This window comes from Clarias gariepinus, chromosome 2, assembly GCF_024256425.1.
Source record: "Clarias gariepinus isolate MV-2021 ecotype Netherlands chromosome 2, CGAR_prim_01v2, whole genome shotgun sequence".
NCBI classification, from domain to species: Eukaryota; Metazoa; Chordata; class Actinopteri; order Siluriformes; family Clariidae; genus Clarias; species Clarias gariepinus.
This window is the reverse complement of record NC_071101.1, coordinates 40,381,737-40,483,851: the sequence shown is the minus strand read 5'-3', so window position 1 is coordinate 40,483,851 and position 102,115 is coordinate 40,381,737. Positions and strand designations below refer to the sequence as shown.

At 38.6% G+C, this 102,115-nt stretch overlaps 2 protein-coding genes and 1 long non-coding RNA gene across 6 annotated transcripts; all 3 read right to left on the bottom strand.

Annotated features, from left to right (window-relative positions):
* Positions 1-42,813: 42,813 nt before the first annotated feature.
* Positions 42,814-45,444, bottom strand: LOC128517911 (uncharacterized). The gene is made up of 3 exons (XR_008357500.1): positions 45,358-45,444; positions 45,160-45,227; positions 42,814-42,975 (listed from the first exon to the last, which is right to left on the bottom strand). It is a non-coding gene; the product is annotated as an uncharacterized LOC128517911 (long non-coding RNA).
* Positions 45,445-45,685: 241 nt separating this feature from the next.
* On the bottom strand, positions 45,686-61,888 carry LOC128540999 (junctional adhesion molecule-like). Its single transcript, XM_053511054.1, has 6 exons — positions 61,807-61,888; positions 49,201-49,503; positions 48,050-48,361; positions 47,905-47,952; positions 46,133-46,285; positions 45,686-45,729 (listed from the first exon to the last, which is right to left on the bottom strand). Exons 1-6 carry the CDS (start codon positions 61,850-61,852, stop codon positions 45,686-45,688), a joined length of 906 nt encoding a protein of 301 aa, XP_053367029.1. The 5' UTR covers positions 61,853-61,888.
* A 2,960-nt stretch (positions 61,889-64,848) lies between these two features.
* On the bottom strand, positions 64,849-93,062 carry LOC128542078 (uncharacterized). Of its 4 annotated transcripts, none has more exons than XM_053512379.1 (6): positions 92,963-93,062; positions 89,961-90,263; positions 89,471-89,511; positions 89,224-89,298; positions 66,194-66,262; positions 64,849-65,008 (listed from the first exon to the last, which is right to left on the bottom strand). In XM_053512379.1, exons 1-6 carry the CDS (start codon positions 93,009-93,011, stop codon positions 64,895-64,897), a joined length of 651 nt encoding a protein of 216 aa, XP_053368354.1. In that variant the 5' UTR covers positions 93,012-93,062; the 3' UTR covers positions 64,849-64,894. The 4 variants fall into 4 exon arrangements, with proteins under 4 accessions (XP_053368354.1, XP_053368352.1, XP_053368351.1 ...); XM_053512377.1 differs by having other exon boundaries at positions 64,851-65,008; positions 89,224-89,294; positions 89,413-89,511; XM_053512376.1 differs by lacking the exons at positions 64,849-65,008; positions 66,194-66,262 and adding exons at positions 85,564-87,556; positions 88,997-89,064 and having other exon boundaries at positions 89,223-89,294; positions 89,413-89,511.
* Between the last annotated feature and the right edge of the window lie 9,053 nt (positions 93,063-102,115).

Below are 102,115 nucleotides of genomic sequence, written 5' to 3'. Positions count from 1 at the left end.
AGCACAAGTTTGATGAGAGAAGACTGCAGGAAGAGTAAAGCTACTGTATGCGCATAAAAGAGCTAAGAGGCTGCATAATGTGGGCATTGCGGTAAGTTGACCTTTATGTTACCTGACAATACAGTTCAAATTCACATTTTATTTGTCACGTACACAGTCATACACAGTTCATACATGCAGTGAAATGCTTCTTCAACTACCAGTGACCTTAAAATCAAAGCCTAAACATAAGAAATAAATATGAATAAAAGGTAATACGGTAGAAAATAAAGTTAACTGGTAAAATATACTGTACAAGTAAAAATAAAAATATATAAGCAGTAAAAGAAATATTGCAGAAAAATGAAATTAACTAGTAAAATATACTGTGCTAAGAATAAAATATATATAATATAGAAATATAAAAGAAGAAAATAGAAATTTGTCCATATAAGTAATGTAAAAATGTCCGAGGTGTGCAAATAAGTGACTTCTTAAAGTGTCTTATTATTAAAGTGATTTGTGCAGTGGTCCATAATGAAAGTACAAGTATATAGTGCAAAAAGTGTGCATGAATGTGTCCATAGTGTCCATGAATGCCCAGTCAGTGTTGGATTGTGTTGTGGTTGAGAGACCTTATGGCCTGCGGAAAGAAGCTCCTCCTCAATCTCTCTGTATTGGTCTTCAGGGAGCGGAATCGCTTCCCAGACCGCAACAGAGAAAACAGTCCATTGTTGGGATGGCTGAGGTCCTTCACCATCTTCCTGGCCTTAGTCCAGCACCGTTTGCTGTAGATCGAGTGCAGGTCAGGGAGCTCGGTGCTGATGATTTGTGCAGTTGAACGCACCACCCTCTGTAGACCTCGTCTGTCCTGCATGGTGCATGGTGCTGTTCCCGAACCAGGTTGTGAGTAGTAAATTATACCTTGCCAAGTTAGCCTAAGCATTTGGCTACACATCTTCTTTTTGTTACTTGCATTGTTGTAGGTGTCGAACATATTTAAAAGTTTGTCACGTCCGAATTAGACAATGTTTTTTACAAATGTATGTATTGAAGCGGTTTTAATTCAACGTGGGAACCTGTAAGGAGCCTCCATAAATCAGAAAACAACCCACATAAATAAAGTTCACAAACTGGGTAAGAATGTTGTTTCTTTACTTGCTATGTATGGGGTTTTACATAATCATTTTAAATGTAATTAATGATACTTGTCACATCTGAGCCACCTCAGTCCTGGGGAGTAAGATCTGGCTCACCTGTCTACTAAGCCGTCACTTTGTCTTCCCCTAGTGTGTCTGCGTGTGTAACATGTCCTCCTTGATTCCTAGATTACCTGCACCTGTGTCTACCCAGTGTGTGTCCCTATTTATTCCAATCGAACCCGTAGCCCCTCGTCTGTTCACTGTTGTACCATGTCTTGTTTATCCCCTGTGCCTAATCATTGTGTGTCTTTTGTGTTGACCCAGGACTGAGGGAGTCTGCAGGCGGAAGATCCTTTTTTTGTTCTCTCACGGAGAAAAGTTAAAGTTCAAGGCTGACCGAGAGGCAGCGCTGAGTTCCTCGCAAGGCTGTAAATCCAGTTTGTTTGGTGTGACCTAAGTACTTTTCATTTTCCCGCCTGCAGACCCGGCCTGGGGAAGCTTTTCCCCATCCGGTTTTTGTTGTGTTTAGTTTTGTTGTGTTCTGTGTTTTTTGTTTGGACTCATTAAAGAATACCCTCGTTATTTTTTCTAACCCTGCATTTGCCTTCGCTTCCTCCTTAAACCATGACAATACTACTCCCTTTCCACACAGAATAAGTCATGATCAGGCAGTGATGATCCGCTGGAGGAATTAAAGATGACTTGCAGATGCAGACCCTGAGTGTATAAAGGGTAATCAGAAATTGTTATTGTAATTATTTTCATGTGCCTTTATTCTTGTCCCTCTAATAATTTAAATAGTTTTTGTCACTTATCTGATTTTTTTTTTACCAACAGGTTAAACATTGCAGAGGAAATACTTTTTGTCCCGGCCAGGAAAGTCTTAGCTAAAAGGCTCCATTAAGACAGGGGCTAAAAACCGACAAAGATAAGTAAGTGTACAAATTCATCTATGTATTCAGTTCAGTACATCTTAGAGTGTTTTTGCAGTTGCTGGAGTCCAGGTGTAGAGTCATTCAAACAGATGCCGAGAAAGAACTGTGGCAGACTGCAATACTGAAACTGATGTCCGATGAAGAGGATGCCATTGCGTGCCATGCCATCAGCGTGTAATATCTAATGGGACCGAGCTAGAAGGACATTTATTTTGGACATCTAACAAGCACTGGTGTATGTTTGTTTTGGTATTGCTTTTTATTTTAATAGCACCTTCATAAATGCACATTTGTTCATTTTTTTCATATTTTATATTTTTTTGTTCCTTATTCTTACTTTGCTTTGTATATTTATTAATGTTTGGTTTGATTTAAATAAAAAAAATTCTGAATCAATTCTATTGTAATTTTTTTAAAGGATGTGGGGGATGTATAGTATTGTGGGGGGCCAGATGGCGATAGGGTCTATCTACTGTACATACCTGCCCAATAACCAATCAAGTCACTAAGTTATGAGGGCTTGGGTTGGGCTAAATAAAAATGTCCTAATAGATGTCAGGGTTTTGGGAGTGTTTTTTTTAAACAACCAATCAATGTTGAGATAAAAAAAAAAAAACAATAGGGAAGAGCAGAGTTGGGCAAAGGTGTAAAATGCAAATGGAGCTTGAGGTGTGAATGTCTCCTGACGAAGTCCTTGAGTGTATTATTTGCCATGGCAACAAATACATCCGAATTGGTATCAATCCAGTATCAGTATCCTAGCTTGGTGGAATTTGATGTATACACTCAGTGGTACTTGTAGATACTTCCGAAAATCAGTGGCGTATACAGGAGTTTCCTAGTACAGATACACCTCTTTTCATGCAGTGTACGCTAATACAATATCCAATCACTGGCAATACAGAGCATCCTTAGAGCCGGACCCAAGCCCAGAGGAGAGGGCGGATTGAGGCAGGAAATGCATCCAGCAGAACATCTGTTCTAAAAAAAAAAAACATTGCAGATCAATTAATTCAATCTGACAACCCCTAGAACATGGGCCAAGGTCTGAATAAAATAAAATAAATAAATAATAACTCTACATTTCATAGGGCTCATTAAGCTGACAGTTTTCATAGGGCTCCATTTAATCTTAAGGCATTGTGAGTTTATTAATGCATTTATTCAGAAAGTCTTAACAAAGGTTATAGGATATCTTTAAGGGAACTGAAAATAGTGGAAATATTGAAATACAAATCTTCAACTGTGCACATGTATTGCACCATCAGTTTATATGTTTAAAGTTAACGGGCATATATACTAAATTAATGGAACTGGTTTAAGACCAGTTCAATATATTATCCAAACCTGGAAGAACACATTATGAACTTGCATGATAAAAAACATTAAACCACAGTAAAAACTACAGTTTAATAGTGAAATAAGATCATTTTCATACACACACACACAATGTGGCAACAAAATGAAGTCAGCTGACAAACTAGATTTACTGAATGACCTGATTGTCACAGCTATGGAGTTTTTTCTCCCTGACCCAGCAGGTATATCCAGGACCCAAACTGTGAAAAAGTTGTTTTGGGAGCATGAAGAAACATTTTCACACATGAACTGAATACCACATTGTGTGTATTTAAAGTTAAAGCTGATTAAATGCAATATTATAGTGTGTTTCTTTTTTTTTTTTTTTTTTTTTTGGCCATGCAGTGTATAGAGGTATATAATCAACTTTTAAAAGCCATGTAATAAGTGTCTCAGTCAGTTTGATGAAGTCCTCCTACCTTCGGCGGTGCTAGGGAGTTTTTTAATAGGAAATGTGCTCCAGTACTGATCTGCTGTGACACAGTAAAATCTCACATTCGAGTTTTAAAAAGCTTGTATATTTTGCACTGATAATGTCCAGAAAAAAATTAGTTTCTAATCCAAAATGTCAAAGCAACACAGTTTAACCCAAAATACAAGCTGAGGTCTGGGTCTGTACACCTTGAGTCCGGCTCGGTTATCATTTGCTTATGTGAGTAATGACCTTTACTCCATAAAAACATGTTGAGGATGTTAAAAAAATGTATTTAAAAGTAAATCTCTGCAAAGTTTATGTGCAATAATGCATAATAAAATATTTCTTCATCCTACAAAAACTAATTTGTATTAAGTTGTAATTTTATTTATATTATTAAATTCATATGAATTCATAAATTTTTGGGAGGAATGTGAACTTAAACCAAACTGGTTAACTATAATGATGAGTAAGTTTATTTTAATGTGTGTGAGCTGTACTTTCAGCTAGGTTTTGTAAACTTGCACACAACTGTTGAAAAATCGAGTCACCAAGTGCTAAGGATTTCACAGAATATACAAAACAAAAAGTGATAAAAGCAATAAAAAGTGACACACAGTCCAGTCCACATAGATCACTAATGTGAGTTTTGAAAATTAGAACACAGTATTGTTAAATGCAAGGAGCTAAAGTACTTGTTAAAAAAGGAAGTGAAGATGGAGGTCACTGACTGAGGGGAAGAAAAAGATAACAACAACATGCATTTCACACAGCTCTTTTTAGATAAAACCAAAAGGAAGGGTTGACTGATAACATCACTCGCCTGCAGCTACAAGCAGTTCTTCAGTACTGAGTCTTCTACACACACACACACGCGCGCGCGCGCGCGCGCACGCACGCACACGTGCACACATACTCACCCTGAGTGTTTCTCTCTCTTAACCTAATTTAGATTTTATATGCAGTATTAAGTTTTAATCAAATATTTCTTTTCATGTCATGCTTTTATCATACTTTATAGTATTTTTCCAACAGAGTAATTTTTACCATAAATAAATAAATAAATTCACGTATTTCCCCCCTTTTTAAAACTCTTCTTGTTACCAGTGTGCAGCCCAGTACAGCAAATAACCTCACAACCACAAAGTAGTATCTATCATAAGACCTCAACACCAACTAATTCTCACACTCAGACTAGCATGTCTCTCTCTCACACGCAGGTACGTACACACGCACGCACACACACACACACACACTAAACAAGAACCCTTAATCTCTCACAACACAATTAGTTTTTAGCGGGGAATAAATCCAAAATACAACTAAAATGCAAACCATGTAAATTCTGAGATAAGATAAAAAAAAGTACATTTTTTTACACACACACACACACACACACACACACACACACACACTATATTGTAAAGATTTACTTAAACTGTAGACACATAATTTTGTTGGAATTTGAGTTCATAGGAGAAAAGAATTCATTAATGTGGGTTAATAGAGAAGGAGAAATTCTGGAGTGAGTTAGATGAAGTGATGCAGAGCATCCCCAGAGGTGAAAGAGTGGTGATTGGTGCAGACTTCAATGGACATGTTGGGGAAGGGAACAGAGGTGATGAAAATGTGATGGGCAGGTTTGGTCTTCAGGACAGGAATGTAGAAGGACAGATGGTGGTGGACTTTGCAAAGAGGATGAAAATGGCAGTAGTAAATACTTTCTTTCAGAAGAGGCAGGAACATAGGGTGACATATAAGAGTGGAGGCAGAAGCACTCAGGTCGACTACATCTTGTGTCGACGTTGTAACCTGAAAGAGATCAGTGACTGCAAAGTGTTGGTAGGGGAGAGTGTAGCCAGACAACACAGAATGGTGGTGTGTAAAATAACCCTGGTGGTGAGGAAGGCGAAGAGGACAAAGGCAGAGCAGAGGACAAAGTGGTGGAAGCTGAGAAAGGAAGAATGTTGTGAAGTCTTTAGGGAGGAGTTGAGACAGGCTATGGGTGGTCAGGAGGTGCTTTCAGTTGACTGGACAACTACAGCCAATGTGATCAGGGAGACAGGTAGGAGGGTACTTGGTGTATCATCAGGTAAGGGGAAAGTGGACAAGGAGACCTGGTGGTGGAATGAGGAAGTCCAGGAGTGTATACAGGGAAAGAGGCTAGCTAAGAAGAAGTGGGACACTGAGAGGACTGAAGAGAGTAGACAGGAGTACAGGGAGATGCAGAGTAAGGTGAAGGTAGAGGTGGCAAAGGCCAAACAAAGAGCATATGAGGACTTGTATGCTAGGCTAGGTAAGGAGGGAGAAGGGGATCTGTACAGGTTGGCAAGGCAGAGAGATAGAGATGGGAAGGATGTGCAACAGGTTAGAGTGATTAAAGATAGAGATGGAAATGTACTGACAGATGCCAAGAGGGTGATGGGAAGATGGAAGGAGTACTTTAAGGAGTTGATGAATGAGGAAAACGAAAGAGAACAAAGAGTAGAAGAGGTGACTGTTGTGGAACAGGAAGTAGCAAATATTGGTAGAAGTGAGGTGAGAAGGGCGTTGAAGAGGATGAAGAGTGGAAAGGCTGTTGGTCCTGATGACATACCTGTGGAGGTATGGAAGTGCTTAGGAGAGGTAGCAGTAGAGTTTCTGACAAGTTTGTTTAACAAGATCTTGGAGAGTGAGAGGATTCCAGAGGAATGGAGGAGAAGTGTATTGGTGCCAATTTTTAAGAACAAGGGAGATGTGCAAAGCTGTGGCAATTATAGCGGTATAAAGCTAATGAGCCAGACATTGAAGCTGTGGGAAAGAGTAGTGGAAGCTAAGTTAAGGGCAGAGGTGAGCATTTATGAGCAGCAATATGGTTTTATGCCTAGAAAGAGTACATCAGATGCAGTATTTGCTTTGAGGATGCTGGCGGAAAAGTACAGAGAAGGTAACAGGGAGTTACATTGTGTCTTTTTAGATTTAGAGAAAGCGTATGACAGGGTGCCAAGAGAGGAGCTGTGGTATTGTATGAGGAAGTCTGGAGTGGCAGAGAAGTATGTTAGAGTGGTGCAGGACATGTATGAGAGCTGTAAGACAGTGGTAAGATGTGCTGTAGGTGTGACAGAAGAGTTTAAGGTGGAGGTGGGTCTGCATCAAGGATCGGCTCTAAGCCCCTTTTTGTTTGCTCTGGTGATGGACAGGATGACAGATGAGGTAAGACAGGAGTCCCCATGGACTATGATGTTTGCAGATGACATTGTGCTCTGTAGCGAGAGCAGGGAACAGGTGGAGGAAAATTTGGAGAGGTGGAGGTATGCTCTGGAAAGCAGAGGAATGAAGGTTAGCCGCAGCAAGACGGAATACATGTGTGTAAATGAGAGGGACCCAGGAGGATCGGTGAGGCTACAGGGGGCAGAGGTAAAGAAGGTGCAGGATTTTAAGTACTTGGGGTCAACGGTCCAGAGCAACGGTGAGTGTGGAAAGGAGGTGAAGAGGCGGGTACAGGCAGGTTGGAATGGGTGGAGAAAAGTGTCAGGTGTGTTGTGCGATAAAAGAGTATCAGCGAGAATGAAAGGAAAGGTGTACAGGACAGTGGTGAGACCAGCGATGCTCTACGGCTTAGAGACAGTGCCGCTGAAGAAAAGACAGGAGGCAGAGTTGGAGGTAGCAGAGCTGAAGATGTTGAGGTTCTCTTTGGGAGTGACAAGGATGGATAGGATTAAGAATGAGTTCATCAGAGGGACAACCCACGTTAGATGTTTTGGAGATAAAGTCAGAGAGGCCAGATTGAGGTGGTGTGGGCATGTTCAGAGGAGAGATTGTGAATATATCGGTAGAAGGATGCTGAGGTTGGAACTGCCAGGCAGGAGGTCTAGAGGAAGACCAAAGAGAAGATTTATGAATGCAGTAAGAGAGGACATGAAGTCAGTTGGTGTGAGAGAAGAGGATGCAGAGGATAGGGTTAGATGGAGGCAGATGATTCGCTGTGGCGACCCCTGAAAGGGAACAGCCGAAAGACAAAGAAGAAGAAGAAGGAGAAAAGAATTCATCAATTGTCAAAGCTGAGTTTAAAAGCAAGGAACAAAAATACAGTTTAATCCACATAGATTGCTGTTGTGAGTCATGAAAATGTGAACACAGTGCTGATAAGTAGGGGTGCACCGAAATGAAAATTCTGGGCCGAAAACGAAACCGAAATTTTTGGATGCACTTGGCCGAAAACCAATACCGAAACCGAAAATGGCGTCATTAAAAAACATGTTTAAAATATTTTATTTTTGTTTGTATTAAAAAAACTACAAATTAATTAAGCAATCAAACTTTTATTGATAATAAATAACAGTAATAAGGCTGTTTAACAATAACAAAACTTGCTTCCAAGTGCTTCCAAACCGCCGACATACTCCGTGTTTGATGCGTAATGACAGCGCGAACGAGACGGGAGGATGGGAGAGGCGTGGCGACAATTTCGGCTTTTATTTTCGGCGCTTTCTCACGTTTCGGCCGAAACCGATAATGCTATTTCGGCCGAAAATTTTCGGCGGCCGAAATTTCGGTGCATCCCTACTGATAAGTGCATGTAACTCATTGTAGAGGAAGTCAAGAAGTAAGATAGAGGTCACTGACAGAGGGAGAGCATGAAAAAGGTGTGAAATTCACATACTGTAGTTCAGTGAAGACAGAAATGTGTTGATGGTCTCCTGAAACCACTCGTGACTTTGGCCTCCTTCATATGTGGAAATAAATCAGATATAAATAAGATCTGTGCTAATGTGATTGTCCTGTAAACGGACAGATCGGCATTGTGTTCTGTACGCTATTAAAACTGCGACTTCTTCGCAGTTTAATGATGTAATGTTATTCTCTGGTGGAAGCGCGTGTGGAATAATAACATCGCAGGAAAAATGACATGGAAAAGGAAAATCAGTTTAAATGTACACTTGTACATCTTTTAACTTGTCTCAAATCACTCAGGCAGTTAAGGATTTCAGTAAGTGGACTTTAAAACAGAGAAAAAGAGGGAGAGAGAGAGCTATCTTTAGATCTATACAGTCAATGCAAGTGTAGGGCACACACACATGCAGACACACACACACACACACACACACACACACACTATGGCAATTTGGGAAGCCATTTAGCCTAATTTGCATGTTTTTGAACTCTGGGAGGAAACTGGAGTACCTGGAGAAAACCCACCAAGCACGGGGAGAACATTCGAAGTCCATGGACACAGGGAATCGAACCCGGACATTGGAGGTGCAAGGCGAAGCAAAACAAACAGTATGCAACTAAAAAGAGAAAACACAATGAGTAAATAGAAATCAATCAGGGGAAACACAAAACATGTAAAAAAGAATCATACTACAGAAGAAGATGCCCTCTGCTGGTCTGGCAGGGAATTTTTCTGTTTCACCAAATATAAAGTGATTGAAATTTTTTAAAGGGGTCATCCAGACACATTTTTCATTAAATGTTAATATGATCTTTAGGGTCCTAATGAAAAGTTTGTAATATATTTAATAAAAAATTCTCAATGGTTGTGTTAAAAAAAAATACTACTTTTAACTGGTAAAAACTAGCTCTGTTCTCAGCAACCTGTTTCAGTACATGCTCCTTTAAATGTTTATAATCTCTGCTGAATCTTAAATGTTTATAATCTCTGCGGGCAATGCTTTGTGGGTAAGGCAATCCAAACTGAAAAACACTGGAATATGGAGCCTGAGCCTGTTTTCTTAAGTAGTTTTAGGTTCGATTTATGTACGGAACCTACGCGGAAGTTTGTATTATCGCCTGACAATGCAGAAATTAAAAGAATTTACATGCATCGACTCGATTTCTCTTTCTCATCACTGCATGGGCATGAATTAATGGGCTGTTACGCTGCTGCGAGCAACAACAACATAAAGCGGAGAAACTTACTGAGAGAGATACGGACGCGATGTGTTTACTGATGTGTTTACATGACTTCTTAATCTTCGACAGACACCGTTATAAACCATCTAACGTTACAAAGGTAAGAATAATATAGTTTTCCGACTATGTACACAGTTTGCAACTAGACAATCACCTTAATGCATTGTTTATTATAAATGGGCGATTAGGGATTATATAGAGACAGATGTACACAGAGAAGAAGCCATAACCATGTTCTATGAGAGTGTAAGTTAACTTACACTCCGCATTCATCGTGATTATTAAAAAAGGCGATCTGCAAAGATTCATAGTAAAAGGAATTACACTCACCAAGCCTGGTGAAGATGAAGCAGGAACACGAAGCGTTAGTACAGATCCATTTTTAGAAGCAGCTTCCTAGTAAAACCTGCTTTATACTGACCCGCATTTATAAAGCAGTCTAGTGAAAAATGATTATCGCAAAAATGAAAGCATTTAGGTAAATCAGCGGGGACGTTAGCTTCAAAAACAAAATTCAGCCACTGCGTCCTCAGCGGCTCACTATTACTCCCAAAAACTGTACACCACACTTGCTTAGGCGACATTTTGCTCCAGCGGCGAAAAACAATGGCCGACAGCTTCTTCTTACTTAGGGCGGGTCTTTGCTAAAACACCAGTGTCAATCAACTATAGTAGGAGCGGCCTCTTGTGGTGTGGCGTCACAGTGACAGGCATTTGCGATTGGCCTGATTTCAGAAGGGGGATGTTATTGTAATAAATGAAAAGAAAATCACTGGGCGGCTCTTTATCATCGTAGAGTGGTTGTGTACGCACTCTCCTAACACACAGTTCAGTCCAAACTGCTTAAAAAAGTGCATGTAGGCCTGTATGACCCTTTTAAGACATTTTTGTCACAGTATATATATTATACTTTGCATATTTTGTTATGCAACAGTCAGTGCAGTAGTGTTTTAATTATACCACACCATGAATATGGGAACAATTATTTTTTATTTAGTAAAGAATGACATTAAACAGTTTATAATTACATTTAATGCTGTTGCACATTTAAAAAACAAATTTTATCACTTACATTATACCTACACTGGTGTAGTCCAACACATTCAGAGCGGCTCAAACTGGTATGGGGTTAACGTAGTCCCCGATATTTACAGCCAGCACTACTGTCAGAGTAACTTCTGACTAATCAGATTAGAGAATTCATCACATAACCCTAACCACAAAACAGCAACATAATAAAAATCTGCATTACTTTGATGTTTGATGATTGACTGGAAGAAAACAGAGAAAAGCATGCATTCAATAGCAAATATCCTGGCTTATACTTGTACTGTACTCTTTCCACTCCTGTCAGTTACCAAAAGACAAAAAGAAAGTCTGTAAATTGCTGTAAATGTAAACATTTTAAAGATTATCTTTGTATTTGTCTAATGTAAAACTGCATGTTTAACCACTAGGTGCAGGGACATCACTTATAATGATTATGTGCATAATTCAGAAGCTTTTTGGAATGACTCTCATTTGCTCGTTGCTTATAGACATCAACTATTCACTCTTACTGCAGTTAGCAAAAGTACCATCTACCCCTGGTTGCAGCTATTGCAATTCTGTACTGACACTATAGAAAGCAAAATTACTTCTGCCATCACTATATGGTTCCTCCAGCATCCTCCAGAGAAAAGAGTATATCAAGCTATCTTAAATTTTTTCAAGTTGTTGTTGTTAGTCTTTCAGCTGCTACCACTGAGGGGTCGCCACAGAGGTAAAGAAAAGTCATAACATCCCATTCAAATAAATCATTCCACAGTCCCAAAAAATAAATACATAAAAATAATTAACATAAAAAATAAACAAATTAAACTGCACGTTTCTTAAAAAAAAAAGAAAAAAGGAATCCTGACAGATAAATGTTTTTGTTTGTGTGCGCAGGCGCTGCGTATGTGTGTCTGAATGTGGGGGAATTGGTGCCCGGTTTCCAATGACGCGCGCACACAGACACAAAGCAGGCTGAGCCTTGAGCAGAGAGAGTAAATTTATTTTTAAACTCCCTAATGAGACTTGCTTTCTTTACATGCGTGCTGTACACACACACATGCTTAAAAACACAAAATAAAATATGTTTTACGCACACACATGGTCAGTGTTATAGTTAACAGTACATGCCTGCACGGATGTTGATTAACCTGTAAGAGATGCGCTCCAATTGCGCACTGTGTTCTATCTATCCTATTATACAGTCATTAAATATATGTTTATACTCCTTATAATATGTATGATTGTGTGTTTTTTCTTCTTACAGTGAACTGTGTGTAAATCATCAACTGCCTGTGTATCAGCTGATTTCTACACCAGCTTTACATCCTGAGCAGAAGGTGAGTGCTCAGAAGTATTTACCTCTCTTTTTAAGAACACCATTGAGCACATCTTAATCAGGGGACAGGGACACATTTCTCTTCATGGACATGATGTGTGTGTTAATGAATGGTGGAGATGGGGCCAAATTTTGCAGCAATCCTTAATAGCAAAACCAAATAATTGGTTTTATTACACAGCATTACTAAAAGCTTTCATTCTATGAATTTTTTTGTGCGTGTCTGCCTGCGTGTGTCAAACTGATGTCATACATCATGAAGTGATATTAACTTGCTTATAAATCCATATGTGGATGTATATCACAAAGATGCCATGAAGCTGCATAGTAACAGCATGAAGTCTTTTTAGTAGACACTTATATTAACATGTCTTTATTTCTCCCCTGTCGCAGGTTGTCGTGGAGAGGACGGACCCTTGATGCTCTGTGTTCTTGCACCACCAATACATACTGTACATGTATTTTATTAATTTGTAAATAAAGTCTTTAATATAATTTATAGTTGGGTATTTATTTCTAGTTTGCTTATTATTTAGCAAAACAGTTAAAGTGCATGTAAAGCATTGCTGCAAATGACGCTGAATAGAATCAGATGTTACTCCACTCTGTGTGAGGGTACAGGCTTATATACAGTATGTGATTTTAGCATCAATAATGTTTTTCTGCTAACTAAAGCATGCTGCCTTGGAGATATTAGTGACATCTCTGTTTCAGTTCAAACAACATATTCCATAATATTTATGATTACAATAAATTCCATATGTTCAGCAGTTAAAACAGAGGTTCTTAAACATTTTACAGCGAAGGACTCCAGAGGACACCTCTGCATACATTTACTTATAGTGCATTTCCAAAAATGAATTTTTATGTTATTCAAAAAGTAAAAGTTTTTGTTTTTTATTTAAATGATTACTGCTTACACCTCCATGAAAATCAAAAATCTAGTATATCAAAATATTAGAATATTTCACTACAATCATGGGGAAGACTGCTGACCTAATCATCTTCTGGACAACTTGTTATCTACACCTTCCAGAAGGAGTTTAAGCCCCCTAAGGTTAGACTTTACCACCAATTATTTCACTGACCATTTAGTTGCTTGATTGGCTGGCCATGTCACCTGACCTTACGTTTTATGGAAAAGATGAGCTGAAATCTGGGATAAATTTACAAGCTGAATGCCTTAAGTGTGATCTGCAAACATAACCACGGTGTCATGTTTAATAGCTTAATGCAATTGGTTATATTAAAACACAAACTATTTAAAAACATGTAGGCTTATGAATAGTAGCAACTTATATCTATGTACTGTGAATGTAATGTTTAAGAATAAGAGTATCATAAATTGCCAAATAATTACGATACACATGTAAACAATGAGTATGACATTTGAAATACAGTTTATTTAAAACAATTTTAAAATCATTCAAGTGTTTAAATTTTATAATTATGGGGGGAAAACAAAAAAACAAACACGCACAAGGGAAATGTTATACACATAGAAAGAAAAAAAATCATAGACCACAAAGGGAATTTTCAAGGAAAAAATAATATACATATATGGGAAAAAGCACACATTTACACGGGAAAATAATACACTTACATGGGACAAATAATATACGTACACGGGAAAAAGCACACATTTACACAGGAAAAATAATACACTTACATGGGACAAATAATATACGTACATTGGAAAAAGCACACATTTACACAGGAAAAATAATACACCACAAGGGGGAAAAAACATGCCCCAGAAAGGCAAAGCATCTCTCCCGTGTGCGAGAACTAACTTTCTCGTTTAAGTTGCAAGCTAAAAGCTAATGCGCAAGGCACTATGGGATTTTGAGGCCAACACGGACAAAATGAACACTCGTAAGCCAGGGTTATGCGCTAACCCCCCGGGGCATCGCCGCAACTACCCTAACCCCCTGCCATAGATTTTTATATTGCTTAGTTTATAATTTAATTCGTTGGGTGTAAATCATAAACCTACGAATTTATGTTCTAATATAATATTTGATAGAGTTTATGTACGGGGACAATCCGGGGGCGGGGGGCATTTTAGCGCGTAACACTGGTAAGGTTCCATCTTCAGTTACGTTTTGACCTCACTACCATAGTCCTTTGCGCATTAGCATTTAGATTGCAAAATACGGGATAAAGACAGTTCTCACACGGGAAAAAGCAGTTGTGCACAAATGGGAAAAAGCACACATTTACAAGGGGGAAAAACACATTTTTAAGGAGGAAAAAAAAAACACATTTATTAGGGAAAAAGCACACACTTACAAGGAAAAAACATACACATATACGGGAAAGATGATTTGCCCTTCTGGGCCACCGTAACACCTTAATATAATTTGCAACAATCCATAAGCAGATAAAATATTATTAAAAGACATACATTTGATTTAGAAAATTAGTAAAATCAACTAAGAAAAACATACTGTATGTTTTTAGCATTATTCTATATATTTACTGTGTATTAGTTTGTTATAATCGTGGCATAGTCAGATTTCTCTCCAGCACGGATCTGGACCCTTGCTGCTCCGGCCAAGTAGGGATAACTGCAGGCTGGAGCAATAAGGCGTGCTTGAAAGGTCGGGGCGTGCCGAAGGGTAGAGGGGCGTGTCAAAAGGTAGGGGACGTGTCGAAAGGTAGGGCGTGCCGAAAGGTAGGGGCGTGCCGAAAGGTTTCTCATTGGTGAATAAGGCTTCTGCGTTGGCCAATCAGCGTGCCGAAAGGTAGGGGGCGTGTCAAAAGCTTTCTCATTGGTGAAAGGAGCTTCTGCCTTGGCCAATCAGCAGTAATCCTATTTATATGTAAGTACTTTATGTTTAGCGTGGAAGAACATGGCGGCGTTAAGGCTTGGTGTGGTTAGTAAATATAAATAATTCATTTCTTTATTTTTCGTCATTTAATTGTTCGTTTAATTGTTGTCGACAGACACATATTACTGTGAGACGAAACACGGACAGGTTTTCACTCAAAGTAAGGCTTGGCAGTTTGTATCGGTGTCCGTTTTGTGCTACAGATGTTTTTAGGCCTCATTTTATTCTGACCAAGAGTTTGAAGGATTCTGTTCCATGGACTGCTACTACAGCATAAATAAATGAATGAAAGAGCAGATTGAGTGTACAGGTTGGGTGGAGTACACTCTTAAACGGAGCAGCTCTGCCTCTAAATAAAATGTTTTATTGGCTAAAACTGTGTCTGTTTACTAAATAAGTGCTAAGGTTCAAAGGTTACTAAACTGTACCCATCCACCCCTTTATTGTGGTGTTTTATGAACTATTACATTACACATTTTCCATTATGCTCAAAATCTATTTGTAAATTCCTGTCATGATCTGGGTGCATTGGCAGGTGTTGAACGCCGTGGGCGGAAGGAGCAGGCATAGAGGCAGAGGGGTGGTGTAATCAAAAGGAGTCTTTTACTTATGGTTAAACAAAGTATAAATAAAGATACAAACAAAGAAACAAACAAACTCAAACAATACTTAACTTTGTGCTAACAGGGGCTCTCTGGCAAGACACAGACAGGGGAACAAACACACGCCCTGTGGCGAGACACAGGCAAAGGGAGAGACACAAAACACGCCCTGTGGCGAGACACAGGCAGGGGGACAAACACCTAACAGGACACAAACGAGGCATGGAGCTGAAACTGGACACTAGAGAGGAACGGGAGACACTAGAGAGGAACGGGAGACACTAGAGAGGAACGGGAGACACTAGAGAGGAACGGGAGACACTAGAGAGGAACGGGAGACACTAGAGAGGAACGGGAGACACTAGAGAGGAACGGGAGACACTAGAGAGGAACGGGAGACACTAGAGAGGAACGGGAGACACTAGAGAGGAACGGGAGACACTAGAGAGGAACGGGAGACACTAGAGAGGAACGGGAGACACTAGAGAGGAACGGGAGACACTAGAGAGGAACGGGAGACACTAGAGAGGAACGGGAGACACTAGAGAGGAACGGGAGACACTAGAGAGGAACGGGAGACACTAGAGAGGAACGGGAGACACTAGAGAGGAACGGGAGACACTAGAGAGGAACGGGAGACACTAGAGAGGAACGGGAGACACTAGAGAGGAACGGGAGACACTAGAGAGGAACGGGAGACACTAGAGAGGAACGGGAGACACTAGAGAGGAACGGGAGACACTAGAGAGGAACGGGAGACACTAGAGAGGAACGGGAGACACTAGAGAGGAACGGGAGACACTAGAGAGGAACGGGAGACACTAGAGAGGAACGGGAGACACTAGAGAGGAACGGGAGACACGTAAAGACTAGAGACGAGAGACCAAGAGAGGGACGGGACGAGGGCTAAAAGACATGGCAATCAGCTAGGCATGGCTTTTAGCTAAACATGGTTAAGCTAAGCTTAAACATGGTTAAGCTAAGCTTAACCATGGCAGTCAGCTACACATACACCTAGCTAAGCATGTCTTTAGCCCCAACATGCACTAAGCTACACTTACCTAATAGCTTAAACACACTAGGGAATAGGGGTACAGAAACACAGACAAGGGATACCCAGTGGCTTGGGCTAGGGGACACTCAAAGGCTAGGCTAGGGGACACTCAAAGGCTAGGCTAGGGGACACTCAAAGGCTAGGCTAGGGGACACTCAAAGGCTAGGCTAGGGGACACTCAAAGGCTAGGCTAGGGGACACTCAAAGGCTAGGCACACTGGGCAACTAGGGAGGTAGGAAACACAGGACAGCTAGAGACACAGAGGGGCTATGGCTAGAAGCATGCTAGTTACTGTAACTCAACATAGAATTTAGCTAAACACGCTCCTAGCCACACACACACCTAACTACTTACCTGCTCTAGCTAAACACAAGAACACAGGAGGACAGGACTGAATCAGCTCCACTAACACTGACACACAAAACATACACAGAAACATTGCCAATAGGAGAGCCCAAGTCAACACAACTAAAATCAAAGTACAAACTAAACATATAACAAAACAGAACAAAAAGCCCACACAAGTGACAGTGGTGTTACCAAAAATGCTCGACCCAGTTTCCCAGTCTAAACAGCTATTTATAGATTGATTGATGGCTACCTCGGTTCAGGTGTGCACTGCCTCACCTGACCGAGGTGCCTGCTGGGAAACCGAGTCGGCCAACAAAAACTACAAAATAAAAAGAGTGACCTCTAGTGGAGGACCCTTACATCTACAGTTAATAACAAGTTGTATATATTGACCACCCACTGTAAATTTATAATTATAATTACTTGCAATATGTATACTATGCTTACATAATATCCTGCACATAAGTATAGTTACCAGCCATACCAGTTACCATAATATCCTTCTGTAATAGTTACCTATAGCTTCTCCCTGCACATATCCCTCTTAAGTGTACTTAGACTTTAAACCTTTATCCTGCACTTTCTGCTAATTGCACTTCTGGTTAGACCTAAACTGCATTTTGTTGCCTTGTACTTGTACATGTGTAATGACAATAAAGTTGAATCTAATCTAATCTAATATTTGTCCTTATCAGGCAATGTCAAAGTCAACGTTATTGTCAATTCTGCTACATGTACAGTGCATACATATAGAGAATTGAAATTACATTTTTCTCAACCCTTGTTACAAATAACACTGAAAAAAATTAAATAAACCTAAAATAAATAAAAAACTTAAATAACACTGGAGAACTTGGAGAACAACAGTGGTAAGATAATTGAGTTACTGTTGTGCAAAAAGAGACAGTTTACAACACAGAAGGCTGATATGATAAAAAATGGAACAGTGCAATAAGAATAGTGCAAGTGTGCTTATTTTAGTTGAGTAAAGTGACATTTTAAACAGCAATATAAAACAGTATAAACAAGAATGTTTAAACTTTTTAACGTAGTTGCACTTCTAATAAAACTACAGAAAACAACTGTCAGTTTGAAACATTTTGAATGACTAATTCTGTAATTTTTTTTGGTCTTGTTTAACCAATACAAAGTTAATAGTATTCCAAAAATATTAAAAATTACATAAAAATTTTTATGAACAGCTTGTGGTACTATATTCTTTAAATAATTGTAATTTGATTTTGATTATGGGTTTAATAAAGTTAAGGCTAGAAGGAATACAGCTTGAACTCTATTGGGCATGCACACATCAATCTAAAGTTTATTTTCCTCTCACTGTACAACAATAAAACTTTTTGTATTACAGAAAAATGATCCAATAGGTATAACAATTCATTTCATTGTTAGTTTCCGGTGTTATGCGCTAAAATGCCCCCCTGCCATGGATTGCCCCCCCATACATAATCGCTATCAAATATTATAGTAGAACATAAATAGGTTTATTATTATCAAATATAATATTAATATTATAATAAACCCTAGTTACGTGACAGCCGTCAAGACCATGAATAAAAAATTTTGTATAATGTTTATTTTGTGGCACATTTATTTTTAGAGGCTTTGTCATGAATATACAAATAAGCATGTATATACAATAAAAATAAATATTGTTTATGATGAAAAATTAGAGTAAACTATCTTTATTATAAAATAAACAATCCAAAAGTATACATGTTGTACAGTATATGAAAAAAATATATTTTTTTTCATATACAACATATTTATTTTTATATTGCTTATTTTATTTTATTGTCTCATGTAATTTGTAATTTGTAAACCATTAACCTATGAATTTATATTCTAATACAATATTTGATAGCGATTATGTAGGGGGGCAAACCATGGCAGGGGGGCATTTTAGCGCATAACACCGGAAACTAACAATGAAATGAATTATATATATAGCTCCGAACCCCGGTCGGAGCTATATATCCCTTTTAGCCACGACCATGGCTCAAACGCGCGAGGATGACGTCAGTAACCCGTGGCAACGCAGTAGAATGTTTAGAGAGGAATATTTGTAATATCGATATTTTACAGGAAAAGAATGCAATTTTAATATGAAGGATTATGTTGGCTGCATTACTAAAACGCATTAGAAAGAACAATAGCGTTTAATATTAGCCTGTTATGATTCCGATAGAGGTTGTAACATAGCCTTTAAACAGGCAACTTGTGCAACCAATCATGAAGAGCTTTCGGCACGCCCCCCTACCTTTCGGCACGCCCGGACCTTTCGGCCAATTACTCCGAGCTGCAGCTACCCCTGTCTCGCTCCGGCTGTGTTAATGTGATTTACAGTAGAGTACATGACATCCGGTACAGTCTGTGGATAGACAAACAGGGACATTATGAACACAACAAACATATCAGATTTGGATTCATTTTATTTTTATGTTGTTAACAACCGGTGTACACAGTAATGTGACCACAGAATGTGTCTTCCAACATGGCTGTTTATGAAATAAGAAGCTTTTCACTGCATCAATTAGGGTTAAAAGAGTTGTTGTGAGATAAAATACATTAATCACTGCAGTAATTACAAATTTAATGTCTCTTAAGTATTTGCTTATTTAAATAAATTTTTTGGCTAGGCAGTGTAGTGTGACAAGGAAGGGTAAAATCATGGAGAAATGTACAAAGGTGACATTTTTGTAACGGGTTTTAAAAATGACAACTGCTCTAAAAAGATTTTAATATGCAGGGTTTCACTATTGTATACATTCTTTGTATCAGATATAAAATTACAATAAAAATTAATTAAACAACTTGACACTAATTCCCTGATCTAATAATATCTTGGCTGATGTGAGCTGTAATGAAATCGACTCTTTACCTTGTTCCAGTGTTGTTGTTGAGTGTGTTGTTTTACTCTGAGGCTGTTCTTTTAAAGATTTTGTTTCTGTTTTCCTCGACTGTGTTGAAGTTTCTCTTCTTCCCACTGAAAAGAAACGAAACTAAGATTTTATATATATGTATATATATATATATATATATATATATATATATATATATATAAATATATATATATATATATATATATATATATATATATATATATATATATATAATTATTATTTTTTTTAAATCTATTTGGTAATATAGCAGAAAACGCTGGAGTAAAGCATGCTCACAGTCATTAATAAACAAGTGTACCTTTAACAGATAGTCTGATGTTTCTTAAATTATTCTGTACAGAACATGTGTATTCTTCCTGGTCCTCTTCAGTCAGGTCTGATATGAGTAGAGAGAGGTTTCCTGAAGAGTTGTTGCTGATCAGTTTGACTCTGTTTCTGTGATGTCCAGTCTGTTTAGGGTAAATTTCCTGATAGTGACTGTTTCTAATAAACTCCCATTTTAGATCCTGTGGTTTGTCCTGTAGGTCAGTGCAGACGCAGGGCAGAACTACAGACTCTCCTGTGAACACAGTCACACGCCCTACCTCTGTCTTCTTCAACAGCTTACAGCCTGTAAACATAACATTACAGTTAATAACAGAAGTACTGCAATTAGTAATATTTCCTGATTGTAAATCACATTTTCTGCTGCAAACCAGAAGAGATTTTTAAAGGATGATATTTATCTGTTAATGCTCTTATGTTTGAAAATAACAATTTTAATTTAGATATAGATCTTAGGTAAAAACATAACATGAACCCTGGTCGAAGACAATGTCCATAGGCAGGCCGTGGAGCTTGAATACGTGGTTGATCATGAGCTCGGCAGTTTCCTTGGCAGACGGCAGTTTTGGTAGGGGGATAAAGGGTACAGCCTTACAGAACCGGTCCTCCACTGTCATGATGCAGGTGTGCCTGGCAGAGGGAGGTAGCCAGGGGGCGAAGTCCAGGGCAATGTTGGACCAGGGGCGATGAGGTCTGAGGAGGCTGGCTGGGGCCGTGTTGACATGTTTGGATCTTATGCAGACGTCGCATGCCGAAACAAAGCTAGAGACATCCTCCTTGAGGGTGGGCCACCAAAACCGCTGCTGGACTAGTGCCAGGGTTCTGGCGGAGCCAGGGTGGCACGAGAGTTTCGAGCTGTGGGCCCATTCCAGGACTTGAGAGCACAGAGCGAGGGGAACAAAGAGGCGGTTAGGGTGCACGTTGCTTGGGCTTGGTTCATGAGAGAGGGCTTGCTTGATGCTGGTTTCGATGTCAAGCTCGGCCGCGGTGAGCAAGCAGGGGGACGGCAAGATAGTTTCACATGCAGCAGGGTCTTGGACGGTCATGAATAATCTCGAAAAGGCGTCCGGCTTGGTGTTCTTAGACCCTGGTCGGTAGGAGAGGGTAAAATTGAACCTCGCGAAGAAGAGGGACCACTGGGCCTGGCAAGAATTGAGCCTCTTGGCGTTCCGTAGATACTTGAGGTTCTTGTGGTCGGTCCATACTTGGAATGGGACCTCCGTTCCCTCTAGCCAATGTCTCCATTCTTCCAGGGCTAACTTGATGGCTAAGAATTCTCTTAGGGGACAACGAGGTATTCATAATGTCTAGTTGGCGTATTGAAGGCTGTTTTCCATTCGTCCCCTTCCCGAATACGGACGAGGTGATAGGCGTTGCGCAGATCGAGCTTGGTGAATATCCTGGCCCCCTGCAGAAGTTCGAAGGCAGTTGACATTAGAGGAAGAGGGTACCGGTTCTTTGTGATGTCGTTAGGGCCCCTATAATCAATGCATGGGCAAAGGGAACCGGCTTTTTTTGCCTACGAAGAAGAATCCATGATGTGGTGGTGGCGTGTAGACATGACGTGGAACATGATGGGCTCCAGGCTATGATCGAGTTCCTGACTCAATCAATGTGTGGGTTGTGTTCAGTTAGCGAGAGGAGGCCTAGGACGACCGTGGCATGTGACCCATCCATGATGAACAGCGACGTCTGTTCCGAATGGTTGCCTGAGACCCTTAGACCAAGGAGAGGGGTTCTGTGGGTGATAGATGGGAGCGGACTCCCGTCGAGGGCCTGGACTTTGAGGTGGTTCTCCAAGGGCAGCGCGGGGATTCCCAGGGTTTTGGCTAAAGCCACATTCAGCTGGTTGCGGTCTGAACCCAAGCCAACCAGTGCCTGCACTAGGTGGGTCTTTTGCTCATAGATGAGAAGGATGGGAAGCAGGTGACGTTGGTCTGGAAGCCTTTTTGGAGTCTCGCCTTCTAGTGCCCCCAGCTGAACTAGAGGGCGCCCCCTTTTGCTGGACAGTTCTTGAGAAGGTGTCCTGGTTTCCCACAGTAAAAGCAGGCTCCTTCCACTCGGCGGCGGTGGCGCTCTTCTGAGGTGATGCGGGTTCTGCCCAGTTGCATGGGTTTTTCCTGGGGGGTTGGCTCGTGAAAAAGAGGGAAAAATCTGGGAATCCACTCGACCAGCCAGGTCTTTAAGCCCCTGGAGAGACGAAGGTAGCTTTTGGGAGACCAGCTCATCTTTGAGAGCCTCTGCTACAGTGGTTACTCAATAGGAATGGTTATTACCGTTGCGCTCACCGCCACAGCCAAACGTCAGCGACCAAAAAAAATCAGTTTATTATATATAATTTATTTTCTTGTCTTTGAAATACACAAAGGGCATGAGTAGAATGGTTACAGTATGGTTCAAGTAGTAAAATTTAAAAGCTTACTTATTTAAATAAAAACATTGTTTAATGGTTTAAATAAAAATAGATGCCACAATAAGCATTTACTTACACCTGAACAGAGTTGTTTACATAAATAACTGATCAATACTTCATGATACAAACATTTAAACAATTTATTCCTACAGATGCACCCGTTTTACAGTACATACAGTATAAAATTACCGGCTTATCACTGAGCGATTTTACGGTGATAAAAAAAACGGTATAAGAGGAGTGACAGCTGGCACACCAAAAATAGGTGCAGGATCATTTTCTATTGTCTAAATATGAAATATTTTTTAAACATGGGTTATTGTTGTTTATTTACAATATATGTTAATTTAACGTATGGCTTCCTGAAGAGGCGGCAAAGGGACGGAGTGCCTATTTGTGCCGGTTGGCAATAATATGATCTCGGGCTTGCTCCGCAGTATAAAAGCTAGGTGCAGAGTTTTGTCCGAGGTCCAGAAAGTAGGTGATGTGGTGGAGAATAGGAGAGTGCTACCGCTAAACGCCGCGACGGTAGAACCAACATTCCGATTAGGTAACCACTGTAGGCCTTCCAAAACCACATCACACAGGGCTTGGTCATTCCACCCACTGGATCTGAAATTCGATGGCGTAGTCGTAGGCCGAGCGCGTGCCTTGTTTGAGTCTCAGCAGCTTACGTTCAGCCTCTCTTCCATGACATGAACGGTCAAACACCCTCTTTATCTCCTGGGCAAAGCTCTCGTAATTAGAGCAGCAAGGGTCATGGGCATCCCAGAGCGCAGTACTCCATTCTAGGGCTTGTCCTGTGAGAAGTGTGATGACGTATGCCACTTTGGAGCATTCAGTAGTGAAAGTGGAGAACTGGAGCTCGAAGATCAGTGAGCACTGGGAGAGAAAAGAGCGGCAGGTACCTGGATCTTATTCGTAGGTGAAAAAAAACGTAAGGCGGGAGGCATAGTCAAAACGGAGAGCGGAGATGGTGATGGATGACAGGCTGGGAAAACACATGGGCATGTGGGAAAAGTGACAGCATGGGGAAAAAAAGAAAAAAAAGACAGCAGACAGGGCGTAAATCATAACACTTTCCAGGTTCACTTATTTTAGATCATTATATAAAGTGTGTTACGTTGATTTTTCTCTGACTGTAAATTTGGTTTAAAGTTGCGTGTCACAATAATGTATAATTCTGATGTATCAGGTATTAAATTAAAATTAAGAAAACATTGTGACTGTGACACTTACCAAAGGTTTTTTTTAAAGTTGGGCCAGGGGTAGCTCAGTGGTTAAGGCATTGGACTACAGTTCGGAAGATCCCAGGTTCAAACCCCACAACCACCAAGTTGCCACTGTAGGGTCCTTGAGCAAGGCCTTAACCCTCAACTGCTCAGATGTGTAATGAGATAAAAAATGTAAGTCGCTCTGGATAAGAGCGTTTGCCAAATGCCTAAATGTAAAGTTTGTGTAGGATTATGTCAGGTGTCATAAAGGGATTATACAGGCACACAATAGCTTTATAAACACTACAAAGTTACAAAAGATATGGATTTAAAATACTTTAAATCAAATATGATAACAGACCAAAGTTTTAAGTCAGTCTGATAAGCATAATCAGAATTTATTGCAATTTATAACTTGATACTAGCATTCACAATATGACAAAGATTCTTCCCCCTTTAGTTATTGTAAATGGAGTAGACATGTTTGTAATAAATGTGACTTTAATGGACAAAATTTGAAGAGGATTCATTCACATTAAATATCATGTTTTTTTGTGTATTTAAATACTTTACCATCAACATAAAGCCAGATGTCTCTGTATTTCTTCTCAGTACTGCACCTGTAGACTCCCTGATCCTCTACTCTCAGGTCAGATATAATCAGAGACAGATTAGCAGGAGAAATGTTATTAAACAGCTAAAGTCTGCCACGGTAGTGCTCATCATTTAACACTTCTGTTGCACTTCCTGTCCTGTAGGTCCACCAGGTGAGTTTCTGAAATTTGGTGTTCAGGTCAGAGCAGAAACAGCGTAACAGCACTGAATCACCTCTGCGTCGTGTGATTTCTTTCTGATTATCACCAGAGAGAGCGCAGCCTACAAGAACAAAGATACAAAACACCCAGAATCTACTGAATAGAACATAATTACAACATTTTAAAATGAAAATGTCTTAAAATTATTAAGCTTCAGTACATTTAATTCCAATCTCTTATTTTTCAGTCCAGTTTCGAAACTATATGTGTGTTATCTGGTGATGTGTGTATTTGGGAATGGGAATGGTTACTGATATTAACTTCCTGTTTGTGGCACATTAGTATATGTGAAGCGGAAAACTTTTCAAGATGGGTGGTAACCATGGTGGCCATTTTGAAGTCGGCCATTTTGGATCCAACTTTTGTTTTTTTTTAATAGGAAGAGGGTCATGTGACACATCAAACTAATTGAGAATTTTACAAGAAAAACAATGTTGGTTTTTCCAATGTTGGAAAAACAATGTTGTGTTATAAATGTTTTATAAAATGTGTTCAATGTGCTACAATTGTGTTGGATTGTCAATGCAACCCTCTTCTCCCACCGCAGGAGAAATGCTAGCACATTGAACACATTTTTTTATAAATTAAAAGGTACACTCACACACACACACACACACACACACACACACACACACGCACCCACACATATACGCACACACATGCACATGCACACACAGACACACGAACATACACACACATACACGCACACAAAGGAACACACACACACACGCACACACATACATGCACACAGAGGCGCGCACACACACAGAGTTTTACGCGGACCACTGCTGTGAGATTTGAAAATGTGTATATTTTGAATGGTTCATGCTGGTGTTGAAATTCTGAATATTGAATATTGAATATTTCTATATTTAATGTGTTCATCTCTGAAAAAACTGACTTATATTCTCTCTCCTTTCTGTAATAGGAAATGGAAAATAACTTTACTCACCTGCAGCCATGTGAAACATAACAGACAAAAGATACACTGTAAAAAAAAAAAAAAAAAAACGTAAAAAAAATAAACGGTCAAATGACTGGCAGCAACGGCTAGTTCAAAAATTATTTTATCTTTTACAGAAAAACGCCGTTATTTTACAGATTTTTCCTAAATTTATAAGATTAAATACCTTCATTAAATAAACAGCAATAAATTTTAAGAGTGAAACACCATTATTTTACAGATTTTTGCTACATTTATACAATTAAAGACTTTCAATAAAGCAACAGCACTATAAGTTTAGCAGATAAAACGTTATTTTACAGATTTTTCTTAAATTTATACGATTAAACACCTTCATTAAACGATCAGCAGTGAAACATCATTATTTTACAGATTTTTGATACATTTATACGATTGAAGACCTTTAATAAAGCAACAGCACTATATGTTTAGCAGTGAAACACCATTATTTTACAGATTTTTCCCAAAATGTATACGATTTAACACATTAATTAAAACAGCACTAGACGTGTAGCAGCAAAATGGTTTTATTTTATGTTTTTTTTTTATTTTACACCTTCAATAAAGCAAAAGCATTAGACATTTAGCAGGGAAACAAATGCTATTTTGTGTATTATTTATATATATATATATATATATATATATATATATATATATATATATATATAATTCTATATAAATCTGTTATTTACAGACTTTTACAAAATTGAACATCAAACACCTTCAAATAAAGCAATAACACAAAAACCCTGATATTTATCAGTTTTTTTCATAAATTCCTATGAACACACATGTTCAATAAAGTGTTAACACAAACTTAAGATTACAATATTTGTAAAATAGCCTGTAGAACTGTGACACCGTATAGTACAGGTACGTATGATGCAAAATACAATAAAAAGAAGTACACTTTTATAGCATTACAGTAAAATCCTAAAGTGAAAAACAAAATGAAATATTTAGACTGTCATGCTATACCAGTGGAACCTTTCTTTTCTCACAAACTTAAACATTGCTGTGTAATATCCTTGACTAAAAACCTATAAAGAAATAAACAATTTCAAACAAGATTCCCAATGTTCCAATTAAAGTTGGATTGGAAACTTTATTACAAATAAAGTACAATGTGGTCCTTTTTTTCCTCTATAGTTCTTATATAATGAATGTGTACAAATAACTTTAACTTTTAGTTCAGAATCCTAATGCCTTAATGCAAGTGGGTCGAATCTAAATCATACCAAAATGGCGAAATGGACGGTCCAGTGTATCCAAGAAAGATCCTTTTCCAAACAGGCAGTAAACAACTGGATCCTTGGTGTATTAAGGTGAATTGGGAGAGAGAAAAAAAGAACATATTAAGATCTTAGATTTAAAAGAAAAACGTAATCAGTATTAATAAATGAGCTTTGTTTGCAACAACAACAACAATAATAATAAAAAAAACAATAAAAAAATCTCTTACCATTATTGTCTCTTGAGCTTGCAAGTATTTTTTCTCCCACAGAAACACGATGTCCCTCAGAGACTGCTTTTCTTCTCACCTGTAGCTCAGCAGCGTCTTCCCTTCTCTGAATTTACACAGACAACCGTTTACCGGCTGCAGAGTCAGACCACCTCTGCGCGCGCTTAACATTTGAAGGGCGCCTGTTTCCCATTGGCTGGTTCATATCACGTTACATCTGTGTCTGATACCTGAGCAATAAACGTAAGCGTATTTCGCATTAGATCCCGCCCTCACTTGCGCGCTTATTTAAATGCGCCAGTAATTAAGCTATAATTAGAATATACTTGACTCCATCTGCCAAACAGAAACAAGATTAGAATGTTCTCGCCTCCAGCTTTTGATTGGCTGTGACAGTTAACGCGGAAAGTTCGTGGAGGTTTCGCTAACGTTTTTGGTACAAAGATAACACCATAGTTCCCCTTATACAAGCTAAATATCAAAATGTAACTTAAAGTGCTGCTTTAAAACAGCTACACAGCAAATAAATTATCCTTGTGTCAAATTATTCAGGCATGCATTAAGAAAGCTGATGGCTAGTTTGCCATGGTAATATTTCAGAACAAATGTCATCAAAACAGAAAAATATATATTTTTTGATAAGTATCAGTCTCTTAAATTCTCTTCACATTCTTTGAAGGCATGAAGCAGATACTACAGTCTACATGTAAGTGATAATGTAAGGATAATCTTTTAAAAAAGTCATGAAAAAATGCTAAACTTGCATCTAGAACTTAAATGTCAAAGTATTATAAAACTAATATGATTACAATATGATACAAAACTAATATAATACAAATTTTTTGTATGGACATTAACCTTTATCTAATGAGTTTGGATTTAATTACAATTAATTATTGTAATTTTACATAAAGTTATATGTAATTTACAAAAACAGAAAAAACACAGTAAAATAATATGGTATTTTTACTGTTAAATGTGAAAAAAAGTTAATTTTTCAGGATTGAAATAAAACTTAAAAATAGTTGACAGGTGCCAGTTGACTTGTAAAAACAGTTGACTGTAATTTACAGATAATATCTGTAATTTTACAGAGATTTGTATATAGTTTTTAAAAAAGGAAAACTACTATAAAATTTGAAAGTTATTTTCCGTAAAATTAGGACTTTTTTTTTTTTTTTACAGTGTACAAGCACTTCATCATTACTGAGTCTTCTACACACACATACACACCGGTTTCTCAAGCACACCCTTACAAAAAATCACTGCAGTTTCAGGGGAGAAAAATGCAGTTTTACTGCAGTTTTTATGAAATGCAATGCAGTTGGAATTCAGTTGTATTGAATTATGATTCTGTAATGTTGTCCATTATAAAAAAATAACTGCGGTTTCTGGGATAAAAACTGCAGTTATACTGCAGCTTTGTGAAGTAGAATAAAGTACTATTTATTAAGTATTAATTTAGTTAAAAGCAGTTGGAATGCAGCTGTATTAAAAATTGATTCTGTAACTTTATTTACATGTTAGGGATCGCAGGTCGAAGTGCAGTGGAGCAACTTCTAGGAATTTATTATGTCATGATAAATGTTATGTAAAATTTGAAACTAGCTTGGCAGTGGCGAGAGAATGCAGGAGTCGCACCAGTTGGTGGCTGGTCTTGTGAAGCTTATTTGTAGTCGAAGGCGAGCGAGGAAAAAGAGCTAGAAAGACGAGAGGAAGTCCGTGATCCGAATTCGTAGTCGTTGAAGCAATTCCAATAGTTAATAACAAAACCCGTGAGCATGGAAATCCAAACGTGAGACAATTGCGAGAACAAGAAAAAAACAAAGTGTGGTCGGTAGCAGGTGCCTCAGGGCAGTCTGTGAAAGTCATTGATAAGGAAGCGGTCCAGGATGAAACTTGCTGGTACTCAACTCCTCTCTTCAGGGCCGTAGCCCTCCCAGTTCAGCAGGTAGTGGAGACTACGTCCACGGGGGCAAGATTTGAGGATTTTAGGGACTGTGAAGGCTTCACCCCCATCTTTAAGTCGAGGAGAAGGGGGGGCGGAGTTCGGCGCGTGGGGACAGTGGACAGGAGACCAGTCTGCGAATCTGAGAGACATAAAATGTGGGGTTAATTTGGCGCATGGATAGAGGTAACACGAGTGATCATGAACATACCAATGAACCTTGCTGAGTTTCCTAGAGGTGGTTTTGAGGGGAACGTCGCGAGTAGATAACATGACCTTTTGGCCGATGTGATATCTGGGAGCTGGTAAATCAGTTGGCCTGACGCTGGAAGGAGCTGACGGTGCACTGTAATTGGACACGAGCCTGCTGCCAAGTTCTTCTGCAGCAGCAAATGAAGGCTTGGGCAGAGGGAACTGCTGCTTTCTTTTCCTGGGGGAGGAGGAAGTTTGGCTGTTTCTTTGGCGGACGGAATCTTGGGTAACGGAACGGTTGGGGTCTCACTGACTGGGGGACATTACTTGCCTGGTTTCTAATCGAGGGTCCGCTGGACTAGGTTTTCCACTTCCAGCCGCATAGTAGCCACAAGACATGGAGGGGGAAGGATAGTTTCAGCTGTGAGTGTGTGCTGGGAGGTGAAGAATTCCCGTAAGAGGGCGTCAGGTTTAATGTTCTTAGAGCCTGGCCGGTATGATAGTGTGGAATGGAAACAAGAGAAGAAAAGTGACCACCGCGCCTGACGAGAATTAAGTCTTTTAGCTGACTTTAAATATTCAAGGTTCTTATGGTCCGTCCATACAAGAAAAGAATGTTCAGCTCCCTCCAGCCAGTGCCTCCATTCTTCGAGGGCCAGTTTGACTGCCAAGAGTTCCTGGTCTTAGAACCGTCTACTTTCACTACAAACTGGAGGGAGAGGTCGGGTGGGGTGAGGATGGGTGCCGTGGTAAATCGACACTTGAGCTCCTTGAAGATGTTGCTTGCCAGGGTGTTCCAACGAAACGGGGTCTTGGTCAACGTGAGTGCTGTAAGTGGGATCGCAACAATAGAAATTGGCAAATCCCAGGAAGCGCTGAAGTTCATGTCTGGAAGATGCTAGTGGCCAGTCAGTTATCACCTCAACCATGGTGGGGCCCATTTGGATGCCTGACGGTGAAATAACGAAACCACGAAAAGAGGTAAAGGTGCAGTAAAATTAGCATTTTTCTGCCTTGACATACAGCTTGTTCTCCAGCAGGCATTGCAGGACTTGACAGACGTGGAGCTTGTGTTCCTCTTCAGAGCGTGAGAAAATTAAAATGTCGTCGAGGTAAGCGAACACAACGATGTTGAGGAAGTCTCTGAGGACGTCATTGATGAGTGCCTGGAAGACTGTTGGTTAGGCTAAACGGGACAACCAGGTACTCATAATGGCCAGTAGGAGTATTGAAGGCGGTTTTCCATTCGTCGCCCTCCCTTATTCAGACCAGATGGTATGCGTTCCTTAGGTCAAGTTTGGTGAACATGCGGGCATCCTGGAGGAGTTTAAAAGCTGATGACATTAGTGGAAGGAGATAGTGATTCTTGACCGTGATCTCATTTAATCCCCTGTAGTCAATGCAGGGTTTGAGGGACTTGTCTTTCTTCTCTACAAAAAAGAATCTTGCCCCTCCAGGTGAGGAGGATGGGCGAATTATCCCTGCTGTAAGTGACTCGTTATTATATTGTTTCATAGCTTCTCTCTCTGGATGGGAGAGAGAATATAGTCGGCCCTTTGGAGGAGAGGTGCCAGGGAGAAAGTTGATAGCACAATCATAGGGGCGGTAAGGAGGTAAAGAGACAGCCTGTGATTTTCTAAAGACCTGTCGAAGATCATGATCTTTGGTGGGGACTTTGGTCAGGTCAGGGATCTCCTCTTGGAAGGTGGGCGAGATTTGCCCTGTGGTGGCAGAGCACAAACATGACGAGAGACAGGTGGGGCTCCAGCCCAGGATGCTTTGTTTCAACCAATCTATGTTGGCATTATGTAGCCTTAACCACGGGAGGCCCAAGACAATGGTTGTGTGAGCATTTTTAACAGCGAGAAAAGTGATGCTCTCAATGTGTTTGCCGGAAAACTGCAATGTAACAGGTGCGGTGCGATGAGTGATAGGAGCAAGTCTACTGCCATCAGTGCCTTAATTGACGAATGGTTGAGACAGAGAAGTAAGTGGGATTTTGAATTGAGAAGCAGCTAAGGTGGAGATCAGGTTTTGGTCAGCCCTGGAGTCTACTAGGGCGTGGGTAATGTAGGAGTGACTATCCAGGGTCAAGGTGATGGGAAAACATGAGCGCTGATCCAGGGAAAAAGTGGAAGCAGGGCCCCCTGACATTTTAATGGACAGGAGCGCACAACATGGCCCACCTAGCCACAGTAAAAGCAGGCCCCGTCATGACGCTCCCTTAGAGAAATAAGTGCGCAACCTATTTGCATTGGTTCAGGAGGTGACTCAGGCGCTGGGGTGTGAGATTTACTGAAGGGCCGGTGTTCCTCCTGTCAGGATTGTTTACGGGCATCAATACGTGTCGATAAGGCCCTGTTGGTTCGACGGAAGCTCCCGGGCCGCGAGCTCATCCTTGATTGACTCTGAGAGTCCATTGAAAAAACAGTCAAAAATGGCCTTTTTTATCCCAGCCACAGAAGGGGACCAGTGTCCTAAAATCAATGGCATAGTTGGAGACGGAGCTAGATCCCTGCCGTAGTTGAAGTATTTGTCCTGCCGTCTGGTGTCCTGTGAACGAACGGTTGAAAACCCTCCTCATCTCATCAGCGAATGTTTTGTACGTGAAGCAGCAAGGGACCAGCATCCCATAATGCTGTTCCCCACTCACTTATTTTCTCTGAGAGGAGCGTGATTATATAGGCCTTGGATCGTTCAGTCTGCAGTTCAAGAACGAGGGAACACTGCGACAGGAAGGAGCAACAGGTAGACGGATCACCATTATAAGTGGGTGGGGCAGGTAGGTGCGGTTCATGACCAGTGGCTTGTACTGGTAGAGAAGGTTGTGGAATAGGTGCCGGGGGCACAGTTGTGTTTGCTGTATCTAAGTGGTAAGTGATGCGAAGGTTTCCGTGATGGTTTGGAGCGAGGTGATCTCTTGTTGGTAATTGCCTCGGAGGCCTCCCTGGCTCTCCAGTGCCCCCTCAGGTGAGCTGCCTCTGCTGGCCAGATTATACTGTTAGGGATCGCAGGTCGAGATGGATCCAAGTGCAGAGGAGCAACTTCTAGGAATTTATTTTGAATGTCAGTCGTTTGTGTTAGCGATTAGTAACCGCTAGGGTAGCCTATCGGGTTTGAGTGGAGGCGGGGTTAAATGAAAGCGTGCTGCTGGAGTTTTTCACGGAGAGGAGAAAAGGGCCTCAAACAGGGAAATGTATTTTTCTTAGAAACAAACAAACAAAAAGAAATTATTCCTCCGTGTTTGAGTCGAAGTTTTGGACAGAGAAGAGAAAATTAAAACACTAAGAAGGTACTATAACATAGTTGCATGCTCGGCATTTTTAAGTGTGCTAGCAGGACTAAAAGAGAGAGTGAAGAGCTGCTACTGTGCTAAGAGAAGGAGCGGAGTCTGTTTGTTTCAAATCCTGCTGCAGTCACGTGCTTGAGGACCTCGATTTGTTACAGGAATCTACTGGATGGTTATACACGTGGATACAGACTCAGGATTTGTTAGGGAAAGAAAAATACCTGTAGTATGTAGTATAGTAAATATATGTAGTTCAAAACTACAAGTGACAGTTAAATGTGAAGACCACTATGACAAATTAAACCTTTTAATTGTTCTATGCTCCATGTTCAGTTTGTGTCTGTATTTAATAAGATAAGTAAGGTAAGATAAAATAAACCTTTACTAGTCCCAGCAGTGGGAAATTTGTTTTGCAAGCCACTAAGGATTTGGGGTACAGGGATAGGGGACTACCACTGTTAAAACTGTATTACATGGGAGTTTGTGTTCGCATTAACAACATAGCTATGTAATAAGCTAACCAGGCCTCCCTGTTCCAAGCCGTAGACATATTCGGCAGTTATAGGTGTATTGTAAACACATCCCAAATTAAATAATCTAGTACACTCCTCACTAATTCTCCTCCCATGCAAAGTGTGTTTCTTTTAGTATTGGTATGAGTGAAGTCATGACATTTTGAAACACAGAGAACTGAGAGGGTGGGCTACATTATTATTATTATTATTATTATTATTATTATTGGATGTATGGGCAAACACCCGCTTTACTCAAAATGCTTTCTGCTGTTTGTTTAAGAAAGGGAAAATAAAGAAATAATTATGGGATCAGTCAGTTCTTTTTAATGTGTGTAATTTTAATGTATGTGTGTCAAAGTAATAAAAGTCAGTTCATTTCTCATAGACTGTTGATGCAAGTTTTGAAAATTTGAGTATTGACAAATGCTAAATTGCTAATTGTTAAAAAAAAAGTACGTAAGCGAAGATGGTGGTGACTGACAGAGGGGCATCAAAATAATTTTTAAATTTACACACATCCACTTATAGCTAAGACCACAATAGAGAAGTAACATACAAGTAACATACAAGTTACAAATTACTTTTCTATTACACTTTATAAGTTGTAGATACATCCAATAAAACATATTGTGATTGATGTAATTCAGTAAATGTGTAAAAACATACACTGTAAGTATTATAAAGATGTAAAATAATCTGAGTGTAGAATCCTCCTTATTCATTAGGTCACCTCTCTTCATCAGTACATTTTGAACTAAAGTTAATCAGGAAGAAAAAAAATCCACATGATCAAAGCTGAACCGCTCTTAATAAGGACATTATAACACAAGGCATGACGTGTATGTTTATCTTGCATGTAAAGATTACTGCTGTTTTTGGACAGTTTAACTAGAAGTACATGCTGGTCTTGAAATGTCGCGTTTTAGTAACATTACATTTATAACTTATAAAGCCATAATCGAATATTTTTATTGAATGTGTTCATCTCTGTTGGTCCTATTAATATTATAACATTGTAGTAAGTAAAGTTGTTGTTGATTAAAACTCTAAATGATAAAATTTTGACAGTTTGGTTGTTCAGGAACAGGGTTAAACTATGACCTACTGTAAACCCAGTCAGAAAGCACATGAACTAAACACAAAGCAGCTGAACTAGCTAATACAGACACAATATACAAGCACTTCATCATTACTGAGTCTTCTACACACACACACACACACACACCAGTGTCATAAAGTGCAACACACATACTGTATATACTATATAAACACACACACACACACACACACACACACATGCACACACATACTGACACACTGCCTATCTGATTCTTTTAAATATTTTGGTTCTCAGAAAACCTCAATAACTGTTGCATCATTTTATTTTTTAGAATCTCTTTCATCACTCTTATCTTGACCATGTTTAAATTTACAGTATTAAAATTTATTCACATATGTTCTTGTGTTTTGTTTAAAACATGATCCCAAGATATTGAACTATTGCAGTTCTTCAAATTTACATATTGCTCTTGAGCTTGAAAGACATTATAATTTCATTTCAGCAAGATTCTTGACAGGCATTTCACAAAGCTTTTTTTTAGCTCAAAAAAAAAAGAGAAATTGAAAATAACTTTACTCACCTGGAGCCACATGAACCACCAAACAAAAAATGCAAGCACTTAATTGTTACTGTAAAATTGTAAAAATGCTGACTTTCAAATTGTACTGTTCTTCCTCAGCTTGTTGTTAAAAGCGGTTTCTGTGTTTTTGTAGCTTAGTGGCAAAATGGAGTTTGCATGTTCTCCCCATGCTCGGTAGGTTTCCTCCGGGTTCTCCAGTTTCCTCCCACAGTCCAAAGACATGCGGATTGGGCCAACTGGTGTTTCCAAATTGCCCGTACTGTGTGAATAAGTGTGTTAGTGTGTGTATGTGTGTGTCCTGTGATGTATTGGCACCCTGTCTAGGGTGTACCCCACCTTGTACTCAAAGGCTCCAGGCCCCCAGCGACCCTGAATACAAGATAAAGTAGTATAGCTTTTATGTGACCTGATGTGGACCAAATCTGCTGTAACATTAAGAGGTTTAGTCTAAGTTCAGTCGTAGAACATCATCAGTGGGACTCAAAATCTAATCTCTTGTTTCTCAGCCCAGTTTCTTTACAGCTTTGGTTAAACATCATGTTACAAATATATCTGAAAATACAGACCATTTGGAGAGACTAATACTATCTGAAGACATAATACTGTGTTTAAAAAAAAAACAAAAAAAAAACAATTACACAGATTTTTTTAAATTAAACTCACTTTTTCAAAACTCTTTACACAGGTGTCTTTACCAGTGTGCAGCTTTGGGACAGCAGAAAAAGGTATACAATTCACACACATCTATTTACAGACCAGAAGAAAGAAGCGATGTACATTATAACTCTTATAAAGCTTATATGCTTTATAAGAGTTATTATAAATAAATTCAATAAAGCAGAGACTGTGAGAGATGTAGTTCAGTATTCAATCAACATCCATGAAAAGTGACAACCTCAGCACACACAAGATCAGTACAGTACAGTTAATGGCCCTGTCAGGGACAAATGACTTAAGGCAGGTACAGTACTGTAAATGTTCATCTTATATCTGATGCATAACTGAAGTATGGTGAAGATCTCATTAAAACCGCTAGCAGCATGTTCTGGTAATAATTAATTTACATTTAAATGATTTGCATTTACTTTAGTGTATTTTCTCTTCTTTATTTTGGCCTTTTCTGCTTCTCCTTTGTTTTTTCTGCTGTCCATGTAAATTACTGTAAGGTCTAAGAGGCCTTTGGTCTAACTGTACACTTGTACATGTTTTAACTAATCTCAAATCATTTAGGCACTTATGGATTAATGGAGTGGGAGAGAGAAACAACGGCCTACTGTAAACCCAGTCTGGACAGAAAGCACATGAACTAAACACAAAGCAGCTGAACTAAGGACTGGTTAATATTCTCTCTCATTTCTGTAATAGAAAATAGAAAATAACTTCACTCACCTGCAGCCACGTGAAACACGACAGGCACAAGATACAAGCACTTCATCATTACTGAGTCTTCTACACACACCAGTGTCACAAAGTGCAACACACATATAAACAGTACATACACAACACATGCACACATACTGACACACTGCCTGGCTGACTCTTTTTTTTAATAGTTTGGTTCTCAGAAAACCTCAATAACCGCTGCATAATTTTTTTTTTTTTGAGAATCCTGCCTCTTTTTGAGAACCTCTGTCATCACTCTTCTCTTGACCATGTTTAAATTCACAGTATTAAGAATGTTTTCACATATGTTCTTGTGGTATATTTAAAACATGATCCCAAGATATTGAACTATTGCACTTTTTCAAATGTATAAATTGCTTTTGGTCTTAAAAGATGTTATCATTTTCATTTCAGCAAGATTCTTGCGGCTTTGGAGTCATTATAATTTTTATAGTGGGCATATGAAATACACAAGCAAATCTAACCACTGGCTAGGCACAACGTTATTAATACATAAGCATGAAATGTTGTTGTTGTTTTGTATGACTGCAATATTAACTGCACACCATATCATACTCCATAGTATCAACATTTTTTGTCAGATGAAAATTCCCCATAAATAAATAAGCGTTTTTAAAAATGCAATGTTTCACATTTTATAGCCTTTCCTCAGCTTGCTGTTAAAAGCAGTTCCTATATTTTTTTAGCCTGCTTAAACAGGACAACTGGAGATAAGCGGAGCAATTAACTACCTTTTTTAGCACTCATTAATTATAATGTTTGGGACAAAGCTGTAATGTTCATCTTTATATTTAACAGCAAGTGTGTTTCCCTAGACTTACAGGAAGTAATAAAGACAAATAATCATATTACAATGTATAATTGCAATAATTAATATGATTTCATGATTTTTTATTTTATTGCCGGTGGCATGGTGGTTTTTAGCACTGTCAACTTGCACCTCCAGAGTCCGGGTTCAATAACCGCCTGAGTGTGCATCTTTCCTTGCAGGGTTTGATTACACAGCTACAGCTATGGGCCTTTGTGGTGACATCTTGTGTCATTAAGCCGCTACTACAGCACAGCTACAAATAAGCTTGAAACCCAGCCAATAAGTTTGAAAGGCAACTTTAGTGGCATTTTAAAGCACAGGTAAAAATTGGATTGTTGCATCAGGAGAAGCATCTGCCAGATGACTTGAAATAAAAATAGCTAATGTGGTTTAGGGCCCATATTTACTAAGCGTTTCAGAATCACTCGTAGGAATCCTGCTCAAAGTTCATTTAGGACCAAAAATATTCTTACCTCACAGTAGGACAGAAAAGTAATTTTTAAAGCTTCCTATTCTAACTTTCTGTGAGGAGTAGGATGGCGCCAAGGAAAGCGTGTGACATCAGTAGGACTGTCATAATCTGATCAAATCATGACTTGGAAAGAAAGTCAAACTGAAGAGAGGATAAGAGCATTTTGCAAAGGCGTATTATTTTCTGACATTGTCAGTTACAGTATGTCACATTTGCTGTAACAGCTGCATCTTCGATGTTACTAAAAAAATTTACAGTATCAGTCACCTGTGAAGACAGCATAAAGAATGTTCATTAATGGACCAGTTACATACCGCATGTGATGCATTTTTGTTTAGACATGTCTTTGTTTAGACATGCTCTTATTTCTACTACTGAAAGTAGTACAGTGGAACTTTGGATTATGAGCATAATTCGTTCCAGGAAGTGGGCTTGTATTCCAAAACACTTGTAAACCAAATCAAATTGTCCCATAAGAAATAATTAAAACTCAAATTATTCGTTCCACAGCCCAAAAAAATAAATGAAAATAAATGAAAATAATTAACACAAAATATTAAGTAAAAATTAAAACTAATTACCCTGCACTTTACCTTAAAAAAAAAGTAAAAATAAATGCAGACAGATAAGTGTTTCCTTTTGTGCGCGGAGGCGCTGTGTGTGTGAGTCTAAAGTAAGGTTCCTTCTCCTGCTTCTTGTCTTACAGTTACCCTTCCCCCACTCTTTTTACACACGCGTGCACACAATGGAAACACTGTTTTATCAGAAAAATAAACAAGACATTTCTCTAATGACACTCGATTGAGCGACACACGAACAGAATCACTGCTGTAAAGTAAAAATAAAACAAATTAAACTGCACTTTACCTTTAAAAAGAATCACTACAGAGCAGTGTTTCTGTGTAAAGCAGAAAGAAAGAACATGTGTGTGTCTGTGAAGGCGAAAGTAGGTGGGGTCTGAAAGTGTAGGCTGAGCCTTGAGAAGAGCGAGAAAATGAATTTTTTAACCGCTCTAATGAGACTTTTATTTTACAACCGTGCTGTACACACATGCATACAGACACAATTTCTTTTTCTGCGGACACACATGGTCACAGTGTTATAGTAAACAGTACACGCGTGCACAGATGTTGATTATACCAGTAAGAGACGCGCACTAAGACCCAGCAGGGAAGACGATTACCCACAATTCTGCAACGCAAGAGAAAGAAAAACTGTTGGCTTAGTGGTGATCACGTGACGCTCGGCGTCAAACAAGAAGCGCATGTGTGATATGGTACTTGGTACTTGTAAACCAAAACATGTTTGTTTTCCAAGTCAAAATGTATAAAAAATCTTTGCTCGCCTTGCGAAACACTCGCATTTTACTACAACAACTACACTGTAGTTAATACAATATATGGAATGCATAATGCTAATTGACTGGATTGTATATTTATGTAATATGTAATATTTCAAGATTTATTTATTGCTTCTGTCTGAGGTGCCCTGTGGCCCAATTATGGTTTTGACTAAGGCTGGGACCGCCTACCTTATCAGCATACAGTGACAAATAAATAAATGTAGAAATTTGGAAATGCAGAAACAACTATATATGTAAAAATGTGAAAAATCTAAAATAGATAAATGAAGAAATGTGACAACACAAAAATAAATAAACGAAGAAATGTGGAAATTCAGAAATAAATAAATATATATATATATATATATATATATATATATATATATATATATATATATATATAAACAAAATTAGAAATACATTTAGCAATTTTCCAGGCCTTATTGTATTTATTTATTTCTATATTTACTTATTTATTCACACATTTATTTATTTATTTATAATTATGTCATGTTTAGTCCTCCATACACCAGTCTCACAGAGACCCAGAAGGCTTATAAACAGTTTGACAGCAAAATGAGACATTTTGGCATTATTGTAATTTTTATTTATTTATTTATTTAAAGATGCAAGACATACTGCCTCTTAAAGATGCATTGTCTCTTATTAAGTCACAAGAGTGTTAAAAAAGCATTCATCAATCAAAGTTATTCATATTATTGTAAAGTTAGTACGATTTTAAAAGTGCTATTACTCCACCTGGGACCAGTTTTTGGTCCCAGTCTGCCTCTGTCTCCACTCATATTCCAGCCACTGGGACCTTGATTACAAAATGAAATGCAAAATTTACTTCAATCTGAGAACTTGGAATCACTGAGCAGTTGTCCAGATGTCTTCAGGACATGTCCAGTTATCCATGTCCTGAAGACATTTGTATGTGATGGCTCTTGTTGCACTGACTTCATTCTCAATACTTGTGCTCTCACAAGCTCTCTTGAATTGACTTTGACTGGCAATCCTTTTAAGACTTGTACACCTTTTCCCACTTTTTTTTTACACCAATCCAATTATGGCATTTATCAATGGATTATCGATATCTCTATGCCATATTCATATGGCAAACCTAACCACCTCATTTTCAGACGTCAGCGCACATATTTTTACTTGTATTTCGCTGAGTTGCTGATAACATCTATCTTTAGGGTGTGATATTGAGGAGGAGTTCACACCCTGAGGAGACAGTCCGAATACGGAGTATCCTGGCTGACCCTGCACTCTGACTCCAGCTTCCTAATTCCAATATGCAAAGAATGTAATAATTTCACTATGCTGTAAAGTACATGTGACAAATAATTGAATCTAAATCAATACACTACTTGCACACAGACTCGTTATGTACTTCCACTTTGAAGTAATGGGGCTCGCTGAGTTCTGGAGGACATTGTTTTGGAGTTTGGAGGTAATGTTCAGAGAAAAGTGTGTTTATAGTAAATTACAATAAATCATTAAAGCTAATCTCAGAAAATAGAATATTGTGGAAAAGTGATTTTTTTGTAATTTAATTCCAAAAGTTTAACTATATTGTAGCTTCATTAAACACCAAGTTAAACATTTTAAGCCCTTTTTGTGTTAAATTTAATTACATTTCAATGTTAAATGTCAATATTAGAATATTTCTTACAATCAAAAAAAAAATTCTTTACAATACAGAAATGTCCAAATTCTGTTAAGTATGTTAATTTATGCACTCAAAACTTAATTAGGGCTCCTTTTGCTTGAATTACTGCATCAATGTGGCATAGCATCAAGGCAGTCAGCCTGTGACACTGCTGTGGTGTTATTAAAAAACCAGGGCCCGTATTTACTAAACGTCTCAGAACCACTTGTAGGAATTGGGCTCATTTAGGACTGAAAATCTTACTACCTCAGAGTAGGACATAAAAAACTTTTAACAAAGCTTTCTATTCTCAATTTTAGCAAGGAGTAGAACTGCTCCAAGGAAAGCGTGTGACATCACTTTTTTACTTTTTTAAAGTACGCTGCTGTAAGGGTTAACCCCTAGAGGGGGGCAAATGCCCAATGAGTATGTTTATTGTTTTGTAGTTTAAGTTGAGTTGGACTTCATGTCCCAAACAGCACCTCCGTTAGGTAAGGGGAGCACTCACCTGAACCGAGGAAAGTAATTAAGTTGAACATTATAAATAGCCTCACTTAAGTTGAGTCAGGCGTCCAGCATTTGTTATTGTTATGTTGTTTATGGTTGTTTTCGGTAAGAGCTGTTATATTAAAGATTCGTGAGTGCTTTAAGAAAAGAGCTTTCAGTTTGGTTTTCCTTAAGAGATCAATAGAGTAACCGGAAGTCCTTGTGTCAGCCTCGGCATCTATGCCACACAAACGCCGACAACCAGATTGTGACAGCTGCACATTACAGTGGATGTTTTTACAGGTTTTTGTATACAGTGTAAAAACAAAATGGTGAAATCGGCACCTGTTGTGTGAAAGCTTTAAGCACACAAACAAAACTAATAGATGGATGCCTGCATGATGTTATCCTAATCAGACTGCTTCAATCAAAACTGTTTAAAGCCATCATAATAGAGCTGTGAAGGACTGTCATAATCCGATCAAAATTACTTCAAAAAGAAAGTAAAACTGGAGAGAGGATAAGAGCGTTTAGCTTGCAGAGGAGGCAGAAAAATGTAAAGAAATAGTTGAAGCAAAAGTCTGCCCGACTCGTACTGTACATCCAAAGCTAAAAAGTAAACAGATGCAATTTATGAAAGCATCGATGCCACCTGTCAGTTTGCTCCATTTACTCCTACGACATGTTAATGAAGTGATGAACTGCTGCTTATAACAGAGAATCTAAAATAACTGTTTTTTACTGTTTATATTCAAATAATTTAATAGAAGTATATATAAATGTATATATAAATCGAATTATTTTAATGTGTGTGCCATGGATCATGCTCACAACTCCATTTTTCATTGATTTCTTGCTGCACAGTGGAGAAATGTACTGTTTGAATCTGCACATTATCTGTGGTGCTTTAAGAGTTTGTTATTATCAAAATTGTTGGCTGTGTCACTGTTTCAAAGCTGCATCTTTGTTGTTATTAAAAAAATTCAGTAATCTGTGGAGACAGCATACAACATGTTTATTAATTGAACAGTTACATACTGCATGCAGTGTTTAAAAAAAATTTTTTTTGTCCAAACGTATCATTTATAAGCTTTGTGTGACTCAGTGTTCCTAAAACTTCTTTCGTCCGCGTGTGTCTCTGCCTGAAAGCCATTCCCCTGCCATTCACCCCGCAGGGTGCTGTCTTCACTTACACTGTTTTGCACGAAGTACATAAATATGGCTAAACTAACTAAACTATATTTCACAATATATTTTTATAAACTAAAGCCTGTTAGTATATTAATATGAATAAACTAGTACTACTTAAATAATTTCTATATAAAGAATGCATTTGAAATATAATCAAAGTTTACTTAGATTTTCTTTATAAAATAATCTTTAGGGATACTTTTTTATGGTTAAGCAAGAAGCCAAATTACAGTACAATCATACATCTCTTTCTGACTTTGTTGCAACACTCACTCTGACAAAACCACATCTACATGCATAACTAACATTAACATGGTACTTTTAGCAATTATGAACCACTCAGCATGTCAGAGTGACCACATCATTGTGTCCAGGGCGTCGTGAGAACTGATGCGTGAATGACTACATCCTCTTTCTCACATCACCAGCTAACAAATATTGCTTCATATACATACCATGTAATACTCCACCCTTAACAAGCATGCTGTGATGTCCCTTAACAAACTATAAGGAGAATTAGAATAATTTCACAAGACTATTCTCAGAAAACCCATTCAGTCCAGGCAGACTTTCCCATGACACAAACAGGAACTTCTATAATTATCTTACACAAAACAGGGTGATGACAAAAGCCATTTATAACATTGTTTTTTTAATACTGATATAATAATTTAACACAAAAGATATAAAATGACACCCCAATATAATTTGCAACAATCTATAAGCACATAAAATATGATTAAAAGACATACATATGATTTAAAAAACGAGTATAATTAACAAAGAAAATATTGTAAATCATGTGCTCACCATGGCATGTATTTAATATACTGTATGTTTTAATTATTCTATATATTTACTGTGTATTAGTTTGTTATAATCGTGGCATATTCAGTTTCCTCTCCAGCATTGATCTGGACCCGTGCTGCTCCGGCTGTGTTAATGTGATTTACAGTAGAGTACATGACATCCGGTACAGTCTGTAGATAGACAAACAGGGACATTATGCACACAACAATCATATCAGATTTTGGATTAATTACATTTTTTTCCACACATAGACTCTTCCAAAGACAGAGGATGGGTGCTGGAGTGGCCAGGAGAGGAAGAGGATAAGGTGTGTGTAAGGGGGGTGGGGAAGACCTCAAAGAAGGTGACTACAAACATTTGTCTCTCATGAGATTAGAGCTATTATAATTGTTTGTGATAAATCATGGTCGCTCTGTGAAAATGATGCATTGCGTTTGCAGCCAAATCTATCACAATTAACAGTGGCATCTATTGTGTAAATATTCTAACAAAACAGCTGGAATTATTTGACATTATGCAAGGGCAGGTGACTGAATTGCATTTTACAGTAGTACTGTAAACTGAGTAAAGACTCACTTGCATGTGCCAACATTTGTAATTATATGGAACAGTGTGTCAACTTACTGCTTAACCCCATAGAGGAATTCTTTTTCTCAGGGAGGTGGAAGGTATTCAATTATTTTCCACATGACTAGGTACCTTAACGGATGTAATGTATGCTGGAAATATCTGCTAAAGACTGCCAGGGATGGATGGGACATTTAAAGAGTTTTTTCACATGCATGGCGAACATGAACTGTGATGCTCATTTAATACTTGGTTTAAATAATTTATTATTGTCATGGTGTACGCCTGTGCTGGGTGTGCGCCCAAATCTATCATCCACTCCGTAAGCTCCCTAGATAGGTATGCAAAGGGACTGAGCCAAAGAGGAAAAGGCCGCGAGGAGATTTGCGTAAAGGCCCCCGATCCCAGCCGGGAAATCCACGGGAGAAGAACCGTTGAGGAAGCGTGCAGAACTGCTGCCTCCACGTGCTTCGTTCTGCCACTCCGCCCACCGCCACCTTTCGCCAGCTATGTGCCCGCATGCCAGCTAGGCACTGCCATCGGATCTGCACGTGCACATTGCTTTTCTTCCCTTGCTTTTCATCCTCCCTCCTTTAACCCTTTCCTTCCAAATTTCTCCTAAATAAATTACTCTTTTTTCCGTAAGACCCCGCCTTGTGTCCGTGCACTTAGGGTCGAACCCGTTATACTGGTGCAAGTACGAGGGCACCTGGCACAGACCTTGAGTCTCGAACGAGGCTGGGGTCTTACTCAGCAGTGTCAGCGGCAATGGTGAGCTCAGAGCTGAGGTAGGGGCAATGTCACGCCGTGCGCCTGTGATGGGCGTGCGCCCATATCTACTATTGCTTCTCGCTTACTCCGTAGGCTCCCTAGATTAGTGGCACCCCTTTCCGCAGGTATGCAAAAGGACAGAGCCACCTATCCGGGCCGGCTGGCGATAATTATTATTAGGATCTCAGGCTTGCTCTGCATTTTAAAAGCAAGGCATGGAGTTTAGTCCCAGGTCTGGGAAGTACATGATGCAGTTATCATAGGGAAGAGTGGCATGCGAGTGGGGCGATGTGACGTGCCCCAGGGAACCGGGACACTGGAATTCCGTCCTTTGATCTCTGCACTCAGGACAGCGCAGGAAAGAACTACGCGAGCTCCCGCGGAACCTTCACTCCCGCACAGAACCCACCTTCACAGCGCAACTGCCGAAGAGGAAAAGGCCACAAGGAGGTCTGCGTTAAGGCCCCCGATCCCAGCCGGAAAAGCCGCCCAGCCGACGGACGTCAGCAAGGACTCCAGCCTGAGGCTGCACCCACAGAGAGCTGGGAGGGGCCAGGCCAGCCATCGACAGTGGGAGAAGCACCGTCACGAGGGAGTGTGCAGGAGCGCTGCCTCCGCGTTCTTTGTTCCACCACTCTGCTCACCACCACTTATCGCCAGCTCTGAGCCCGCATGCCAGCATGGCACTGCCCCCGGACCTGCACATGCACAATCTTTCCTTCCCTTTCTTTCCATCCTCCCTCCTTTAACCCTTCCTTTACGATTTGTCCTAAATAAATTCCAGTAAGACCTCGCCTCGTGTCCGTGCTTTATGATGCACTTAGGGTTGAACCCATCAATGTGATCGAGATGTATCAAAAAGAAAAGATTGAATGCATTTTGTGTTAAAGTAATGGCAATAATTCACAGTTTAGTCTGCATAAAATGCTGTTGTGTTAATTCCAATCATTTAGATCAAAACAGATGCTGCCTGCCGATTAAAACACAGCTGGGTTCAGGCCTTCATGTTCACTAACCTGATCGTTTTGCTTTTTCTCACAGTCCTGATGTTCTTCAGTAATCACATTCTCTCCACATCTTCCTCCTAAAGACAAAAGACCTTAAAACTCACACCTGCTAACTACAATATGTAATCAATTTAATGATGGAACAATTTATTGAGTGTGTGTGTGTGTGTGTGTGTGTGTGTGTGCGCGCAGTATGTGCGCGTGTACCTCTGCATCTCCAAAAAATAAATGTCACTACACCAGATATGACCAACAGCAAAACTCCCAGAATGATGAAAACTGTGTAATAAAACACATAGAATAGAAATGAGTTTACTTTTTGCTGATGATCTTTTTTGTAATTAATAACAGGCATTTTTCAATACTTACATAATCTTTATTTTGTTAACACAACAGCATTTTATGTAGACTAAACTTATTGCCATTACCTTGACACAAAATGCAATTAATCTTTTCTTCTTGAAACATTTTAATCACTTCAATCTCAAAATAAAAAGGAACAAATAAAAATAGACCAGCCAGTGCTGATGCCCTTTTAGCTACAATCCTTCTCTGGTGCTTTGTCTTTACCTTCATTATCTGTACACAAGGGCAAGGGGACAACTTTGGTTTGACTCATTTTTATCCAAACTTGGACCCTCCCATAGATAGAAAAGAAACATTACCTCATTATTGATTCATTCTCTTCAAACACTTTATTACATTGAGAACATGTAGTGAGGACATGATATGTTTAGTATGTTTAGATCATTCTGTTGTAAGTGACAAAGTGATCTTGTTGGGAGACACACCCTGACTGTTATATTTTAGAAATTATGAATTGTATTGTTACACTTAGTACCATTTTGAATGCAAGACTGTTGTGCTGATTTTGATTAAGAAAACAGGGTTTATAAAGAGTTTAGAAAGAGTTTTTTAAAAAGTGTTCTTAGGAATGAGAGCTGGATATAAACCAAACTGTAAATTTTTAAAGTTTTGGCACCTGGCAGGAAGAGTGTTTGCTGTGTATCTTGTTTCAGTGTTGTTGATGATGATGATGATGATGCAGATGGAGAGTGTGTTGTTTTACTCTGAGGCTGTTCTGATGGAGGTGTTGTACCTGTTTTCCTTGAGTGTGTTGAAGTTTCTCCTCTTCCTACAGAAGACAAAACTTATTAAAACTGCTAGTAATATGTCACATTGAAAATTTAAGCGTGTTCATCGTCATTAATGAAAAATTTAAACTTAAAAATTATTAATTTAATAGAATATTATTATTGCATTTCCTTCTTTAATAGTTTTTATCCCTCATGTCACTTTATCTTTGACTGCACAGTTTAATGTGTGTATAAATTTTTTATCTGTTTATTTCTGTTTTTATTTTGTGACTTGATTCTGAGCTTCGGCACTACGAGTGTATGCAGGAGCCGTCAAACATTACACATACTATTTTGTGTGTTTTGTAGGATTCTCTCTTAATGTGTTAGCCCCTGAGTGTTGTCATTAATATAAATAGTGATGTACAGTGTTGAGTATAAAACTCAATGCAGATATGGTAATTTTTGCTGTCCTCCTAAAATACACAGAACCTGAGCCATTCAGGGTAAGTATGTGCAGTGGAGGCGTCACATGACTGTACACAAAGAAAACAATGCTCTTATTGAAAATCTCACTCCAAGTTGGCAGCTATTCAAGTACATTTTAGAAATAAAAACTATATGGTATATTTTTCATCAGAAATGATTAAACCAAAAACATTTTCGATTAAAACATTTCTATTGTGCATCGGATTTTAACATTAATCAGCATATTTTTATGTGGATTATATTTTTTCATCATTACTTCCATTCACTATGAGGAAGTACTATTTTTGGCTGCCAAATGCTGCCGAACAGGTCAGGAGGCAAGAAAAAATTATAATGACTCCATAAATTCAGTTAAAAATTGATAACTCAATAATAGGGCTGAATTTATACCAAGGCATTGGTATAAATTGAGACATTAATGCTGGGAGGGGGCAGCAGAAATTTGTTAACATGCTCCAAATCCTCCGGTGTAGAATTAGTAGCAAATATGGCTCAGTGGAATGGAGATATAACACAGTAATATGACCACAGGATGTGTCTTCCAACATGACTGTTTATGAAATGGGAAGCTTTTCACTGCATCAGTTGGGATTAAAAGAGTTGTTCTGAGATTAAACATATTAATCACTGCAGTAATTGCAAAATGAAGGGCTCTTAAGTATTTTTTGCCTAGGCGGTGTAGTGTGACAAGGAAGGGTAAAATCGTGGAGAAATGTACAAAGGCAACATTTTTGTAACGTGTTTTAAACATGACAAATTCTCTAAAAAAAGTTTTAATATGCAGTGTTTCATTATCGTATACATTCTTTATATCAGATATAAAATTACCATAAAGATTAATTAAACAACTTAACTTCCCTAATAATAATAATAATAATAATAATAATAATAATGCATTTAATTTAAAGGCTCCTTTCTAAACACCCAAGGACACCTTACAGCAAAACATCCAATGAAATAGTAACAATATAAAAATCACATTATAAAATTTACAACATAAATACATCCATCACACATTAAAATAAAAAAGAAAGCTGCAATTCACACGTAAGCCTGAGTAAAAAAAATATATATATCTTGGCTTATATGAGCTGTAAGGTGTCATTTTGATTGTGTAAAGCTGCTTTGCGCTATGCTAAAAGCGCTATACAAATAAAATTAAATTGAATTAATAAAATCAACTCTTTACCTCGTTCCAGTGTTGTTGGAGAGTGTGTTGAAATTTGTCTTCTTCCTACTGAAAAGAAAAACTAAGAACTTTATATATCAATTTGGTAAGACAGCACAAAATGCTGAAGTAAAGCATGCTCACAGTCATTAATAAACAAGTGTACCTTTAACAGATAGTCTGATATTTCTTAAATGATTCTGTACAGAACATGTGTATTCTCCCTGGTCCTCTTCAGTCAGGTCTGATATGAGTAGAGAGAGGTTTCCTGGAGAGTTGTTACTGACCAGTTTGACTCTGTTTCCGTGATGTCCAGTCTGTTTAGGGTAAATTTCCTGAAAGTGACTGTTTCTAATAAACTCCCATTTTAGATCCTGTGGTTTGTCCTGTATGTCAGTGCAGACGCAGGGCAGAACTACAGACTCTCCTGTGAACACAGTCACACGCTCTACCTCTGTCTTCTTCACCAGCTCACAGCCTGTAAACATAACATTTACAGTTAATAATAGAAGTACTGTGATTATTAATATTCCCTGCTTGTAAATCACAACATTTTCTGCTGCAAACCAGAAGAGATTTTTAAAGGATGGTATTTATCTGTTAATGCTCTTATATTTGGAAATAACAATTTTAATTTAGATATAGATCTTAGGTAAAAACATTTACATATTTATTAACATTCATGTTCATGGCATGTATAGAGTATAAATAAAAGTTACACTCTGATGTACAGACAGTGTTTATCAATGTTAATGTTAAGTTGATATAACACCGAGTCTAGTGACAGATTTCTGTAGACATTAAATGATGTTATGACAATTTCCAGGTTCACTTACTTTAGATCATTATATAAAGTGTGTTATGTTGATTTTTCTTTGACTGTAAACTTGGTTTAAAGTTGCGTGTCACAATAATGTATAATTTTGATGTATCAGGTATTAAATTAAAATGAAGAAAACATGGTGACTGTGACACCTACTGAAGGCTTTATTAATGTTTATGTAGGATTATGTCAGGTGTCATAAAGGGATTATACAGGTACACAATAGCTCTATAAACACTACAAAGTTACAAAAGATATTGATTTAAAATATTTCAAATATGATAATAATCCAAAGTTTCAAGTCAGTCTGATACACATAATCAGAATTTATTGCTATTTATAACTTGATACTGACATTCACAATATGACAAAGATTCTACCCCCTTTAGTTATTGTAAATGGAGTAGACATGTTTGTAATAAATGTGACTTGAATTAACTAAATTTGAGGATTCATTCACATTAAATATCATGTTATGTATTTAAATACTTTACCATCAACATAAAGCATGAAGTCTCTGTGTTCCTTCTCAGTGCTGCACCTGTAGTTTCCCTGATCCTCTACTTTCAGGTCAGATATGAACAGAGACAGATTAGCAGAAGAAATGTTATTAAACAGCTGAAGTCTGCCACGGTAGTGCTCATCATTTAACATTTCTGTCAGACGTCCTGTTCTTCCAGTCTCCCAGGTGAGTTTCTGAGGTTTGGTGTTCAGGTGAGAGCAGGAGCAGGGTAACAGCACTGAATCACCTCTGTGTCGTGTGATTTCTGTGTGTTTATTACCAGAGAGAGCGCAGCCTACAGGAACAAAGATACAAAACACCCAGAATCTAGTGAATAGAACATAATTACAACATTTTAAAATGAAAATGTATTAAATTTATTAAACTTCCTTACATTAAATTCCAATCTCTTGTTTTTTAGTCCAGTTTGAAATGATGTGTGTGTTGAAATGATCTGGTGATGTGTGTATTTTTCCCAGGGAGCCACTTATAGTGAGACAGCTGTGGTTAGACACCATGTTACTACTACATCTAAAAATCAAGACAGATAGATAGTGACAAGTGCATGTGAGGGTTCACCTTTAGAGGGCACTGTGTGCCCGGAGTCCTGTTTGTGTAGTTTTTTGTTTGTAGACTCAGTTTCCCAGAAGGCACCACGGTCAGGTGATGATGGAGCTCACCTGAACCGAGGTAGCTCATTAAACCTTCTATAAATAGCTGCTAGTTCTTGGAAACTGAGGTATGAGGTATGGTTTAGGTATGTGTGGTGAGTTTGTCTCTTGTCAGGTATAAGTACTGTTCTGTGTGTCTTCAGTGTTCGTATGCCTCTTGCTTAGCTTCTTGCATGTTTATCTCTTTGTATGGTCAGCCACTTGAGTGCTAAGCTGCTAGTAGGCTTTAGCCTTCAGTAGGTTCAGCCTCTAGTAGGATTGACCGCTTGTGGCTTTAGTCGCTAGTAGGTTTAGCCGCTAGTATGGATTAGCCTCATGTGTTCCTTAGCCTGTTGTGTGTTTGTTCCCCATGTAGGTTCAGAAGGACAGAAGGCTTCAAAACAATAGGATGCATATTGGCAAATGTGTGCGGAGAGGACCAACCCTCCGCGTTACACACTTGCTGCAAGGGAATACCTCTTGCTAGTGCAATTGATGAGGCGATTCCCCTGAATGAACCCTGATTCCTAGAGGCGAAGTGAGCCCACGCGCCTCATAGGAGAGGGCAATAGCATCTCTCACGCAGCTTGCGGCTTCAAAACATGTAAAAGCTGCTCTGACTTACGCCACTGGCTGATGCGGTGGACGTAAATCTGAAGAGCACGTACTGGACACAGTAAGTGAAGTCTCTCCTGCTCCAAAGCTGTAAAGGCGGAGGACAGAAGGCTTCAAAAACAATAGGGATCTCCGATCCTCCTAGAAAGGTAAAACCATTTAGAAAAAAAAACTTAAGGGTCAGAAACCTGAGGCGCTGACTCTAGTTCAACAAGGGAGCACAAGCCAGAGGACAAATTGAACTAGAGCTGACTCTAGTTCAACAAGGGAGCACAAGCCAGAAATTTTTCCCGCAGAAACTCCAGCACTGAAACAATTCGGCAGTGGACTGGGTCTACCTACTTCGTCATGCACCAACTTTCAAATACATCCTATTTGAGGGGAGGCAGCCCTAGCACTTAGAGTAGTCTTAATTACGCTGGCTGGAAGACCAGCTTGACTTAGTTGGTCCTGTAAAGGGGACATTTGCTGATGTTGCGAGGCAAAGAGGTCCACCTCCGCTACATGAAATTTTCCCAGAATGTAAATTGCTCTGAGGGACAGGAACCTGGTGCGCTAGCTATTTAGCGGCGCGAGCACAGTCCGCCCTGGCAATTAATATATGAGACTGCCATAGTGTTGTCCACCCGCACTAGGACATGGTAGTCTCAACTGCTGGAGGAAGTGCTTTAGGGCCTGAAATAGAGCTATGATTTTGAGGCAATTGATGTGCCGCGCAAAAAGATGGCCTCTCTAGCTTCCTTGGGCTGGACGGTCATCTAAGACCGCACCCCAGCCCATGAGGGAAGCGTCTGTCGTTAGCATCTGCGACGACAAGACGAACTTAGAGTGGGACCCAGAGTCAGAAACTGGGTTCTGAACCACATGGGAAGGGTACAAAGCACCTGGCGCATAGCCATTATTGGGGATTGGCCTTTAAAGTAAAATCCCCTGGTTCTTAGCCACAACTGAAATGCTCTCATGTGCAGAAGGCCCAAAGGTGTCACCGTGGATACAGCTGCCACAAGAGCTAAGATCTCTGAAAGTGATGGTAACTACATCCATGTATTTTGTGTATGTGCGGGTGAAAAAGCTAGAACAAATGGAAGGACCCGATATTGGTAAGCTTTGCCCCCGAAAGCGAACCTCAGGAACCTCCTGTGTTGTGGCAATATTTCTATTGATTAATTTTTAGATAGCGGTAGGCCCGCAAAATCTAAAAAATTGGACGCAGCCCCCCGTTCCCTCTTGCGCACTTTCCGGTTTCATGGAAGTGGAGACCACGCCATTGAAATGTGGAGGGTGATGTGAGAACTGAATCCTGTAGTTTCTCTGTACAGTGCTTAGTACCCAAGGAGATATACTTGGCAGTAGCTTCCACGCTGCCAGTTTCTCTGAAAGGGGCAAAGCTCAGCGGCTTGGTTAAACGGGGGGGATGTTAGATGTTCGGCATCCTGAAACATGGCAGGAAAAACCCGAAGAACTAACATTTTATTGGAAACTGGAGTTGCCCGAAACACAAGTGGTGGCGGAGCAAGAACACCAACCTCCTGGGGGTGCCAGGGAGAACGATTCATTCTTTAAAAGGAATTCTCCGTGCCTCTCCCCATTGCGGGGCCACCCCCCACGGTCCTGGGCACATGAACCTCAGGGCTTCTTTGTTAAGACAATATGCCAGTCTGACCTCTTTTGAGGCGGATTGCATGACGCACTCCAATCTTGCGAGGGGGTGCCCAGCTCAAAAACACTCTCCTTGTGTGTTTCACGCCTCGCAACAGTCAGACCCGGTCGAGACTGGGTGGCCAACAGTCAAGACTCTTGAGCAAGGCGGGGAAGGAATCGCCAAGTAGTCCGGGAGGCGAGATGGGGCATCGAGGAGAAATACACGATCCTTCTCCTTGATGCCCCTGAGATTCAACCACAAGTGCCTCTCCGCGGAGACCATAGCAGCCATAAAACGGCCGATAGCACGAGCCGTCTGCTTTGTTGCACGAAGAGACAAGTCTGTGGCCCGGCGTAAGTCCAATACGCCTTACCTTGCAGAGCCCCGCCAGTACTCAAGTCTTTCAGCAGGTCAGCCTGGTAGGCGTGCAAAACCACCATGGTGTGCAATGGAGCACCAACCTGACCTGCTGCCTGAAAAGCTTTTCCCTCCAGGAAAGATAAAAAAGTCTACACAGCTTGAAAGGAAGTAATAGCTTTTCAGGAAGGATGATGTCCCAGAAGAGAAATAGCCTGAAAGCGTCTCTTCTATCTGGGTGTCATCATATAACTCCGCGTTTCTACCTCAACTATATTTAAATAAATAAATAAGTTGATGGCAGGAAAACACGGGATGAATACAGCTTACTCCATGAAAGGGTTAACACATATGGAGATTGCTAAGAAAAGGGGAGAGAGCGTTGTTGAGGCTCCGCCCCCCGGCCACCCGACAGAACCTGCCGTCTATGTTTTTATTTATTTATTTTAATTTATTTATTTTTAAGTGCTTAGAGGCTATTACCATCTCCGCGGAAGCAAGAGAGAATGTTTATCCTTGCCCATTCACAAGAAGCACCAGGGCGCGCTTTAGAGCGGACAGAGGAATTTCCCGATCAGATGAGAATGCGAAAGAAAGGAGTTTTTAAATCCGTCTCTCACTGCTCTGCTGGATGCACGATTTTAAGCCCCAGGAATGCGCGGCGGCTCGAGGCTTCTCAAGGAATGCGAGGCGCGGGCGTAGCACTTAATTGAAGCAGTAAAGTGTAGAGATCGCCCTCCGATATGGATACACACGGAGGGACATCTCGTTTAAAACTCTGCCATTATCGGTGAGTTAAACACTTATTTTGCTGGTTAGACACAACACGCTCACAACTAGGTGAAGACAAGAATCTGAGGAATGTTTCCGGTTCACTCCTATTTATAACCTGCAGGTGCGTCCTATCAGATGACGTCACCTGACCGAGGTTATAAAAGCCAAAAATTTGGAGTGTTTGATACACACATGCTTCACAACCGGCAACATGACAAGATGTTCCCATAGCGTTTTCACGCAGCATCGAGTGTAGCCTTTAAAAGGGAACAGCTCCATCTGTGTTTTGTCCCGCTCTTAGTCTTTGTCCCACTCTTAGCCTGTGTAAAGCTCTATAGCCTTGGTTGAGCTTTGAGCCAGTGTTTCTTTCAATGCCTGTGTTTATTTAAAAATTCTGTGTTAAGAGTTTGAGTTCTTTGTTTAAGTTTCTGTTTGTTAGGTTTCTTAATAATTATTTGTTTTTGTTTTTTTTTGTTTAACAAAAGACTTATGACAGTGCAAAAGATTTTCTTACAATAAATAACAATATAAAGTCATGTACTGAGAAGATTCAGATGATTAGATCATTCGGACATGAAGAGGAAATGTACAGTGGTAGTGGGAGCTCAGTGGTTAGGGCACATTGCGCTACTGTAATGAGTTTAAGTCCCAGCATCATCAAGCTGACATCATGCTCTCTTCCTCATAGATCTGATATTAACATGGTAACTTTTCATGCTGCTATCTCCTGTCTCCTCTTGCATCTGTTCTTAAAGGTGTGAATGCTCCCATGCTCGCCCTTCCATTCTCTCTTTATTTCTCTGTCTCTCTCTCTTTATCTCCGTCTGTCTCCTTCCCCCTCTGCCCCTAACTCGAGCCAACATCTCGTGATTTGTCTCTGGACAGACAACCCTTTGTCTTTCTCTCCTGTCTTCAGGATCTCACCAGGACATTAACAATGTTTTTTTTATTGTAAAGCACTTTGGATCAACTACGGTTGTGTTAAACCTGTGCTCTATAAATAAATTTGACTTGACTTGATGGTTTTTGTTCTTTGTAGTAACAAATGTTAATGGCACAAGCGTTTGGTCAAACATGAAAACCTCATCTTTTGCTGTCAATAAACAGAGACCTTTCTGACAGACAATGTGTGTGTTTGACTGAGTCTCTCCTGGTGCCAGAAAAGCTTACCAAAGCACAGCGGACAGGCCAAGCAACTTGCTTCTTTTACACAACTTTAAAAACTTAACAATCTGGGGGCTCGTCTACTATTTTCTTTCCAGAAAGGTAAGTTAAGCATTACTTTTGCTATTGTACTTCCTTCCTCGGTCAGAAAAGTTTTTGAACTATAATTTAGTTATGTAGTAAATTGGTGTATATTTAGGGTATAATTTGGAAAAATTAAACTTTTTTCTTGTAATTAGTTTTTGTCTCGCGTTGTGTTTGACATTACTCGCGTTGATTTATTAATTAAAATCACAGTGACTATAGTGATTGAGGCTCATTGAAAGATATAAATAAAACTAGGTTTTTAACTGAAACTGAACCCGTGTTAGCAATAAGCTAAAATATACACAGTGCTGTTGTCACCGAGTACCTACATTAGTAAAACTGCGTCCAGTTAGAGGAGACGCGCTCCTTTGATTGTGTTTTAAAAAGTTATACGTTTGATAATTTCTGTTGTTTACGTAATATATATTACAATATTATTACAATTACAAATTATAAATTATATTATTATTATAAATTACAATATTTGTAATTTAGTGAGGCATTTGTGGTGTGCATTTTGTGTAAAGGCTGGCCCTGGCATAGAGGTGCATAGTTAGAAAATAAATAAATGAATTGATTATAATAACATATTCCTTAGAGTGTTCTTTGGAACAGGGAGCGGCGTGCAGTTGCAGTTATACGCATGTGGTGTGCATGATTTTGTGTTGATTCTCTCCCCGACACAGAGGCGTGCAAGCTCGGCCCCGCATTATATAATATATATAATATATAATATATGAAAGTATATTGTTTTGCCGAATGCCTTATTAATTTACTATATTTGTATTTAATAAATGTGTGAATAATCTCCAAAGGTGTAGAGGCACGTAAATTTAAAATAAAATTCATATTTCTGAGTGTTCTCAGAAATGTGCTATTGCACATTTTGATAAAACACTTATAAATTTGAGTATACAATTATATATACTGAGTATACTTATACACTTTGTTCGAATGTTACTCTACCCATAAGTTAAAAAAAAAGCTTAAACTGTGCACTTAACTTCTATACACTTGGTTTGTTCACTAATTGTAACCTACTAATAAAATGGGAAATGCTCATTCCAAACAGTCTCTTTCTCCTAATGATTGGATGTATATATACTCAAGGACCGAAGTGGGATGGTAAGTGCTCTAAAAATGGTAAACATAATATTCGTAAGTGTAAACTCACCCCGAACTCCAAACCATGCTTTTTTTGTTCTCATTACTAAGGTGGAATCACCTATTGTCTCTGCTCCCCCTAGCTATTCCTTAACCACGGAGACACATACAGTAGCTCTCAAGGTGGGTGGCAGATAAGTCATTACAAAGGCCAAAGAACACTGATAGTCCCTGTCTTACATCTAAAAAAACCTAATTATGCATATCCCTTTGTTACATAGAGAAAAGAAATGGAATATTTCACCTCCAACTCTATCTGACATCCATAGCATTGTTTTTAGCCTTCCTAAACCTTCTGATGTTCACTTTGTTTTGTGACCAACTTAAAAGTGCAACACTTTATTCACAGTTGACTGGTCCTGATTTCAGTTGCATCTTAACACCTGTTTTAGGAGAAGAGGTGACTGATTCCTCATTACAGTATTACATGCCCTCTCTTTATCATAAACACGATATTCCTATAGATGATGAGGTTGATGCTAATGGATACACGTGGAGTGCTTATTATTCATGGGCAGATTACAAACATCTTGATAACGTATTCACTGAACTTAAAGCTTTTCTTGTAAAGAAATATCAATCTTCATGTGATCTCTCACAGGGGGCATCTATCAGACAGGAACCAGGTGAATCAGCAACTGCCTTTTTTAATAGGTTTAAAACTGCATGGTCTGAACAGTTGACTTCCCTTTGGGCATAATATTCCTCCACATTTTACACAGCTATTTCAAACTACGTTTATTAATAATACGAACACTGATTCTGCCAAAACTCTTGAAATTTCTCTAGCAGGAACCGGAAATGAACCTGACATACAACCCCTGGGACGGATAGTGCGCGATCTGGATGCTGCAGGTGCCTTTATTGCCACCTGCAGCGGAAACTCTAATCAAACTCTTGCTGCTGTTTATGATTATGATTCACAACAATCCACCAAACGCCAACATGTCAGGTGAAAAGGCTGTAATAAGCTAGGACACTGAGAATGGCAATGCAAACAGACAATATGCAATTATTACAAGGCAGAAGGACATTGGGCATGTGACTGTAGACAAAAAAAGAACGATATGGAAAATGGTTATGTCTCTTGTACTTCGCGGGCTCACCAAATGCATCAGACCACCCCATCAGGTACTACCGGCCTAACTGGGCCTACACCTGTTAAAACACATGTTCATCTTCATTCAATTTATTAGGCTGAGATATACTGTCTAAATTAGGCTGTTGTATATTTTTTGCAGAGGACAAGACCATTTTAAAGACCCCACCTAATTTGACTATGTTCTTTGATGTGATCCCACAGGTTGATTCTACTGATGTATCTTATGTCATTCCATCCTACTTGTCCTCTGTACCTCTAGGGTTGTGGTCAACTCATGCTAATAAAGTGGGCACAGTTTGCACTACACCATACACAGCAAAACTTAAAACATTGACACCTGTGTATTGTAAACAATACCCCCTTTCACTAGATAAAGAGGCAGGTATTGAGAAAGTGATTTTGTCATTAATACAACAAGGTGTCCTAGTTCCTACACAATCTGCATACAATACACCTGTTAATCCCATTCAAAAGGCAGGGGGGAAAGGATGGAGATTTACCCAAGATTTGCGCAAAATTAATGATATTTTAATTCCTACCAGTCATATTGTTCCAGATGTCCCATCCATTTTGACGTCAATACCCTTCAAATCATTTATATTTAACAGTAGTTGATTTGTGTTCTGCCTTTTTCAGTGTCCCTGTCAGTAAGCAGACACAGTCTATATTTGCTTTCACCTTCCAAAACCAACAACTAACCTGGACTCATTTTCCTCAAGGGTTAATAGACTCTCCAGCTGTGTTCTCCTCTGTTGTAAGAGATGCCATGGCTTCCCTGACCCTGCCTGAAAAAGTCCGCCTCCTGTTAAAAGCCAGCGACATCCTCCTCTCAGCTGAAACTAAGGACCTATGTCGCAAACATTCACTGCGCATGCTGACATCTGGCTGATGTTGGATTCCCCCTATGTGAGATTCACAATCACCTAGGGACAAATAACATTATCTGCTGATCGCATACAATCTGTTGTTAAGATTCGTCCACCTGCCACGAAGCAAGCAATGATGAGCTTTCTTGGACTATTGTAAGCAGTTCATTCCTAACTGTTTCTATTAGGACACGATATTGCGCCATTCATGCTCCTCCACTTAGCCAGACAAAATCACGTAGACATCTGAGATAAAGGGTTCTTTTTGTTACCTTAAGCAATCTCTAAATTCAGCTCCAGCATTGGTTCTACTTGATTATGGCAAGAACTTTCACTTGCTGAGGGGTGGTCCACCATGTTTCAGGACATATAAATCCAACTGCTGTGTACTTTCTTTGTATGTCACTTCTACCCAGAGTTTTCCATCAGGACACACTCTTTTACCTGTGTACTGTAGGTTTTAAGCCATACCTGGGTCTTTAACAATGGCAAGGAGGTGAACAGTTGTTTGTAGTCAGACCTGGAAATTTCCGACACTGCAGATTCTGTGTCCAGCTCCATCTTTAACTGAACACCAGACACTTCTGGGGTAAGCCAAATTATCTCTCTGTCTTTGTCTTTAATGATACTATGTAGCTCTAAACAGGCCAGATAATTTGTGCCAGACTCAGTTACTGATCTGCTTTCACTCTTCGCGACATACTGTACACGTTTTACCTTGTATTTGGGCTTCCTGATAAATGGTTTTTCCTTATGTGTTTGCTGGCCATCTAATTTTTGTTTACACACTCTTTGTATATGTTCTGCTTTGTTACACTTTCTGCATCTTTTGTCCTTGAACCAGCAATCATTTGCATCATGAGAGGTTTTTGCTGCATCTGTAACACTTATGTTTATCATTCATTGTCATTTTATGCAGCCTAGTCTCCATGCCTTTTTTTGTAGCTCCACAGCATCTCTGTCTGCTGTCTCTATTGATACTGCAATAGACAATGCTTTTTCCAGTGTGAGATCCTTCTCTGACAGCAACCTCTTCTGTGTGCTCTGGCTGTGCATGCCGCACACCAATCTGTGCATCCGGTGTGTGCCGTACACTGCGCAGTGCATCCAACAGTCCAGTTCCTATTTCACAAAACTGAGCCAGTATGCGTAATTCAGCAATGTAGTCAAAGATATTTTCATCCTTAGACTGGTATCTATTATGGAAACGAAACCTTTCTGCTATTACTATTGGTTTTGGGTTGAGTTGATTTTTTTAATGTGCTCACAATCACCTGAAAGTCTTGAGTAGAGGGCTTTGTAGGAGCTAATAAATTACGTAGCAGGTTGTAGGTTTTTGCATCCATTAAGCTGAGAAGAGTCGGGACTTTCCTATCATTACTATTTCATTTGCGACAAGGTAAAGTTCCACATTTTCAATACATGACTCCCAGTCTTCATTTGCACTGTCAAATTCCTCTATTTTCCCTACACATGCCATGCTGATGATAGTACTTAGCTTGTTAGCTGCACGAGTTCTGCTCGTTTCTCTCTTTCCCCGTTTTGACTAGCCAATGCGGTCAAAATGATTATTCACGCAGTGGGGGCTCGCGTTGGTGTCCGTTCAGCTTGTCGCCAATCTGTTGTGTCTGTAACAACTTCATATGAAATAATGAGATGGAGCGGAGACTGCCGGGTCATTCGTTTTACTATCAATTTGCATGGAGAGAAAACACACTTAACATTTTACATAACAGTGCAGCAGTATATCTGCGCATGCTCAGGAAGCACTGCCACAGCACACTACTGAAAGTAGATCCAAACACCACAAATGCTGCCTCTGATTTTATTTCAGTTCATCTGTTTAGTTGATTTTCACTTGGCTCGGGTATAAAAGAGGAGAGGTGTTGGTCAACATCATCACTGACCCTAAGGCTGCTGGATCCAGACTCGCTGTCCCTGACCGTAATGTTAGAGCTGTCAGAGCTTGCGGAACTTTAATTTCCCCCCACGCCAAAGGCATAATCTGTTAATTTATAGAATTTCACAGCATCTGCTTTTAAAGCTTTTTCTTCTTGTTGTGTAAATTTTCAGCTTATTTCTTTTTCTCAATTTTTATCCATGGTAATTATTCATTTTTTGCTGTATCAAGAAAGGATCTATATCGCTCCCTCTGTAAATTAAAAGTGAATGGGGGCGTGGTTTCAGAACACGTATGGAATAGGATTACAATACATTCACATGCACACAAACTGTGCTGCTTTGCGCCGGATAGCCGGGGAAAAAAGAGCTCAGAGCCAACAATAGAGTTCAGCACAAAAACTTTATCAGCCTTTTTCAGCGTCACAAAATTATACAGTAATACAAAACATATAGTAAAAGTAAAGAAAAGGGTAAAACAATAGAGTGTTTTGGTGGGGAGCAGCACAGCTGAGCTCCTGCTCTGTTCTCTCCTCCTCACGCGCACACGTGCAGCAACTCATAAAGGGCAACAAACATTCATAATGTGATATACAACATAGTAGTGGCCATTACAAAACACATGCTCTCTGTCAGCGGCGTAAATTTACGTACTGACTGGGCCGGCCACATCGACCAGCAGCCCAATGAGAAAATGCCCGGTGCTCCAGATAGAGGCTAGCACGTTGTTGCTAGCTGTAGCGACGGTCCGCGGAGCAGGTATTTAGGAAAACTAATTGATGTTAAAGGATCAGCCAATAGGCGCACAGGTCCATCCCACTGGCGCTGATTGACAGAACGACTCATTTTGCTGAAAAGTCGCATTATGAAATAAATAGGCCATCGTCAAAAACGAAATTGAAAATAAAAAATAAATTGAAATAAAAACGGCTAACCAGGCCTCTCTGCTTCAAGCCGGAGACATATTCGGCAGTTATAGGTATTGTGAACACATCCCAAATTAAATAATCTAGTAGACCCATCAGCAATTCTCCTCCCATGCAAAGTGTGTTTCTTTTAGTATTGTTACAAAGTCATAACATTTTGAAACCCAGAGAACTGCGAGGGTAGGCTACATTATTATTATTATTATTATTATTATTAGATGTTTGGGCAAACACAAGCTCTAGTCAAAATGCTTTCTGCTGCTTGTTTAAAAAAGAGAAAAAAAGAAATAATTATGGGATCAGTCATTTTTGTGACATTGAACTAGAATTTAAATATGTAAATTATAAACATGATCAAGTTCATTTTAATGTGTGTGCACTGAACTTTTAGCCAGCTCTTGTTAAGTGTAAACTTGCACATCACTATTGAGATATCACGTCACCAAGCTATAGATACACGTTTTGTTGAAGTTGTATGTTGAGGTTATACAATTATTTTTGTGTCAAAGCAATAAATGTCAGTTCATTCCTAATAGACTGTTGATGTACGTTTAGAAAATTTGAGTATTGACAAATGCTAAATTGCTGATTGTTAAAAAAAAGTAAGTTAAGATGGTGGTGACTGACAGAGGGGCATCAGACGAAGGTGTGAAATTTACACACATCCACTTATAGCTAAGACTACAATAGAGAAGTAACGTACAAGTTACAAGAAGAATTATTTTTCTATTACACTTTATAAGTTGTAGATACATTCAATAAAACAGATTGTGAGAGATTCAGTAAATGTGTAAAAACATACACTGTAAGTATTATAGGGATGTAAAATAATCTGAGTGTAGAATCCTCCTTATTCATTAGCCCACCTCTCTTCATCAGTACAGAAGTTAATTAGGAAGAAAAACTCCACATAATCAAGGCTGAACAGCTCTAAATAAGGACATTATAACACAAGGCATGACGTGTATGTTTACCCTGTATGTAAAGATTACTGCTGTCTTTGGACAGTTTAACTAGAAGTACATGTTGGTACTGAAATGTAGCATTTTAGTAACATTACATTTATAAAAGATAAAGCCATAAACAAATATTTCCATTGAATGTGTTCATCTCTGTTTGTCCTATTAACATTATAACACTGTAGTAAGTAAAGTTGTTGTTTATTAAAACTCTAAATGAAAAACATTTAACAGTGTTCGGTTTGGTTGTTCAGGAACAGGGCTGAACTACGGCCTACTGTAAACCCAGTCTGGACAGAAAGCACATGAACTAAACACAAAGCAGCTGAAGTGAGAACTGGTTAATATTCTCTCTCCTTTCTGTAATAGAAAATAGAAAATAACTTCACTCACCTGCAGCCACGTGAAACACGACAGACACAAGATACAAGCAAGTCATTACTGAGTCTTCTGTTCACTTGCCAGTATCTCAAAGTCCAATACACACACACACACACACACACGCACAATGTTTTAGTGCCTCTGTTTTAAATAGTTTGGTTCTCTTAACAACTGCAAAATCATTTCTCTTTTTGAGAATCTATTTCATCACTCTTTCCATTACCTAATATACATTTTGGATGTAGTATTAAGATTGATTCATATGTTTTCTCATGTCATACTTTCGTCATACTTCATTATCATTGTAGTCAGCATTAGGTGCCATTTCAGGCAATATCTGCATAAAGATTTTTTTTTTCTTCTGATAAAATTCCTGTAGTAATAATAGATTTTGTGACTTTAGTGGTTATATAAAATAAGTTGGACAGAAACTAAGTCATTAGTTTTACTTTTCAGCACACATTAATTCTAGCGTTTGGGACATCTGTTATGTCCATTGGTATATTTACCAGCAAGTGTGTTTCGCTAGACTTACAGGAAGTAATGATGACATATTTACACTGTGTGAGCTGACAATAAATGCTTTAGGCGCAAGGAATTTGATTTTAAGAAGTCCAAACTTTAGACATACTGTCAATTTCGATTACTTATTTGGGCTTTTTATGTTTTTTTGGTTATTAGATTGTTTCAAGCAAATTTAACAAATTTATTCTTTTTTCTCACTATTGGGGGGAACAGACAATTTCTACAGGGCAATCTATGTGTGCGTCTATCAGTATGGTGAGTTGTAATGTGACTAATATGATTGGAATCTAATGTATGACTTACCTCCAATCAGATGGTTCGTAGTGTCCTGGAGATGTTGTCAGAGAGGACTGCTACTCTCGCTCTGCTTGCGTGCAGACCATCAGTGTGGTAGAGCCTAGGATGCTCCCAGAAAACATTCCAGTTATCAACAAAGGTGGGATGTGCTACGGACCTTCTCATCCAGGCTCCTGAAGTCCTTTTTTTTATCTCCGTCTGCCTCAGCCTGGTGTCGTTTGTGCCAGCATGAAGGACTACAGCTCCAATGTTCTCCCTCAGGGCCGTAAACACCTGTGCAAGGACATCAAGAACACAAGCACCAGGTAAACAGCGAGTGCACACCTTACCTTTAGCCAAAATAGCACGGACGTGCCGGATAATGGAGTCTCCGATAATGAGTACGTCGTGTACCATCTCGCGAAGAAGAGCGAAGCGGTTTTGCCTCGAGATCTTGAAGATGGGTTGCGGAGGGTAAGAGGTCCTCCCCGACCTGGCGCACATCTTTTGCTGCTTTCTCCATGGCCTTCAGCTCCAAATTCACAGAGTTTAGCTCTAATGTATCCTCACCTTAGCGATGCTAATGGGAAAGTCACTTTTATTTAGACTATAAAATATAATCCTGCATCAGGTATGAGCATGAAGCTGGGGGGTGGGGGTGGTGGGTGTTTTGGTAAGCGATGTGACAATGGGATAAGAGCCAGGGCTTACATAAATCAGACAACTCTGCGCTTAAACCTTGCACCTTCAACACTTAGAGTATTTGGCACATTTAAAGGGGGCAGGACTCCCTAACTTACCTGGCCTGGAGAATGTTTACTGCTCACCATCCCAACTTCGAGCGCAGCAGCCTTTTTCTCTAGCTAGTGGACTATCTTAATTTTTTTATAAAGAAAACACTTAGCAATATTAAAACTTTTTTTTTTTTTAGTTTTTAAGTACATTAAAAATTAAATCTATATGGTGATGCAGTGACCATTATTAGAACTTTATGGTCCTGGGTTCAATTCTGTGTTGTTCCTGACCCCTGTGTGTCTATGTGGGTTTCACCAGGCAGATCCTCACCAGCAGATTTACTATGTTAGATTAGCCTCCACGTTCAGTATTGAAATGGAAGAGAAACATGTGTCCAGCACCAAGGCCAGCTCCACTATGTGCTCTGAAGGAGAGGGGCTCCAAGTCTGGCATTGCATTTCTCCTCACCATTCTGCTGTCATTACCGCCGTATAAAAGGACCAGACCAGTATTACTCCAGACTCTGACCAGTCGTAAGTGGTCTTCTCAGCATCAATGCCCTCAGGCTCAGCCAGCCTTGACTGCCAAATATTACAGCTGCGCCATTAACCACGCCGAGAAGCTTAGAACAATGCAACCTACCCTCTTCATTCACTCACTTTTGTTTCACATCAATCTGTGTCTCCTCATGTTTGTGTCTTGTTTGCCCAGTTGTGTTTGCTCTACACTGCACAATGCTATATGTAAACCATAGGTTTCTTCCCTTCTTTTCTTTTTTATAAAAAAGTAAGATGTAGAAAATACTGACCTGATATTTCCAAATTTCTAGTACAAATTAGTTTAGTGAAGTGATTAAAAAGTTATCAATAATCCCAGTTTTATGTTTTATAGGGCTTAACTAATTTCTAAATTACCCCCTAAATGAATTCTAAGGAAGTCAGATATAGTCCATCCTGAGCAGTGCCTATTTTTAGCACTTAGTTTAACAGTAAAGCAGATTGCACATCAGCATGAGGTGAAGTTCACTGCTGCTCTAAAAAAGTGGCAAGCATTTTTAAGCTTAAGCCAAGTCAGAATGTATAAAAAGAACTAGTGCTGTGGATAGTAGGACTGACAGCATGTGTAACAGGAACTTATTTCCCATCATGCAAATAAACAACATTTTGTCCTTTACATCAACATCCTTTAAAGCTTCTCCTTACGAGAATCATTATGCAACTTATTATGAAAGATGCCAGATTACACTCAGCATGTCAGAGTGATACATAATTGAGTCCAGGGCAGCATTGGGGCAGTTGGGAGAATGACTACTTCCTCTTTCTTATGGCACCAGTAAACCAACATTGTGCCATTCACAGAGAATATTGTGTAATACTCCACATGAAACAAGCAGACTTTCACACACCCCTTAACAAAAAAAGTCCAGGCAAAGTGTCACACAGCATAAACAAACAGGAACTTCTTACACAAAACAGATATATATTATATATATATTATTTTCATTCCTCACAGGTTGTATTTAATATTGTATGTTTTCAGCATTATTCTAAATATTTATTGTGGATTAATTTGCTATATTAATGAGATATTCAATTTCCTTCTCAGTGTTGATCTGGACCCGTGCTGCTCCAGGTGTGTTAATGTGGGTTACAGTAGAGTAAGTGACATCATATACAGTCTGTGGAAAGACACAACAGGAAAATTATACACACTGCAATTTATGGTGGTTTTGCTGTTGTTATAATTTAACATATTCTGGGGAGAGCAAAGGGAGAGAAAGTGCCATTAACATTCATCCATACAGACACAGGCTATAGAAAATATTCCCATATAAGTAATGAGGAAGCACTTGAAAGGATTCACCACCATCTAGGGGAGATGTAAAAATAAACTAACAGGGCTAAGCAACGTGGAAAAACCTGTTTTACATGCTAATAGACTGACAGCAGGTTAAGGGTCTTGCTAAGGTTCCACTGCTACAACTTACAATATTTAGAGCAGAAGTCCAAAGTCCGAAGACTAAGCTACTGTACCACTGTCTCTGTGGTCCAAATAGACACAGCATAAGATAGGTTCCCAGGGAAGCAGGATTAAAACTAACCTCTGCTTCACAAAACAAAAACAAAACAAAAGACAAAAAGGAAGAACAGAATTAAAGAGTGTGTCTAAACTTTTGACTAGTACTGTAGTCTCATAGTTCCTTTTCAACCTTTTGACTTGTTGTTCAAAGATGTCACTTAATAACAAAAATGCAGATGAACTTAGACCTGCTATCAGGTGACCAGACTTGAAACACGTTCTGAGTAGTAAAATGCAGGAGATTTATCTCTGGACTAAAGTAACTAGATTCAAATGCAAGAATGAAATTATTTGTGTTTATTTGTTTATTTTAAAAATATTAATCTAAAATTAATCCCTCAAGGGTAATTTTTTTTTTTTTATTAATCCATGGGGAAGTGACAACAAGCAACACAAAGTCATTAAAAATAATAATAATAATGAGGAAACTTTAAACTCCACTGTGAAAATCCAGGGAGTGATCCAAAAGATGACTGACGTTGGAAATGATCAGGAAAGATTTTTAAAAATCAGGTTTAAATAATACAGATTAGGACTTGAGGACTCAAAAATACAACAAGAAGTGGTAAATACAAGCAGGTTTACATACTGTAAGGTCGATGGAGCATGAGGAACAGGTGGAGAGTAAAACAACAGGAAATGAACAATTACATGTGTTGGGTTAGAACATGTGGTGTATCAAAATATACTGTACATAGACAATGAAATCACAAACCAAATGAAATCAAAACTGTCTCTGGAGGACAGAAGAGTTTAAACCCATGCCACCTGTATGTACACTAACCTGATCCTTCTGCATTCTGTCAGAGTCTGGACATCCTTCAGTAATCACGTCCTCTTCAGATCTTCTTCCCAAAGAGAAAAGACCTCTTAGTAAAAACTAGAGAATTTTAGTTTCTTTATCAAGAGAGTAATTTTTCAGTTAATTACTCTTTATATTGTGTGTGTGTGTGTGTGTGTGTGTGTGTGTGTGTATACCTCTGCATTTCCAACAAGTAATTGCTACTACACCGGATATCGCCAACAATAAAACCACCAGAATTCTGAACACTGTGTAATTAAATGCACAAAAATATTAATAAGCTGAATTAACATAGCTGAAGAATATTAAAAGTTGTAGCACCTAGAGGGAGGCAGCTGTGTGTTTGCTCTTTACCTTGTACCAGTGGTGTTGCAGATGGAGACTGTGTTGTTTTACTCTGAGTTCTGATGTAGGTGCTGTGTCTGATTTAATCCAGTGTGTTGAAGTTTCTCTTCTTTCTACAGAAAATACAAAACTTTTTAAAACTAGTAATTGATTTTGTCAATGTTATTAATAGGACACATGATACTGGACATGATGTGATTATTTACATTTAACATAAAAACTACATTTAATCATGCTTATGGCATGTATAGCTTATAAATAAAAATAAGGTATTCATTGAATGATATTTTCATAAAGCTACATGACACCTACACAAACTCTTCAAAATAACTTAAAATTACCTAGATAAATATTTATAAAGACATGATTAAAGCCAATCTGATACCCATAATCAGTACTTATTACCATTTATAACTTGAGATTATTTGGCCTTTAGTTATGATAAATGAAGTAAACATTCTGATCACATATGTGACTTTAATTCATATAGTGTCTTTTTTCACACTGAATATTCTTTTTTACTTTGTATTTAAAAAATTTACCATTAACATGAAGCCTGATGTCAGCACAGCCTACAGAAACACACATGCAAACAACTCAGACTCTACTGTACTGTATACAATAATATAAATAAAGCATGAAAATATATAATTTTATGTTGATTTGATTTATAAATTTTCTGTTTAGAAAGTTCAGAGGATTAAAAAAGCTCTGTCAGTATAAAGCTTACAGCTGAAGGTCAGAGCAAAAACAAGTCATGAGGTTGAAGGAATTGTCCAGCTCGTCATTAAGAGGTTTACTTAAACAAACAGGGTCAGTAGGGGAACATCATAAACTGGACTCAAACCCCTAATCTCTTGTTTCTAACCTTTGTGATACACAATATTGTGATAATGTGTTTATTTGTTCTCTTAATTTCCACAGAGCCACATGTAGTTACTCACCATTTTACAAATACATCTGAAAATAAAAATGACTTGGATAGAGAGCACAAAGTGCAGATTTCTTTATTTCTGATCCAGTTTACAATGACACACAATAATTTCTTTGTATTTTTTGTCACTTTTTTCTAAACTCTTTACACAGGTGTCTTTTCCAGTGTGCAGCTCAGTGCAGCAGTTAACCTCACACCCATAATATATTATAACTATCCAAATACTTCATACACACACCTTAACACCAACTCATTCTACCACAACACCAGCGAAGTCTCTCTCTCTCTCTCTCAAAACAAAAACACAATGAGTGTATGTTGTCACTCACAACACAATGAGTCTTTGGAAAGAATAAATTCAAAGTACAGAAAACTTTCTTTATTTTATGATTAAAGACACACATATGAGATATCACTGTTGAAGTGCTAAAGATTTCTTTTTGATGCATAACAATATAAAGTCATGCACTGAGTTGATTTAGATGAGTAGCTCATTCAGACATGAGGAGGAAATGACTAACCATCTCCGCGTTTTTGCAACACTGCACAGAAATGGACAGTCATGGATATTATTCATTTGTCCACACACCCCAATACACTGTAGACTGGACAATCATAGACAAAGCACATTTGCACACACATTGCTGATTTGCACACTTCTAGACATTTTGCATTTATTTCCACTTTTTATTTGCATTTAAATTTATTTTGCCTTGTACAGATAGGTTTTACATTTCTCATATATTTTTGAAGATTTTTATATTTTGCTCTATTTTCTTATAGTTAAGCTATTTATTTCTTGTTTCTTTTCAATTTCTCTTTCTTATTTCTTGTTAATTTTTTAAAAAAATGTTAAGGTTACAGGCAGTCGTATAAGCATTTCACTGCATATCGTACTGTGTATGACTGTGTATGTGACAAATAAAATTTGATTTTGTAAATTTTGATTTCAAATGTACAGTGGTAGTGAAAGCTCATTGGTTAAGGCACATTGGGCTACAGCTCAGAAGGTTCTAAGCTTAAATCCCAGCATCATCAAGATGACATTTAACCTTCATCTGCTTTGGATAACTGCATCAGGTAAATGTACACAAAACACTGTTCTCTTTCAGATTGTTTCAATCTTTCAGTTGAGTTACCTTATTATATACTGTAGCTATGTTGATGTAATGTTTTATTGATGTTTTATATTGTGTCTTATGTGTTTTGCAATTGTTTAACCCAGATTAATCCAGATTAGTTAAATCAAGTAGGTTTTTGTTGTCATTCCAACCATATACCATTGAGTACAGCATTAAATGAGACAATGTTTCTCTAGGACCAAAGTGCTACATACAGCATAAGTTAACAACATATATTCCATGTTTTTCTCATTTGCTAAGACACGCTCAGTGAAACTCGGATTCACTTTCTCATTGAAAGATCCCAAACTCCTTTGGATTCACTGTGTTGAACAAAAGGAAAACATCTATTACCAGCTGATAGAAAGTACTTGCATACAGTAATTATGAATATCCAATGCACCTGTGTGAAACTTGTTTGCACAACTCCTCAATAAGCAATCAATCCTCATCCTTCTACAAAAGATGCCACCTCTGTATTGCTATTTGCAAACATGGATCAAAGAGGCCATAGGCATGGAAGGAGAGTAAGAGGCCATGGCAGAGGGGCCCGAGGAAGAGGAGTTCGTATGTGTGGTAGAGGAGCTGCAGCGGCATGAAGACCCAATAGAGCTCAAGTTCCAAATGAAATTCGGGCAAATTATTGACCATGTCATCAATCATGGCTTGTCCTTTAGAGAGGCTGGACAAAGGGTCCAGCCCATTCTGAGTCGGAGCACTGTGGCATCTATTGTCAGGCTTTTTCGGAATGAGAACAGGTAATTCAGTGTTACTGTAATGTATACCACTGTGTATTTTAGCTTTACTGCATTGCCCTTTTAGCAGAACAAACTGTGTCTACAGTAATGCAAATGTTTTATCAATCCTATTTATGGGACTGTCATACAGTAATGTAAATTTTGCCATGCTTTTTGCAGAAGGGGCACATCACAAATTAATTTTTGTGGATGAAGCCGGCTTCAACCTCTGTAAAGTGAGGAGACGCGGGAGGAACATCATTGGGCTCAGGGCCACTGTCACAGTGCCAGGTCAGAGGGGTGCCAATATCACCATGTGTGCTGCCATCTTCAATGATGGGGTCCTTGGCCACATACCAACTATTGGCCCATACAGAATGCCTCATCACAAATCATCACATCAAGAAGTTCTTCTCTGTTCGGAGGTGGAAGTTGTACGACTACCGGCCATATGAGCAGATGCCCCTCCTAGAGGCAATGAATGCTGGTTGCCTGGCAATAAGTGCAGAGGACTGCCAGGAATGGATACGCCATGCAAGGAGGTTTTTCACTCTGTGCATTGCAAAAACATTCAATGCGATGTTGTCCTGTGGCATAATCGTCAAGAACAAATGGACTAAATGTGAAAGATAAAATATATATATTTTCTTTTTTTAAAAAGGTATTTCCACCCATAGGTTTCCTTTGGTATTTTTTTTTAATATCCATTTGAGTTTGTAAAATATTATATTGCATATTAATGGCTGTATTTTGTTATCCATTGTGTAATGATTGATTGCAAGAATAAACTAAATTGACCACAAGTTGTGGTGTTTGATGAGAATATTTGCTTCTGTTGCATGTTTTTAATGTTTTGTGAGTGTTGAAGCATTTTGCTAACAAAATGAGTCATTTTGGCCATTGACCTTCAGTTTTATTCTGTGTGTTAACTGTTTTGAAAATTTGATGTTAGAGTGGGCAAATGTGTTCAAGCAATCAAGAAAAACGGTAAGTATGTTACAAAACTAACTAAGACACATAATTAGCTGACTAGCTGAGACAAAACAAATTAACAACATAAATTAACCACAAAACTATTCAAGAAATATACAAAAATCAAAGAAAAAGGAAAAAGAGAGTATGAATTACACGTGCAAATGTACAACTAATACAACACACAATTAATCCAGAAGACCTGGAACTGGTCTACTAGTTCGTTCAGTTCCTGGTGTTGTGCTGCTGTGAGATTGTCGCCATGTTGCACCTGCTCGCGGCCTGATGGCGAGAGTATAGCAACGGCTGAGAGGCGTGGTAGCGGCTCTACCCATCGTTTTAATAGGTTAATATGGTATAGCTGAGTGTCTTTTCGCTTACCTGGCTGTTGCAGGAGGTAGTTCACATTTACATTTGGGCATTTGGCAGACGCTCTTATCTATTTTTATCTCATTGCACATCTGAGCAGTTGAGGGTTAAGGGCCTTGCTCAAGGGCCCAACAGTGGCAACTTGGTGATTGTGGGGTTTGAACCTGGGATTTTCCGAACTGTAGTCCATTGCCTTATCCACTAAGCTACCGCCGGCCCTAGTTTACCTGGCCCACCCAGTCGACGACTGTGTACAGTTCCTGCCATCGTGCGTGGAATTAGTAGGTCGTGTTTGGCAGGTGGAGGAGCACCCGATCCCCGGGGTGAAACACGCTACTTTTGCGACATCTAATAGCCCGCGGGGTCGTCTTTCAAACAGCATGAATCCAGTGGAGGCTTGTGGAGTCTCACGAACTGCGAATAGAGCATAGGGGGTTAGCTGGTCCCAGTTTCTCCCGGTTTCGTCCACCACTTTCTGGAGCATGCGTTTCAGGGTCTGAATAAATCTTTCTACCAGACCGTCTATTTGCGGATGATACATGGAGGTGCGCAGCCTTTTTATCTGTAGCAGCCAGCATACATCGGCCATTAGCCGGGACATGAATGGCGTACCCTGGTCTGTTAATAATTCCTTCGGTAAGTCCACTCTGCTGAAAAGTAACACTAGCTCTTTCGCGATGTTTTTAGTAGTCGCTTTTTGGAGCGGGACCGCCTCTGGGTGGCATAATCCACGATGATGAGGATGTATTTGTGACCTTTCGCCGATTTTGGGAGTGGGTCGATGAGGTTAATTCCGATTCTCTCGAACGGAATGCCTATGATGGGGAGTGGAATCAGGGGGGCGGGAGCTGGATTTCAAGGTTAGGTTTTTTGGCACTCGGGACAGCGTTGGCAGAAATTCCTTACTTTGGGCACCAGCCCCGGCCAGTGGAATCTGTCTCTCACCCTGGCAATGGTGTTTCTCTCTCCCAGATTTTCCCTTGAAGCACTACTAAGAGGTCTTAGGGCTCCCCCCTGCAGTTTGCGTGGTAATAAGCCATTCTTTATCAGAAAGTAAAATGCCGGCCATGCATTTTCCTCTCCTTTGGCAATGCCGTCAATTTCCCGTACCTGGCTCCAGCAGTGCCGAAGGCGCGCATCTTCATGTTGGAGCTGCGCGAAGCTGCCGTCTTTCTGTATCTGCTGAGACAATGGTATGAGAGGGTTAGATAGAGGGGGTGTTCTGTTTCGGCATCGGCCTCTCTTTCCGCAGTTTGTGCTAACCAGGATGCCTGGGAGTGTTTTGATCTTGTCGGCCTCTTCTGACGGGGTGCTTGTCTCCGCTGTTTTTTCTTTTTTTCCCTGGGTAATTTCCCAAGCCAATCTCTTCCTAAAATGAGAGGAACAGGCAGGTTAGGCACGCCCCCTGCGATCACTGAATATTTGCCCCACCGATCTTCCACGGTGAAATGGGCCGCTGGCACCTCCCGTCGATCACCATGTACACTGATGACCGGGAGGGGCCCGCACGGCCGCACTCCTGCCGGGACGATCGAGGGGCGAGCTAGGGTGACTGCGCTTCCCGTGTTAATCAGTGCCGGTAGAGGGGCACCCCCGCCCTGAACCCAGTGAGTGGGGACCGGGAGACTTTCTTCAGGCCGCCGGCTGTCGGCCCACAACCCCCGGGAAGAGAGGGATCTGCTGAGTTCCATTTCGGTGGGCATTGGCTTGTCCTGCGGGGTCTCTGCCCGTGGCATTCGCAGTGTGGGAGGAGAAGGAGGAGGACTCTCTCGTCTATATGGGGGAATATAACGAGGAGAGCTTCGGTCCGTGAATCTTTTTTTTTCTGGACCCAAGGACAAGGTCGATAGTGCACACTCCAAGGCTTCTGTCATTCCACGGAGGGAGGCCGGAGCGCGCATGAACACGGCTTTTCGTTTCTCTCAGGGTAGGGCTCGCATTACTCTATCCATCACTAAACGCTCCACGACTTCCCGTGCCCATAGTAATTCCGGCTGTAGCCAGCGGGTGGCAATCTTGGATAAGCGATTCAACTGTGCAGGGAGGGGGTCTGCGGCTCGTATATCAAGCGGTTGAATTCTAGCGCAGCCTGCATGTTTAATAACCCACATTGGTCGAGGATCTGTGTTATCAATAGGTCGTAATCCTCCGTGTAGTTTGCTGTTGTAGGTGTCCCAGGTATTGTTCCGTGGTGCGACCACCTTCTGGGTCCATAACCCCGTACCCTCCCCCCCGGATTCTCCACGAAATGTAAACACACCTTAGTGGGTTAGGAAAATCACGGACACAGGGAGGCGAAATTGCAGTGCAATAAGTGCGGTACTTTATTACTGTTCCTTAGTCAGGTGCAGTGTGGCAAAACACACAGTCAATAGTGAGCCCGAAGGGGGTTTCAGTCGGCGAGGTTTGTCAGCCCAGTCGGGGTGGATGTAGGCTGGGTAGCGGGCGCAGAGCGGCCGGTTCGTGGTTGCCCTCTGCCCTTCCTGTGAATCCGAATCTGTGGGGGGAGGAGAGTGACATGAGTATATGACATATGTTCTTTCCTACTCACCATCCGGCGCCGTCCTGGTCCTTTTATAGGGAGCGGTTGACAAGTAGATGGTCAGGGATTCGCTGCTGTTAATGCCGGTGAGTAGCGGCGCCCTGCCCCCTTAATTGCGCCTCTCGCGCTGTCCGCGGTACTGAACCGATGTCTTTTGTCTTTTCCGGAGGATGAGGTTAAAGTTGCTCTCTTATTGGGCTTCCTTGCTATGAGCCCGTCGCCACACTACCAAAACACTTACTGTACACACATTTATGTAAGATATCAAAATAAGGACATTGAAAGAGCTGGCTTTAAAAAGTTTAACATTTACACTTAACATTTGGCATTTAGCAAAGGTCTGTCTCCAAAGTGCGTTTCCAAGGTTAGGTGTGAGGGAAAATCAATTAGATAAGACTACAATAGAGAAGTAATGTACAAATTACAAGAAAAATTACTTTTTTATTACACTTTAAGTGTAACACCTGTGCCACCGCGGCCTCAGGGAAGAACATCTGGTTCCCCAGTCTACTAAGCCGCCTCTTTTGTCTTCCCCTAGTGTGTCTGTGTGTGTATGTCTCACTAATATCACATAAGTAGGTTCACCTGTGTCTCCCTTGTGTGCTACCCTACTTAAACCAGCCGACCCCGTAGCTCCCTGTTTGTCCACCGTTGTGTTAACGTATGTGTTTGTTTCTCATGAAAATGACAAGTGAATGTGTTTGCCTGCTTTCCAGGACTAAGAGACCCTGAAGTGCAGGTCTCGAACCCAGTTTGACGACTCGCCACAAGGACTGTACTAAAGAGACTTTGCATTGGGTTCGTTCCTGAGTTTCGTTTGTTTTCTGTTTGTACAATTATAAATAAAGAACACTTGTGATTGCACCTGCATCTGCATCCAAACCTCTTGCAACCACATCATGACATTAAGTTCAAATTCAAATTCAAATTTAAATTTTATTTGTCACATACACAAACATACACAGTACGAAATGTAGTGAAATGCATTTTACGACTGCCATTGACCCTAGAAGAGAATTAAAGTTTACAAATAAGAAATAAATATGAATAAAAGAGATACGATAGAAATTAAATAAAAAAATTAAATTAAACTAGGAAAAATAGAACTAAAAATAAAAATAGAAATATGATGTGCAAAAATAGAAATCTACTGTACAAATTGAAATATACTGTGCTGTGTGTGCAAATATGCATAGAAGAAAGTGACTTTGTGCAGAGGTTATTAAAGAGTCTTTGCGCACTGGTCCAGGATGTAAACGTAAAACTGTAAAATGTAGTGTAGTTGTGAAGGAAGGTGTGCAAAGTTATTAAAGTGTCATTGTGCAATGGTCCAGGATGAAAAACGTACGACATGTAGTGTATATATGAAGGAAGGTGAGCATGTAATTGTCCATAGCGTTCATGGATGTATGAAGATTGATAGATTTTGATCAATTATGAAAAAGATGAAAAGATTGTTAGTTCTGCATAGTGGTGTGGTTGTGGTTGAGAGACCTTATCGCCTGCGGGAAGAAGCTCCTCCTCAGTCTCTCTGTGTTGGCCTTCAAGGAGCGGAATCGCTTCCCAGACCGCAACAGAGTAAACAGTCCGTTATTGGGGTGGCTGAGGTCCTTCACGATCTTCCTGGCCTTGGTCAAGCACCGCTTGCTGTAGATTGAGTGCAGGTCAGGGAGCTCGATGCGGATGATGCGCTCAGCTGATCGCACCACCCTCTGTAGAGCTCGTCTGTCCTGCATGGTGCTGTTCCCGAACCAGGTCGTGATATTTCCCGTCAGGATGCTCTCTATGGTGCAGGAGTAGAAATTCCTGAGCACCTTGGAGGGCAGTCTAAAGTCTCTCAAGCGTCTGAGGTGGTAGAGACGCTGCCGGGCCTTTTTTACCACGGTGTTGATGTGACAGGACCATGCCAGGTCCTGCGTGATGTGAACACCGAGGTATCTGAAGCTGTCCACTCTCTCCACTGGGCTCCTGTTGATGACTGGGGTCTGGTAGTTCCTCACCTGCTTTGTACTAAAGTCCACTATCAGCTCCTTTGTCTTACTGACGTTCAGGAGGAGATTGTTTCTCTGGCACCAGTTCTCCAGATTTCCAACCTCCTCCAGGTAGGCCGTCTTATCGTTGTTCGTGATCAGGCCCACCACAACAGTGTCGTCAGCGAACTTGATGATGGTGGTGGAGCTGGTAGTGGCCACGCAGTCGTGGGTGTACAGAGAGTACAGCAGGGGGCTCAGAACACAACCCTGTGGGGCTCCAGTGCTGAGAGTGAGGGAGGCTGAGACATGTCCGCCCATTCTTACTGCCTGTGGTCTGCCAGTCAGAAAATTGGAGATCCACTGACACATTGATGAGCTGAGTCCCAGGTGCTCCAGCTTGGTGGTAAGTGTGGAGGGAATTATGGTATTAAATGCAGAACTGTAGTCGATGAAGAGCATTTTCACATAATTCCCCCTCCGAGTGTCCAGGTGAGTGAGAGATGTATGGAGGAGATGAGAGATTGCATCATCCGTGGAACGGTTTGGACGATTTTGTTGTAGATACATTCAATAAAACAGATGTGAGAGATGTAATTCAGTAAATGTGTAAAAACATACACTGTGCGTATTATGGGGATATAAAATAATCTGAGTGTAGAATCTTCCTTATTCATTAGCGCACCTCTCTTTATCAGTACATTTTAGACTAAAGTTAATCATAAAGAAAATATCCACATGATCAAAGCTAAACAGCTCTAAATAAGGACATTATAACACAAGGGATGACGTGTATGTTTACCCTGCATGTAAAGATTACTGCTGTCTTTGGACAGTTTAACTAGAAGTACATGCTGGTCTTGAAATGTAGCATTTTAGTAACATTACTATAAATTATAAAAAATATATTTTAAAATATAAAGCCATAATTAAATATTTCCATTGGATATGTTCATCTCTGTTGGTCCTATTAATATTATAACACTGTAGTAAGTAAAGTTGTTTTTGATTAAAACTCTAAATGATAAACATTTGTCAGTGTTTGGTTTGGTTGTTCAGGAACAGGGCTGAACTACGGCCTACTGTAAACTCAGTCTGGATAGAAAGCACATTATAATATACAAAGCAGCTGAACTAAGAACTGGCTAATATTCTCTCTCCTTTCTGTAATAGAAAATAGAAAATAACTTCACTCACCTGCAGCTATGTGAAACACGACAAACACAAGATACAAGCACTTCATCATTACTAAGTCTTCTGCATTCACACACCAGTATTTCAAAGTGCAAAGCAACACAGACGCACGCAGACAGACTGGATCGGATTTTTTAATTGTCTAGCCTTCTAGACAATGCATAAAGTAATAATAAATAAACATAGATTTTATAACTTTATTGATTATATTAAATTAATTGGTAATAAAATGAACCAGTACTGTAACCTTCACTTTTCAGCAGACATTAATTCTAGTGTTTGGGACAAAGCTGTAATGTCTATCAGTATATTCACCAGCAGGAGTGTTTCTCTAGACTTACAGGAAATAATGACGACACATTTACACTGTGTGAGCTAAGGAGCACTTTAGAGGCGGGTCATGAGTGATGAGCGTGGGAAGTTAAAATTATCAAATGTATCTTTGTAGTTAATAACGTGATTTATTGGAGTTTTATTATTAGTAGTATAGTATTGTTGTTGTTGTTGTTGTTTTTGTGTTAGTATGGTTATTATAATAAAAATTAAAAGTTAATAATAATTATTATTATTGTTGTTGTTTTTGTGTTATTATGGTTATTATAATAATAATAATGAAAAAAGATAATATTTATTATCTGCAAAAGGTTTCGCAACAAGAATGTTATGGCAGTTAAGGGAGTTTGTAAAGATGGAGAAAATACATTATTGTTGTTCTAAAGGCTCCCTTTTACTTGCAACAAAATAAAAAATAGACAGTGGCTGATCCATGCTGAATTTCTGTCGGCACCTGTTTCTACTGAGAAAACAGAAAAAAAATGAGCAGCACACTCGACACACAATTATTAACGGCCATCATTTGACCAAAAAGAGGTGCTGCACAGGAGTGTAGATTGTGGTCATGTGACCTTGACCAGAATGTATAAATGGGAACCAATAAAACATAAGACAGGTCTATTCAGGAAATCACTTTGCACTACAAATTTATATTTTAGATTTTCTACATATTTATATTTCATCTGTGGACCACTGCACAGATCACTTTAATCACTTCTTATGCATATTTGCACACCCCAGCCATTTTAAACTTCTAAATTTCAGTTTTTGACAAATTTTTATTCTATTTTCTTTTCTATATTTTTATTTTTGTTATATTGATATTTTGTTTTATATTGAGATTCTGTTCTTATTTGTAAAGTATATTTTACTTTGTACAGTACATTTCACCAGTTAATCTTATTTTTAATGTATTTCTTTTATTCATATTTATTTTCTTATGCACAAGCTTTTGTTATTTTTTAAGGTCACTGGCAGTCGTGTAAGCATTTTACTGCATATTGTACTGTGTATGACTGTGTATGTGACAAATTAAATTTGAATTTGAATTTAAAATCAACTAAGCAAGCAAGGAAGAGGTTCATATAAGTGAGGATGCCCTCTGCTGGTCTGGCAGGGAATAAATATAAAGTGGTAATTTCCATTTTTTATTAAGATTTTTTTTGTCATAGTATCTGTGTAAATTGTATAAAACAAAAGACTCTTTTACATTTTGCTTCATTTGTTTCTACTTTAAAAACTCAGTCTTTTTATTTATTTATTTATTTATTTATTTATTTTTTGCACAAAGTATTTTTAAATCATTGTTGGAGATGCAACAAGATCTAGTAATGCCTAGCCATTGGTTAGATTTGCTCAAATATTGCATATGCCTACTAATAAAAAAATATATACATATTTTTTTTATTTTTCATTAAATTCCAATTCCAATGTCCATATTGGCCTGTGTACAGATAGCAAATAAAGTCTCTCTCCAATCTTACATATTGAAAAATTGAATTGTATTTATACATTTTGGGCCCGAAACTGTGATAAAAAAAAACAAAACTTTTACATCATGTGAGATGCCTGGCAAGACCACAAAAAAGAAAAAAAAGTGTAGACATGAATGTGCGGTCAACAAGCTATTTAGAAATGTAATATACCACCAGCTATAGCATCAGAGAAAAAGTGACTCCATGCTTATAAACTATAAACTTTATAAATGGTAATTGAATTATATCCACTCTCAGCTAGGCCAGTTTAAGAACTGCAGCATCCTGGATTTATTCCTGAGTTGTTCCTGGCCTCCCTGTGTGGGTTTTACCAAGGTTCTCTAGTTTGCTCCTACTGTTTAAAAACATGCACATTTGCTATTTTAGATTAGCCTCCATCGTTAATTTTGAAATAGAGGAGAAACTGCACATTCAGCACCAAGGCCAGCTACACCTTGTGCTCTAAAGGAGCTGGGCACCAAACTTGCCATGTCTTGCACTGCATTTCCTCTCACCATTTTGCTGGTATTGCCCCCTAAAATGACAATGAAACACCAGACCGGTAAGTAACGCATCACTTCAAGCTCTGACCAGTCAAAAACAGTCTTGACACCAGGAGTCACGCTGAGTAGAAGCTGTCGTTCACCCTTGACCGCCTCCTTGTCATCAACGCCCTCAACCGACCATCAACCTTAACCTAAGAACGACACCACCTACTTTACTCTCCTACCTCAAGCATACACTCGCCTCACCTGCAAATATTTTACACTGCACCATGCTATACCTAATCCATAGTCTCTATGTTTTCTTACCTTCTTTTCTTTTTATGGAAAAGTATGATGCTGTGTTCCAAGCAAAGTAAGTACTTGATATTTTCAAATTTCTATGACTAATTAATCTAGTGCTTGAAGTTCAAAAGGAAACATATTTGAAAAACAACCTTTTTAATATTTCTTTAATATTTCAATATTTTCAATACTTTTTAGAAAAGGGCTGAACTGGTTTCAAAAACCAGTTGTGCTAAAAAATTGAAAGCTAAAGGAGTCAAATATACTCCTTCCTGCACAGTGCCTATATTCAGCACTTACATTGAATTCATCAGCAGGAGGTTAGGTTCACTGCTGCTCTGTATGTGGCAGATATTATCTGCAACATATATAATCACATTTCAGCCTGGTGACAATGTACAGTGATGAGGATGTTAGGATTAAAAGCAGGTTTAACAATTACTATCCCATCATGCACTACAGTCCTTTAAAGCTTTAAAGCTTCCCCTTATGGAAATATGCAAAATGCCAAATTACAATCGTACACTTCTTTGTGATGTCTTTGTGCAAAGTCTAGGCAGACACACATGCTTGCACACACACACACACACACACACACACAATTTCTGCTCAGGAGGTTATTTAAAAAAAATAAAGATAAATACTGTAGGTCAAACTCAGGTCTTTGGGAATTAAATGCAGAAGACGTCTGGACTAAGGCGACCAGATCCAAATGGAAGAATAAGAGCAGTATTGGTGTTTATTTATTCAGATTAAAAATATACTGTAAACCAGGGGTGTCAAACTTATTTTAGGGTGAGGGCCGGATGAGAAGAAATGTGACCATGCGCAGGCCGAATTAGTTTTTTGTTTTTTTAATCATAGTGCTGCGATTTCATTGGCAATCAAATAGCTGGCCTTTACAGCTTCATCAGTCCCTGCTCTTTTTGTAAACATTGATTGTTTTTTTTTTTTTTAAAGCGGATGCTAAAGCATTAACTTTTTTTCGTTCGGAGCTGTCCAGTGTATTTATCATATTTCTCTGTGTGTATGTCATAGTGTTATTAATATTATTATTAATATCATTGTTCAAATCATCCCGCGGGCTGTACTGGACGCCTTAGTGGGCGGTATTCGGCCTGCCGTATGTTTGACACCCCTGCTGTAAACCCTAATGCTCAAAGTAATTAAACATATTGAGTACTGTTAACTTAAATAATTAAAATTGGATTTAGAACTTTTTGGTATTCATGAGTTTGTAGAAATTACACTTTTCAAGTTAGCTGAACAAATTTTAGATATTTTAAGTATCTGTAAGTACTTAAGTAACAGTAACTGTCACCTTAAAGTTCCACCAACTTAAAATCTTTTAGACTAGCGATTTTGTGTCTGACGTCATCAGGGCAATAGGACACTGGTGGCTCAGTGTAGGTGTTTCGCCTGCCATGCGAAAGGACTGGGTTTGATTCCCACAACTGGATGACGTGCCCGTCTTAAGCCCAGATAAAATGGGAGGGTTGTGTCAGGAAGGGCATCTGGTGTAAAACCTGTGCCAAGCTTGTGTGTAGACCGGATTGTCTGCTGTAGTAACCCCCCTTCCGGGAGCAGCTGAAAGACCAACAATTTATTTGATTTGCAACAAATAAAAAAATATATATATAATTGCTATTAAATAGTATGAGTTGGGCTATTTAATAATGCAAATAAAGAACAATTAATATGAATGAGTACAACAAACTCCCCCCCCAGGGTGTCAGCATTAATATAAAAATATAAATCCACAAGAAGAGGGAGTCAGATTTCAAGGTAATCCATGAAGAAGGACAAAAATAATTATCTGTGAAAATCATGTAAAAATATCCAGAGAGTGATTGAAAAGATAAGTCAAGGTAACATGACAGATTAAAAAAACAAATTCTAATATTCAACAGATTTGAGACAAAAAAAAATGAGCTCAGATTAAAGCTTGAGGAGTTAAAGATTTAACAAGCAGTGGTACATACTATATGAGCAGGTTTAAATAAGCTTGATCATTTAAGACATGAGGAACAAGTAGAGTCAAAAACAACAGGAAAGAACCAATTATATGGGTTTGGTTAGAACATGTAGTGTTATTAAAACAGAATGTACATAGAAAATGAAAACACAAACCATATACAATCAAAAGAGTCTCTGGAGGACAAAAGAGGTGAAGCCCATGACACCTGTATGTACACTAACCTGATCCTTCTGCTTTCTGTCGGAGTCTGGACATCCTTCAGTAATCATGTCTTCTCCAGATCCTCTTTCTTAAGAGAAAATACCTTGGAAATTTCACCTGTGTGTGTGTGTATGCGTGTATATACCTCTGCATCTCCAACAAGTAATTGCCACTGCACCTGATATAACCCCCAGGACAAAATCACCAGAATGCTGAAATAAAATACACAAAAATGTTAATAAATATATTGTAGCGTTTTTACGCCGGGAAGAATGCTGGAGAGACGAGTGAGCTTATTTGCTACCCAATGCAATGGCTGGGAGTACTTTATTAAGCACACAGCATGAGGCATGAGCAGCACCTTCACTCAGGAGCCTACATCCAATTCAGCACTAGCTTGAACTGGAGCACATTTCACACGTCACACCCTAAACACACAAACAGGGCCGAAGCCACCAACCCAAACACCTTTCCCCATCATGGTGAACACACCGACATTCCCGCAAGGCATGCTGGTCGTCAGCCGCCGCCCTGCCCACGCCACAATATTAATAGGAATGAGACTGATTTCCTCCCATGTGTTGAAGTTTCCATTACTTCCTAGAAAATACAAAACTTATTAAACCTTTATCACTGTTAGTAATATGACACATGACACTCAGCATTATGTGACTATTTACATTTTTCCTTAAAAAAAACTACATTTAATTTTGTTCATGGAATCTATAGTACCTTGGCTAATAAAGATAAATAAAGATAAGGCATTAGTTAAATGACATTTTTATAGAGCTACATGACAGCTGTAGTCTGCGTCATCCTCTACTCTCAGATCAGATATGAACAGAGACAGATTAGCAGGAGAAATGTTATTAAACAGCTGAACTGGTCCAGCAGGTAAGTGTCTGAGGTTTGGTGTTCAGGTCAGAGCAGGAGCAGGTTAACAGCACTGAACCACCGCTGTGTCCATAGATATGCTGTAATTTTTTTATCACCAGTTAGAGCACAGCATACAGAAACACACAAAAAACTCAGAATCCACTGAATATAATATAAAGTACATTATTTTTATGATAAAATGTTATGAAAATATTTATGCTTCAATACATTTTGCTCCAAAATCATGTATTGGGTCTGTTTTAAGAATACTGGCTACTTTGATAATGATAATTATGAATAGTATTCTTTGTTAATAACTTAAAAATAGGTTTGTATTATATTTTAGTGGTGTTATGATAAGTTTCAGCTCTGTCAGTGTAAAGCTCACATGATGGTGGGGGCTAAAACAAGTCATAAATGTAAAGGGAATTGTCCAGTTTGTCCTTAAGAGGTTAAACACACAGGGTCAGTAGTGGCTCATCTTCTGCTGGACTCAAACCTTTAATCTCTTTTTTCTCAGACCAGTTTCTTCACAGCTGTGGCTAGACACCATGTTACAACTACAGTACATTTGAAAATAAAGTCCAGTTGGCTGGTGGAGAGAGTAATGCTACACAATAAGTAGATTTCTGTAAACTGATCATTTTCTGTTTTTTAAACAATTTCTTGCACACATTTCTCATTACTGAGGTTAACTTTTGAGTCATACCACTTTAGTTTAAGGGGGAAAAAATGTGAGTAATGCATTTGTCCATTTTTGATTTGTGCCAAAATTAAAAATCAGATTTTTATCAAAAACACACTCTCTCACACCCATAAACAAACATACTCACACACATTTCATGATGGGCGTGAGTTTGAATGGTGAGCATTTGCATGAGAGTGGAGGTTTTTTTCCTATCCTTTTTCTATGCAAATATTGTAAATAATTATAGCATAGTTGTTGTGTTGTATCATGGTGTGGTGTGGTGTGGTGTGTAAATAATATGCAGGGGTTTTCTATGAGTTTTGTTTGACAGTCAGCCAGCAGTTGCTGGTCAGTGGTATTAAAAGTTCGCCTGGTTTTCCATGTTCGGTAGAAGACGTTGTATTGGCAGTTGTATTGGCAGAACATTTTAAGGTTTAAGAAGACAGAGTGATTCAGGCAGGGTGGGACAATGTGGACATAGCAGGGATATATCAAAGTGAGGGAAATAGTAATATAGGTTTTTAACCTTTTAAAGTGCTATTTGGCCAGAGGCCCTGCAACCTGTTTGATGTGGCGAAAGTTGCTGGGAGGAGCAACCATCGCCATTTTGATTGCTAATCAAAAAAAATGGTATCAAATTACAAGCCAAGAAGCCCTGGAAATTCCATTTTGGTGACCGGATACTTCTCTTGCTCCCAACACCACCTGTAATTTTCTGGGCCGCTGGCAAGGACCCTTCACCATTGTGGAAACATTGGGCCCTGTGAACTACAGGTTGCAATAACTGGGTAAGTGGAAAAGCACTGAGCATTATCATGTAAATCTTTTTAAAAAGTGGCTTGAACCATTTCCATGCTTCTCAGCTCTTGTCATAGTTGCGTCTATTAAACAGGGTGCAGCATAAAGAGCAGCTCATGTGAGCTCATGGATCAGTTCAGCAATGTAATTTTCACTGTACCAGGGCTCCCGCACTTGCTACATCATAACATCAAAACTTTGCCGGGTGCAATTATTAGACAGTGCTCAGAGTGGTCCAGTCGCAGGAGTTTGATGGTGAAAAACAGCCGGTCATATACATGAGCAGAAAGCTCTTAAACACTGAGTGAAAATACATTTTGCTGTATAGAGGGAAGCCATTGCCATTAAGTGGACAATAGAAGAGCTCAAATATTACTGTTAAACCTTGGATTGCAAGCATGATTTGTTCTGCAAACGGTCCAAAGCCCTCATATATCAAAGCAAATTTGACCATAAGAAATAATAAAAGCACAGTTGGTTCATTCCACGACCCAAAAAAATCATATAAAAATGATTAATACAAAATACAAAGTGAAAATAAAACAAATTAATCAGCACTTTACCTTTGAAAAGAATCGTAGCTGGCGTGAGGGAGACAAGAGAGAGGAGAGGAGAAGGAGGAGGCAGGTGTTGTGTAGAACAACTTTCAGATACACAAACCAACAGAATTACAATTTCTTGCTTACTAGCTTTTGTGTGACTTTAACAAGGAACCTCTCTAATGACACTTGCTTTTGCCTCTTTTTGAGGATTTTGCGGAAATGTGACATTGTCGTTAAACAAACTTATCTCCGGCACTGCTACAGTCTTTTTAACTTTTTTCTTTTACCAGGGCCATTGTCGTTGTACCAGCACAGTTACTAAGAAAAGGAGAACGGTGACACAAAATTTTAAAATTTTAAAAGCTTTACACACACACACATGGTCAACAATATTACTATGCACACAGCTTTTGACTATATGAATGAGGCGCACACACAGAGACTGAGCCTGGGACAAAGAAAATTTACTACTCATACTGCAAGACCTCGCTCGTTTATCAATTTTAAATTTGTTAAAAGAATTTTGCTTGTCCTGCAAACCACTCCAAGTTACTGCCAGTCAAAGGTTTTACTGTATCTAGAAGGATGGAACTTCACTTTGGTCACTGACCATGCTCTTTGCAGTGGCTGGCAAGGGCAAAAGACATCAACCCTTGGATACAGTAAGTTGCTGGTTTCTATCACTGCAGGACTTCTCCTTTTCTGTGGTTCACTATCTGTGGTTTATTTTTATTTGTCAGGTATGAGCATGAAGCTGAGGGGAGGGGGTGGTTGTTTTGGGAAGTGATGTGACAGTGGGCTAAGAGCCAGTGCTCACATAAATCAGACAACTCTGTGCTCAAACCCTGCACCGTCAACACTCAGAGTATTTGGGACATTCAAAGGGGGCAAGACTCCATAACTTACCTGGCCTGGAGAATGTTTACCACCAACCATCCTGCTGTCGCGCACGGGCAAGCCACTCTATTCCTCTTGCTGTCTTGGGGGCATCTACCTAGTGAGCCTACGAAAAAAGGAACCTGCAGAAGGGGAGGCCGTCTATCTAGTGAGCTTACAGAGTGATTAAGGAGCGACAAAGATTTACAGTAGGTGCCCGCCCATCACATGTGCATGTGTAATATTGCCCCTCCCTCCCAGTACATGCCAGTAACAGTAGAACAGGGTGAGTCCATGTGATGCATTTAAAAAAATTATATTAATAATAAAATTCAAATATGATGAAAACGAAAAGCTAGGGTGCAAAGTACAACAGGTAATAAGTACTCAATAAAATGAAAGAAAATTTAAACAGGAACACATAACTTATAAATTAGGAAAAACACAAAACAGTTATGTGTGCAGGAAATCTGTAGAACAACCGAGAAAAAAAAAATCATACTGTTAAGGAGGATTTTTTTCTGTGGTGACAAATATAGAGAATCATTTATATTTGTACATTTTAACAGAGTTAGCGCACTGAGTGTGTTTTCATTTGCTTATACCACAGCAATTTGTCAACAATTACAGTTTTTATTTAGTAAACAATGACATTTATGGGTTCATAATTACATTTAATGTTGTGGAACATCTGCAAAGCAAACAAATTTTATCACTTACATAATAAAAATCACTAGACGGCTGACCAGAGATTAATAAACATTGTTCTGGTAAATGGTTTTACAATTAATTGTATAGCTGGTTCAGGCAATATACTGTAGTACTACTACTAGTGAATGTTAATATTTTGCACCTCCAAATAATGAAACTACTCAAAAGCTTCTTGATGCATTCTTTCTGATTGAGGCTTTGGATCATTCGAAACTCAAACCGAAATTCAAAAAATTCTAAACAATATTAAAATTCTGTGAACTTTGTGGTGAAGTTTTCTTGTTGTTAAGTATAATAAAAATAAAATCTATATGATGATGCAGTATTAGAACTCCAGGGTCCTGGGTTCAATTCTGTGTTGTTCCTGACCCCTGTGTGTTTATGTGGGTTTCACCAGGCAGATCCTCACCAGCAGATTTACTATGTTAGATTAGCCTCCACGTTCAGTATTAAAATGGAAGAGAAACATGTGTCCAGCACCAAGGCCAGCTCCACTATGTGCTGTGAAGGAGAGGGGCTCCAAGTCTGGCATTGCATTTCTCCTCACCATTCTGCTGTCATTACCGCTGTATACTGTAAAAGGACCAGACCAGTATCACTCCAGACTCTGACCAGTCACAATTAGTCTTGACACAAAGGATCACGGCAAGTAAAAGCTGCCATTTAACCCTTGACCTCCGTCTCAGCATCAATGCCCTCAGGCTCAGCCAGCCTTGACCGCCAAATATTACTGCTGCGCCATCAACCACGCCGAGAAGCTAAGAACAATGCAACCTACCCTCTTCATTTACTCACTTTTGTTTTACATCAGTCTGTGTCTCCTCATGTTTGTGTCTTGTTTGCCCAGTTGTGTTTGCTCTACACTGCACAATGCTATATGTAAACCATAGGTTTCTTCCCTTCTTTTCTTTTTTATGAAAAAGTAAGATGTAGAAAATACTGACCTGATATTTCCAAATTTCTATCACAAATTAATTTAGTGAAGCATGATTAAAAAGTTCCCAAGAATCCCAGTTTTATGTTTAATAGGGCTTAACTAATTTCTAATTTACCCCCTGTGCTAATAAAATGAATGCTAAGGAAGTCAGATATAGTCCATCCTGAGCAGTGCCTATTTTTAGCACTTAGTTTAACAGTGAAGCAGATTGTCAGAAGTCATTGTTTGAAGTCAGAATGTATAAAAGGAACTAGTGCTGTGGATAGTAGGACTGACAGCATGTGTAACAGGAATTTATTTCCCATCATGCACTTTGTCTTTTGTCCCTTACATCAACATCCTTTAAAGCTTCTCCTTTCGAGAATTATTATGCAACTTATTATGAAAGATGACAAATTACAATCTCTTTGTAACTCTGGCTCAAAGTCTAGGCACACGCACACACACACATGTGTACACACACTTCTGAAAAGTAGCTGCTGTCTGCAAAACAAGAAAAACTTTACATATAGGACACTTGTCAGAGTGATACATAATTGAGTCCAGGGCAGCACTAGGGCTGATGGGAGAATGACTACTTCCTCTTTCTTATGGTATCGGTAAACCAACATTGTGCCATTCACAGAGAATATTGTGTAATACTCCACATGAAACAAGCAGACTTTCACACACCCCTTAACACAAAAAGTCCAGGCAGAGTGTCACACAGCATAAACAAACAGGAACTTCTTCTTCAAAACAGAATAATGAAAAGCACCTATATTTAAAATATTATTTCCATTCCTCACAGGTTGTATTTAATATGTTGTATGTTTTCAGCATTATTATAAATATTTATAGTGGATTAATTTGCTATAATGACGGCATATTCAATTTCCTTCTCAGTGTTGATCTGGACCCGTGCTGCTCCAGGTGTGTTAATGTGGGTTACAGTAGAGTAAGTGACATCATATACAGTCTGTGGAAAAACACAACAGGACAAAATTATACAAATGACACACACTGCAATTTATGGTGGTTTTGCTGTTGTTATAATTTAACATATTCTGGGGAGAGCAAAGTGAGAGGAAGTTGCATGAACATTCATCCATACAGACACAGGCTATAGAAAATATTGGCATATAAGTAATGAGGAAGCACTTGAAAGGATTCACCACCATCTAGGGGAGATGTAAAAATAAACTAACAGGGATGAGCAATGAGGAAAAACCTGTTTCACAGGCTAATAGACTGACAGTAGGTTAAGGGTCTTGCTAAGGTTCCACTGCTACAACTTACAATCTTTAGAGCAGAAGTCCTAAGTCCAATGACTAAGCCACCACTGTCTCTGTGGTCCAAATAAACACAGCATAAGATAGGTTTCTATAAATCACTGTTTAATGGAGGTGTAGGTGATTTGTGTGGTTTATTACCAAATGCAACTAAATCTCTAAAGGTAGAAACAGATCTGTTATCATTGTAATTATAGAAGCCATGCCAACACTGGATGGAGATCAAATTAGAAATAAAGGCTGTAATGAACAATGTGGATTTGATATATATGATACCAGTTAAACGTTTGGACTCACATTCTAATTCAACATCTTTCCTAATTTTTAGTTCTTTCTACACAGTAAAACAATGCTAAAGGCATCCAAAATATTCAATAATCTCCTTTGAACAGTTGATATTGGAATGTATCTGCTACTGATCGCTGTGTAAAGTGTAAAAGTTGTGCATTTGCTCCACCCTGCAAGCACCATGATGGAAATGGCTCTCATGAGGACCATCCCAGGAAAGCAAGATCAAAACTAACCTTTGCTGCACAAAACAAAAACAAACAAAAAAAATGACAAAAAGGAAGAACAGAATTAGAAAGTGTGTCTAAACTTTTGACTAGTACTGTAGTCTTATAGTTCCATTTAAACCATTTGACTTGTAGTTCAAAGATGTCACTTAATAACAAAAATGCAGATGAACTTAGACCTGCTATCAGGTTGACCAGACTTGAAACGGGTTCTTGATAGTAAAGTGACAACAAGCAACACAAAATAATAATAATAACAATAATAATAATAATAAACTTTAAACTCCACTGTGAAAATCCAGCGAGTGATCCAAAAGATGACTGATGTTGGAAATAATCAGGAAAGATTTTAAAATATAAGGTTATGACTTGAGGACTCAAAAATACAACAAGAAGTGGTAAATACGAGCAGGTTTACATAAGGTGGATGGAGCATGAGGAACAGGTGGAGACTAAAACAACAGGAAATGAACAATTACATGTGTTGGGTTAGAACATGTGGTGAATCAAAATATAATGTACACACACAATGAAATCACAAACCAAACGCTATCAAAACTGTCTCTGGAGGACAGAAGAGTTCAAACCCATGACACCTGTATGTACACTAACCTGATCCTTCTGCATTCTGTTAGAGTCTGGACATCCTTCAGTAATCACGTCCTCTTTAGATCTTCTTTCTAAAGAGAAAAGACCTCTTAGTGAAAACTAGAGAATTTTATTTTCTTTATCAAGAGAGTAATTTTTTAGTTAATTACTCTTTACATTGTGTGTGTGTGTGTGTGTGTGTGTGTGTGTGTGTGTGTGTGTGTGTGTGTGTGTGTGTGTGTGTGTGTACCTCTGCATTTCCAACAAGTAATTGCTACTACACCGGATATCACCAACAATAAAACCACCAGAATGCTGAACACTGTGTAATTATATACACAAAAAAATTAATGAATATAATAATAGAGAAGTTTTTTATAGCTGAAAAAAATTAAACGTTGTAGCACCTAGAGGGAGGCAGCTGTGTGTTTGCTCTTTACCTTGTACCAGTGGTGCTGCAGGTGTTGTTTTACCCTGAGGCTGTTCTGATGGAGGTGTTGTATCTGATTTAATCCAGTGTGTTGAAGTTTCTCTGCTTCCTACAGAAAATACAAAACCTATTAGTAATTGCTTTTGTCAAAGTTATTTACAGGACACATGATACTGGACATGATGTGATTATTTAATTTTAGCATAAACATTCAATCATGTTTATGGCATGTATAGTACCTTAGTTTATAAATAAAAATCAGGTATTATTTGAATGATATTTTCATTAAGGTACATGACACCTACATAAACCCTTCAAAATAACTTATAATTACAGAAATATTTATAAAGGCCTGAATAAAGCCAATCTGATACCCATAATCAGTATTTATTAGCAGTTATAACTTGATATTGATGTGTCACAATATGACACTGAGATTATTTGGCCTTTAGTTATGATAAATGAAGTAAACATTCTGATTACATATGTGACTTTAATTCATAGAACATCGTTTTTCACACTGAATATTCTATTTTACTTTGTATTTAAATGTTTTACCTTTAACATGAAGCCTGATGTCTCTGTGATCCTTCTCAGTGCTGCAGCTGTAGTCTGCGTCATCCTCTACTCTCAGGTTAGATATGAGCAGAGACAGATTAGCAGGAGAAATGTTATTAAACAGCTGAACTCTGTTACGGTAGTGCTGATCATTTAACACCTTTGTTGCACTTCCTGTTCTGTAGGTCCACCAGGTGAGTCTCTGAGGTTTGCTGCTTAGGTCAGAGCAGGAGCAGGGTAACAGCACTGAATCACCTCTGTGTCCATAAATATGTATCTCTTTATTATCAGAGAAAGCACAGCCTACAGAAACACACAAAAATATTTATGCTTCAGTACATTTATATTTTTACTAATAATAACTAGATGGTTATTTACAGTAGTTTGTTTACTACTTTTGTTTGTTTATATTACTGTATATTAATTTATGATTGTACCATAATTTTATGTTGATTTGATTCATAAAGTTTCTGTTTAGAAAGTTCAGAGGTTTGAAAAAGCTCTGTCAGTATAAAGCTCACAGTTGATGGTCAGAGCAAAAGCAAGTCATGAGGTTGAAGGAATTGTCCAGCTCGTCATTAAGAGGTTTACTTAAACAAACAGGGTCAGTAGGGGAACATCATAAACTGGACTCAAACCCCTAATCTCTTGTTTCTCACAACAGTTTCTAATCTTTTGTGATACACAATATTGTGATAATGTGTTTATTTGTTCTCTTGATTTCCACAGAGCCACATGTAGTTACTCAGCATTTTACAAATACATCTGAAAATAAAAACGACTTGGATAGAGAGCACAAAGTGCAGATTTCTTTAAACTGATCCAGTTTACAATTACACACAGGAATTTCTAAGTAATATTTTCACTTTTATTATTTTTCACCAGTGTTGGTAAATTTGTCGCTACATTTAGCGAGTATTCAGACACCTCTAGCGACTCTTTTTTTTTTAAAGCGACTAGTGACAAATCTAGCGACTTTTCTGGTGTTACTGGAGACTCTGATGTGTATATTTTATATATATATAAAACTAAAAATAAATTAAAAATAAGCCTGCAAGAGTGTCTTTTATTGGGTCACTTTAGCCGGTCCCAAGCTCGGATAAAGGATGAGGCTTGGAATTGTGACATTAAAAACAAAAATAAATAAAGAAAAAAAAAATACTTTAACTAATTAACACTAGCTTCTATGTTACTTTTGTATCCTATCTATTTATTTTCTTTTTATAATTAACAAAAGCAAAACAGGCCTCTAACACTAGCTTGTTCTATTGTTTTTTCTATTTTATCCTATTTCATTTTATTTTATTACATAATAATAATAATAATAATAATAATAATAATAATAACCTTGCTACATGCACTGTGTTAAGCTAACTTAGACTCTTTTTATAGCACTTACATATCATTGCTCTTTTGTTTTTTTATTTTTAGTGCTTTAGTTAAAAATTTATAAATAAAATAAATACAATTTTATATATATATATTTTATATATAGCCATAGTCATTTAGCGACTTCTAGCGATAAATCGATCGGTCGGAAAAAATCGATCATTCAGACATGAAAAGGAAATGTACAGTGGTAGTGGGAGCTCAGTGGTTAAGGCACATTGGGCTACTGCTCAGAAGGTTGTGGATTTAAATCCCAGCATCACCAGGCTGGCATTTAACCTTCTATCTGCAGTATATAAGAAACCTTGAATTTAAAAAACAAGTGAATTTCAGTGACACTGAATTTGTGTCAACAAATGTGAGATTCATGTATTTGAGCTTAAACAAAACAGCATGCATGTGACAGTTCAGTTCACACGGGATGCTAAAAAAAAAGCTTGACATATGACATACTGAACAGGAAGTGAAAGTCAGTCACTGATATCAACAGCAGAAAAACTTTGACATCCATGTACAGCCAAAACTAAGGAAGTGACAAACAAGTGGGAAATAAAATGACATTCTATTACCATTTATATGATTTATTCTAGATACATTAAATAATACAGATTGTGAGAGATTTCATTCAGTAAATGTGTAAAAACATACACTTCATCAGTCTCTCTTTATCAGTACATTTTAGACTGAAGTTAATCAGGAAGAAAAAATCCACATGATCAAAGCTAAACCGCTCTTAATAAGGACATTATAACCCGAGGCATGATGTGTATGTTTACCCTGCATGTAAAGATTACTGCTGTCTTTGGACAGTTTAACTAGAAGTACGTGCTGGTCTTGAAACGTAGCATTGTAGTAACATTACATTTATAAAATATAAAGCCATAATCAACTATTTCCATTGAATGTGTTCATCTCTGTTGGTCCTATTAATATTATAACACTGTAGTAAGTAAAGTTGTTGTTGATTAAAACTCTAAATGATAAACATTTGACCTTGTTCGATTTGGTTGTTCAGGAACAGGAACTCAAAAAAAATTTAAGTTAATCAGTTACATAAAATTTTTTTTTTGCTTCCAGCAATGGGTCGCTACAGCAGACAATCCAGTCCGGGCCGGCACAGGTTTTACGCCGAATCCCCTTCCTGACACAACCCTCCCATTTCATCTGGGCTTGAGGCACTTCATCCAGTTGTTGGGAATCGAACCAGGGCCTTTCGCATGGCAGGCGAAACACCTACCACTGAGCCACCAGTGTTCTAGTGCCCTGATGACGTCAGACGCAAAATCGCTAGTTTGAAAGATTTTAAATTGGTGAAACTTTAAGGGGACAATTACTGTTACTTAAGTACTTAAAATATCTCATTTGTTCAGCTAACTTGAAAAGTGTCATTTCTACAAACTCATAAATACCAAAAAGTTCTAAATACTCATCAAGGTCTGTTAATTTGAACTAACTGTAATTATTTAAATTAACAGTACTCAACATGTTTAATTACTTTGAGCATTAGGGTTTACAGTGTACTGTAAAAGCACATGAACTAAATACAAAGCAGCTGAACTAAGAACTGGCTAATATTCTCTCTCCTTTCTGTAATAGAAAATAACTTTACTCACCTGCAGCCACGTGAAACACGACAAACACAAGATACAAGCACTTCATCATTACTGAGTCAGTTTCTCATACACGCACGCAGCACACACACACACACACACACACACACACACACACACACACACACACACACACACACACACACAGCCTAAATGTGTCACTTTTAAGTACTTTGGTTTTCAGGAAACCCCAACAACTGCTGTTTCACTTCTCTTTTTGGGAAATCTTTCTTCATTCTTTCTCAGACTTAATTTACATGTAATAAGCAGCAGTAATATTTATTCTAATGTATAAAATAATATATCTTCTTATGTCGTTTTTTTTTATTTTGACTTTATGATCACATGATTTGCACAGTGCCTTCATGGTTAGCATTGTCACCTTGCACCGTTTGACCCCCGAGTTGCGTCTGTGTGCTTGAAGTTTGCATGTTCTCCCTGTGCTTGGTGGGTTTCCTCCATGTACTCTGGTTTCCTCCCACAGTCCAAAGACACACCAATTATGATAATTGGCATTCCCATATTGCCTGTAATGTGAGTATGTTGACTGGAGGTTCTACCACAGTTGTACAAAATGAGAATAAATACAATGTTCACCACTGTCCTCTACGGTCCATAGTTGGACTAGAGGTTCCTAGATGGATGGATGATATAGCATGATTGTTTTGCACTTTAGGTAGCCTATGTGTTGTTAACGTATTAACATATTATTAAAACGTATTAAAACAGGTTTAAACATTTAGAATTTAGAGTGGTTACAGTTAGAATAATTCTGAAAGTATTGCAATATGACAAAACTTACTTTTCTATTATTATTTAAAATTTGCTACACATGTAAGTTATGCACAGAAACAATATTTTTAATATAAAGTTAAATGTAAAGTTACATTTAATATAAATATGGACAATATTACAAGTTATTTAAAAAAAAAAGTCAAAGCCCTCTCTCCTGAAAAATATGTTCAACTGTCAGAGCTGCTGAGAATTACAGTACTCAACATTATAAGAACTTTTAAATTGTAGAGGTCGACAGAGCTCTGGATTATGGCTAGTATTTTATTATTAGTTTTTTTTTTGTCCATGAATCAACCATGACAGGGTTTGAGTAATAAAGGCAGGAATCGTTTTTATTATTATTATTAATATTATTCACATGGCAATACTCTCAACACTGGAAAGAAAACTATGTTGCCCGGAAATAATCATCAGAAACGGTGTAAATTCTGAACATAAACAATCTTCTAGTGATCCAGATCCAAACAGCACAGTGACTTCGCTGAGCATATGGAGTGCAGGACTGAACAAAAGCTTCAAAAATAAATTCAAAATTTTCATCAACCTTAACTGTAGATTTTGGGGAAAAGGCTGTAACGTCTGTCAGTCTTTTTTTTTATTCAAGTGTGATTCCCTAGGTATATGGGAAGTAAAAATTAATTAATTAATTAGTTAGTTAATAAATTAATTAGTTAATTAATTAGTTAATTAATTAATTAGTTAATTAATAATAATAATAATAATAATAATAATAATAATAATAATAATGTACCCTGAGTGTGTGAGCTAAGGATTATATGACCTTGGTCATGAGTGGTTATCATGTGAACTCAAAGTGAACAGTAAGAATATTTAGAAAGTATAGTTTTATTTAAGTACTTAATTAAATATTAGAAATTTAAATGAAAAAATATATATAAATCAAGTTCATTTCATTTATTGATATGGCTAAGTAGTGACATCTTGCATTATTTAGTTTATTTAAATAAAGAAATAAAAATTAATTAATTAATTAATTAATTAATTAATTAATTAATTAATTTACATTAACTTTTCCTGACTTTAGAAATATGGCCACATCTTGTGCCATAAAGCTGTTACTACAGCTGGTTTGCAAACCCAAGAGATCTAAAAATACAGTACTGGAGAAAACTCATTTCTGCATAAAGAAAGAAAATGATGCTCTTTATTGTCTTATATGCATGTACAGGACATTAAAATATATATTTTTTTACACAGCTTGGGGTAATTAGGGTAGAGTTGTAAAGCTGCTTAGTGGCTTATTTTTAAATAATCCTTTACAAATAGCATAAAAATAACAAGGTAAAACTGTAGAGTACAAAACCAAACTCTAACATGTACAATACAACAGATAACAACTACTTTGCAAAAAGAAAAAAGAAAAGAAAAAAAGCTAACCAACTAACAAGGGGAAACAGGGAACTTATAAACAGGAAGCAGTTAGGGGAAATACTAAGAGTTGTGTAGAGAAAATTGTGAAAAAAACTCAGGAAAAAAAAAGTCATACTATGAGGAAGTATGCCCTCAGGCAGTCAGGGGCGCCTGTGACCTCGCGCAAGCGGAAGGAGCGGCGAGCGCTTTCCTCCGAGTGTGTTGCGCTGCCCCCAACGGTGCGTAAGCGAGCAGTTTGAAAAGATGCGGTCGGTTGGCGTCACATGGTTCGGCGGAAACACGTGATAATCTTCAGCCCTCCCGACTAAAGACTTTTGCACTGGTGCACAGGCATGTTGGAACAGGAAGGGGCCATCTCCAAACTGTTCCCATAAAGTTGGGAGCATGAAATTGTCCAAAATGTCTTGTTGTATGGAAGGGTTTCCTTTTACTGGAAGTAAAGGGGCTGAGCCCAGTGACTATGGTCACAAGACCATACAAACTGGAATAGTCTCATCTTTTAAGATACAGTCACTGAATAGCCAAAAAAAATGTGGCACACTCTAAGATTTAATTCAATGCCCATCACTAGGTCGGAATAGGGTCAGAACTCATCAGACCACATTACCTTACCAAATTTCAATAATAATTAGTAATTAATAATTCATAATCAGTCCATTATTGTCCCTAGCAAATTCAAGCATTTTTTTCTGGTTAGTAACAAATGGTTTGAACAGTTTTCTTATGGCCACACAGCGATGCCAATCCTGAGAACTCTCTTTTCTATTATTAATAATAGTGTTACTGATTTTTACTGTACATTTTTAATGCAACTTCACCAAGTGTTTAAGTGAATTCCATTCATGATGTTTTTACAATTACATTTTTTTTTCACAAAATAAATTTTTTACAATAAAAAAAAATCTCAGCCAGTATAAAACTCACAGCACAACACAAGTCAAGAGGTTGAAGCTTGTCATTAAGAGGTTTACTTAAATCCACAGGGTCAGTAGTGGAACATCATCAGCTGGACTCAAAATTCAAAGCCCATCTCTCTTCATTAGTACATTTTAGACTGAAGTTAATCAGGAAGATTAAAAATTCATATGATCAAAACTGAATAGCTTAAGGACATTATAACACAAGCCATGACGTGTACTGTATGTTTACCATGCATGTAAAGATTATTGCTGTCTTTGGGCAGTTTAACTAGAAATACAAGGAGTGCATTTTATTTATAAAATAAAAAGCCATAATCAAATTGAGAAGTTGAGTAGGAAAGATGAGTGGGAAATATTGCAAAGTCTAAATGTGCAAAGCTTTGTGTGATTTGGTAAAAGTGATTAGACAAGGTGGAGTACAACAAAGCATAGCAAAGCAAAGTCTCTCTAGTCTAATGGCAAAGCATAGGACTGACTTTAACTTAGAACTGATAACCAAATTTATCTTAGAGTGTGATTGAAGCTGAACAGCTCTAAATAAGGAACTTATAACACAAGGCATGATGTGTATGTTTACCTTGAGTCAACACAATAGTATCCTCCGGAGCCAAAGTTCTTCTGAAGGTATTGCAGTGTGGTGTCTGTACTGAGCTCTCACTGTACTGTGAGGTTTTTTATTCCGAAGAGTGCTGTCAAATTAGCTCTTTTTAAATTGGCAGAAAGAAGATATGAAATGATGATAAATGAAATAAAAATGATTAAATGATTAAATGAAATGATAATGAAAAGATGATAAATAAAATGTCCAATATTGCTATTACACTTATGTTCAGTTAAATTCAATTTTATATATATATACAGTATATAGCGCTTTTAACAATGATCATTATTACAAAGCAGCTTTACAGAATCAAAATTACAAAAATTAGTTTGAAACATATAAGGATATAAGTAAAAATCAGGATGATCAGATTGTCCCTGATGAGTAGCCGAGGGCAGTGGCAAGGAAAAACTCCCCGAGATGTCAACAGGAAGAAACCTTGGGAAAACCCATCCTCATTTGGGTCATAACGGATAACAGAAATTGATCTGCAGTCATACTGTGTGTTAGGAAGCTGGAGATTAGAGAAGCATATTATGAAAGATGTTTGAAGTAATATGGAGCCCAGTTCCTTATTGGAGGCTCAGGTACAAAACTGTTTTTAACAGTAAGTAACAAGTGCTCAGAGAACAGCTGTCTGCATCAGCCGAGTCCAAGACCATCTTCATGGTAAAGTGAAAGAAACCCCAGTCCACCATGCGATGAGGTCTCCAACCAGAAGCGGGATTCGGTATTAGTCAAACAGTTCCGGAGAGCAGAGCGGATCCAGATCACTGGCAGCTCAGGAGCAGCATGTGTAGATCAACAGAGAGAGAGAATGGGAGAGAACAGTTAGGTATGATCACAGACACATAAAGTATAAGGTGAATGTATATTTAGTGCAGAGTGCAAGCAGGGACTCCGGCAGGACTAACTACGGCAGCATAACTAAAAGGGAGAGCCAGAAGGAAACACAGACATGAGGGCTTCCTGAGATGTAAAGGAACCAATCACCTCACCGTCAACAAACCTGAGTGATCAATGAGAGTGAGGAAGACACTAATAATCATGTGTTTAATAAGTGTATGATATTAAATGTATTTTTTGATACAATGTTATAATTTATATTATACATAACGTTATGTATATCCTGTCCCACATTACCTGATCAATGCTGACCCTCCAAACCATTCAGGTATTCTGTCGTGTTTTATAAAAACATACAGTATGATGTCCGCCACATAACATTTAAAAAATGTTTTTGTTTCGTCCAGGAGATAACACTTAATACATTGCTGCAGGTTTTGAACTAATTAAAATTTTTCTGGACAGGCTTATCCTTGAAAAACAATTTGTCATGCCGCTGTGGTTCTGCAAAAACATTTTGACATTTACCATGCCCGCTCTGGTGATTTCACTCCAATCAAAGCTATTGTTTCATTATGAGAATTGTGGGTTTAACAGTCCAAAAAGGATTGCAGTAATTGGACGTTGATTTTCACATTTTAAATGCATGACCTGAACTCACCACATCACCTATACAAGGACATGCAAGAGCATGTAGTGTTGATACTTTACCATTCCAGGGTCCCTGTTTTAATCTTCAACTCACAAAGCAGCTTTACAGAGATGAAATGCATATTGTACTTTTATCAGTTAGTTACATTTCATGCTATGGAATATTTGGGAAACAAGTTCTTTTCTTGCGGTTAATTCAGCCACACTGGAGGCTTTTCAAGCATGAACAGCCTATTTAAGGTCATGCCAGAGCATCTCAATCAAATTTAAGTCTGGATCGTGACTAGGCCACTCCAAAATCTTAAATTACCTTAATTTAATTTTTCACATAGGGCCAGGCAGCTGTGACAGAGTAACCATCGGGTTCTTGGTCACTTCCCTGACTAAGGCCCTTCTCCCTCGATCGCTCAATTTAGATGGCCGGCCAGCTCTAGGAAGAGTCCTGGTGGTTTTGAACTTCTTCCACTTAATGATGATGGAGGCCACCGTGCTCATTGGGACCTTCAAAGCAGCAGATTTTTTTCTGTAACCTTCCCCAGATTCGTGCCCTGAGACAATCCTGTATCGGAGGTCCACAGACAATTTCTTTGACTTCATGAACTGTCAACTGTGGGACCTTTTATAGATAGGTGTGTGTCTTTCCAAATCATGTCCAATCAACTGAATTTATCACAGGTGGACTCCAATTAAGCTGCAGAAACATCTTAAGGATGATCAGGGGAAACAGGATGATCAGGGGAAACAGGATGCGTCTGAGCTCAATTTTGAGCTTCATGGCAAAGGCTGTGAATACTTATGTACATGTGCTTTCTCAATTGTTTTAGTTTTAATAAATTTGCACAAATCTCAAGTAAACTTTTTTCATGTTGTCATTATGGGGTGTTGTTTGGAGAATTCTGAGGGGAAAAAATGAGTTTAATCCATTTTAGGATAAGGCTGTGACATAACATACTTTCTGGATGCCCAGTTTTTCTTTAAGGAAAAAAAAGGCTTAATAAAAAAAAAATAAAAAAAACATTTTGTGATTTGTGTTAGCTGTCAGACTTATTACAGAAAACCACAATATTCTAAATTATTAATTCAAAATAGAGAATTAAAGACTTTTGTGAGAAAATGATACAGATTAACCAAAAGAAAAATGCATTCTACAGTACTTACATTTTATTTTTGTAGGGGAAAATGCATGTACAGGTTTGACCGCTAGATGCCGCCAAAACTTTTCTAATCAAATTGTGCATCACTGTTTCCTAAGCATCACTAATGGACAATAGCTGATGATTTTAAAGTCATATTAAAAATTGTACCTGCACACTTATGTTCATAAGACTTTTGTTTATTATGTTTTTAAGATAATTTTTACAAGACCTAGGTTTAAAGGCAAAGTGATTATAAATGGTATCTACAGTGTCTGTAGGTTATTATTATTATTATTATTATTATTATTATTATCATTTTATTATTCCCTCTGTGTATGGAAACATTTTTGGCATTCCATGTAATTATCATGAATTATTAAGCAATTTAATAAAAAAAAAAAAATATATATATATATAAAATATTTATATATAACAATGAACCTTGTTTGTGCAGCACTTCACTTCTAGCACTTCAGATCTTGTGACACTGCAGATGTTCCCTCCTGCTCATTTGTATTCTTCCTCTGTTAGACCATTAAGACTTAATTGTCCCTCTACACCTCTATGAGTGAAAGACACCAGCTGTTACCCTGTCCATCCCACTTCCACCCAACCCACATATACATTTATCACTCCATCCTTGTGAAGACCTTGCATAAACACACACTAGCCAGCCAAAAGAAGATACGTATAACACACTTATATTTAGTTTCACCACCTTTAGCTTTAATTACAACAAACAATGTGGTGGTCAATTCAGGTGTGAAACAGATTCCTCATGTTCCCACAACCACTCTGGCATAATTTGTATACGAATATCTATGCAATCTCCATAGACGTGATAACCTGGTCATTCAGTACATTCGGGTCATCAGTTGACTTTGACCTGACCAACTGAAGCAACCGCAGATCATAACACTGCCTCCAGAGGCTTGTACAATGGACACAGTGGGAATAGGGTCAATCAGAGCTCATTAGACCAAATTTCTCTAATATTTATGCAAATTAATCTGTAGCTGGGACTTCTACTGTCCATTTTCATGAAGTAATTACAGGCGTTTAAGTGAGCTCTGATCATGGTAATTCATTAATTTGTTCTGAGCACATCTGTTAATGGTTCAGCACCGTCCTTCCAGGTGTTAATGAGGAGTTGAATAGTTCCTCACCCAATTCCAGTCATTTTAAAGTTTTTCAATAATTTGACATCTCAAGCAGTGTAGAAGCTAAATCATGTTGCTCTGTCACCATCATCTAACTTCAACTTTAATTAATTTAATTAATATATTTTAGTCTTTTTTTTTTTAACCAGAATGTCTTCACAAGGTCTAAACTATCAAACATTCCTTTAATTTTAGGGACATTTTGCTTTACATAGATATAAAAAAAAAAAAACATATGTAAAAACAGAGGAATACCATACATATACTGTATCTAGACGAATATCATAAATCTCACCTTTTACCTTAGTAAAAGGTGAGATTTATGCACAAGTAGGTACCGCTGCGTTGGTAAAATTCAGCCAAGGATGAACAAACTTTATGTAAGGCCGTGACCAAAAGTCCATCAGTCTTGTGTCGTGCCAACAGTAAAGCATCCCGAGACTGTTCATGTGTAGGGTCGCATCTCAGCCAAGGGAGTTTTGCCTAAGAACACAGCCATGAATAAAGACTGATACAATGACAAAATATGATGGAGCACCTTGCCATGAGGCAATAGTGCGCACTACAGCATGTGGCTTGGGGAACAAAACATTGAAATTTTGGGTCCATGACCAGAAACCTCCCTAATCCCATAGAGAACTCACAACGCGGGTGAACAAACAAAAACACACAAATTCTGACAAACTAATTAAACAAAATTGATTATGCAAGAATGGGCTGCCATCGGTCAGGGGATGTGGCCGAGAAATTGATTGACAGCATGCCAGGATGAATTGCAAAGGTCTGGAAAAATGTACTCATCAATAAGTGACTTTGACACTTATGAAATGCTTGTAATTATACTTCAGTATACCAAAGTAACATCTGACAAAAAGATCTAAAAACACTGACGCAGCAGACTTTGTGAAAAAAAAATTGTGTGTCATTCTCAAAAACTTTTGGTCACGGATGTACAATGGAAACACATCCTCATTACACTATGTTTACTACTTACTACAGGCTATACAGTGGGTACGGAAAGTATTCAGACCCCCTTAAATTTTTTCACTCTATTTCTGCAATTTGATAAAATCATTTAAGTTCCCTTTTCTTTCCTCATTAATACACACTGAAATTGTGAAAAACACTGAATTGTTGACATTTTTGCAGATTAAAAAAAAAAGAAAAACTGAAATATTTTATGGTCCTAAGTATTCAGACCTATATTATTCAGAGTATTTATTAGGAGCACCCTTTTGATCTAATACAGCCCAGTCTTTTTAGGAAAGATGCAACAAGTTTTTCACACCTGGATTTGGGGATCCTCTGCCATTCCTCTTTGCAGATCCTCTCCAGTTCTGTCAGGTTGGATGGTAAACTCTGGTGGACAGCCATTTTTAGGTCTCTCCAGAGATGCTTAATTGGGTTTAAGTCAGAGCTCTGGCTGGGCCATTCAAGAACAGGCACAGAGTTGTTGTGAAGCCACTCCTTCGTTATTTTAGCTGTGTGCTTAGGGTCGTTGTCTTGTTGGAAGGTAAACCTTCGGCCCAGTCTGAGGTCCTGAGCACTCTGGAGAAGGTTTTCGTCCAGGATATCCCTGTCGTTGGCCGCATTTATCTTTCCCTTGATTGCAACCAGTCGTCCTGTCCCTGCAGCTGAAAAACACCCGCACAGCA

What these genes read in the sequence shown, in the direction of transcription:
- LOC128540999 (XM_053511054.1), bottom strand. Translation starts at nt 61,852, where the DNA reads ATGACTTGCTTGTATCTTGTGTCTGTCGTGTTTCACGTGGCTGCAG. An exon ending in TATCAGACTATCTGTTAAAG is followed by an intron (nt 47,953 to 48,049) that starts GTACACTTGTTT and finishes TTTTCTTTTCAG; the next exon opens with TAGGAAGAAGACAAATTTCA. An exon ending in TCCAACAACACTGGAACGAG is followed by an intron (nt 46,286 to 47,904) that starts GTAAAGAGTTGA and finishes TGTCTTCTGTAG; the next exon opens with GAAGAGGAGAAACTTCAACA.
- LOC128542078 (XM_053512377.1), bottom strand. Translation starts at nt 93,011, where the DNA reads ATGATGAAGTGCTTGTATCTTGTGTTTGTCGTGTTTCACGTGGCTGCA. An exon ending in CATCAGGCTTCATGTTAAAG is followed by an intron (nt 89,512 to 89,960) that starts GTAAAACATTTA and finishes TATTTTCTGTAG; the next exon opens with GAAGCAGAGAAACTTCAACA. An exon ending in TGCAGCACCACTGGTACAAG is followed by an intron (nt 89,295 to 89,412) that starts GTAAAGAGCAAA and finishes ATAATTACACAG; the next exon opens with TGTTCAGCATTCTGGTGGTT.